Consider the following 144,179-nt stretch of genomic DNA (forward strand, 5'->3'; position numbering starts at 1 on the left):
GTTGGCATCGCTAATTGCATTGTTGGTTTACTGTTCTGTTTAGTACACCAGATGCTTAATATTTCCAAGTGGTTCCTTCAACAATTTCCTAAGTGTACCTGTTGGGATCAGGTCCAGCTGCATGTGATAAATGTCTTATAAAAATAGAGATTTATTTACCTTTTATGTAAAAGAAGTCTGGAGGTAGCAGTCCAGGCTGGTAGAGGATGCCACGGTATCAGCGACTTATGTTCCTTCTATCATTTGGCTTCCGTCTCAAGATTACTGCATGGTCCACAATGGCTGCTGGGATTCCAGTCACTCATTTGCTTTCCATGCAGGAAAAAGAATAACAGGTCAGAAGATCTCACTCCCTCTCTATTAAGGACCTTCTAGAAGTGTAATTCAACCTTTCCACTTGTTTCTCATTGGTCAACATCTGGTTACTTGGTCACATCCAGCTGCCAGAAAGGCTAGGAAGACTTACCTTTCTAGCTATGAGCATGGCTTTCCCAACTAAATTCAGGATTCAGTTACGGAGAAGGGGGAGAATGGACGTTGAGTTATGAGATGGTCTGCTTACAATCTGCCACACCAGGTCCTCAAAACACAAAAGCCCGGGATAGAGCTGATTTGAAAGAGATTGAAAGATATTTACAGTTAGTGTGACACAGGAGGAGTCTGAACCTTTGGTCCAAGGAGGACTAGACAGCTACAGCCTTCCCCGCTTCCCATGGGTATCTCCAAAACAGAAGGATGAAAGAAGAAAAATCGGACAAGGAAAGGGGAAAGTGAGGTATTCCTGCAGACAAGTCTCTTTCCCTGGCACAGAAACACACTTCTGCGTTTACATGTTTACCTAATTTTACATTTTAGGATGGCTACAGAGAGTTCGCCATGATTAAACACTCTCGACTTTTAAAGATTCTTTATATATATTTAGAAAATTCTTTATATAAAGAATATAAAGATTCTTTATATTCTTTATATGTGAATAACTGCTTCAAAAAGGTTAACGGAATTTCATGTGTTTTGTTAAAAGCAGCCCTGGCCCCAATATCCAGGCTCCACTAAAGGACATCAGGGCAAATGTCAGAATCTTTAGGTTGAGAAGAAACTCCGGATTTTAGCTTTTTCCCCGCAGCTTGTCTAGCAGCTGAGAATCCTGCTCTGTGCAATGTCTTCTTTCTGCAACCTGGTCCCACCCCTTATCAAAAGTGGTGCTGATGATAGTCATGCTTTTCAAACATTCTGGACAGTCTGACAGCATAGATGCACTCCGAATGTAAGGCACTGGCTGTGATTAGAAGTGGACATCACAATCCAGAAAGGAGGAGATATACGTATATGTATAGCTGATTCATTTTGCTGTACCGTGTAAACTAACACAATATTGTACACCAACTATACTCCAATTAAATAGATATATATATATATATAGAGAGAGAGAGATATTAAGAAGTGGACATCACAGTCTCCTTGATCTTAGCAAACTGCATTGCATGGATATTTACCATGTTAAATCTTGATTTTGTTATAAGATTATTTCTATATTACATGTAGTTTTCTTGAGCTAGGAAGTTACATTTCACTTTTTACTGATAGTTGAACTATCATATAAATATGAAATTAGATGTTTTTCCCTGGTTTCCAAGGCAGATGGTAGCATATTGTTTTAACTGTCAAAGCAGATCTGCAAGGGATTAAACAGGATTTCAGGTTCTTAGCACACACCCATTTGTCCATGTTCAGTAACTTTTGGCCAGTCACCGTTTTCCTCTTTCTGTCTTCCTCTGCCCTGACCCTAAGGGCAAGATTATCTCTTTTCTTCTTTTTTTTTCTTTAAATTGAGGTATAGTTGATGTACAGTATTATATAAGTTTCATTTGTACAGCATAGTAATTTTTAAAGGTCATACTCCATTTGTAGTTATTATAAGATATTGGCTGTATTCCCTGTGTTGTGCATTACCTCCTTGTAGCTTATTTATTTCATACGTAGTAGTCTGTATCTCTTGATCCCCAAGGCCTACCTTGCCCGCCTGTCCCCCACCCATTCTCATCTTAACTCTTCATCAGTATCTCCCAGCAGGAGGCCTTAGGAAGACGGAAGGAAGCACCAGATGCAAGTACATGAGTACAGATCTGACTTCCTTAGTTTTGTCCTCTGTGTGCAGTCACAGGAATGTGGCCTCTGCTCTTGAACTTGGACTTTATTCTTCATCAAGGGGACTCCTATTTGTACAATGAGTCTTTCGATGAAAATGTGGAAATTCTTGCTTTCTGTTTATTTATTTTTTCTTCTAGAGTAAACCTCATCCTTTTAAAACGTGCTATTTTAGAGCTGGTGATAATTAAACAGAGACAAGCTGACATTTATTTTTCACGGTAAACGCTTTCTCTGTTAACTTACAGAAATAAGTTGCTCATTTATTTATGTACTAAATTCATAAGTTCCTCCAATGTATTAGGTTATAGTAGACATAAAACAGGCTGACTTTTGAAGCACTCTCAGCCACTCTAAGAAACAACATGCTAGGCAAATCTATTAAATATGCTTGGAGTTGACCATTAGCAATTTTTTTTTCAACTAAAGTGACTATGATAAACAAGCACCTTTTGCCTAGATCTAGGATGGTGTGCGGCACAGGTGAGACTCAGTACATTATTTGTTGAATGAAAGACTAAAAGCTTTTCACGTGTAGTGGAGGAGACATCATGCAGCTGATTAAGATTCCGAATGCTAACTGTGAGATTGGAATAGGTTGTGATAAAGGTATAAATGCAGGGCTGTGGAAGCACAGTCTAGATGAATATGAGAGAAAAGAAATTACATGTATTAGTCACACGTTTCACTCCGGCGGCCCTGCTCCGTTTGAATAAGGAGGCTGCCTGGTGGTCTGTGGTAAGATGGGCACAGAGTGGAATTGAGTAGCCCGTGGAGGTTTGGTCTCCATCACGAGGTCATGTTACCCCGAGGAGCTTACTCCCAAGCTGAGACAACAACCTTAAGAAAACCAATGTTTGGGGCCAAGCAGTGGGAAACTTGGCTCACCACATTTTTCAGTCATCTTGAACTCAATCTTTCAAATCCTGGAGGGGAAAGAAGGAAAGGGTGTGTATTTGTGACATGAGACTCAGATGTCACTTTTCTCTTGGCGCCTCACGGTAGAAAAATACATGGGGGCTGGCTCCACGATTAACCCCTGCAGCCATGCATGGCGACCTCCAGGTCTTCGGAGATTCTGACCACACAGCATGGGCCGGGCACTCACACTCGTGCCCCTCTTCAACCCTAATCAACCTGGGGTGGAATCAGCCTGTGCCTCTTGCTCATTGTATGACCTTGGGTTTAAGTTTCTTAACTTTCCTGAGCCTGAGTTTCCTCAACGGTAAAATGGGGATCCTTCCTACATCCCAAGTGGAAGGCAGACATTCTCAAATTTCAGGGTGCTTGTTTTATAAAAGCAGGTTTCTGGGTCTCAGCTCTTAGAGACTTGGATTCAGCAGGTCTTGGGTGGGGCCCCAGCATTTGCACAGTTGTTGTGGGTGTTTCTCCAGCCACACTTGGAGAAACTCTGAGACTAGAGCAAGACTTGCCACACCTTTTTGATCTTGCACCAGTTATCAGTAACAGATGTCACACTCCTACCCCTAATAGAAGTATGTTTACAAATAAATGTACCGGTCCTCTTGTACTATGTCATATACTTTGTAGAGCAGTATTAACATAACAGATATCAATCCGGGTTTTAATATTTTCTTCCCATACCCCTGGGTTATGTGAAACCTACTTTGAAAACCACCGATTTAGAAGCTCAGATGAACTATCTATAAAAGCACTCTAAATAGACAAAACCAGACTAAGATTTTCGACAAGATACATGGCCTATATATGCATGTGAGCCATACACTTAGAATACAAGCAAACGTGAAAATACCTCCCCAATACCGCTCATCGCTACTGTTCACCCTCATCTCACACTTTGAGCTTGAGTTTTTACGAGACTTCTGTATTTTCGGCTTTTAAGCATTTTGGAATAGTTAATACAAAACAAGGGTAAACTATGACCCAGAAGCCAGAAGGTAGACAAAGAATTTTACTCATTTCCCTTATCAAATCTACACATTCCCAAGTCACGTAAGTGAGACAGTTGGAGGACAGGCTGATTAGAATATTTGTTTAGTGGGGCTCTTGCTGTTTTGAAAACAAAGCCATAAAGTTTTCTCTTGACATCCGTTACCAACCTTAGAAGAAAATCCCACAAAAATAATTTCATTTCCAGGTTCTACTCATCCTTTTTCATTCTCCAAAGTAGCTCCAAAGCTATCAAGATTGGTACATATCAACTTTGGTCCTCGTATAAACAAGGGAAGATTTTTACAGGCCAAGGAGAGTTGCTGGTCTCTTCTCATGAACTAATGTGCTCTCCCTGTCTTAAACGTTCATGCCTAGAACAGAATCAAAAGTTTTGAATTACCCATTTATGAAGCCGTATGATCATAGGCTCTAAGATTTTCATGATGTCAGCCATTGTCCAGGAGACAAACCAAGAACTGTACAGTATTTAAATTAAAAGTTTATAGAGATGGACTTCCCTGGTGGCTCAGTGGTTAAGAATCCACCTGCCAATGCAGGGGACACGGGTTCGAGCCCTGGTCTGGGAAAAGCCCACATGCTATGGAGCAATTAAGCCCGTGCACCACAACTACTGAGCCCACACCCCTAGAGCCCATTCTCTGCAACAAGAGAAGCCACCACAATGAGAAGCCCGCACACCGCAACGAAGAGTAGCCCCCGCTCACCACAGCTAGAGAAAGCCCACACGCAGCAACGAAGACCCAATGCAGCCAGAAATAAATTAATTAAATAAATTAATTTTAAAAAAAGAAATGGACTAAAATTATTTTTTTAAATTTATAGAGAAAAATTTTATAACAAGAAAAACATATCTGCAGACACTTTCAAAATAATTTGCCAAATAATACAGTTATTGATATAGAAATTTTATTCAGTAATAACTTGTGAGAGACAGCAAGTTACTTTTTTTTGTTGTTTTTTGGGGGTTTTTTTTGCGGTACGCGGGCCTCTCACTGTTGTGGCCTCTCCTATTGCGGAGCACAGGCTCCGGACACACAGGCTCAGCGGCCATGGCTCACGGGCCCAGCCGCTCCGTGGCATGTGGGATCTTCCCAGACTGGGGCACGAACCCGCGTCCCCTGCATCGGCAGGCGGACTCTCAACCACTGCGCCACCAGAGAAGCCCTGTTTTTGTTTTTGTTTTATAGGTGCAAATATAGCTTAACTTTTTTTAAAACTACCATTTGTTAAGCATTTAGTACAGTTTCAGTTCTGCATAAGCATCATCTTCCTTAAGTCCACCATGACCCTATAAGTTGTAGGTATGATTATCCCTATTTCACAGATGAGGAAATGGAGGCTCAAAAAGCTATCTAATTCATCCATGGTCACACAGACGGTCAGTGGCAGAATCTCAACTGAACTCAGTTTGAACAACAAGCTTCCTTTTAAGGAATAGGTAATACAGCCTCTCTGTGGAGACAGCCATGTTGCCATCAGAAAAAAAGAAGGGCTGAATCAAAATGTGGAATTTCTAAGAAAAAAAGCCTTTGGTCTCCATCATTGCAGGGAATTCAGCAATCACAACAATCAAGTGAATTCTGAGATCTGAAAGTTGGGGGAACTTTAAACCAAGGTGGTGGAGCTAAGAACAATCCAGGGCTTCCCTGGTGGTGCAGTGGTTGAGAGTCCGCCTGCCGATGCAGGGGACGCGGGTTCGTGCCCCGGTCCGGGAGGATCCCACATGCCGCGGAGCGGCTGGGCCCGTGAGCCATGGCCGCTGAGCCTGCGCGTCCGGAGCCTGTGCTCCGCAACGGGAGAGGCCACAACAGTGAGAGGCCCGCGTACCGCCAAAAAAAAAGAAATCCAATATTGGAAAAGTAAACTTACATGTATTGTCAATTGGGAAAGAAAGGTTTTTGGTTTTTGTTTTGTTTTTTTTCTTTTTCTGGTTCTGAGGAAGATTTTCATAAAGAATTGAAACGTTAGTCAAGGCCTTATCTGTAAAATCTCTGAGATTGTCTCCGACCAATGATATTTGCGTTTTTACAATGATCACATGAACGGCCAGTGCAAAGTATCTTGAAATTCCTTTCCTCGGTATTGTCACCTGTAAAATGCAAGTGGTGGCTATGCCTCCCCCGAGCTGTAATGCAACTTACAGGAGATACAGAATATAAAGTGCTTAGCGCATACCCAGCACCGGGTAAATAATAAACGTTAGATGTGACTCTATCACCCAGTGAAGGTCATCTCACACTGGACCACTTTTTTATGAGTAGCATTTACACTTTCTTTTAATAACTAAATTTTGATTTCTATGACCACCAAAGCTTTCTGCACCACTTCTAATCATGTTGAATTATTTCTAAACTAGGTAAGTCCTTTTCTACCCACATTATTAACAATCATCTCAAGGTAAACATGCATCTTGGGGCACTTCAAATTTAATATTTTGTATTTTCATCATTACTATTTTTGTATTCTCATCATTATTATTATTATTTTTGTATTCTCATCATTATTATTTATTTTCCTCATTTAACCATTGGAGGATACACAGTAATTTATGCCTAGTCACAATTCTGTCATGCTATGTCTGAAATGAATATTTGAGGCATTAAAACTAACCTGTTTCTTTAATCCTCCCTTGCCACAAATACATTTTTATTAAATAAAATGCATTTTTAATGCAAGATAGAAATCTTGGGTTTGGTAGGGTTGGTTAGTTATTGCAGAGGAATGGTTTTGTTAGGTGGATTTTTATTTCGCCAACATGAAGATATTCATCCATAATCAAACCCAGAAATTTTGTAATTTAGGTTTCGTGTTATGATTCCAAGAGCATTTTCTCTATAATTTCTCAGTTAGAATGACTTGCAAATAAAAAGAAGTCAAGTTCTTTTTAAGACTATACCACATTCATGTCTTATCCTAAGCGTGATAAGATAAAATGAGAGCCCGTACAGGCAGAGAAAGAACACACCCCTTGTCTCGTAGATCCGGCTCCATTTAACATTGGAGCAATGAGATCATCCTCTCACTTAAGGTATTTGACCTGGTTCCAGAAGAATCTCAGGCCCAGACAGAATCTTAGAAGTTGCCTCTTCTACCTGATCCCTCCTACTCTCCAATCGCCCCCATCCCCACACTGGATCCATCTTCAATGTGAAGCAATTTTAATGTGGCAAAAACATCAAGAACCCACACTCAAATGGCCAAATACTCATCACGCTATCATTTATTTCACTGAAGAGGGGCTGAGTTTGGCAACTCCAAGGCAGCTCATTGAGTCAGCGCTGGCTGTGTCCGGCCCCATGCTACATGCACTACCTGCCCACGCTCTTATAATCCTGACGGCCTCCCTAAAAGGCACGTATTATCTTCAGTCTAGTCTATTATCTTCAGTTAGAAGATTGGGATCTGAAAACATTAAGGTCACAGATGGCCAGAGTCATCTGAATGCCAAAGTTGTGCTCTGACAGGAGCTACAGTCTCAAGCCCTATGGCAAATCGAGGAAAGACGATGGAATGGAGGTTATCCTAAGGCAACGAAGTCCGGAGAGGGATTGCAAGAGCATTTCAGAGCAGATGCCACACCAGGGCCGGGGCCCCTGGCAATGGATCTGAGGCAGCGCTGGGCAGCCTCAGCTGTAGGGCTGGATGTCTGATACTCCTTGTGTATCTACTTTTCCGAGAGTAATTGCACCGACTGTGGGGTTTTGTGATTGTTGTCAGAAGTGATAGAAACTCAACCCAAAGGCGGTAAGACAAAAGAGGGATGTCCTTGGAATGTTCATGAAGCTCGGAAGGGCAGCTGGGCCTCAGGGTCAAATGAATCTAGGCCTTGACAACAAACCAGGACTGCCTCTCTTCCCTCTGCATGTTCCCTTCCTTTCTTCAGACCAGCTTCCTCGGCACGGCCTCGGTCACATCCAGCTACAGTCAGGGCAGCGGGGTGCCTGGCTGGGTTCTAAGAGGGAGAAGAGTTCTCCAAAGGAGGGGGCATCATCCCAGAAGGGAGAGGCGCTGGGCTGATGGAGTTTCAGCTGCCCCCTGCACACACTACCTCTTCATCCTCAACTCTTTTTTCTATCTCTGTGCTTCTGCCTCCCCAAAATTTGGACTCTCCTCTACTCTGTGGTTCTTCGATGAGGCTTCTGAACTCTTACTGTGGTTCAGCAAGAAGTGTCCTGGCTCAGCTCCACACTTGGACAGAGCTGTGTGTGCTTGGCCTCTCCACAAGCCACCTTGATCAGCTGTGGTGGGACAGATACACACAGACCCTTTACCAAGCTACCAAGCTTGGCTGCTGACGATGACAGTGCACTCCATCAGGGTTGCCATGGAGACCACGGCAGGCACCATGACTTTGCCTGCATTTTCCTAGTCCTTAAAAGTCCTGAGAGATAGGTCATTTTACAGCTGAGGAAATTGCATCTCAGAAGGTAAGGTAAGGGACTTCCCTGGTGGTCCAGTGGCCTAAGACTCCGCGCTCCCAATGCAGGCGGCCCGGGGTTCGATCCCAGGTCAGGGAACTAGATCCCCACATGCCGCAACTAAGAGTGTGCATTCTGCAACTAAAGATCCCGCATGCTGCAACAAAGATCCTGAAAGCCTCAACTAAGACCCAGTGCAGCCAAATAAATAAATAAATTTTTTTTAAAAAAAAGAAGAAAAGAGGGTAAAGTAATTTCCCCAACTTTGCACAGGCAGTGAGTGTCAGAGCCATGACTCAGAGCCAACAGCAAAGGCGGGGGCCACTGCTCTGAGACCGCACTGCTTCTCACAGCCACACCACTTCCATGGCAGGATTCAGGGCATGGGGTCTCCTCCAAATTAGAACTCAATTATTTCTACCAGCATCCACACGTGCAGGGAAATAAGTTCCCAGGTGAGAAACTGGGATTTCCTATGAGAAAGACAATAGAGACCAGCTAGTAGGGTCAGAAAATGAGTTAGGTAAAATCCAAACTTCAATTTTTACTCCCATAAAATAGCTGATGATAATCTTTCATTTTTAAAGGTAGACTTTTGTTTATTTATTCATTCATCGTGAAATCATGCCTACCTACTTTCTGAGCGCCCGGCCCTGAAAGACACACCACCACCAATAAATGGCCCAGGAGCTAAGCTTCCTGCACTTCTCGCATTCGGCCGGCAGAGGGGGCAAGTGCCAGCTCTGTGCGAGGCGGACAACCACCCGCCTGGGCAGCAGCTGAAGCGGGTGGGCAGCGACACCAGCTGGGCGGCCACAGAATGCCGGGGACAGAGTCCCAGGTGCCCTTTCGGGTGTTTGGAGCTACCATGAGGGATCTCCAGGAAGATCTGAGAACAGTCCTGAAGAGTGGTCCTGGGAGGATGAGGAATGAACAAAGGAAGCCCTGGATAGAACCTGCCCTGCAGACAAAAGGGTTCAGAGGATTTAAGAACTGGTAAGGACCTCGGGTGAAAAACGGAGTCTCCTTTGACCACAGCCAAGCCCTGAATGGTGGGACCCCACTTCCAAAGCACCAACATCCTGCTGTCCTCAGTGGGAGGGAAGGAAGTGTTCCTCCACACTTCCACTATATCAGATCATCAGGGTGGAGGAAAGCTTGATATCTGGATTTGAAAAGGAAGTGCAGGAGCATACAAGGCCATGGATCGTCAGTCCCCTTGGCACGTTCATCCTGGACCTGCCGGTGGAGAGCTAAATCCTAGGGAGGATCTTAGAGAGGATATCAAAAGGCTGATTGAGGGCTTCCCTAGGGCTTCCCTGGTAGCGCAGTGGTTGAGAGTCCGCCTGCCGATGCAGGGGACACGGGTTCGTGCCCCGGTCCGGGAAGATCCCACATGCCGCGGAGCGGCTGGGCCTGTGAGCCATGGCCGCTGAGCCTGCGCGTCCGGAGCCTGTGCTCCACAACGGGAGAGGCCACAACAGTGAAAGGCCCGCGTACCGCAAAAAAAAAAAAAAGGCTGATTGATTAAGAACAAAACCTGTAACCCCAAATGACCCCTTTCTACTATAAAATGAGATTTGGGGGAATTCCTAACATCCTCCCTGGTGCATATATTCTGGGTTTCCTGGTTTTCAAGAGCTGAAAATTGTAAAATCGGCTTTTCCACTTCCTTAGCATAAGCTGTTATTGATCATCTTGTTTTCAAGGCAAACACACACACACACACACACACACACACACACACATACAGGAAAATTCAAAATCAGAATCCAATGAGGCACCTCAAAGAGTGAAGTTTGCTGTATATAAATTATTTTTACTATTTCAATTATTGTTTATCAAATAAGAATTTGGCAGTAAACATCACTTTTCATAAAGACGTTACTTATATATTAACAAATCAATCAATTCATTCAGTCTGGTAGCTTTGTAAGAATCCATGACTTCAGTTCTTCTAGCTCAGCTTCGCTTAACTCATGGTAAACACTTGGGAAACTATGAAACTTTGTCTCACTCCTAGAGATTTTAACACTGAGTTTGTCTCTTCACCCCAAGAATGAAGAACTAACTCATCTGCAGCACCATGACACTGAAATAATTCAGGAAAGACACCATCACTTTTCTGAAGAGGTTGGTAAACAGCAGGTGTCTTATTCAGAAAACTAGAAAGAGCAAGTACTCCTGCCACATCTTGATGATTTCTGTATGCTAAACGCATTGCCACACACCCTCCCATAGAAAATCCTCCTGCTGATACTCTGTTCTTCTTGACACCACTTTCTACTTCACCGTCAATCAAATCTGTAAGCACCTGACACATTACGTCAATTGATTCAAGGTGCTCTGGGCAGTCATTAGATATTTTAAATCTGTCAAACCATACATTGGAGAGTCCTCCTTTCAAAGAAGTATATGGCCTGGGAGGAGCTGTTAGATAACTTTTATGTGTTGGAATGTTAAATCTTGATTTAAAACTTGCTTGATCCACGTTCCCAATCCTTGTCCAGAGTCACCTGAGCTGTGCGGGAAGATCAGAGGGGCGCTGTGCCTCGCAGCCGGCAACCCACGCAGCGAGGCAGGCGCCCTGAACCCGACAGAGCCGCATGACTGCCGCCACGACCCTGCTGCATATAAATTTTAAGAAATTTAACCAGGACATGAAGGAAAGATGGAATGCAGATGATGACAAATGACTCTGTGTTAAAACTGAATCACACAAGCACGCCCAAGGTGTGGGGAACAAAGGCGCTGACCTAAGTAAATTCGGCAAACAGTCTTCTGGCTGGATTCTCTAAGGCTCACAACTAGAAGAATAAGTACACAGCATACTGCTCTAGTTGGAAACCTATTTCTCACAGGGGTATGTGTTCAAACAACTTTACATGTATGCTAGGGCTGAGACATTGTATAAAAATATTATAGGTTGTAAGAGCCAGGTTTCTTTACTGTTGGAGAAAAGTCACAAAGAAGGAAAGTGGGAAGGTTAGAGGGAACCCTGTGGAGCTAAACTGGGGTCAGAGGCAGCAGTCATGACTCATGCTTTTGTTCTAAAGATAATTACATAAATAAAGATGTGTGTATATGAATGGGTTAGTAGTGTGTGTGTGTGTGTGTGTGTGTGTATGTGTGCCCAGAAGCAGTAACACCCCAGTATCAATGAGCACACCTAGTGCTCTGATCTCTATTTCTAAACACCATTCTCCAATAAAAGGAACCGGGGCTCCTTGATTAGTTAGTGGTGGATTCCAAGGCTAAGACAAGGAAAACAACATGAGAAGATGAGCCTGGAGCCTCTTGTGGTTCTAGAAAGTAAGAAAGGGCAAAAGGGATAAAGAGGAAGGGAGAAAGAAATAAAGAGAAGGAGCCATGTCGAAAGGACACAGGCACCAACCTGAAAGAGCCCCTCCCACAGTAAAAACAGCTGCAGGCAAGACCCACCAATGGATGGTGTAGTGGGTTGAACTGTGTCCCCTAACAAAGTATGTTGAAGTCCTAACCCCAGGTTCCTGTGAAGGTGATCGTATTTGGAATTAGGGTCTTTGCAAATGTGATCAAGTTAAGATGAAGTCATCCTAGATTACAGTGGGTCCTATATCCAATGACTAGTGTCCCCATGAGAAGACGAGAGGACAGAGGCCCACACCCAGGGAAGACGGTCATGTGAAGACGGAGGCAGACAATTGGAGGGAAGCAGCTACACAGCATGGAATGCCAGGACTGCCAGCAACCATCAGGAGGCAGGAGGGAGCATGGGACAGGTTCTCCCTTGGGACTCAGAAGGAACCAACCTGCAGACACCTTGATTTCAGACTTGTGGCCTCCTGAACTGTGAAAGAATAAATTTCTATCGTCTCAGGCCACCCAGTTTGTTTTTTACAGGAGCCCAAAGAAAATAATACAGGTGGTAAAATTAAAGGGTGAAGCAGAAATAGGGTATGTGCCTAATCTCAAAATATCTCCCCTCAAATACTTATTAATTACAAAGGGAAAAATAGTGACTTTACCAAAATGAAAGCTGGTGGCCACCACCTTGACTAAATGGTGGAGGTTGACATCGCTAGCGATACACACCGACATCATGGCCTCCCCCACCAGCCCCCGATACGGAGCAATGGGAAGGGCGTCCTTTGCATAATGCAAACCCTCAGTCTAGTCAGGAGAAACAGCTGGCACACTGAGATTGAAGGGCACTCTACAACATGACTGACCAGTACATGCTATAACACATCAAGATCATGAAAAATAAGAAAAGACGGAGGGAAAATCACAGGTCACAGGAGATTTAGGAGGCCGAAACTAAATGCAGTGGCAAATCTGGAACAGAACAAGGATGGTAGTGGGATAATTGGTGAGACCGGAATAATGCTGTGACTTAATTCGTAGTATTATGCTGATGTTAATTTCTTAGTTTTTTTTTTAATAAATTTATTTATTTTCATTTTTGGTTGTGTTGTGTCTTTGTTGCTGCATGCAGGCTATCTCTAGTTGCGGTGAGCAGTGGCTTCTTTCGTTGCGGAGCATGGGCTCTAGGCGCACAGGCTTCAGTAGTTGTGGCGCGCAGGCTCAGTCGTTGTGGTGCACAGGCTTAGTTGCTCCGCGGCATGTGGGATTTTCCTGGACCAGGGCTCGAACCCTGGTTCGAATCCCCTGCATTGGCAGGCAGATTCTTAACCACTTCACCACCAGGGAAGCCCTAATTTCTTAGCTTTGATCATTGTTCTGCGGTTACATAAGATGATACCATAAGGGAATGTGGGGTGAAGAGTATACAAGAACTCTTTGTACTGCTTTTGCAACTGTTCCTTACATCCAAAATTATCTCCAAATTTTAAAAATACTAATCGGGGGTGAGGATGGCATTACTATGGGGGGAAGGAGGAATCCAATGGGGAAAGTCAGCCAAATGATCACTTGACAATTCAGACGTTAAGAAATCAGGCACTGTGATATTAAGCTCGATAAATTATACCAACCACAATTGTACTTTCAGTACCCAAGGCACCAACAATTGGATCATTCAAAAACAACTCACTGTGTTTAACGTTTTTATTTTTAACTCTGCTTTGGTAGTACAAAAGTCATAGAAGTACAAACCAGACGGTTAAAAATACATTTGACACTCGGTGAAAAATTTCCTTTACAAATTTTTACATTGAGGTGGTAGCCAACTCATGTATGACATCAGAAGTTAGTCCCTCATTAGTGTTTTATACAGTAACTTTGTTGTGGGTCTCCAAGCCTTCTAAAGGAGGAAAAACACAGCAGGCCTGTAAACATCTGTTGCTTTGGGAACACTTAAAGATTCTTATTAGGTAATATAAACCAGTAAAAAGCATACATGTTGAAAATACTGAATGCTTAACTTTTGGCATATTTGGAAGCCAGTCAGACAACAACTGCTCAAGTATTAGAAAATAGTTAAAACGTACTCTTGGTATAAATACAATTTAAATATTTTGAGTATCCTCTTGCCTGTTGTATTGCTATTAAAAAAAAAAGCGATCTGACCTGAATAAAATTATAAAATAATTAAAGCTGAGGAATATCTTACACTTTATCCCTCACCATTCCGGGGGCATAATATTTTTAAGACAAAAAATGATTCCTCTTTATAAAACTAAAACTATTGGTCTAGACTGCACGCATATTATTTACACTAATACACACCCCCAAAATTCCTATATTGCTACTTTCTGGACCACCGGGAAATTTATTTCCATATTGCCTTCCTCGGGTCTACTGCGTGTATGCACGTACACATGTACAGCTTTTAATTAGTTGTCAGCAAAAATTCACATGAAATTGAACCTACCATTCATTTAAAAGGTTAGAAATTTTTAGTCTGGTGCCAGAAAAAGAATGGATACTTTAAAGTACATTTTCGGGCTTCCCTGGTGGCGCAGTGGTTGAGAGTCTGCCTGCTCGATGCAGGGGACACGGGTTCGTGCCCGGGTCCGGGAAGATCCCACGTGCCGCGGAGCGGCTGGGCCCGTGAGCCATGGCCGCTGAGCCTGCGCATCCGGAGCCTGTGCTCTGCAACGGGAGAGGCCACAATAGTGAGAGGCCTGCGTACCGCAAAAAAAAAAAAAAAAAAGTACATTTTCATGGGAATCATCTTTTGGGAGTCAAATGAGAATTGTGCTTTCTTTTTGAAATATAGGAAGTGCCAAGGCACCATACCAACATGGAGGCAGGTCTTGAAGATTTCCCTGTACCTGGACTCCCCAACCTCTTGGCCCAGACCTCCCATAAATGTACTGCTACCTTCACCTCTGGGTTCTTTGAGGTGTTTTGTAAACTGTAAAGCTTTTTTTTTTTTTTAAGTGGGGTATTCCACACCTACAGGGGAAAGTAACCCTCAAGAATCCTTTAAATAACAGACACTAGCTACAAGATGGGGAACAGGAAGAACACCAAGGAAAACATACCAGAGGAAGGTGTGGGTCCATCTTGCACCAGAAGTGGAGATTGTCTTGTTTTGTTTTAGCCTTGAGTTGTCAAAACAAGACTTTTTTTTTAGTGACTTTAAACCATTATCCCCTTTATTCAATGGCTAAATAACATTTGCTTAGCTTGAGTTAAAACAAACAAACAAAAAAACAACCAAAACTCTCAATATTTTATAAGTGACCTAGGAGTGGCGTACTGGTAGCAGGTCAGTGCTGATTTCTCGTCTCTGAATCCAAAGTCTAGCATCTGGTTCCCTCTGACTCCATGATCTCCTGGGGGGTCAACTGCCCAGGGTTAGACTATATCTGCAAGGAGCCTTCACCACCAAAGATTCATCTTTTATCTTTTGTAACAGTTAAACTGTAAGGGGATCGTCTTACAACCAGTAGCAAAATGAGATCTAAGGGTTGGGGGAACAGAAGCACAGGCACACAGACATGTGTGTACATACACACACACGCACACACAGACACACACACCCTGAGCATTAGCTCAGACTATACACATATAGTTCCACTGTACATAGTTATCATACTGGAAAAATTGCAGTGTGTACACCAAGGCCACAGATGGGGGATTGGGAGGGGTGGTGGTTGGGAAGACAAAAACATGAGCTCTTTTCCTCCCTGGAAATATAATAAATTTTTCATCAGACATTTTTAAACCAAAACTTGTTTCAAAGCAAACTGAATTCTGTATCCAGCATAGCAACAGTATTCCCTTTTAGCTTTCATCCACATGTCTGCAGACTCCACCATAGAAATTGTATAAAAGATAAAAAAATAATTCCCTAGGCAACTTTATATGTCATAAGTTTTCAGTCTCTTAGAACTCTTCAAATAAAGTCACTCCTGCAAGAGAAAATAAAAAAGGTAAAGCTTGGCAAGCGTCATATCACATGTTAATCTGGCCTAAATATTTAAGAACACAGAGGAATTGTAATCCATCCTCACCCCGTCCCACCCCATCCCACTGCATTCCTTCCCCCACTACACATTTCTTCTTTGAAATCAGTCTAAGGAAATTTAAGCACGAAAATTTCCAAAGGACCTCTTTATTGAGGTTTTATAAACCAAGAAAGAACAGAACTTGAGAACCACAGTAGACTGACGGCATCAGTCTGGTTTAATACAAGTTTCTGGGGCGACTGGTGGGCATTCTCCCTGTGAGTCCTTTAGCACTTGTTCTCAGGAACCTGTTCCTTAACTCTTCAGCTACATTCTGTCAAGCAATGAGCAACAGGGTGAACGTGGTCAGTCACAAGGAAGCCTGTACGTGTCAGGTAATGTGACTTTCCCAGGCCAAATTGAGTTAACTCTGCATCTCCATTGAGCACAGGGTGCAGCTTGGCTGGGACTTCACTGGGCAAGTAAGAACACAATGATAAAATGCTCAGTCTTCAGTCTTCATTGTACCTTCGAAGGCTCTGTATTATATTTTTAAGTTCTTCTAACAAGTGGCCCATGTCAACATCTGTGTTTACATTACAAATGAAGCCCCCTATAAACCTGCAAAATAATTTTTTATTTTTCCAAGTTTTATGTTTGTTTTCTGTTTTTTTACAGTGGTCTCATCTACGTGACAGTTATGTACCCCTTTACTTTCCTGTTTTGAAGACCCAGGATAGGATTAAAATTCTACACTTGACTGTGTATATTGAAACATACGACGCAGGCAAACCTACACCAGGTTAAGGAACAAAACATTCTCTTGTCTCCCCAGATTGTGTTTCCTATAAATGCTAAACAAAAACAGAGATGAAACCAGCTTACAGAAATATGAAGAAACAGCAAAAAGTCAATAGGTTGTCTTCACTGAAGTATTACTTTGTACTTAGTTTATAGCTCATCCTCACATGTAGCCTAATATTATCCATATCATCCTTTTCTGTCACTATGTCATTTATAATAATCACAGTGTGTGTGTGTGTGTGTGTGTGTGTGTGTGTGTGTGTGTGAAGGAGAGAGAGACAGAGAGGGATCTCCCAAACTAAATGGGTTGGGGAAAGGACCTTTACCCCCTTAGCTGAAAAGGAAATAAAGCATTGTCCTCTAAGACAGCAAGAACCAAGTTCTTAATTATAAATGAATAAGTAATTCCCTGCTCTGCATTGCTACAACCGAGCATGGCTAAACTACAGATTTGTACAATAAAACTGAACAAAGTCAAGTCTGGGAATACTGTCATTTGAGAGTCGATTCATGTGGAAGACACTAGCACGGAAAAAAGTAGAAAAGCCAGAGATGGAAAAATAGAAAAATTGTCCTAAGAGAAAAAAAAAAAAAAGCTAAAAGATAGGAGAGAATTTCCCCAGTAAAACTTCAAACTAGGCCATTATCTAGAAAAAAGGTGTTCAACTACTTTTATGTCTCCTCTTTTTCTCAGCGGCTCCCTTAGACCTGGACTGTTTTGCATCAAGGAAAACAAGAAGGTCAAGAGCAAGGGACGTCAGAATGAAATGTTTCATCACAGTAAGAGTGTTCATTCCAACATAGTAGAACTTCCCATTTAGAGTTCTTTGCACAGGTTTGACCAACTTTAAGGAGTGGGCATGTAAGACCAAGGCTGGGCTACGAAGGAGGGGTCTGGAGCCAGTGGCCTGTCCCCAGACGCAGACCCCTGTTGAACCTTGGCCTCTCTGCAGCATCCCACGTAGGGCTGTTGGGGGTTTTACATAAGATGATATATGTACAATGCTTAATACAGGGCCAAGCAGTCAGTACCCTCCTAAAAGTTAGCTATCGTGACCATTAACAGCATCCCAGCACAGCGGCTCTCTTCCACAATAGCCTTCTGCAGCTGGTTAAAACTGCACTGCACACAATATCTTTGAAAAAGAATGTGAGAAATACAAAATGCTGCCTAAAAGTCTTCACTACTAATACCAGAAACAAGGCAGAAAAAAGGAAAGTTAACCTTTTCAGGCTCTATTGAAAACTACCCAGCACTGATTCACAGTTCTGGGCTCTCTGTCTTCACACACACTTAACAAAAGGGAAGCTTTGACCAGCACAGCAGCTCTCAATTTCCAGATAAATACCTGTCTTATCTGAGTGATAATCTAGAGGAAAGAAGATACCACATTTTGCACAGCTTGTAAATTTCCAACTGCAGCCTTATTTCTGGGACTGTGTCATGGTGCATTTGACAATGTTAAATTTCTTCTCATTTCATTCTACAGCTGTGAATATGACCGTATTGATAAACAAACACATACTTTAAAATAGTATTTCTTTACCACAACACATTAATATTAAAAGGTGCCTCCTCTACAGGCACACAGCAGTCAGAAACTAGGAGCAGGCTGGCGTGAATGCTAGGGAAGGCTAGCAGCGTGGACCAGAGGGAGAGAAAACACTCCACCCACCTGTTGTTCTCAGGTCACATCACCAGGGGACCCCACCATATTTAACAAGACTGATCTATCTTTTCTGAGTGGGATAGGGTGGGGAAATTTGGTGATTACTGTCTTACACAAGTGAGTGCTCAAGCTGGGAGAAATGAAGCAAAACTTCCTTACATTGAAAAGACGATTCAGAAATCCCAAATGTGACCACGTCCATCATATAACAAGACTGATGGAGAGAAATTAAGAACCTCAGAAAAAATTTATCTGGAAAGAAAAGGTCCTCTTTTTCTCTAGACTTTATTGCTTTTTATTGCTTTTTTAAATTGCTTTTTATTGCTTTTTCTCTAGACTTTATTGCTAATTAGATAAAGCTAGAATTCCATTATGGTGTTAAGTTTCCACAGGAGCCACAACAGAGCTTTGATTAGGACGCATATGTGCCTTGTTAAAAAAGGATTCTCTAGAAAAGAGGATCTGGTCCCTTTAAAAATGAGAACCATGTCTTAAGAAACAGATTAAGGGACAGTGAACACTAAGACCTCAAAGGACAGGGGATTAAGGAAGGAAGGCTATCTGATTAATAACAATAGTGGCTGGCATTTACGGAGTGCTTTCTATGCACCAGGCACTGCAGTGCTAAGCTCTGCAGATTCAGTAACTCAATCTTTTCAAGGACTCCATGAGTCAATGACGATTCTCATTTTCCTAAGTAGACACTGAGGCTTGCAGGTTCAATAGCTTGCCCAAGGCCACGCAATTAACAATAAGAAAGCAGTGATTCCAGCCCAGGCAGTCCCACCTGGAAGCCACAGTCGCCACCACACCAATCACGCGGAGATATCCACCGAGCCATGAGGTCTGCGGCTGTCCTCTGCTCTTTCCTGAATAACGCCAAGGGGAAACTGTGCACCCTTGTAGTTTTGAATTTTCTCACATGAGATTTAGATCTTACTGGGAAGTCTGAAGGTTGCTCTTTCCTGAGTTATAGCTTCACAACAATTTAAATGTGTTCATATATTTAGCAATGATGGGCTTCCCAAGTGACAATAGCTGAACGTTTGTGATTTACCAACCCTTGGGATGGTGAGAATCAGAGCACTTGATTCCAAGTAAAATGTAATTGACATCAAAAGTTATTCTGTATCTGGAAACACAAGGGTTCTCCTGGGAAGGATTTAAATGCAATTCAGCAGTTCCCTCTTAGTCTCAATAAACCTCTGATTCAACGTCTATGCTAGCTACAGGTAGAATAATTTAAGACTCTGAATGGTCCCACCTCTTTCTAATAAGGAAAACAAAACAAGTTAAACGTTGCCTCCTGACTGCCTTGTGAGCAAGTCCAGCTACCTGCATTTAGTAAGCCTCTACCCTAGTGTCAAACAAAACTACAGCATCTTGTAGGTTATGTCTAACCTGCTTCTCTGAGCCTCAGGAAAATTAAGAAACATCAAAAACCATTAATTTTTCACACTTTTATTTGCTAAGTGTTTAAATAGGTCTCACCTGACATAATATTATAATAATAACATCAAGTATTTGGCTATTTAGCACTTGCTAAGCACCAAAGAACAACATCCCTATGAGGTAGGTGGTATTTTAAACCCACTTTACAGAGGGAGAAGTTGAGGCATCAGAGACTAAGGAACTTGCCCAAGATTACACAGCTAAAAAGTGCCCGGCCAGGACTTGGGCACAAGGAGTCTGGTTCCAGAAGCTATACTGTGGAGCTACTTACTATAGCATCGTACATCCTTGCAGAAAATAGACAGCTTACAGAAAATGGGGACTACTATTTCCTTAGCTATTTAATGTTAGTAGATTCAAAGTCTCGAGTTACAAATGAAGAAAAAGAAAACTCCTGATTATAACTGTTAATTCCCTCTTCTATCTCGTTCTGGGCCAAAATGTCGCCAAAGGCATTTCGCTTTCTGCCTCCCTCGAGCCCCTTAGGTCTGCCTTTTCGTCCTCCGAAGTCTCCGTGAGCCTCCAGTGCTGCAGTCTGCTGTGGCAAAAAGGCAGATGTTGCAGCCCTCTTTCCTAAGCCTTGTCAGAGGGCTGGCAGGGCCACCGGGGAGGACAGATAAGCTCCCTGATGGGTCACCTTCTGGTCAGCACTAGGGAGGTGCCCTGGAGCAGACCCTGCCGAGGGAGATAACTGAGGAGAGGAGACAGCTTTGGTGGCAACTCAAAACAAAACAAAACAAAACCCTCTGGGCCCTCATGTTACCTAAATTCTGGGAATACTCACAAATATGTTTCAGTCTCTTCTGTACACAGAACAAGGCTGTGGAAGAATAACTTAGAACATCAGTGTTGATGACAGCAAAATATGTTTTTAGGTCCACCCAAAACTCTCAGATTATGTCTGTAAACGTTTCGGGGCTATTCCCAACAACAAAGAACAAACAGGACACACAGCATTTTAAACGTGTCCAGCATTTTCACTCCTCATGGCTCAATCAATGTGGGAGCATAAAAAATAGTCCACAGACCTTATCAGTCATCAATTTCAATAAAAAGCAAGGTGCAGACAAGTATCTAAGCTCTCATTCATGGAAGGGCAAAGGAGGGGGCTGTAGACACGTATATATGTTGTTTAAGTAAGTATATGCATAGAATAATCCTGAAAGGTTATAGAGGACACGGACAACCGTGGTCCCCTGTTGGGAAGGGGACTGAGAGATGACATGTGTGTGGTGGGTAGAAGGGGCGTAGACAGGGTGAAGACATTTTTTTTTTCATCCTGCAGCCTTTTATGGTGCTTAAATATTGTATCGTGTTCATGCCTTATTTTTCCATTTTAAAAATGATTCAATTTCAAACACTTGCAATATCCAGGACCTCAGAGACAGTGAAGGGACTGAACTATCAGGAAGCCCAAGTCCAGGCTCTGGAATAAACCATCCGCATGACCTTGAACAACGTACATAATGTCCTAGGGCCTCCTTACTCTAAAACTAGGAGACCAAGGGGGCATGGGGAGAAAAATCAGTACAAAAACTAGAACAGAAGCTCCATGAAAGCATGGCCCTTGTCTGTCCCTTTTCCACACTGCTGCATCCCTAAGGTCTGGCACAAAGTAGGGGCTCAACAAACACTTTTAAAAGACGTTAATTGTACTTGAGTTGACCTGAACTAGCCATCACAGCTCCTCTGAGATCTCGAAGTCTATAATCTTAGTCGACTTGTTAGAAAAGAGAATAGCTCACAAACCTGGACTGATCCAGGCGCAGCTCTAACAGCCAAAAGACATCAGATTTCTTCCCACCTAAGCCCTCTCCCTCCCCAGCCCAGGGATCTGGGAAAACTTCATCCTTCTGAGCCTGGCTCTTCCACTGTAAACTGGAGAGATGAGATGAGATGATCACCCATGATCCATCAGGTTGCATTGAAATTTCTGTCCCCCACTCAGCTCTTCTCATCTGCCTGGTTCTACTGCCTACGCTTTGCACAGACAGTGAATGGTCAAGGACAGGCATTAACTTCCCTCCACTTCCGTATTTAAGATGGACTCAATGGGACTGGTCTTCCATGTAAGAACAACACAAGTATCAAAGTACTGCTTTTACTCTTTAGAAACGTATTCAGCCATTTCTAAATCAAGCCAGGTGGTCCCATCCATGCCTATTTGAGGTGCAGCTTCTGTTTATAAAGGCCAATGAATCCCATTAAGGGGCTTCCATCAAATTTGTGATCCTTTTTCTTAAAAAATATATATGTGTGTGTTTTGCCCTGAAAAAAATATAAGCTATGGAGAAAAATTAACTCGTGATACCTACAGTTTCTCACCATCCTCTCCTTCCATGGAGAGTTAACAAAAGAACGAGCCATGCAGAGGACTGCGAATAAAGCAACACATCATCAGGGGAGGCCCCCACCGGACCATCACTGCACTGCCTGTCACCAGAGTTCAAAAGCAAAAAGGAGAAAAGCTTGCCTTTCCTCACTGTTAGAGGAGGAAATGAAAAGGCCCCGAAGATCTGGAGAGCTGACCTTGTGCCCGGCAGTGGTCCTAAGGAGGGAGGGAGGGTGATCCATGAGTCTTGGCAAAAAGGAGACTTTTATCCCAGAGCAAAGCCCCAGCCCAGCAGTAGCACGGTGAGGTGAAGAAAATTCAGTCCACACTAGCTCTTAATATAACCCCTCCTCTGATCTGTGTAATAAAAAGAACTTAAGTTGCAACACTTTTCAATTGCCTTGTTACTAATTCTGATTCCACTTCCAGTAAGAGGGGCATGTTATTTCTAAGGCCCTCTTAACACACACAAGAAAATGGCCCAAATTCCTAAGGGACTTGCCGAATATCTATTTCTGAGATGTCATCAGACTCCAAAGCTCTAATGTTCTTAAGAAGTAAAAAGTGAGTTACAGTATCTAAAAGTGATGCTTGAGGAATGGGCTAATAACTAACTAGGACCCCTGAGAATGGGATGGAAATTATTGATAATAGTGAATAGTGAGTTAGTGAATACTAACTCTGTGCCAAAGCCTGATTTAAGAACTGTACACATGTATTATGTCATTTACATCCACCACTACACCCTACACCACTTTAAAGATGAAGAACCTGAGGCTTGGAGAGGTTAAGTAACTTGCTGAAAACAACCGGTAGTTAGTGGCACAGTTAAAATTAAACCTAAGCAGTTTAAAACTCAGCTCTTAATCACTAAACTAAATGACCGAAATAAGAATTAATAGAATAGCTTCAATAATAAAACGATTTAAAACAGAGATATCTAATATGATGAATTTCTGTTTTGATAAAAAAATATTTTCTGTAAACTTACCAAATCAACGTTTTCAATAAAATACTACCATAAACTGGAAAGGGGGGTTAGATACTTCAGAAACATGTGCGAGAGAATGCTTACGATGGCATCATTTTTAAAAAGCAAAAGCCCAATGATAATGAAGACAAGGCAGTGGCATTTGGAGGCTGAAAGCAATTTGATTTATTTAACTTTGAAGAACAAAAGCTTATTCTTCTAAGAAGAAATCAAAACACAATTTTCTGTGGAAAAAAGAAACCATTTTAACTGCATTGCCAAAATAAATCAGGCAGAGTGCAAGTCAGATCTAGCTACAAAAAAGAACTCAGGCAAAGGAAACAGGGGGGAAATAATTAAGGGGGGAAGAAATGCCAAACAGCAGATTTTGTTTTTTAAAAAGAGAAAGAGAAAGAGAGAGAAATCCTAAGTCTAGTTGGTGGTATCAGCCACTGAATTTTTTTTTTTTTAAAGAAGGGAACCTAACCAATGAGTAGATATGCATTTGCATTTGAATATTTGAATCAGTTCTATATTAAAACAAGGCATTCCAGTAAAATAGCTTGGCCAAAAATTCAAATTTAAACAAAAATATTTTTCAGGGAAAAAACACAACTCTAAAACCTGTATTAGACAGTCCAAAAGGTATATAACACTCCTGTCTTATTGTATTAGTTACATCCCAGTGCAGATCTTCCTATTCAGCTCAGAACCAGAGATCTTCTGGGCCTAGAAGGAAAAACTTCAGGATCTCTCTTGTTGGAAAATCAAGTCACATTAAATCGCCCAGACATACTCTTTTGGAGGATGAGAAATATTAAGAAACCAAGCAAGAAAAATGTTCATAAGTACATACATAGTTTTGAGTGTCAGTGAATAGCCCTTTCCCTCCTTTCGCAGAGTCCATTCTCTGTTGGGCTCATCAGACATCATCACTCAGCAGGTCCCAACCTCAGCGGGCTCTAACCACAGGACCTGTTTTTCCTTGGACCCGGCTGAGTGGTGAAGTCTGGGACTGCCTGGGTTGGGCTCTAAACTCTACCACATTCTTGCTGGTAACTCTAAACAAGTTGCCTCAACTCTCTCTGCTTAAACTGGCACCTACTTATTGCTGTTGTGAGGATTATATCAGTTAATACATGGAATATGCCTACTAAAGCATGCCCGGTACCTAGTAGATACTCAATACACAGTACGTCTTATAATTAAATTAGTCCATCGGCATTTGTGACATTATTCTCTCTACTTTTGAGTCTGTTTGAAATTTTCCATAATAAAAATTATTTTTTTAATTCCAAAATTGATTACAATTATGTTGAAGTCTCGGAAAACACATCCGCTTTCTAAGGTCACTTGTGCTCGTTGCACCTTTGGACAGCACAGCACCACTGAGAGCCAATGACAGGCCAGATGCTCTCCTGGCACTCACCTTCAATCGATGGATTTAATATCCTATTTCACATTCAAGGAAACCTGGAGTAAGGGCAGTTAAGGACAATTTCCAAGCAGCGAAGCTATGATGAGAGCCCAGGTCTTCTAATCAAATCCAATGCTCTTTCACAAAATCCCGGTAAGAAGATTGCATGCTTTGCAGAGAGTATCAAGTTGTAAACCAGTTAGATGTGGTCAGGATTTTCAGATGACTGGATCAAATCCAGATACGGACAGAATTTGGACCAAGAAAACTACCTGAGCAACCCTAATTCTTTTAACCTTCCCAGACCTTGAGTGCCTCCCTCCGGGCACGGCACTTTAGCAAGGCTGGAATCTGGCTGAGCCTAACCCAGGATCACCTTGCGCTTCCTGCCCGAGGGCAAGCAGTGTCTTCTTACCCACCTCTGCTCTGTCTCTCAACACACTGCCAGGTTGATGACTCATATGCAGAACTGTCATTACAACTCATGCTTTCTCTTTCTTTGCAGCTAAACTGGCTGGGCCTTCCTCACCTTAGACCTGAATAGCCACATACTTCTCGTCCCAGAAGCCAAGTCCTCGTGACTTCAATCAGAATGTTTCTCTAATTTACCAAAGTCACTCAGGATTCCAATTCTAACATGTAAGGTACCATCTACTCTGTGGGTAACACTTTCTGCAATGATGGAAAATGTCTGTATCTGGCAGACCCTAGTCATCTATGGCTACTGAACACTTGAAATGTGACTAGTGCAACTGCAGAATGAAACTTTTAATTTTAATTAATTTAAATTTAAGTAGCCACAGGTGACTAGTGGCTACCATATTAGACCACCAGGTTCCAGATCATTGGTGGAGATGTTCCTCATTCATGGATCTAGGGCTGCCCCTTCGTGAGCACCCCAGGATGGCAGAAGAGTGCAGCTGGTCCTACAGTCACAGACCTCAGTTCAAATCAGCTCCTCTTTCCAGTCATGTGATCCATAACATGTAATTTACCCTTTCCATGCACTGGTTTCCTCATCTATAAAGCTGGGGTAATAGTATCCATCCCATTAGGAGATGTTTATAATGGTGACATGCGAGATACATCTCAGTACAACACCCAGAAGACTAGAGTACTGAATTGACATTAGCTGCTTTTATGATCTTCATCATCCTCTTCCTTTTCCTAAATTCCTCTTGGTTCCCTTCCCAAGGCACCAGTAACTGGCTGAGAAGCCAAAGACAGACTTTTCTGCTCCATGTCTCTTCTTTAAAGAAAGCCTCTGTTGGGTTCCTCAACTCAGGGGAAGCGGCCAGATCTTCCCAAGGGCGAAATGGCAAGAACCGGTGCTGGAAAGCTATCAGAGCCCCTACGTCTTACAGAATTCAGGAGCACAACTCTTCCAGATGACTTCTGTTTTGTTTTTTTTGTTTTGTTTTTTTGTTTTTGCGGTACGCGGGCCTCTCACTGTTGTGGCCTCTCTCGTTGCGGAGCACAGGCTCCGGACGCGCAGGCTCAGCGGCCATGGCTCACGGGCCCAGCCGCTCTGCGGCATGTGGGATCTTCCCAGACCAGGGCACGAACCCGTGTCCCCTGCATCGGCAGGCGGATTCTCAACCACTGCGCCACCAGGGAAGCCCCCAGATGACTTCTGGATCATCCTCAACCCCTCTGAGCCCGGGCAGGTTATCAGAAGCTTCCCTCAAAAGCCCCTTCTCCGCCAAACTGGCCACTTAAAATAATCAGTAGCACTGACTGGGCATTTCCTATCTGCCAGGCCCTGGGCTTCCCATGTTATTTCCCTGATATTGCATTGCCATCCCTCAAGGCAAGCAGCATCATTTTTATTTCTCAGTGAGGAAAGTGAGGCATAAAAAAGCCCAAGCACCTTGTCCAGGTCCCAGGGCTAGTGAGTGGGGAACGGGAACCTGAACCAGGCAGCCTGACTCCAAGGCTCAGGTTCAACCTTGCTGTTTCCCTGTACCTTCTAGGACCTGGCTATTCCTCTCCCCCTTACCCCGCCTCCCCCTCCCTTTGGAAGTGGAACCTCTTCTGCCTTAGCATTCAGGCTCTGACCGTTCCATTGGAGACTTTGGAGCTGGTCACTCCTGAGTCCTCACATTCCTCCTTTTACATATAATAAGTAACATGAAAGGGATGAATGGGACTCAAGCCAGAACAGAAAGCAAAGAAGATAAAGGCTAAGCCAATATCAAATTATCACAGGCTTTTTTTTTTAAAGTAATATCTCCCAAAGTTAAAACTGCCAAGCCAAGAAGCATTCACGTTTGCTTTTGAATTGCTTCAAAATATTTGGTGGAAGGAGTAATACTTCTACTGGGGGTATTTTAGAACTGTGACACATCAAACAAAACTGGTTTCCAACTCAAAGGAAAAAAGCATTGCTTTGCTTGCTCAAGCCTTTTTCGAATCACAGTTTACCTAGAAATGGCGACAAGATTCTATTTCATTTGGCCTGCGTGGTCGTTTAAAGGGTTTTTAACAAGCCGCCAACATTTAAAAACCTGTTGATTTCACCTGTAGGGGCTTCCCTGGTGGCGTAGTGGTTGAGAGTCCGCCTGACGATGCAGGGGACATGGGTTCGTGCCCCGGTCCGGGAAGATCCCACATGCCGTGGAGCGGCTCGGCCCGTGAGCCATGGCCGCTGAGCCTACGCGTCTGGAGCCTGTGCTCCGCAACGGGAGAGGCCACAACAGTGAGAGGCCCGCGTACCGCTAAAAAAAAAAAAGTCTAGATTTCCACCTTTTTTGCCTAAGATCTAGCCACACTAAGTGCTTCCTGCCTTGTGGTAATGCAAACCCTAACAGATGGGTTATGTGATTTCTAGTTTGCTCCAGTCCCCACCACTCCACATTACCCCCTAAGTAATCCTCCCCACTCATTATCATACAGGACAGGTCCCTGGAGGCACCCGTGTTGATGGGCTCTTCACAAAAAGCTCTGGGCAGACAAGTAATGGTGTTCCCACCCCTACAGCCTTACCAGCTCCAGGAAAGTACTTCTCATTTCCCTGCCAAGTCACTCCCGTATTACCACAGACTCCAGGGAGGCTCTGGGCACCTTCTCCCTGCCATGTACCACCCACCCCCAATGTCGCCACAACTTCAACTTACCTGCTACTCTGTGCCACTTCGCTCTCTCTTCAGGGGTGTCATAGACACCTCCCCATTGACGCTGTCGGTCCCACTAACTGACATTAAACTTCTCCGCTCCTTCTGATTTGACTTGTGTTCCACTTTCGTAACTCTAAACCTGAGTGGGGGAAAGAGGAGATGTGACGGGTTTTGCTTTTCCACTGAACAAGAATCATGAATGAAGTAAAAATCATCCACCTGGAGGATCCCAAACTCAGCCAGAAGTTAGGACAGCAATGAAAATCACCATATTCACATACACACATGACTATATATAAAATAGATAACCAACAAGAACCTACTATATAGCGCAGGGAACTATACTCAATATTTTGTAACAACCTATAAGGGAAAAGAATCTGAAAAAGAATATATATATATGTATTAATATATACATATTATATTAATATATATATATAGCTGGATCACTGTGCTGTACACCTGAAATTAACACGACATTGTAAATCAACTATACTTCAATAAAAACTTTTTTAAAAGGAAAAGAAGGGCTTCCCTGGTGGCGCAGTGCTTGAGAGTCCGCCTGCCGATGCAGGGGACACGGGTTCATGCCCGGGTCCGGGAAGATCCCACATGCCGCGGAGCGACTGGGCACGTGAGCCATGGCCGCTGGGCCTGCGCATCCGAGGCCACAACAGTGAGAGGCCCGCGTACCACAAAAAAAAGAAAAGAAAAGAAAAGAAAACCACCATATTCAACAGGAGGAACCGTCCTGCCAAACCTCCCAGCTGATGTTCACTCAACACATCACAGACTCTGCTGCACAGTTTACAGAGCATGGGAAATGCACTAAGAAACACGGGTACTCAAATATGAAACAGCCTCAGAGCTGTGGTTTCTAACAAGGACCTGGGCTTAAACATCAGCTGTTTTAACAACAGAAGGCTGGATAAAAGCCCGACCAGTTTGCAAATCTGATGTTCACTAGGGAACTGTCTTCTCAAATTTCACCCAGCAGAGGGTCTACCTCTATAAACAGGGCCCCAGACACACATTTATCAGCTTCAGTCGGGTGGCAGAGTTTTTGTGTCTGCATGAGTTTTGTCTGGGTTTTTTTGTTTCTGTTTTTGAAGCAAATTTCGGTTTTCATTAAGGGTTAAGGAATTTAAGAAAGAGATTTTCCTTAAGAATTAAGAGAGAAGTTAAAGAAATGTGCTCAGTTGGACTGCTTTTCTCGTCCATCACCATCAAAACCCGAAAATCTTTCACAGCAGTTTCTCTCTAGTCTTGGTCTTCATTTCCCTCAAAACCATCTAAAATAAATTCTCCTTGTTTGTCCAAAATGAGCTCACCCACCAGAAGGAGGAAGGAGACTCTGAAGCAGCGAACGGAGGATCAGGAAAAAAGTTGTCACCACAAACCTATTCGGTCAAACTTTAAGACTCTCTTTAAGCAACACTTGCTGAAAAGCAGCATGTAATCACTCAGCAGTCATAGTATTTATTCTATCTCCAAGACGGAGAGTTGGATTGGGGGCGTTTAAAAAAGCCATGTTGAATCTGAGTTGAAAGTTTCAGCAGATTTTTTTTTAAAGCAAACAAAATACACTTTGTCCAAACAAGTTACAGGTTCTCACCGCATTCCACATTCATAAGTTCCCATGACTCTGCTCTGAATAAAACAGTGTGGTCATGAGTTGCACTGTTTTGTTATAAGTGGCAAAGAGCCAAGGAGTCTTCTCCTTGTTGCTTGTGCAACACATGATGAAACTCAATGGAATTCAAATAACAGTAATAATAATAGCCAACAATTCTTGAGTATATACTAAGCACCAAAAACTGGTCTAAGACCTATACCTGAGTCACCTTATTTAGTCTTCACAGCAACCCGATAAGGTGAGTGCTACTGTCATCCCCATTTTACAGAGGGGAAAACTGGGGCACAGAGAGAAGTAACAGTTTGTAAGTAGTGGTGTCAGGAGTCAAATGAGGGTGACTCAGTGAGTCCAGGCTACTCTTCCCAGAGTTTGTCAGTAAGGAGAGAAGGATCATGTAGGCAACACTGTCAGCTTTTGCTCAGGGCTTCCCCAGTCTGGTGCCAGCAGGCATGCTCTCGACCATTACTCTCTACTGCCTTTGCACGTGCAGCATGAGCCTTGCAGTTCCTGCAGGAGGCTCAAAATCAACCCAAAATGCTCTGCATACAGTATCGTCAAATTGTTTATCACTTGAACTGCAAGATCGCCACATCACATATGGGTCACAGGTAAATGGAACTCTAGGACTGGGAAAGGAGGAGGTGAAGGAAAAGCGAGCAGTCCCAGGGGTCCACGTGGATCTTACACGGCAGAGGCTGGAGAGCAGTGGACCAGGCTCCATCTCTTCCCTTCTTCCTGGCCGACGTTACCTACCTCCCTGGCCATTAGGTGTGGCCAAGTGATTGAGTTCCAGACAGAGGAATGTGAGCAAGACTGAAATGTGCCACTTCAGGCCCATCTCCTGAAAAACCTCTTGTGAACAATGCTCTGCGTACTTTCCCCTGCTAGCAAATCCAGCAGAGGCACAAGATGGAAAGGACCCAGGGCTCTGGGTGACTGCTTGAAGAGCCACCACTGATCTTTCGATTTCCACAAGTGAAATACAAATTTACATTCCCTAACAGTTGAGATTTGGGTCTTATCTGTTAGAGCAAGTGTGATGGTTAATTTTATGAGTCAACTTGACCAGGCTAAGGACTGCCCAGAGAGTTGATAAAACATTGTTTCTGGGTGTGTCTGTGAGGACGTTTGCAGAAGAGATTAGCCTTTGAATTGGTAGATTGAGTAAAGATCACCCTCACCAATGAGAATGGGCATCATCCAATCCCTTGAGGGCCTGAACAGAACTAAAAGGCAAAGGGAGACTGAATTTGCTCTTTTTACTTGAGCTGACACATCCCTCTTCTTTTGCCATAAGACATGAGCATTCCTGGTTTCTAGGCCTTCAGACTGGGACCAGGACTAATACCACCGGCTCCCCTGGTTCTCAGGCCTTTGGACTTGGACTGAATTACCACCAGCTTTCCTGTCTTCTTGGCCTCCATAATCGTGTGAGTTAATTCCCATAATAAATCTCTTACATGTGTGTCTGTGTGAGTCTGCTTCTCTGTAGAACCCTAATACAGCAAGTAATTAATTTGTTACCTTAATTAATACAAGTCACACCTGATCTTGCAATAGCCACCTCTTAGAATTCTTCTGCTGTTGGAAAAATACAGGACTCAGACCAGAAAACATCAAAGAAGCCCAGAGATAGGACCCGAGCCAGGCTCAGGAGAACACACTCTACATTTAACGGGTGTACAAATCCACACAGCGCAGCAACTGTGTTACACAAACCCAAAGCACCCCCAGTACTCACCTGCCCACAGAGAGGACAGTAACTTCTCCTTGGCGCCTTGAGCGGCCCTCTTTGGCCTTGTTGGTGGGTTTTATGAAGTGCCATCGCTTGTGCCTACATCGATGACACACGTCCCGCTCGACAGCGCCACCCACTGTGTGCAGATGGTGGCCGCAGATGTGCTTCCCTGGGGTGCCACCTGGCGACAAGGGCCCGGGGCTCACAGGCGGGCTCCCAGGAGTGCTAGAGGTCGCCGGGCTAAGGTGGGAAAAAAAAAAAAAGGAAAAGGTCGAACTGGTTATTAAAAGAAATACCAGCTAAGGCATTCTCTCCCCCTGCAATATAAGAAGCAGGTTTAAATCAAAAGAAAAAAAATGCCTCTTCCAATTATACAAATGGGCTTCGTGAACTGATCTCAGGCAGCAGGTACTCAGCTCTTATGACTAGACAATGACAGTTCGTTTTAAACAGGAACAATGTGATTTATCACTTCCAGTATGGAATTAACTGGCCGGAAATAAACCACTGCTTCTAATGATGATGCACTGTTTGTCTTTCAAGTATTAGGTCTCTTTCCAAATGGCTGATCTCCCTTTGCGTGCAGTCTAATTTCAAGTAAACTAATTCCTCACACATACCCAAGTTCCTCCTAGATCTCTAAGCTAAGAGATGCCCCGAATATATGTGCCCTGGAGGAGAGAAAAACTTAAATTCCAATCAAATTATCGGATGACTTAAGATAGAATATTTGATCCAATCTGACTATTGTGTCAAAGGAAGAAAGCTTTTAGGTCAAGACATCAAAAGTGATGCTCAAGACAGATGTTGATCATAGTAATAACAAAAATAGCTCACACTTAGCAGTCTACGCACTTGATATATATTAATTCCACTGATCTTTACAAAACCTTGAGGTAGGTATTATTAGTTTCCTCATTTTAGAAACTAGGACACTGAGCCTCAGAGCAGTTAAGTAACTTACCCAAGGTCACACAGCTAGTAAGCGACAGCTGAGATCCAAATCTAGAAAGACTAAATCTAGAAACCATGATCTTAACCATCATGCTACAGTGCTTCAGAAACAGGGGAGATCACTCTGATAACCTGGAAGAAACCCAGCCGTACCATCCAAAATATAAAAAGCAGAAGTATATATAGGTCAGATGCTGGCTGCTTTCAAAAGGCACGTGTCAAGGCTCTGGTCCACTAGGAAAGGAGGAAATAAGACAGGACAGGGCCAGCCCAACCAGGAATCAGTCCCCTGACCTGGTGTAGGTGGGGTGGGCAGGGCAGCACATAACAGCAGAGCCTGACTCCTGAGACTGGGCTGAGAGCCCAAAAGGCATATAGAAGTCTCATGACAGCATAAGCCAGCCTTTATGCTGCTGGTAACCAGCCCACTTGCCCACTTCAAAAGTAGACAAAAAAATTTAACAACATTCATTCAACAAACGTTTATCTAGTACACACTGCACACAAAACCCAATGACAGGGACTATAGGATGCCCTAAGATGACTGAGGCAAAGATTCGATGAGGTGACATGGTCCTGACACAAGGAGTCTGTGGTCAGGGCTGGAGTGTGGCGGAAACCACAGCTCGTATGTCTCTATAAACTACACCACCAGAGCTCCTTTCACTGGCCTTCTGGCACTAAGTCACCTCGCTAAAATGCAGATCTAACGTGGCCAGTTTGACAAACATGTATGAAATAGCTAAGATGCGCTGGGTGTACCACCCACAGAGTAAACAGGAAAAGGTCCAAACTCCTTGCCATGTCACTCAAACCCAACTTGCCTTCCTGGCCTTTCTTGCTTCTGTCCATAGCATGAACTCGGGCCACCCCAGACTGAACCTTACCCGGAGGCATCCCACACTTTCACTCTCCCGGGCCTTTTGTCCTGGACTTTCTCTGCCTACAAGCAGCCCCTGCTTCTTGTCTCCACTCCCCACTAGACTTCGTCCTCCATGGCAAGGATCTGTGAAGGCCCGGCTCCAGCATCATGCCCAGCACACAGCAGGCACTCAGTAAATGCTCCATGAAGCATGAAAACTTACATAGAAATACAGTTACCTGTAATTAATTAGGAAGGACTATGATACTCAACCACCGTAACCTAAAACTGGTAATACAAGAACAGAACTTAGCAGGTGCCCCCAAACCAGCCTGGTTTTTCGTTTAATCATCATTGTTCATAGAGGTCTTTCGATGCCCGAGGTATTCGGTATTCCTCATAATATTCCAATTAAGTTGGTACAGTGGTTATCTCCAGTTTATAGATGATGGAACTTGAGCTCAGGGTGGTCGGTTAACTTGCCCGAGAAGAGGGGATCCAGAAGTGGTAGAGGTAAGACTCACCCAGGTCCCCAGCTCCAGGGCTACTCTTCCCTCTCCACACCGTTCTCTAATGCAGCCGTTCTCAGCCAGGGGCGACTTCGCCCCCAGGGTACATTGACAGTGTGTGGAGGCGTTGGTTCTGGGATGTCACACAGCAGGAGAAAGGGACAATGGCATCCAGTAAGTGGAGGCCAGGAATGCTGTTAAATGTCCTACAATGCACAGGACAGTTCCTCACAGCAGAGAATTCCCTGGCCCAAATGTCAATAGTGCCAAAGTACAGAAACCTGCTCTAGCGGATAACTGAAAACGAAAGCCCCATAAAATCAGGGGAAAAGCACTCACCTTTCAGGATCACACAGGTTGTTATCTGCTACCATTGCCTTTAAAACATCAGCATTTGCTAAGGAAAAAAAAGAAGGTCAAGAATTAAAATGGGGGACTTCCCTGGTTGCGCAGTGGTTAAGAATCCGCCTGCCAATGCAGGGGACATGGGTTTGAGCCCTGGTCCGGGAAGATCCCACATGCCACGGAGCAGCTAAGCCTGTGAGCCACAACTACTGAGCCTGCGCTCTAGAGCCTGTGCGCCACAACTACTGAGCCTGCGCTCTAGAGTCCGCAAGCCACAACTACTGAAGCCCGCGTGCCACAACTACTGAACCTCGCATGCCTAGAGCCCGTGCCCCACAACAAGAGAAGCCACCGCAATGAGAAGCCCACGCACCACAACAAAGAGTAGCCTCTGCTCACCGCAACTAGAGAAAGCCCGCTTGCAGCAACGAAGACCCAACACAGCCAAAAACTAATTAATTTTTAAAAAGAATTAAAATGGAATCAATCATATGAGTGATCATAGAATTATCATATCAGAAAAACTGTTTGGAAAACACCTAATTGATTTCCTTCAGTTCACAAATGAGGCCCTGGGGCCCTGGAGAAGGGAGGGTTTTTCCCAAGAAAAACCCAGATGTGGCACCATCTGCCAATACTTTTCACCACGCAGGAATTTAGGGAGAGTGACAGAGAATCTATGCAAAGGAAAGCAGATCTACCACAGAGCTTTGTTTCCTACACGTCATTAGCAATATAACATAGAAGCCATATCTTTCTCCCCTTCTCAAACCAAAAGGAAACTGAATTTAACTCACTTTGCTAAATATGTCATAAAATGTATGTCTCAAGAGACCTGTATTTTAATACCTTATACATGCTCAATGAATTAGCTCTAAATTCTGGATACCCATGTAGTATCAAGTCTATCCCACATAGAACCAGGGATGAGAAAGGATTAATTTTCTAGGTGGGCCATTCAGACCATACAAGACCTTAACTCTAGCCAGATAGCTTTAAATTTCAAATGTTGGTCACACCCATCAGTTAAATTAGACTTCTAATGTTAACTTTTTTTTAAAAAAATCCAAATTTGTAGGGGGTGCCTAGGCTGTCCACTAAAGCAAATTGAATCTAAGCTTCTTGGGTGCCTACCCCACCGCCATGCACAGACACACATGTTCTTTTCGTCTTTTGTAGGGTGAAAAGTCTTAAGGATAAAAGACTGAAGTGAATGGTCAAGTTTCTCTTGGGTATTTCCGGGCAAGGCCAGATGTGATGACCGACTCCTGACCCATTCCCATTGATTTTTAAAGCACTGTCCTCAGGACTAACCACACCAAATTCCCCAGAGACAATGAAACAATTTAAAAATCACTATTTATCATGTGAGCCAACACCAACATTATCATCTCAGATGAAATCCGAGAGGAGGAAAATTAACTCTATTTTCAACACTGCTGCTTTTAAGTGCTAATAGCTAAGGATGTATCCAGTGTTTCAACTTTTTTTCATTATTGCTCCACCCAGAAGGCTTTTTTTTTACATTTTTTTCCTAATCACCCTCCCATGAAACTATAATACTGCAGATATACACGTTTATGTACTAGACGCATATCTGTGTTTTACATATAAAATAGTAAGGGGGTTTTGCCCCCTACAATCTAATTTTCTCCCCTTCACAACCCTTGCAAATGTATGGGGTTTCTGAAGACATATTGATGGAGCATACCAGCCTTTTCAAAAAGAAATATTTTCTTTGCCTTTCATGACTATCTGTGAAGATGCACAAATGCATATCCAAACACAAGTTTTGATCTAAATAAGACTCTTATCATTACAGAAACAGTGCTGAAATGGATCAGCAGTATCTTTTCCCACATGACAAAAAAGGCACATTACCCTCTGTAAGACAAATTTAGGTACAGTCTCATCATTTTCCCTTTAACTAATTCTAAGAATTCAGAACAATAATTTTCTTTCAGATAAAGAGTTTAGGGAATACACAATAATTTGCCAGTTGAGATTTATATTCTGCCATCATTTACTAAACTTCAAAACTATAAACAGAAAAGAGGGAAAAATAACAACAAAAAAGGTATAAAAACAAAGATAACACTAATAGCATTCACTTATAAGAATGAGCTTTTCAAAAACAGAAGTTTAAATAGGCACCTGAGAAAATTAATTGATCAAAATGATGACCTCTGTTAGAAACATCAGATGATAAAATGCTGCCAGAGAGATTAGGAAAATATATTAAAATCATTACTAAAACTTGTTTTTATGGGCTTGTGTTGTTTCTCATGTATTCCTGTATCTTGCCCTTATTTCTTAGAAACAATAGTAAACAACCCCTTTGTTTGCTATGAGTGATGCTTTAAGAGTAGACTCAAGTTTTGATCATTCATACCCATTGAGGGTGGGTGTGCGAGACCAACACACACATACACACGCACATACGTCCTTGTCTCTAGTCTACCCTGCAATCTATACCAGGGAGTAAATCTCAGTAAACTAACCCTTGGGAACATTTTTGGTTTCCTGTGATGAGAAAACTCTAACAGAACACCACCATTAGCACATAAACACATGCTTTAATTTGGCTGTAAAATAGCAATAATCCAATTAAGTTCTAATGAATATATTTCTCCTCCTTGTGATTACTCATAACTCCAAAACGCTGCAAAAGATGGTTTCTCCTACAGTTGTCAACATTCTGTCCAACTAGTCTTCCCTTCATGGGCATCCAAAGGATGGGAGGAGTCAATTACAGGGCAAGCAAAGCCGGTCAAGAACAGGGGAAATTTTCCAGTGGGCAGTAATTTCCAGAAACTGCTTCCTCTCTTCTTTCCTGAATTTCTGCCTGATAATATGCATAGACCAGTCAAAATCAGACAAGAAAAATGCCTTGTCTTCTCTCCCACTATTACTCTTTTCAAAGTTTTCCCTTACAGTCAAGGCAAGATCCTGGTATGTACCAGTCACTGGCTAAAAGCTTTACAGACCCCATCATGTTTGATTCTCCCCAAGAGTGGGCAGAGTTATGATCCCCATTTTAAAGATAGACACTGAGGCCTAAAGACTGTAACTGACTGGCCAGAGTCCCACAGCTAGAAACAGAGCTAGATTCAAACCCTGGTCTATCTGACTCTGGGGTGGGTGCTTTTCACCCCGACCTACGCCTTCAATGTCCAAGTCTCTATCTAAATGATGAGTAGTTTAACAGTTCACAGGATGTCTGCATAACCATTATGGCAAGTTCCAGAGATCTACTCAGTAGTGATGGTAGTTTATGAAGGAATCCTTTTTGCCACCACACAAATTGAGCCCCAAGGTAAGAATGTCACCAAGGGATCCCTCTCTCTGCCTAGTGTGAATAACCATAACCAGGGCGCTTGGAGAGTAATCACAACGCTCTGAATTGTTGCTGTTTTCAGACAGTGTCAGGGCCTGGCAGAGAAGCTCAGCTACGGAGCTGCAGGTACTTTCCAAACTTCCATACAGTGGAGTTGCAGGTACTTTCCAAACTTCCATACAGAGGCCACTGAATTGAAGACCCAAACGCTCTTCAATTCAGCTCTATTTAGAAAGGATTAGGGGGAAAATAATCAGTCTGCAGGCCAGCCAATAAATTCATCCTTCAAGAGCTATTTATCTAAACAAGACTTGATTTGCAACATTCAAGACATGATAGGTTTAAACCATAAACAAGAATGTCACCATGAGTACAGGTGAAATATTATCCCATTAGCCAAATTAAAAATGCAAAGCAGAAGACGGGTCATATATCGTGACTGCAAATGTTTTAAAATATGTAAATATAGGCAAAGAAAACATAAATAAACATGGAAAAATGGTAATGGCTTGTACTCAATTTTATTCCTTTTTTCTTCAATGTTTAAAGAAAAATTATGTTATAGTGTGCTGATAATTTTTTTTAAATAGTTAAATTAACCTCAACAGGGAGGTCTTAATTGATATTAAGTTCAGAGTCTGTTAATGACAAAGAAAAGAAAAATACATTTTGTTCTATAGAGAATTTAAGTCTCAAAGGCAAACTAAAAAAGCTAGGTTATCAACTGGTAAGAGACCCAAGTATGTATCTAATCCCCCAGCTGCTGTTTTGGCACAGGCTGGAAGCTAGAGAGGGCCACGGCTGGAAGAGGGGTGTCCAGTGAGATCAGATATCTCCTGGTGGCCAAGGAGAACCAAGGCCACACAAAGGATCAGAGCCCCCAGCCTTCCTCACAGGTCACTGGAGAAATCACAGGCAGACAGATGAAGGCCCTGACAGGGAAGAGGGTAAAGAATAAGAAAGACAGAAGGGAAAGAACAGGGGAGCAGAGGAGAAAGAATGAAATCAGTGCCTTGGTATTATTCCAACATACCTACTGGTAATCAAGGCAGCAGAAACCAAAAGGCTACTTTCTGAAAGGAAAAGGACATAATTAAAAAAGAAAAGAACAGCCCTATAGTCTGTGAGTGTGGAAGGTGAGGAAATTATATAGTCTGCTTGCTCCAAGGACCCAAAGGCTTCTCGTCTGCTGTAATTAGGAGAAGGGGCCCACTGCTGGCACCATCCTGCCACATGCTGGCTGTGTGACCTTGGGTAATTTTCTTACCCTCTGGGCCTCTGTTTCTTCATCTGCAAAATGGGGTGATAACAGGATCTACCTCATAAGGTAGTTTGGAGAATTTAATGAGTTAATGTTTAAGAGTTCTATAAAACACCCCAGCTGTATACGTTGTCTCTTTGAAAGGAGGAAGTTTATCATCCGTCTTTCCTGCTACCACGAAAGAGGCAGTGACAGCACGTGGGTAAGTATAGACTCTGACGTCAGATGCTAGAGTTCAAATCTCAGGTCTGCTACTTGCAGCAGGGTGACATTGGCAAGTTAGTTAAGTGCTGTGGGCCTCAGTTTCTCAACTGTAAATTGGGAACGAAGTATCTGAATCACAGGGTTCCCAGAAAGCCCCTAGAATGAGCCTGGCGCATAGCAAGCACTCAGTGTCTACTATGAAGTTATACACGAGAACTGCAGCCCCCGGCAAAGTTTTCACAGCTGACTTATTTCAACCAGTTCACCTGTCAGTAACCCCCTCATGCAGCACTCACTAACTCAGCAACCACTCCAGCTCTCAGAAGCCCAGGTCCCAAATGCCTCCAAGCTCCCCAAAGCCCTGAAGGCAGTTTCGAAAGCACAAGGTACAGGAGCAACCTTACCCTGTGCACTTTTGTCATGGCTGGAGCTTCTATGCCAAGAACATATTTGTGTACTTCTTATGCAAATTAAAATCCACTTTTTTTATGTGAAAGAAATATGCACCACTGAGTCCTCAAGGATAGCATCACCAAATACTGTTCCCTGAACGAAGGTCTTTAGAAAACAGACATCAAATCCAAGTGATTGCTGTCTTGTTATTTTAAACACCATATTATTAAGTTTGGCTATCTGGTTTTCCATCCCATAGAAACTGAAAGCTACAAAGTAGAAGAGAGTTGAGGCAATGTTGTATAGATGAAAGAGACCCAGGTAGGGCCAGGCTGCTCCTTAACCATGTGACCAACCACTTGGAGTATTCCTTTCTTCATCTGTAAGATGGGTATAATAATATCAACTCCAGAAGAATATTTTGAGGATTAGATTATGCACATAATGCACCTAGATCTATGCCAAATATATAAAACCCACTCTGTAAAGAACAATGAAAACTATGCTGAATCATGTGAAATTGCTGCTTCTCTTAGTCAGAACAACTGACCAGCAGCCCGGGCCAGGCAGATGCTCCAGCTGATAGTGAGGATATGGGGGCAGAGGAGCCCCGGGGAGCGGCTGGGGATGGAAGAGCATGTATTTACTGAGCAGCACGGAGGTATTTCTACTTTTGGACAAATGGCTCAGGTGCAGCAGTGCATGCTGCATGTGTCAGCACTGACCAGGGCACAGACAGAGCCCAAGGAAAACATTTTCTTTTAAATTCTCATGAGAATTCAAAGTATGGAGATCTGCGGATACTGGAGATGTCGACTGAAAATAATGCACGACCTAAAAGTTGAGAGGTTATGTTTTATTCAGTGGACAAATCTGAGGACCTAAGGCCGGGGCACAGCGTCTCAGACAGCTCTGAGGGAGTGCTTTGGAGAGGCAACCCCAGATATACAGGGGGTTTTGCAACAAAGACCAGGTAGTCGGAACATCAAAAGATGACATTAATTAAAGAAAACCAGACATCTCGAGTTAAGGAATGTAGTTCTTTTCTATGTACGGGAAGATGCAAGAGTCTGGGTTCACTGAAGTCATTCCTTTGATGTGCACCTCAGCCCTCTGGGGCCAGTATCCTGTGCACCCTGAGTCTCCTCTGGGTGCCCCGCTGGGGCAGATGTGATGGCTTGATGGTTGCAACATCCTTTGTTTACTGACATGACAGGTGACGTTTTTAGTTCACAGGTATGTGGGTAGGAGCGCCACACACCTCAAAAGTCACTCGGGGTGCGGAATCTTATGGAGACAATCACCTTCAAAACAATGACCCTGATTTATCTAATCAAGATTAAACTAATCCTGATTAGTTTAGGAAGATGGGGAAGATTAGGAAGATGGGGGTTTAGAATACATTTCAGAGGGGAAAAAAGTGCTTAAAGCCATAAAGGTTAGACTTTTTAAAAGTTTTAACACTTAAGAATAGATCACAGAATGGGCAAATCCATGGAGACAGAAAGCAGAGGAGGGGTTGCCAGAGGATGAAGGGAAAGGGGATGGAGATTAGGGAGTGACTGCTTAGTGGGTACAGAGTTTGGGATGATGAAAAAGTTCTGGAGCTAGATAGTGGTGACGGCTGTACATCATTGTGAACGTACTCAAGGCCAATGAATTGTCCATTTTAAAATGGGTATAACGGTCCATTTTACGTTATGCGTATTTTACCACAATATGTTTAAAAGCACAAAAAAAGGAATAGATAATATTTGAGTGCTTATTATACAAGCACTTTATGTGCAATATGTCACAACAATGCTATGCGGTAAATATTATTTTAGAGGAGGAAAGTGAGGCGCCATGATGTAATATGACTTTCCCCAAATCGAGATGAGGCCAGGAATAAAAGGTAAGCCTCCGGGGCTGACTCTACGATGACTGACTCTTAGAAAACACTCCTATGAAACTCCCCTGGTCAGATAATGCTGGAAGCTGAGCTATTTGTGAGCTTAGGTAAAAGGTGTCAATAACTTCAGAAACATTGCCAGGACAATCTATACAAATCATGACTCTTTGAAGCAGGTTTTTAATAAAACCTACCAATACTGAATTGTTCTGGACACTGAAACAACCATACCTTCGTTTTTCATGATGTAGTGGACAATTTGCCCAACGGTGTCACTATTTTCATTTACACTGTCGTTCAACTCTGAAAGAGAAACGGGAGGGGAGGACAGGTTACAATTGGTCACTTGCATCAGGTCAACGAGACGTGCAGTCTTAGAGACCAAGACCTCTCTGAACAGTGTCCAGAAAGTTCAGCTGATCCCCATGGTGCTAAGAGCTCTGCTTTCTTCATTTAACCCCAAGCTGCCTGACTGAAAGCACACAGTGACTTCCCTGGCATAAGAGGCATAAAAAGTATCAGAGTTGTCCATCGATCTCAAGTCCAAACACACACTCAGTTTCCAAAACAACAATTCCATGTATCTATATCAGTCCTTAAAACTATTATTTCTCTCTCATCGTTTTGTTAAACCCTTAAGGGAAATGGAAAGAAAAAAGACAGTTAAAAGAAAAACTTCTTGGATTTTATTTTAATTGCAGATGTACTATATAAATTTAGAAAATTAATTCGTTTCTTAAATTGGGTAATTATTGGGCTTCCCTGGTGGCGCAGTGGTTGAGAGTCCGCCAGCCGATGCAGGGGACACGGGTTCGTGCCCCGGTCTGGGAAGATCCCACGTGCCGCGGAGCGGCTGGGCCCGTGAGCCATGGCCGCTGAGCCTGCACGTCCGGAGCCTGTGCTCCGCAACGGGAGAGGCCACAACAGTGAGAGGCCCGCGTACCGCAAAAAAAAAAAAAAAAATTGGGTAATTATTCATCTGTGTTTTTACAAGACTCTTCTTTTAAATGTACTTCCAAATGATCTAAATGTTGGTCGCAGTTAATTGCCTACAGACTCAGTTTACTTTGAGAGACTCTGCACATAGGATAGTCCTTGAAAGAAAAGAATCAAATCTCCATTCTGAAACTGATCCTTATAATTTGCTTCCATAACACAGGAAGGAAGAGGGAGGGTTTATCTAGCTCGCAAAGAATGAATCAAGGTGTGTGGTGTCCTACCCGTGTATCTGGAAAATGGTCTTCTCCATCCAAGCTGCTTGCTCTCGTGAATACACGTTTGGTTGCACAGTGCACTTGCTAATGGCTAAGCCGACCTACAGAGCATCTAGGAAGGAGGAGGGGGAGGCCCCGCCTTCTGTTGACAAACACTCAGCCTTGGTTTGCTCATAAGCTCAAACATGACTCATCCTGCGACCGTGCTCTCTCTCTGGCTCAAAGGTCAGTGGGGGTGGGAAAAACCAACAGGGCTGCAAGCTGGCAAGGAATGAAGAAGCTCCTGCACTCTGCCCTTGGGGCCGGCTTGAAGGCTGACCTACTCCAACTGTAACCTTTCTGCAAAAACTATCCTTTGAGAGGCTGAAAGGGATAAGGAGAGTTACCTACTACTCCCCAAGGCCCTAAAGGGTGGTTGGAAAGTACATCTGTGGAGAAAACAGGATTTCATCTCTCAGCGTTTTCCAAACACAATCCAGCAACTCCACTTTAAGAGGAAAAGCTGAGACGGTCTGAAGTCAATACGAAAGCACCAGCTCTTGCCATATTTTCACTGCAATGTTCACACAACCTCTTACTTAATAAACATAGACTCTAACCTCGTAGATTTAAGATAGAACTCCCCCAGCAAAAGTAACAGCACAAAACTGGTGAGACGTATTCAGTTTTCCCATTGTTCTTATTGGAATCTAATTCAATAATAGTAAGGGTTAATATTTACTGAGTGGCCATGTGTGACAAACACCAAATATATATTCTCTATAAATTTCACAATAATCTTACAAGGTGGAGATTACTGTTCTCACTTAAATTAAAATTTTAATTAAATTAGTATTAAATTAATGAAATTAAATTTAAGTTAAATTATACATAGCAGCATATATAACATATGTAACTTGCCCGAGGCCACAAGGCAAATAAGAGTAAATGATTTAGTAGGTATTTAATAAATGAAAGCAAGGTTTATAACTCTAGGTGTGCTTCCTGTGAAATCTACAGTGACACTACACCACACCATCTGCCTTTAAGATGGATCATTTTGTAAAAGTTGGCGAGGATGCGGAGAAAAGGGAACACTTCTGCACAGCTGGTGGGAGTGTAAACTGGTGCAGCCACTGTGGAAAACAATATGGAGGTTTCTCAAAAAATTAAAAATAGAAGTACCCTATGATCCAGTCATTCCATTCCCAAAGGAAATGAAAACAGGATCTCGAAGATTTATATGCACTCCCATGTTTATTGCAGAATTATTCCCAATAGCCAAGATATGGAAACAACCTAACTGCCCATCAAGGAATGAATGGGTAAAGATGTGAGATATATATATATATATATATATATATATATATATATATATATATAATGGAATAGTATTCAGCCATGAGAAAGGAGGACATCCTGCCATTTTTGACAACACAGATGGACTTTAAGCACATTATGCTTAGTGAAATAAATCACACACACAAAAAGACAAGTACTGTATGTTATCACTTGTATGTGGAAACTAAAAAAGCCAAAGTTGTAAAAATAGAGAGTGGTTACCAGGGCATAAGGGATGGGGAGAGAGTGAAATGGAGCAGGGCCCCGTGGTCTATACGCCCACGTCCTCTGCCTGCCTTTTGCCTGTGGAAAAACTTTAGCCAAAGAATAAGTTTAATCAGAGAAGTGAGAAAATGCAGAAGCAGAGAAAAGCAGTCAAGCAGGACAAGACAATAATAGTCACTAAGCAAACTCAAGCTAAAGCAAGGACCTCTAGTTCCTTCTCAAGGGCTGTAGATAATATTCTGAGCTGCATCCTGCGAGCTGTCTTGTAGATACTGAAAGCCCCACCAAGTGGAAGAAGTTAACTACATGATGACCAGGCTGTAACCACGACATAAGCTGCCACAATTCTGAGAATTGGCCTCAAGGAAATGGGAAAAAACTGACCCTGGAAAGATTAACTGCACTTAAAACAATCAAGGGCTTCCCTGGTGACGCAGTGGTTGAGAGTCCGCCTGCCAATGCAGGGGACACGGGTTCGTGCCCCGGTCCGGAAAGATCCCACATGCCGCGCAGCGGCTGGGCCCGTGAGCCATGGCCACTGAGCCTGCGCGTCCGGAGCCTGTGCTCTGCAGTGGGAGAGGCCACAACAGTGAGAGGTCCGCGTACCGAAAAAAACAAAACAATCAAGATGGGCTTCCCTGGTGGCACAGTGGTTAAGAATACGCCTGCCAATGCAGGAGACACGGGTTCGAGCCCTGGCCCAGGAAAATCCCACATGCCGCGGAGCAACTAAGCCCGTGCACCACAACTACTGAGCAGCTACTGAGCCTGCGCTCTAGAGCCCGTACTCCGCCAACAAGAGAAGCCACCGCAATGAGAAGCCTGCGCACCACAACGAAGAGTAGCCCCCGCTCACTGCAACTAGAGAAAGCCCGCGCACAGCAACGAAGACCCAAGGAAGCCAGAAATACATGAATAAAATAAATAAATTTATAAAAAACAAAACAAAAAAGCAATCAAGATGACACTGGTCAGACCACCACATGACCAATTTCAAGATGACTGTCAGAGCTGACTGTGCTGTTTCTTCATGTAGCTCCCTCCCTTCGTCTATAAAAGCTCTTTTACCCCCTGATTGTCGGGGGCGAGGGGTAGTCAGCCTTTGGAAAGGAGTCCATTCACCCTCCCCCCTCACCCCCCGGTTGCCAGCACCCAAAATAAACCACCAACGTGGCCTTATTATTGGCTTTTGAGCAGCGAGCAGCCAGACACCACCTTCGATTACAATAGGGCAGATGTTGCTTAAGGGTACAAACTTAGAACAAATAGTAAATAAGCCTTAGAGATCGAATGCACAGTATAGTGAATATAGGCAACAATATTGTATTGTAATCATCAAACCTGCTAAGAGACCAGAACTTAATGATTTCCGCCACTAAAAGGAAATGACAATTACGTACTGTGATAGAGGTGCTAAATACCGCTACAATGGCAATCATATTACAATATACAAATGTATCCGATTGACGTGTTGTACACTTTACATTTACATAATGTCAATATATAAAAAAAGATGGATCATTTGCCTTATAGAGATGGAAAATATACGTTACTGGTTTCTGATTTAAAAATCGTCTGCACTCACATTCCCATAAAAAGAAGCCAGGGGATTTACCTATCTTTTCAACCTTTTCTTCTTCCACGTCTTGCTCAGCTTCTGTTGTACAACGATAACCTTTCTTCTTAAGCAGGTGGCAGATGAGGACGCCGAAGAGACCCATGATGAAGAACACAGGGACAAGCGCGTACGCAATGTATTCTGGGTGTCCATTTCCATTGTTCGTGGGCGAGGGCGTCGTCTCAGTTCTGGAGTGTAACGGGCGGCTGCCATCATTGTCTGAGGAAGAAACATGCACAGCTGCATCAGACGTCTACTGGGGACAAGGAAACTCTGACAACCTTGGGAAATGTTCCTGTTAAATGTCAGTCTGCTTCCAAAACCACGGGCCACGCAGAGACTGGCAGGTCTGGCAGGACAGGCACACAGGCTTGTGCTGAAACAGTCTTGAGTTCCCATCCTGTCCCTGCTACTCAGCACCTGGGTCCCACCCTGGGTAATTTTTTTTTAATCCTCTCCAAACCAGCCTCTGCTTCTTCCTCTAAAAGAGTACCTACACAGCGTGGAGTGAATGTACGGAGTTTCAGTGAAGGGTCCACACAGAGCAAACACACCATCACTAGGTCGTATCACAGCAGACTACTTAGTGGTTAAGAGCACAGACTCAGGAGACAGTGTGGTCACATCCTGGCTCTACCGCTTAGCAGCTGTGTGACGCTGGACGATGACTTAATCTCCATGCCTTGGTTTCTTGTAAAATAGGCACACTAATAGTAGCTACCCACCCTTCTAGGCTTGTTATGAAGATTAAATAAATTAATACATGTAAAACATCCAGAACCATTTCTACAACATAGTAAATGCTCAGCTTGGCTCAACTACATGCCAGGCACCATTCCAGGCATCTGGGACATACCCCTGAGCAAAACAAAGATCCCTGTCCTCATGGAGTGTATGTCCCAGAAAGATTTAGTAAACTGACAGATCTAGTGTATGAAAAAAGAGAGAAAAATCCACGACGGCATCAAGTTTTGGCCCAGGGATACAAACATAAAAATGGAAGCACATGCATTTGTTTATTTGTTTACTAACCCAAATTAGCATTTATGGCATGACCATTATGCGAAAAGCACCAGCTGGGAGCTGGAGAGAGAGTGGAAAATAACACAGCATGACCAACGCCATCTTGGAGCTTGTAGGGTAGTATCGGAAATAGGCACTAAAGAAGTGAACACCTGGGCAGGCATGAGAGATTGGGAGAAAGGCCGAGGAAGGTATGCATGGGGCACTAAAAGAAACAGTAATAGTGGGGACCTATTTTATGATTTCAAAAATGGGGCAGCAGGGAAGGGGGCATCTTTGGGAAAGAAGGAGACATTTGCTTTTGGACAAGTCAAAATGCCACATGGACTTACACCAGAGGCAGCTGGATATCTGGGCCCAAGAGCATGCTACGTAGGCTCCCAAGGAGTTCCCATATATGGGGAACTGAGTCACCTCTATGAAGGAGTGAGAGGGAAAAACAGTGAGCCCGGCTCGTACAATCATAAGATACGGCCAGTTAAGATAACGGAGAAAGAGCCGACTGTGTGGAAAATCAACAAAATACCAGTTCACACACATAAAATGAGAAGGGAGTTATCAAACAAAGGAGAAGGGACTTCCCTGGTGGCACAGTGGATAAGACTCCACGCTCCCAATGCAGGGGGCCCAGGTTTGATCCCTGGTCAGGGAACTAGATCCCACGTGCATGCCACAACTAAGGAGCCTGCCTGTCTCAACTAAGACCCAGTGCAACCCAATAAATAAATAAATATTTTAAAAAAACAAAAACAAAGGAGTGGGTCAGGTAGGATGTGGACTAAAGAAAAATGTGGGATTTCACTGAAGTGAAGTCTCATTATTTGGGATACTCAGATTCTGAAGTAATAAACTTTTCTACACCATGGAGATTCACACATATTGCTTGAGAAACCCAGAAACTGGAAAGCTAGATGCATTTAACTATAAACTCTCTCAAGAGTATTTTGATGAAAAAAAAAACCCAAAAAATACCCGTGTTGTAATGATTACATGGGGACAAATCTAGGTGTGAAGTGACCACATTTCTTTACTGCAGCAAATAGTATCAAACAGAGGCCACAGGACAAAAGGCTCTCTCACTTTCACATGGAACTATCCATTATCTTTGGACATGAAAGGAAATTGCTGGTTTCACAGGTTTGTAAAATGTTGCATTCATTATTTTATCGTGCAACCTCTAGAATTTGGCATAATCTATATATTTTTTCTGGTTTCTCTTCCAAGAATCAATATAATTAATAAATGAATAAATAAATAAATAAGAGAATACACACACACACTTCCCTAAACATATGCAAATATATCATCTAAATTAGGGTTTAACCTCAAGACTTACTTTCATTAAAACCCAGAATATTCAACTCCTTTTATAATTCTAAGTGTGTTATTTATTAATTCCTTTTTAAAAACACATATGCCATGCAACAGGAATAGGTAAAGCAGGCAACATGCTAAGACTGAACGAGTTTTACTCAGAATCGTGGTCTGTTTCAATCTGGAGGTGATAATAAATTCTCTTTGGGAAGCAGTAGAAACAGAGATGAAAGCAGAGGGGCTCCAAATTGGAGCCAAACAGCTCCTCCTGAATCAGGTGGTTGAGAATGTGTGTTCATCATTAATTTGACATCTAGCAAACCCTTGCAAATACTATGTATTTACAGTTTGTGGTTTACAAACATATTAACAGTCATTTAATTTCATAATTATTGCACCATGGAAAAAACTGAAGAAGATATGAATCTAAATTAGTGAAACATGAATTACAGAGATGCACTGTAGTTAAAAAAAGGTCAGGGCTTCCCTGGTGGCACAGTGGTTGAGAGTCCGCCTGCCGATGCAGGGGACACGAGTTTGTGCCCCGGTCCAGGAAGATCCCACATGCCGTGGAGCGGCTAGGCCCGTGAGCCATGGCCGCTGGGCCTGCGCGTCCGGAGCCTGTGCTCCGCAACGGGAGAGGCCACAACAGTGAGAGGCCCGCGTACAGCAAAAAAAAAAAAAAAAAATGTCAGACTGCCTGGCATAAATAACAGCTTGGCCAATTACTAGGCATGTCACCTTGGGCAAGTTTTTTAACTGCTAGGTGCTCAGTTTCCTCATCTGTAAAACAGAATCAAAATGATTGTACCTTTCTATGATGACTTTAAGACATGTCCCCAAATGCTTTGGCACTGCTCCCATGGAGAGGTGAGGTCTATATCTCCTCCCCTTGAAGATATATTCTGTGCTTTGCCTGACCAATAGAATATGTTGGAAGTGATATTTTGTCAGTTTCTAAGTCCCAGGCCTTAAGAAACTGACAGCTTCCACTTCCTGTCTCTTGGGACACTTGCTTTTGGAAGCCAGCCACCATGCTGTGAGGAAACCCAAGCTCCCCCAAGAAGAAAAACCAATAATAGTCATCAACATGACAACTATGTTATTGAGATATCTTAGAAGTAGACTCTATAACCTCAGCTGATGCTGCATGGAGCAAAGATGAGCCATTTCTGATGAACCCTGCCCAAACTGTAGATTCACAGGCAAAATAAATGATTGTTATTGTTTTAAGCCACTGAGTTTTGTGGTAATTTTTTATATAGCAATAGTAACTGGAAGACTACTTCCTAAAGTCATTGTGAGGATTAAATACATTAACATGTAAAACACTTAAAAGGGTATGTAGGAAAAGATAAGCACTATAAAAGTGTTTAGGCATCACCTTGATAGAACTACACTATCCAATAGGTAACCACTAACCACAAATAGTTACTTAAATTTAAATCAATTAAAAATAAATAAAATTTAAAATTCAGTTCCTCAGTTGGACTAACCACTTTTCAAGTGCTCAATAGTGACACGTGGCTAATTGCTTCCATATTGGACAGGTCAGATGAAGAACATTTCCATCATTGTACAACCCTGTTATAGACTGTAAAGAATCACTGAAGAGCAAAATGTTGACTGGAGACTCTACTGTGATCTACCTCAACAATTTAATTAAGAATAACTTTTAAATCACAAAGTAACTACTCACAATTAACGCCTAAGATATTTGTTAACTGAGGTAGGCTTAGCTTTCCTTCAATTTACACTAATAATTTGCTTAGAGATACTGTGTCCACCTTTTTTCTTTATCCCCTGCTGACTCATACCTGAATTCTGAAAAAAATATTTATTTGAGTCCAAATTAATAGTAAAGGTTGTCATAGCATTATTTATAAAAGTCAAAAAACAGTAACGACCTGCATATTTGATAATGGGATAATAATAAAATATCTAAGTCAATCATTATCTATCCATTTGATGGAATAACACACACCATTTAAAACTATTTATGAAGATTTTGTGAAGATATGGAAACACACGATTCAGTGTTGAATTTTAAAAAGTTGGATTCAAAATCTTACATACAGTATGCTCCAACTAGTAAAAAAAAAAAAAATGCATGAAGGCATAAAATGTACGAGAAATGACCAAAATAATAAGTGATTCTGGGTAATTGAATAATAGGATAATTATTAATTTTATTTTTATGCTTTTTGTAGTTTTCTAAAATTCTTATGTATGTATGACGTGTACCAAGGCGGTAGACGCTAAAAAAAAGAAAAAGATACAGAGCAGAGGTTGTCAGCCATTTGGGAGTCACAGATCCCTTTGTAAACCTGTTGGATGCTATGGTTCCTATTCCAAAATTGTGCCTCCAAGTTCTACAAGCTCTAGATGCTAGGTTCATATAAAGGCATGTGATTTGATAAGGATGATTCCCAAGTTTCTGCTTGAGTAACATGGTGGGTATTGGTGCCATTCATTGAGATGAGAAATACCTGAAAAAAAATCAAGTCTGTATGGTGCTATGGGTTGAATTTTGCCTCACCCCCAATTCATATGTTGAAGTCCTAACCCCAAATGACTATATTAGGACATAGGGTCTTTACAAAGGTATAAAATGAAGTCATTAGGGTGGGCCCTAATCCCATATGGCTGCTGTCCTTTAAAAAAAGGGAAATTTGGAGATAGACAAGCACAAAGTAAAAACACCATGTGAAGGTAAAGGCAGAGGTCAGGATGATGCTTTATAGAAGCCAAGGAACATCAAAGATTGCCAGCGAACCGTCAGAATCTAGAAGAGAAGCACTGAACAGATTCTTTCTCACAGCCCTCAGGAGAAGAAACCCTGCTGACCCTGATCTTGGACTTGTAGCCTACAGAACAGTGAGTCAGTAAATCTCTCCTTTTTAAGTCACCCAGTTTGTGGTACTTTGTTTCAGGGGCCCTAGCTCATATACTTGCGTGGAGAAGACAATAGCACATGTTCGGTTTTGAACATGTAGTGATAAAGGTAAGCACGGAGACATCCAGATGGAAATATCCATTGAGCAACTGGATCTACTCCATGAGGACCTGAGGAAGAGAAGCCAGGGTTCTACCTTAGAACAGAGAAGAAGTTTCCAGGAGGAATCAGCAGTCAGCTAGGTCAGATGCTTCAAGAGAGAGGAGCTAAAATAGGAAGGAAACATAAAATGGTACATCCACCATGGAAAACAGTATAGAGCTTCCTCAGAAAACCTAAAAATAGAACTACCAAATGATGCAGCAATTCCATTTCTGGGTATCTGTCCAAAAGGAATGAAATCAGGATCTTGAAGAGATAGCTGCACTCCCATGTTCTCCGCAGCATTATTTACAATAGCCAAGACTTGGGAACAACGTAAGTGTTCGCTGATGGTTGAGAGGATAAAGAAATGTGACATATACATATAATCGAATCCCATTGAGCTTTAAAAAAGGAGGAAATCCTGCCGTAAAGGACAACAAAGATGGACCTGGAAGACATTATGCCAGGTGAAATGAGCCAGTCACAGAAAGACAAATACTACATGATTCCACTTACATGAGGCATCTAAAGTAGTCAAGTTCATAGAGAGTAGAATGGTGGTTGCCAGGAGCCAGCTTTGGCGGGGGCCGGGGTGGGGGGGTAGTTGCTATTCAACGGAGATAAAGTTTCAGTTATGCAAGATGAATAAGTTCCAGATATTTGCTGTACAGCATTGTGCCCTCAGTTAACAATACCGTATTGTGCACTTAAAAATTTGTTAAGAGGGTAATTCTCATGTTAAGTGTTCTTACCACAATTAAAAAAAAATAGAGAAACACCCTAAGAAGAATATTTAGAAAGAGTATTGAGAAAAACTCAGACAAATTGGGCCACATAGAAGTTCCAGAGAATACACAGAAAGCCTTTAGTTGTTGAATCAGAAAGTAACTTGAAATTTTTTTAACTTTCCCCTTGTTGCACTTTGCTCCCTTTCTGTTTCCCCATAGTTTCTTGAAGTAACTTAAAATCCTAAAATAATCTTTAAAATCCTAAAATACATACATACATCATACATAAAACGAAAAAATAAATAAAATAAAATAGGAAGGAAAAAACGGTTGGCAGGAGATCTTTGTGGCCTTGGAGGGACCAGTTTTTCATAGACCAGAAGTTGAGGCTAGATTCCCTGCGTTGAAGAGCAGAAACAGCTCAGTTTGCTCTTTCTGGAAGCCCACTATGGGCATTACGAGTAAGGGAGTTCACTTTCAGCGTGAAGGGAAGAAATTTTTATTTGGAGTTTTGAATTTTTTTAAAGTGGCTGAAACCAAAGTGTTTATTTACATGCAGAAGAAGCCAAGGAGCAAAAAGGAGACGGATTAAAAATTTGAATAGGAAAAAAGATACTTCATCCTGAGGCAGGGTGTCCATGAGTTTGTTCTTTACGTGGATGGAAGGAAGGTGAGCAAACAGATGCCTGAAGATGAGAGATGGCATTTCTTGAGAACTAGAGGGGCCAGAGCAGAAGAGGGGCTGACGGAGACAGTGAGGCTTAGTGGAGAAACAGAAGGAATGTGAGAGGCCAGTGAAAGGACTGCAAGGCCACTCGGGGCACAGCTGAGATGTGCACCCCAAACCTGTAACTGGGTTAACTCATGCAGGGTGGGCCACCGAGCAGGAAAGAGAATAAGAGACCCAAGGGAATCAGACACGAGGGATCAGGGTCAGAATGGAAAGTAGGCTGAACCAGAGGCAGGAAGGGGATGGTATCAGGCGGGAGTGTTCCAGAAGTGATGGAAGTCTGGCTCAGACTAATTTGTCATACCTCTGTAACTACTAACAATAAGCAACACCACATTTACTGCAATCCAGCAGTAAGCCAAGCAGTGAATCTTCACAATAAACTTATGACATAGTCACTGGTATTCTCCCCACGTCACAGATGTGGAAAGGAAGCACAGAAAGGTCAAGGAGCCTTCCCAAGGTCACAGAGCTACTACCTGTCAGTGGCTGGATTCAAACCAGGCAGTCTGGATCCTGCCTGCTTGGACGCTGCTTCCTCTTACCTGAGCTGAGGTCATCATTTACCAACTCTTCTGTTAAAATGCTAAATGCTGGTTTGCTCTTATATTTCACAACTTAGATTAAAGGCTCCCCACATCGCAAAACTATGGATTCCAATTAGCACAGCAGGAAGGAGGATGTTTTGAAAATGCCCACCACCAGACCTCAGAGCAGCTTACCCGATGAACAACTGCAAAACTCTATTTGTCCCCCCTCTCTGACCTCCCTTCCAACTCCCAAATCACAGCCCACCTTATGCAGACCACAACCTCGGGTCCCTCAGCCTCTTCAAAACAAGCCCATCACCTCGTCTCCAGTATCCTCTGCACACAGCAAGAGCCATAGAAACAGACAGTTCTCAGCTCTTACTGATAAAAGTGATTCCCCTCCACATTACAAGAAAAACAGGTCCAGCAAAAGCCAGCGGTATCAAAATCCTTAGCGTTTTTCTTAGACCCAGCCAGGTTTGGTTAATTCACCGTATTTTGAAGACCCACTATGTACTGTGTTTTGCCAAGATCCTATTGACAAAGTCACAAAAGAAGATGTTATATAAAAAACATTAAGACAGCAAGAAACTGAGGAAGAGGTATGAGGAATGGCTCAAAGTCAACCCAAAAAATCAAAAGCAGTTTTCTAACTTGGATTCCAAGTAATACTTACATTTCCAACTGACCCCAATGGTCAGAGGAGCTGAGAAGAAATGGCGCAGAAATGGCATTCCTTAAACCCAGTGGGCATAGCTCGAGGGTTGCTAAAATACACATAATGGGGATGACGGTAATAACCTGAGACTCCAGATAAGGAGGCCCTTGTGACTTCTCCCAAGCAGCTTTGTTCCAACCAGGGCCAAGAGCATTTTGATGGTTCTGATAGCAATTCTTCCTCTCCTATCAGGAAAGGGTGTACATTCTCAGAAGCTAGGGTTTCCCAGCAGTGACCCAACAACTCTGTGATGGGAAAAGGACTTGGCTGGTAAGTAGATAACCCACTAAGCTTGGCTGGAACCTTGCTTTTAAACACACAGATACACACCCTATTTTTTTTCAGCAAACATTCAAATCACAGTACCCAAAAGTAGTCTATTTTTGATTTAGATTACTGACTAAGATAGCTAGATATGCATTTCTCTAAAGGGGTTTTTCTTCCTCCAGCTTTGTCCCCAGCTACCTCTGTGATACTAAACAAGTCCCTTCACCCCTCTGCACCTTGGTTTGCTCAGCTGAAAAATTTTGTGCTGGACTTCCCTGGTGGCGCAGTGGAAGAGATTCCGTGCTCCCAAAGCAGGGGGCTTGGGTTTGATCCCTGGTCAGGAAACTAGATCCCTCATGCATGCTGCAACTAAGAGTTCGCATGCCGCAACTACAGAGTCCTCGAGCCACAACTAACACCCAGCGCAACCAAATAAATAAATAAATATTGAAAAAAGAAAAGAAAATTATTAACCATTTAAAAAAATATTACGTGCTAAAACCAATGTCCTTCCTGGTTCTCAAATTTCCATACTCCCCAACCTTTTCCAGCCCTATCCACATTCACTCTGGGTTGATGCTACTGGAGAGGAAAACGCAAGTCCACCCTCCCATGTCCACAAGGCAAAACCCAAAAAGCTCTGAAACAAAAAGTTTTATACCTCATTTCATAGCAAAACCAAATCTGACAAATTCATTGGTAGCAAAACCTGCTCTGATCTGACGTGAGGCTATTTGCAACCCCTATTCCGCTGAGTCTGCTGCAAAATCATTAATATATTTGATTAGATCTCTCGAGGGGGACCTACATATTTAGAGTTTAGGCCATGGGCCCCAAGGGTTTCTGACAGTCACAACCCTATGAGGTGTGTACTATTATTTTAGAGAGAGAAGCTGGAGGTTAGGGAGGGTATGTCACTTGCCCAGGGTCACATGGTTGAAAACTGGTAAGAGCCTGGAGGAAAACCCAGGCAGATACTGTTTCAGGACAGAGCCTCTCAATCCTACCCTGGCAGAGCTAAGATCTACTAGCTCCTGAAAAACAACCCCCTTTATTAAGCTAATTGTTTAAACACGTTTTAAATCAATTATGAACACTAATGAAAGGGGAGAATGCAAAGCAAACTCCACAAAACAAAATCATCCCCAAACTGTTTCTGGTTTTAGCTGTGGGGATAACCGAAACCGTAGAGCTTTTAAGATATTCCCCCAGCGCCAGTGACTGAGACACAGCATTTGCCCAAATTTTAAAAACTTAAAATGTATGAAGAGAACAAACGAGCTTATATGGAAACCAGAAAACAATGGAAGTCAGTGTATAAATAAGTGCTAAACTTTGTAGTGGAACTTCAGGCAGCTGCCAACTTCCAAATGACTCCCAGATAAGCAGCTGCTACTGTCCCACCCTCCCCAACTCCGCAGCTGTGACTAGGCAGGGAGGGACATCCAGACAGACCCACCTGCCCAGAGTCTACTCACCCATGATACAAAGTCCCTCCCAAAGTATACAGCTACTCAGTTACCTCTATCTTGTCAAATTCCTTGAAATGCTTCCCTGATGCTGGAAAACGCTTGACACTGGACAGCAAAAACCACTAGGGGAACAGATGGAGGCCCAGAAAGCTTCCCCAGCAAAACATGCATAAATCAGCAATGTCCGGCTATGAACCCCTGATTCACAGAGGCATTTGGCTAAGAGGTCCCTGTACCCTGGGGCTGGGGATCTGGCCAAAATGGAGAGCTCAGGGCAGCAGGAGCACCCCAGGATCCAGAGACAGGCATTAAGCATGGGAGAGGAAAACAGGGAGGGGCGAGTACACAAAGATTTCAACATACTACCTATGCCCAGAAAAGTTCCTTCCCTCCCCCAGTACTTGGCTAAATGTGGCTTCAAATGGCTTTTGTTAGAAACTAATAGAACAAAATCTGGTTAGTAAACCTTGATTGGAGTCTGATTCCAAATTCTAAACAATAATAAAAATTTTAAAACAGCAACAAAGGATATTTTGAGGTCAACAGGAAAATGGCGTAGACAGTAGTACAAATTTATTGTTTATTTTTTTAAGCTATGATCATGGTATTGCAGTTATGTTGAAGGAAGTCCTTAATCCTACAACGTGATGGCAGAGGGATTTAGGGTGAAATGTAACACTGTCTGCAACTTGATTTCAAATAATTCAGCAAAAAAAGTAGGTAGATAGAGGTATGTGGATGGGTGGATGGGCAGATAGATAGATAGGGTGAACAAGTGAATATGGCAAAATATTGAAACCAAGTGGTTAGTGTACAGCAGTCCACTTTACTATTCTTTCAACTATTCCATAATAAAAGTTCACTAAGTCCCATTTTATCATTTTTTAAATACCCTTTATGGGAGCCTAATTATTATTTTTAGTGGGAAAATGCATTTCAATTTCCAACCCAATTACTCAAAAAGGAATGTCTGGAGCACAACCCTTCCCTAAGCTGCAGTTCCTTTGTATAAGTACCATAGGCGTTGAGAAGGGAAGTAATTGGTGTGGATCCAGGAAGAAAAAGGACTTTATATTAGGTTTCAAAAGAAAAACTTAATTTGGCTGGACAAAAAAAGAGAACAAACATTCTTGACGGGCAGGAGGTTGTGGGACAAAACTGAATTACTCCTGAACCCCAGGTAGCTACCAGAACAGAGAACTGAAACTGGGGTGATGTCAATATAAAGAAACAAAGACACAAAAACTATGATGGAAACTATAAATATTTACCATCTCAGATTTCCATTCAGACTAGAAGGGGAAAACTAACTTTGCAGAGTGAGAGAAAATCCCTAGCATTCTCCACAACTGTCTTGGATTTACCAATTCTTCAAGAGCACCAAAAGATTGAAAAAAACAGAAAAGAGCTACAGCCCCACAGCTACTCCTTGGGAAGGGATTCAGTTTAGGACACCAGTGCTTTGAGAAGTCAAGGATCTCAACTTCTGGACTCTTCCTGAATCTTCCAGAATACCTCAAACAGTGGTTTGCGTTCAGATGACACAGAAGGCTTATCTGACCTGAGCTCACCCCACATGGGGCAAGGTCAGCTTGCCAGTGCCTGCACTGGGACACAGGCCAGGAAGTCACCCACCATGCCTCTAAGACAGAAGAGGCTGAGGAGTCCCAAGGGGAGAAGAACCCCACATCATGGGGTCCTCAGAGAGGGGTATAAGCGAGGGCGATGCCTAAGGGGCTGCAGGGACCAGGAGAGCTCAGCAGTTTAGACCCCAGCTGAACCTGCCCCCTCCTCTTTTCCTATACTCCTACCCCTTCCTCTGCCTTTCCTCTTTCTCTTGGTATTTTCAGTGTTGTCCATTTGAGGATTTTTTTGTCTTTAGTTACTGTAGCACTGTCAGTTTCCTGGAGATGGGGTGGGTGGGTAGCTGGAGGACAGGAGTGGAGTGAGACTTTGACTGTAGACCCTTCCTCACCTTTCAAATTGTAAATTACATCAACTCAAGAAAAATTAGAATTTTTTAAAAGACATTTGCTTGACATGTCTGCAAAGCAATGGACTTCAGAAATTCAATAATCACTTCAGATTCTTTTCTAAAGGTGGTGTGTTATAAAGAATGAGTTGCTCCGTTAAGGTAACTGTAGGGCAGCATTACCGAGTGTTTGCAGTGCTTCACGCACAATTCCATTTCATCTCCACATCTTAAGGTAGGTTGTCTCATTATCCCCATGTGCAGATGAGGAAAATAAGGCCCGTGGAGGTTCAATAACAAGTCCTAACATATAGTGGGACAGGATTCAAGCCAAGCCTTGAGACCCCAGAGCCCTGCACACTTATCCACATTGTTTAGCAGCGTCTGTAAGAGTGGAGATGGGTTTTCAGTTTTACCTAGTAAGTGACACATGCCTCCCAGTAGACAGGTGGGTTAAACCATCACCAGTTGACCATAGAGTTGGGCTGGAGCCCAGGTCTGCACCCCCTCGAATGCCCTTAAACACTAAAAAGGTGCCTCTCGCCAAATGACCCTGTCATGTGTGATAAACATTGGAATCTGCATGCATCTTGTTAAATGTAAGAATCATCTTCATGAAAAAGTGTTAAAGTCAGCTACAGCAAGATAAATTTGTATTGACGTCATTTTTAAAAATATTCTCAGCAGCATAAAATTTCCCAATATTAATTTCTACTACAAAAAGCAAAAGATCACTCTAAAGTAGAACTCTATCTTACTACTCCATAACTATTATGAAAGTAAAAGGAAGACTTTTTTCTATCTATTGAAAAGCATCTTGTTCACAGGTATGTTTTCACATTATTACTCACAAACTATTATACTTCGAAGCAATTCAATAGTTGTCACAAACATAATTTGTGCTAACAATGTTAGTTGCATGGCATCTAAAAATCTTTCAGAAAGGAAGAAGGAAGGAAGGAAGGGAGGGAGGGAAAGAAAGAATGGAAAAGGAAAAAGAAAATCTTCAATCACATACATTATTAGCTAGAGACATCATATAAGATATAAAAGTTTCCACTCAGATGACACTTGACGCTGTCATTGTCTTATCTGAAACGTCTAATCCCAAGGAAGTAGACAAGAGGGTGGATGAGATCCTCATTTTGCAAATAAATCAGTGGTCTAACATGACTTCACTGGGGATATACAGAAATGAGCCAGGCAGAAGAACCAACACTCAAGAGCCACTGACAGCCCCCCACACACACTTCACTACAAGCACATCTCTCGGGCATACTGTGGTCAACGTTAGGAAACCCAACGTGGGTGACAGAACTTGCAGGAAAAGCCTGATTTAAGCCAAACACTCCTGTTTCCCCAAGTAGCAAGGAGAATGTCCTATCATTGTACCCTGAACCCGTCACAGTTCCTGGAACATGGTAGGAGCACCTTAAACTTTTGCCACATGCAACCTGTGAATTGTGAAAGCAGATTCCATCCTTCCAGAAGGGTTCCTCGATTACTGATCAAGTGTCCACTTTCACTGCACTGGATCAGCAGTTTTGTTAAGATGCTATTTGGTGGGATAGAATGTCCAATGCACTTGTACCTTCATTTGCCAAATGCTGACAGTTTTTAAAAACTTATATAAATAAGTTCTTTTCAGAGCTGGACGACTGATACATCCCATAGCTTTACCCACTTGTTGGGTAAGCCCTTTCCAAAAGATGTAAATATACCAGCAAACCCCTGTATTCATCAAAATCAACAGAAGGTTCCAGTTAGCAAAGATTCAAAGGAAGGCCACGAATGGCAGCATGTTCCCAAGCCCAGCTTTGGGAACTGGCCCTCCACTGGATTTTCCCAGGACTCCATCATATTCCACACTGCCGCGTCCGTCAAGGAGCGAAGCTGACATACCCTCACCAAAGGCGCTGCGCTCTTTCCACAGGGATGCAATCCCTAACTGATCTGTTCCTGAACATTCCTCACAAGAGGCCAAGCAGGGACTAGGTTAGAAATTATTTAAACTACGGGAGGACGCTAACCAGCAAGGGCCAGGACAAAACCACCAAATGGGGAGAGGACAGGCCCAGATAGTCTGTTTCTGGCAGAAACTGCAAGAGGGGGGCCCAGGGAGGAGGGGGTTCCCTTACGAACCAGTGACTGCCCTGGAGCTCCACAGAGAGGGCGCTGACTCAGAGGACCAGGCCACCAGGAGCTAGGTCCCCGGTTTCTGGCTACAACCCGCCCCTGCCAGGGTGGGAGTACAGCCAAGTAATTTCTACCACGCAGAAGACAACACAAACTACCCACGTGGGAAAACTAGGTGTGGTGCCGAGCCGGGTGGGCTTCAGAAAGGAAGACTGCCGGGTGACCGGCCCTACGGAGGGAGAGAGGGATTTAGTGACTGATTCTCCAGGGTTGTGTTGGGGGTTCACCATCCCACATCCAGGGCCTCTGGGAGTTCAACCACTCTACCACCGATCACTAAGAGAGGCAAATCTCTACCGAGTGCTTATTTCTGAGCTGGGCATCTTTACTCCCGTTATCTTTTTTTTTTTTTTTTTAATCTTCAGTACTCTTAGATAGGTCCCATCTTAGAGACGGAGACATTAAAGAACAAAGTATTGAGGTCAAGGTCACTCATCTGGGGAATGGCCAGGATTTGAACCAAGGTCTGTTGCAGGCAGGGCTCAAGCTCTCAACCAAAGCCGCTCCCTAGAAAGAAAGAAGGCAAAAAGCAGAAGCTAGCTTTTTCTTGCTTCCTGCCTGTGAGACCCCAGGCAAGTCCCAGTGCCCCAGTTTCCTCATCTCTAAAATACAGATAAACAAAAAATAAATAAATAAAATACAAATAATAATAGAATGGTTTCTGAGCAGTAATGATATGAACTCGGGTTTAGCCGGGGTCCTAGCACAGAGTAAGTGCTCAATAAACATTAGCTAGCATTGCTGTGATGCTCGTTATCAGTGGTAATAAGTGTAAACACTGCTATCCTCACAAAGCTTCCAGCTCAGCTGGGAATACAAAGCCAACAGACAGGAATACACACTGAAGCGTGTGAGCCCAACTGGAGGGACAGAGTTAAATGTGGGGGGCAGAGAAATACCTTAAACCCTGGAGGTGAGGGAGCAGCTGCCCAAGGCAGCACTGCGGGGGCCAGTCTGCAGCTCCCATAACGCTGACTTCAGTCCAGTTTCTCTTCCTTCCAGGAACAGGAAGGGGTAACAATTAAACAGAAAACTACAAAAGTCCTAAATGCAGGGTTTTCCAATTAGTCACAGGTTAAGTCAGGCAGTGTTCCTGCTAGACAGGCACGTGGCCAGCCTCGTGCGAATATGGAAACTGGCGAGCAGAGATGGTATATGTGGAGGGCCACGGTCCCGTCCTGGGGAAGTCATGAAGTCCTCTGCCTGCCGGGAATTCTCCCCTGGGGCTGTTAGAGAGAGCAAAGGAACAGGAACTAAGATAGAAAATAAAGACCATTTCGGAAAAGGCAAACAAAGGCAAGATTAAACAGAAGTAATTAGGAAAACCCTAGATATAGAGAACCTGATTTAAGGGGAATAAATGAATGTCAGTAGCCTGAAACTCAAATAAGAACTCTGAAAACCAGTAGCAAGGGTAAGACACCTAGAAAAATACTATTAATATTAGTCACGTACCGATGCATACTTTGTAATAATTACTATTCCAAGCACTTTACAGGTATGAACTTGTTCAACCTTTACAATAACCCTGTGAGGTAGGCACTATTGTTTTCAACCCCATCTTACAGATAGGAAAACTACAGCACAGAGAGGTCAAGTAACTTATACCAGGTCACACAGCTAGCCAAGCAGCAGAGGTGAGATTTTAATCCAGGCAGCCTGGCTCCAGAGCCCCATACTCTGTGCTCAATTGCCTGTGAGAGTTACCAGTTTTGATATTCAGTAAAGTTCCACAAAACGGCATTATCCATAGCTCATCTCTATGTTGAGTTAGTGTTTTGAGTAGAATAATCTATGAGTAATCATTACTCATCTATTTCAATAAGAAACCTAGAATGAGAGAATGGTTTTCCCTAGTGAGTCAACTATTGGGAAGAGAAGGTGCATTTAAGTTATAGTCTCTCCAGGTCAATTTATCTATTTTTTTGGCATTAAATACCTATTTCAAAAGAAAAAATCCTGCTACCATTATAAGAAACAAAATCAAAAAGCCATCTGATCTACACTCCACACTGTTGAAATTGCTGATTACTTATTGAAAATCCTAAACTTCCCTTTGTTTAGGAAACTATTTGTATGAAGGGATCGGATTTGCCATATCCCTTTGCCAAAATGATCGAAATTGTTAATAAAAAATGTTAAGTGAAGAAATAAACACAAAGCAGTATTCTGAGCTAACACGATCTCAGTTTTATTGAGACAAATTTTTTTTTAATTTATTTATTTGGCTGCGTTGGGTCTTCGTTGCCTGAGCATGGGCTTTCTCTAGTTGCGGTGAGCGGGGGCTACTCTTCGTTGCGGTGCACAGGCTTCTCATTGCAGTGGCTTCTCTTGCTTGCGGCTCTAGGCGCGAGGGCTTCAGTAGTTGTGGCTCGCGGGCTCAGTAGTTGTGGCTCACGGGCTCTAGAGCGCAGGCTCAGAAGTTGTGGCGCATGGGCTTAGTTGCTCTGCAGCATGTGGGATCTTCCCAGACCAGGGCTCAAACCCGTGTCCCCTGCATTGGCAGGCAGATTCTTAACCACTGTGCCACCAGGGAAGTCCCATCTCAGTTTTTTGAAAGAAAAAGTACGAAAATGTTTACACAAAACTACGGCACAGAGAGGTCAAGTAACTTATACCAGGTCACACAGCTAGCAAATAGTAGAGGTGAGATTTTAATACAGGCAGCCTGGCTCCAGAGCCCCATACTCTATGCTCTATTGCCTGTTTTCTCTGAGTAGTGAGATTACAAGTTATTTTTATTTTCTTTTTAGTATTTTGTATCTTTTGTTGGTGGAACTTGGGAGTACATATTTTTTTCTTTTTTGCCTTTGAGTATTTTCTCAAATGCCTTTTTGTTTCTTTTAATATTTATTTATTTGGCTGCGCCGGGTCCTAGTTGCGGCACATGGGATCTTCGTCGCCGTGTGCAGGATCTTCCTTAAGGAATGCAGGATATCTTAGTTGCCGGCATGCTAACTCTTAGTTGTGGCATGTGAGATCTAGTTCCCTGACCAGGGATCGAACCTCGGGCCGCCTGCGTTGGGAGCACGGAGTCTTAGCCACTGGACCACCAGGGAAGTCCCTTAAATGTCTTGATGGCAGTCACGACAGTTGTTGTTTTTTTTCTAAACTGCAGATAGAAAGTCAATAAGAACTTAATTCCTATTAAGTTTGAACCATATGAAACTGTTGTCACTGTAGGTCAAAAACAGTAGAATATTGGTAATTTCCTGTGGTTTATCCTAATAGTAATATTAATGCTGTGGAGGTAAACCAAAGCACTGAAAATCCCTTAGTGAGGAGACTACCTATAACTGCAATCCATAATACTTACGTACTAGATATTTCCACTGACTGAAGGCAGAGAAAAGACTATGAAATCTTTGGTCTACACCTTAGGAGAGACAGGTCAATGGAAACCACAGAGTGGTGTAACTTCTACTTTATTACACTATAAAACACAATGTAAATACATAAATAATAAGGCACTAGCCTGATAACTTTTTTCTTTCCCACTATAATTTTTTCTTAAAGGACTTTTCAGTCTTTAAATAGTAACCTACCATAATTTCAGAGAATATTACAGCCACAATGTTTTAATATTATGCATTGATATTTCACAATAAGAAAGACTTGACTGCTTCATTTTCCAACAACTAATTCTCCATCACCAACTGGGTGTCCTGCAATGCAATTCATTTCTGACACCAATTGCCTGGAGTTAGTGCAAACCCCACGTTAGACACGGGCTGCAAATGGCATCTAACCACTTAACCAGGCTAACCCACTACAAAGTCAGGGCTTCCCATCATCTCCCTCAGGTTCGACACTTTGCTATGATGGCTCAGAAAACTCAGGAAAGCACTATACTTATTATTATCATTTTATTATAAAGGATACGACTCAGGAACAGCCAAATGGAAGAGATGTGTAGGGCAAAGAATTGGGGGTGGGGAGGGGAGGTAGCGCAGAGCTTCCATGCTCTCTCCAGACCCACCACCCTCCCAGCACATCCATGGGTTCACCAACCCAGCAGCTCCTTTAGCCTCCTTGTTTCAGAGTTTGTATCAAAGTTTTAAGAAATTTCACTACATAGGCATGATTAATTAAGTCACTGGCCGTTGGTGATTAACTCAATCGTCAAAACCTCACCCCTCCCTGAGTTCAGCGGATACAGCTAAAAGTTCCAACCCACTATAATCATGAAGTTGCTTCCTCTGACAACCTGCCCTCATCCTGAAGCTATCTAAGTGCCCACCAAGAGTCATTCATTAGGGTGAACTCAGGTATAGTCTAAAGGCCTCATTAAGAATAACAAAAGACACTCCTATCACTCAGAAAATCCCAAGGGTTTATGAGTTTTGTGCTAGGAACATGGGACAAAAACCAAATATATATATATACACACACACACATATATATTCACACACACACATATATATATACACACACACATATATATATAGCCTTTATTATACCACATTGACTCAAAGTCAAGAGTCTTATTTATATATCAAGGTGCATCACTGAATGACATGGAAAAGATCAACTACTTTATCATATGGTTCAAGCAAAAGAATTCTCCTTCCTTCCTTGAAGACTCCCCGCTTCCTATCCCACCAGCTCCCAGGCACTAAGACACACCAAGTCCTCTGTCTCTGTAAGCACTATGTCCATAATATGAAGGCATCTAATGTACACTAAATTACTTTCAAGTGAGTTATTTTTCCTCCCCCAAATCTATTCGGTCACGTTATAAGAAATCAAGGGACTAAGAAAACGGACTTGCCAGAAGTGACAGAGAGATAGAGCCCTTAGCCAAGCAGGGTTTTATAAATCAACGCAGTGTTGATCTGCATGTTTTATTTAAAGACACGACCCTAAACACTGATGGCCAGCACTGCCCTCCTGACCTGGGCTCGCCTGGAGAGAGTAGAAAACAATGAGAACTTGACCAACAATAGCTAGCGCAAAAGCTGGACATGCACAACAGTCCTCTAAAAATAAATGTTAAGCAATGAAGAATTCAAGAGGCAAGATGATTTATACGATTTCAGAGGATTTACTCTAGCCTTTACCATTCATGAGCACTTTCTGGCCTTCACACCACCAAGACGATTCACTGCACTTACTTCATGATTCTAATTTCCCAGCAAACTTGGAAAACTTGTTTCTATCTATATATTATATGCATGATATTAAACCTATACACTATATAGGTCATATTTGTATTACTTACAAAGGGCTACATTATTCGTTTGATCCTCCAAACAACTTTGAGATGTATAAAGAACAGGTATATTCATTCTCTCTCCCTCTCCTTCCCTCCCTCTCCCTGCCCACCCCCAACCCTCCCCCTTTTCTCCAGATGAGGAAACAGCACAGCAATCTCAATGGCCTTGTTGAAAGTACTGGGGCCATGTCTGGTACTCAGGTCTTACTCAGCTCAGCATCTGGAGCTCTTCCATCACACTGCAATGCCTGAGGGCCCTTCTGGTCCCCTATCCTCCACTGCACCCCATCCTTAGCCCCCAACTGCTTGCACAGTCAAGCACCTAGTTTCAGGAGCCCCAGAGCCTAGCCTCAACCCGCCCTCTGCAGTCTCACCGGGTCTGCACTGACCTCTCCTGACCTATCTCCACACCTCTGCCCAAACTGTTTCTTTTGCTGGGCTGCCATCCCCACAATCCCCTTTAAGGTCTGCTTAAAATGCCAAGTTTTAGGCTCTCAAGGCTTTTCCATCCCTTCTATCAGAAGGAAAGTCTCTCTCCTCTGTGATCCCACGTGGCACTTCGTCTGTAGGTCTCTGATGATACCAAATACATCCTCCGTTATTCTATAACAATTTGTATTCATAGCTTATCTCCTCTCCCTTCTCAATCACAAGTTAGTAGAGAACGGAAACCAAGTTTGTTGTTCATTTTATATACCTACACAACACCTAACAGTACCTCAAAGAAGGCCCTCATTTTTAAATGAATTGCATGCTGTTTGTATGGAATATCTACCTGTTTTACCTGCAAAGACTATTAAGACACTGACTTGGCAATCATGCATGGGAAATGAGTTTTACCTTCAAAACCCAGCTTCCTTGGCCCTATCATCTGGCTTTAAGCGATAGCCCATGCCTCTTTTTTTTTTCCTGTGGGTGGTTGTTTTGTGTTTTGCTTTAATAGTGGAGGAGGAGGTTGGAAAGAATTGAGGAAGCCTCAGAAGCATTCAGGCCATACAACTGTATAGCACAAACATGCAAAGAAAAATGAAGGAATGCCTGTTCATTAGCCATCTGCCACTTCACCAATGCCAGGAAATTCCGGGCTGCCGTTTCTTATAATGTGAATAATTCACATGATTGTGTTGGAGACTTCCAGCTTTGGAGAGCCATTGGAATATCTGAAAATTAGTGTTCCCGAGTTATATTGTGAGACAGAAAACCCAGTGAATTCTTCCAACTTCTACCCGTTACAGGAATCTCAGAGAACCACATTATGTTCATATATGCATGGGGGAGGAAGGATTGGCATGTTACTGATATTGAAAAGAATTTGTTGTTTGTTTGTGACCCTTACCTATCACGTGACATGTTATGTACAGGTTCTTTATAAATCTCCGACTACTCAGCTAAACTTAGAAGGGTAATGGCATAATTGTTTAATCTGTGTCTTTTCAGGAAACTGAAATAGATTTTTTAAAATATCTCCCTCATACCAAAACTTTATAAAAATCATTTCAAAATCTAATGACATGTAAATTGAATTAGTCCCTTCAAATATTTACTCTAAAAGTAAATAGACAATTCCTGAAGAACTCCTTGGATAATCACTCATTTTCCACTAAGAACAAAATCTACATTCAAATAATAAACTGCCTTAGTTTTCTCTTTCAGTAGATGGACCTACAATGAAAAAGTAAAAAAATAATAATAGTAAATAAATATAAGGCCATCCTTCCACCAGTAGCGCTGAGCATGGAGTACATGCAATTTCACATAACAACAAAGAACATTTGAGAACAATGAACATATATATAGCTTTGGCTTCCCCTCATCTAGGACCTGAATGAGACATTTCACTTCTCTTCATCTTGGTTATCCCTCTGTACATCTGTTTCCTCATCTCTACAAAACAGAATAGAGCAACCTGCTCCTCATAGAGGTTGCAAGAAATAAACCTGATCAAAGTAATCAAATATTTGAGTGTGTCTTATGTGCTCTGCTGTCTAGTTAATACAAAACACAGTGGAAACAACTGCCTATGATTCTGTGTTAAATAACATACAATAGATCCAACATGTATTCATGGACTCGAGATGTATATTCACAGGAGATAAAATCACTGAGAATGCCTAGGAAGTGTTTCCTGGAAGTGTTATCCTATATCTCAGCTTCAAGGATGGGCAGGAAAACAGGACGACTAGCCCATGAAGAGGGGACGGATTTCCAGGTTAAGATACTTAGACAGCATCATTTGGGAAGCAGTTAGAAATGCAAATTCTCCAGTTCCTTCCCAGACCTACAGACACTGGAGGAGGGGGAGAGCGATCTACCTGTGTTTTGACCAGCATTCTAGTTAATTCTGATGCATGCTCAAGTTTAGGGACCAATGCTATGGCTTTGCTCGTTCTCACCTCCTCTGTTCCACAGCCACGTGTCCCCTTCACCTGACTAATGCTGACACTTTTACGACTATAAATTCACACTTCATTTCCTCCAGAAAGTCTTGCTCAACCTGTACTCAAATCTCATCCCACCTCCAGCCCCAGGTCAGGTACTCTGACCCAGTGCCATACTTTCCTTATCGAGGTAGTAATGACATTTTATCATTATTGCTTGTTTAATCATCCTCCCTGATAACCTGCGCTGGCTCCGTAAAGGCACAGACTGTGTCTATTCTATTCGTATCACTTCATCCTAGTGTCTTGCACCCCAGTAAGGCACTTGGCTAATATTTGCTGAATGAGTAAATAACTTAAAGAATTAACCTGTGAAACGAAGGTATAAAGGAAAGGTATAAAGTATTATAAAATTGGGAATATGATATATGTATACATAAAACTAATAGATGCATTTAAAGTACTGGTGTAGCAACACAACTGAATTCAGTTTGTCATTGAAAAGAACTTCACGAATGGATTTGAGTTTTGAAAACCTTTGCACTGAAAATTTTCACTAACACATTCAAATGTGTTGATGTTCCAGCATATTCACCTGATAAGGCAGTACTTGCTTACTTTTTTATTGTCATTCTTTTTTTCTCCTTAACCAGAGTCTCTGCCTCAGGCTTTCGGAGCAATATAGCCCATGGAGGCTGACAGACAAAGCAGTCTCTTTCCATTTCGGGAAGGGAGATGGAGGAGGAGACTTACAGCTAAGACTTAGGGATGATTTTGGAAAGCGTAAGTCTTCACTTTAGTATAAAGAAAACACCTTGGGCTGAGTCAAAACACCTGGATTCCACCCCGGCTTCTTTCCTTCCTTCCTTCCTTCATTCCAATGTTTTTAAGCATCTGCTCTGTTCCGGGTCCTGTGCTTGGATCTGGGCCTTGGACCGTGACCAAGACACACACACAGGCCCTCCCTCACCAAACCTAACGTTCTGCTCCTCGACTATGGGCTACGGCCCTTCCTGATTCCCGCCGGCTCCTGAACCTGAAGCTTCCCCATCTGCAAAGGGAGGGCCGAATTATAAGAGGAACACTGAGTCCCCTCTGACGCTAACGTGACTAAGAAAAACACAATTACTCACAGGAGTCAGTTGCCCAAAGTCATTCTCCTCAGGGCCTGCTCACCCCAGATCCAGAGAGCTGAGAAACCAGGCCCCGGAGCGTGAGGACCAAGTGCAAGTGTAGACCTTGCCAGAAGCAGCAAAGCGGGGTCCACTGAGGTGGAGAGACAGCTTTCATACAGTGGGAAGCATCCTAGACAGAGTAAAGAACCCCCTTAAGACGTGGCTAGGCTGACTCAGTATCCTCGTCTGCTCAATAAGCTTTGAGGAGATCGTCAGCCTTAATGCTACAGGGTTCTACCTCCTCATTCCAGCATGTGTTTCCCCCGCACCACCAAGCAACTAACTCAATTTCCTTCACTACCTGGAGAGAGCATCCGATCCTGCAAGTTAAGGGCTCAGACCCAAAGACTCCCCACCGCACTCCCCAACCCCCCATCCGTCAGACGCCAATGCTAAGTCCAGGTTGTCACCTGTACTTCTGATCAACTGGCTATAGATTGAAGGTTCCAATGACCCCCTCCTTGAGTTCAATTAATTTGCTAGAGTAGCTCACAGAACTCAGGGAAACATTCTGCTTATTAGATCACCAGTTGATTATAAAAGGACACAACTCGGGAACAGACAGAGGGGAGAGGTGCACAGGGCAAGGGACGGGGGGGAAAGGGGTGGGGTTTCCGTGCCCTCTGGGTGCGCTACTCTCCACACATCTCTTTACGGTCACCAACCCAGAAACTCATCAACTCTTGTTATTCAAATTTTTAAAGCACTTAATCTGTGGCCCTCCTCCTGCCTCCTCCCCTTCCCTCTGGGAAGAGGTGGCTGGGTGAGGCTGAAAGTTTCAACCTTTTACTCCCACCCTCCTTCAGGTGACCAGCCCCATCCTGAGGGTATCAGGGGTACCACCCTAAGTCCCCTCATTAGCATTCACTCAAAGGGGGCTCCTCACAAAGAAAAGACACTCCTATCATTTAGGAAATCCCAAGGGTCTGAGGAATTTTGCATCACGAACTGAGGACAGAGACTAAATATATTTCTTATTACACATATATTATACATATCATATATTATATATTATTATTTATATTATATATATTTCTAATTATATCCTACTTCAACATAACATTCACCGGTGAACAATGAGAAGATGAACAATGACCAGTTCAACCCTGGATAATCAAACAGGATGTCAATGGGATGATTACACCAATCCTAGGGGAAAACTGTCAAAACTTTGTGACTGTAGCTACAAATCCACCGGCTAAAGAAAAACCAGTTGGTGAATTTTTCAAAATTCTTCCCAAAGAAACTGCCACATTCTATCTACCCTTATAAAGATTAACGGTTTCTTTCTTTTTTTCCTTTTCTCGTTCGTTGCCTAATTTTGGTAGCTAATGGCTCAGCCCCACATATCCCCTGCACCCCGAGAGAGCTCCCTGCCAGGCTCACTGGTCCCTACTCCTCCCCTGGCACCTTGGCGCTGCCCAACTTGCTTCCTCAACCTCGTGCCCATGACACCGCAGCCTCAGCAGCCTGCGCTCAGGAGCCATACGAGTCAGGGGACACCTCAGGCAACGGCAGAGAGCCTGAAAGGAAAATTCTGGAGCGGCCAGCAACTTTGTCCCATCTGAGAGCTATGACAGGTAGTATTTGGTTAAGGACAAAGTAATAATAATATATTTTTTTAGCATTTACTACATGCCAAACACTGCGCAAGGCACCCTTACATTTTTATCTCATGTAATTGTCACAACGATGCCAATGAGGCAACTCTGCCATATTTTCTCCACAATACAGATGAGGAAAGTGGCTCAAAGATTTCTTCGCCCTCTGTACAACAGGCACTTTCTTAGTAGTTGGAATGCAGTTATACCCAGGGGTGTGCAAACAAAATGGGGGGAGGGGAGAGTCGGGAAGAACTGGAAGCTGTTTGGGATCCTGAGATGAACACAGACAAGAAGGCAGGAAACTTGGGGCACGGCAAAGGGGGGATAGAAGATCCCTGAGTTCAACAAGTTTGGCACAAGGATCCTCAAGGTGAGATGACTGGGCACGGGAACTCAGTTTGCCGGGGGTATCCACCACCCTCTACCAACCTTCCCTCCCCAAAAAGTCCCTTGGGCGGATTCTGTTTCTTTTCTCCCTTACAAAGAAAGCTGTGTCAATAACTGGCAGAGGAAAGCAGAGTTTCCATTATAATGGGCACCCATCCCTAAACCCACCTAGAACAGACGAAACCTCAGCTTTGCCAACGTATCTTTGCTTTATTAGATTCTCCACTAAAAGACCAAAACAGTGCTTCTTTTCACGGCGCGCCACTCATTTGAGGAGTTCTTTTTCTCCATAGGGTATTTTACTATTTTGAGCAGTTTTACACTTGGCTGCCCGCAAACAAGAGCAGATGAGTCACGAAAGAGGAAATGCAGGACCATAATCCCTTATCTGAAAGCCTGGAGGTCAGATGTGCCTCGAAATTCAGACTTTGTAATTCTAGAAAGGTAACAATGCATTTAGCACACATTATGTAACACTCAGAAATCAAACTCATTAATACTACTGCAGCCAAAACTTAGCAACATTCACACTGGTTCAGGTTAGGTTTCACCCACCAACGAAGTATGCAAAAAGCCTCAAAAATCTTCTGGTTTTCGGAGTTTTTCAGATTTCAGAATTGTCCGTAAAGGATTACAGGCATGTGCAAATGGCTCAAATATTATACTAGAAGAAAATAGTCAACCTATTAGTAATCAAAGACATACACATTTAAACAATCAAGGTATAAATTTTTGCCTTACAATTTAGCAAATATGTTTTTCAGAGAAAATGCCAATGGTATGAAAAGTGAGTCTTTTGACCACTGCTGTGAGAATGTAAACTGGAACAACCTTCAGGTCACTAAGGTTGGTGGCATCAATGGCCTCAAACATGAATACCTTTGACCCCAACATTGCCTTTTCAGGAACCCATTTTCTATGGAAGTCATCGATATCCAGACAAAGTTTTGCATAGATGTTCACTAAACAATGACTTTTAAAATTCGTTTAAAAATAATTAGCGGGGCTTCCCTGGTGGTGCAGTGGTTGGGAGTCCGCCTGCCGATGCAGGGGACACGGGTTCGTGCCCCGGTCCGGGAAGATCCCACATGCCGCAGAGCGGAAAAAAATTAGCAAAAACTAAAATCTAAAATGGAAGCACAGTGAGGTAGAAGACAGAGAACCATGTAATGGAATATTATGCAGCCACTTTGTGAGTGTGTAGGGAAATGGAGAAGCCTTTAAGTATAACATTAGGTAAAAAAATGCCAGGTAAAAAAGTATCTTTGCATTATGATCCCCTCCAAGTAGAAAATACATACAAAGAAGACCAGAATGAAATAGGCTGACAGTGACAAGTGTCTTGGAGTAATGAGATCAAGCGTTATTCTCTCCCTTTCCCCCAAAACTTTAGATCTTTTGGGAAATTATCCAGAAATACCAAGAGCACTGTATTTTAGCTGAGGAGAAATGGGAAAAAAAGGTTTGGCTACTTAACTCCCAGTCAATGGCAGCAAACTCGTGAATCTGAGGTGTCACTCCAGACTTTATATATTTACCATGAACCTATGACTGCAAAACCATCACCACTTCCAGAATGAAAACACGTGTGGTCTACATTTATTAGACAGTTGTTTGGTTGACATTATAAGTCTAGTCTAATGGGCACTTTGGGTAAGAAATACAGGAAAAAAGATACACAGGATAGAAGATATATACCACTCTGCCATTTGCCAAGACCTTTCAGAGACACCAGCTCATTTGCTCCTCACTAGCAGCCAGTAAGGCAGAAAAAGATAGGGGTTGGCACACACCCATTTTCCAGGCAAGAAAATGGAGGCAGAGAGAGCCACACTCCAGAAAGCAGCAGGCACACTTCAAGTCCAGGGTTCTGACTTAGAGCTTGGTGCTCTTTCTACTCTATCATGCCATTATCCTATTAATGATTCTTTATAAATATCTTACAGTAAAAAGAAATTCCTCACTCTAAAGAAAAACAAAATGATTTGGTAACAATAATAGGCCTCAGAATTGAATACATGTGAGTCCACGTCAAAATCCAACTTACACAGGTAAGTGACCTTTTCAAGTTAACTTCTCAGAATTCAACTTCCTCATCTATACATGGAGGAATAAAACTATATAGCTGACAGGTTGTTGTAAGAATTAAATGATCTGAGTACTTAGACCAGAGCCTGCCACAAAACAGATATAATAAACACTGCATTCCTTCCTCTGAAAAGGGCCCACAGTGTACTAACTGCAGATTCCAATTTTAGCCAGACTCACTGTTCTCCCTGCTTTCAGCAGCCCACCAAATCTTTAGAATTTCCGAAGTAACTGCCCTAAAATTCTCAGAAACAACTCAACATAATAGTTTTAACCAATGACAATTTAAATCATGGTTTTTTTGGTGTCAAATAACAACTCTTTTGTCCCAATGTGTAATTAAACTTCAACATCAGAGACAATTTTTTAAAAAGTAATAATGAAAACTTTTTTCTCTATCACCTGGGGCTTTGGTCTCTCTCCATCAAATGCGACTACTGAAACTCCCAAATAGTTTGATTTATTTGGGGGCGGGGATGGGGTGGGGATGGGGAGATAGGGAAGGACAGGCACGCCTCGAATTTTGCATTTTCTCTTTAAATGAAATTTGGGCAGGGAAGCCCAAACTCCAAGGAGTGCCTTCTCAAAACATTCTGTCCACTGACTAAGATTAATGTAAATATACAGCTAGGCAGCTACCTGGCCAAAGGAGAACCCAGAATTTAATAAAGCTTATCGTTAGCATCTAAATGAGGAATCAGGAGGCTGGATGGAAGCCCACGGAGCCCCAGGAGAGGGCACCTCTCATTCACCAGCCCCTGGTCCTTTTCAGCCCACGCCTTACTCAAAGGCCATGCCCACTGTCTGCAGAGAAACTAAGCCCTAAGTAACCAGAGAAGTTAAAAGACATAAATAAGCCAAGATGTGGAAAACCATCCCTTCTGGTGCTGGTGGTATATAGTTTCGAATGCTGCTTAATGAGAAGCTTAATGAGATTCTTAAGCTTAATGAGATTCTTCTACTAGGCAGGAAGTCAGAGACTTTGCCACTACCCACTGTGCACTTAACTGTCCTTCTTTTCTCTACTTCCCATCTTCTGATAACCCCATGTTTACAATATTATGATGTCCTAAACTCCCTATCTTAGAATCTCAACAAGACGGCTGAAGGTGATTTCTTTTCTATTTTCTCTCTGGGGAGCAGTGCAGTATAGTGCAAAGAGAATGAACTTTGGAATCAAGCAGACTGGGTTATCAAAGATAAAGATACACATAGACACACATACACACACACTCCCCTCCTAGTGATTCTGCTTCTTGGACTGAATGCTGACGGATACACTAGCTGTGTGATGTTGGGCCAATTGTTTAATCTCTCTGGGCCTCAGGTGCCTCACTAGAAATAACTTCACAGAATTGAGAAATAAGTATAAAAATGAATATAAAGTGCCCAACTCAAAGCTTGACACATAGCAGGCACTCAACATTACTCCCCATCTTTCTCCCTGCTTCCCTAAAACATTCCCTACAAACATTAACACCATCTTAGATTCCACAGGGACCAGATGTTGGCTGGTCAGGGCATCTTTTCGTCACAAAACAGGTCTCAAGTCACACTGGCACATTTGTACTCTGTACCCTTTCCTTTTTAGATACCTCATTCTTCTAAAGTGTTATACTGTGTAATTAAGAGTTTTGTCATCACATTCCAGTCCTGAAAGCTGTGTGTTGCTCAAAGGTCCATCAAAACACAAACTCACTCTACAGATGATTTCTCCTGCTATGACTGATTACATGCATCATGTGCTGAATTATTAACAGTTTCCCTCCCAGGTCAAGCTCTTCAAATTCTGGAGCAACTGACTCTAGCCCTCTAAGTACTGTCTACAACCTGGGGTCCAATTTGAACCTGATGATGCATCTACCTGTCTCAGCAATGAAATGCAGGGTGAAAACCAAAATCTCCCATCCAATAATACATGTCACTAGCGGCCATTTCCTCAGGGTGGATGGCTGAAGGAAATACAGATCTGCTAATAAAGACTCGGGAGACATATGTTCCCTTCCTAACGTATTCTGATTTCTACGAAAAAGTGAAGGCCAGAGTGATAAGCCAGTTTAAAAGCTGTAAGCAAGTGGATTCTTCTTAGGAGTGAAGAGCAGTATATGTGTTTCTATGGAGGAGATAGTTATGGTTGGAAGGCTTCCAGTTATTGCTTATTATTTGGACTGAAGAGGAGCTGCTCAAGCTTGGAAGAGCTTGCTGATGTAAGATTCCAGGCTCTAGGAACCCCAGCTGGACAAGAAGGTATACTTGTTTTTTTTTAAACTACTGCTGTAAGGTGGCAGTTAAGAAGGGGCTCGGTGGTAAGGAATCCCTGGTGTCTATAATTATAAAAACAAGAGTGTGAGAAAGGACTTCCGTAAAAGTTACACCTCCTCTTAGATTTCAATTAAAAACTGCTCCAAGTTCATCATTGGGGACAGCATTTTATCATCTCCGCTGGTGGCTTCCTGCTCTGACCACAGAAGGTTCCTTTTGTGGTGACAGGAATCAACTCAAAGAAGAAAAACAAAAAGGTAAGTTTACAAACACGCCTTCCGTTTTTCCAAGCCTGACTTATCCAGGATATGTGGGAGGAAACCAGAAATCCCCAACCTGTTACAAGAATCCATCAACCACGAAAATAAATTAAAACTTGGAAAGGAAAGAAATTGTAACTCCTCAAGGTTTTAAGATTTTTTAAAAAAAAAAGGAGGAGGGGGAAGGCGGCGACAGCGCACCCGGTGCCCGGTGTCACGATCTTCCGCTCGCGGGGCCTTTGAGGACAAGGGCAGGAAAGGGGTCCGCAGGGCTCCAGGTTGCTGGGCCCGGGCGGAAGGGCTCCCGAGGAAGGCAAGAGCCGGCCGGGTCCCTACACGCCAGACAGCTCAGAGGTGGGGCCGGGGGGTAACAGGTCCTCGGAGGAGGGAAGGCGGGAGCCGAGCAGGCTGGGAGGGACGGGAGCCATCTCCACGCGCCGCGCCCGGCCCGGGCCACCCCCAGACAGCCAGATGTTCAGCGCCGGGATCCTACGGCTGTGCCAGGACCAGGGCAGCTCGAGGAGCAGCGGGACTACAGTCCCGATCCCTCGCCTCCTCCTGCGCGCCCCGGCTGCTACAGGGCACTCACCCGGGGCCACGAGCGGCGAACTCACGGCGCTTCCCACGAAGACAGCTGCGGCGAGGACAGCGGACTCCAGGAGTCCCGGCGGAGCCATCGCCGCGGCCCTTCGCCCTCCTTCCCCGGGGCGCGCCGTCCCGGGCTCCGGCACGAAGAGCAGCTCTGGAGCCCGCGCGCTGACAGACTGTCTGGGCTCAGCCCCCGCGCGCTGTGCACCCCGCCCCACCAGGGACCCTCCCCTCAGGCCCCACCCACCTCCTCTCGGCCCTGCCTCTCCCAGTTTAGCCCCCGGCTCCGCCCGCACTGGCAGGAGGCACATCCAGTGACCCCGCCCCCGGACCCGCCCACCTCAGCCTGGTCCAGCCTCTCCGCTTCGCCCCGGCTTCCTTTCCAAGTCCGTCCGCAGCTCCCGCCTCCCGGATTAGGCCATGGCCCCGCCCCGTACCCCGCCCACTGGGCGAGGCCCCTCCTGTCCGCTTGCTCGTTCTCTTTCCCAGACCCTCTGTACAGCAGCCGCCCACATAGTGCGGGAGCCCGGGGTCGGGGCAGGGTCGCCGGGGCTTGTCCTCCAGGGCGCTGGGACTAGGCGGGTGTGGGAAGAGGAAAAAGAGCAGGTCAGGAAGCTCTGGACGGGTGGACATGGCCAGCATTGGAATGGGCACGATCTTCTTCCTCTGTTGGCGTTATCTGTTCAGCTGGCATTCCCCTAGGTGACTGGTCCGGGGAGGGGCGCTGCGCGGGATGTCAAGTTCCAATGTTTGAAAATGAGAAAAGCCAAATCATTTAAATTTCTTCCTATCTCCACTTCCATTTAAGCTGTTCCTATTGGGGGAAAAAACCTCTACATACCTCCAGGAAAAAATTGCCTATTTTAAAAAATGCTGTGCCCACATTGCACCTTGCAAATACTTCTACGAAGTAACTCTTCAAGTGCCTGGTCACTTATTATCTCCTTGTATCGTCCTGCCAGCTCTGTGAGGTAAGTAGTATCCTTATTTCACAGGTTAGGGAGTAAACCCCCGATGGCCAGGCCACCGTGATAAATTGGGATTAGCTCTTCATTGTGTTTGCTCACCACTGTGTCCTCCCCGCTTAGCTCAATGACAGCATACACTAAGTAGGAGATCAGAAGTGGTTTTTGAAGTTGAATCATCATGACGAGCAGCAGTTGGAGTCAGGGTCTTTCTATGCATAGTTCCCTATTTACTGCTCTTTAGATACTCCTTCTGAAATAAGGCGGTCAGGCCTTGAACAAATGTTCAAGAACACCAGCAAGAGGAGGGAGCGGGCATTGGAGGTTTTCACAGAACCGGGCTCTTCCTTGGCCTGTCAGCCTCAGATTTTCAAAGGAGTACTCTTTCATCTCCTCACTGAGTTCTCTACACAGTCCACTAAACTCTTACACACATTTGCACTGATGTGGGAATTCCCAGAAGCTCAGGCCACTACAGATGGCTGGAGCCGAAGGATGGAGCCTCTGCCCTTTGAAGCCAAAGGAGGGCACTGTGTTTCCTTTGCACAGTTGTCTGCACATCCTCAGTCTGGCAGGTGAAGCAGTTTTATACCAACACAAATACAGAGTGGTTGCAGGGGAAAGAGGTCCATGTGGGTTTCTAACTAAAAAAAAATGAAAGAGTCCTGGGCCTAGAAATTAAACACACACCTATAAAGCCAGTCCTGGTTTTGGAACTTAGAATGTAGCCAAATGATTGGACCAAATATCTATTCAAAATGTAAAATATCATTTTAAAAATGAATAGTGTTTCACTCTTTCTCACAGATTGAACTTACTATTAAAAAGACAGGGCCGGGCTTCGCTGGTGGCGCAGTGGTTGAGAGTCCGCCTGCCGATGCAGGGGACATTGGTTCGTGCCCCGGTCCGGGAAGATCCCACATGCCGTGGAGCGGCTGGGCCCGTGAGCCATGGCCGCTGAGACTGCGCGTAACAGTGAAAGGCCCGCGTACCGCAAAAAAAAAAAAAAAAAAGACAGAACCATTTTTAACAACCTATTTGAATTGGATGTCTGTGGCTTTCCAGAAATAAGAGTACAATCCAGTACTTAAAGCTAGAAGCAACCTTAGTAATCATCTACCAAGCCACTTATTTTACAGATGAGAGATAGTTAAGTGACTTGCCTGCTATCTCATTGCTAGTGTGAGCCAGGGTTGGAACCGAGGCTCTAAAATTTCCCTTCTCAGACTTTTCCATAACACTTAGCTGCTTGACACACTCTCTCACAAAACTTCATATACATGCATTTGCACATCTTGTTAATGGAGGGAGGGAGAAAGGGAAGAAGGGAGGAAGGAATGAAGGGAGGAAGGAAGGAAGGAAGGAAGGAAGGAAGGAAGGAAGGAAGGAAGGAAATAAATGAAGCTTAAATTATTTTCTAGGTACTTAACCCTACAGATTTGTTCAGCTGATTAAAAAAAGCCCCACATATGCATATCTAAAAGCTATTGCTTATTGTTTTATTTTCAATGTGAAGACTTCAGTGTGATCAAAGTTCTCATTCATATTAGCAAGGGGATGTCATATTTCTTCTGAGGAAATAAAAATTTAACATCACAGGACTAAACGATCTTCCCATTTTTTCAGAAATAAAATTAAAGGATCATAGGTAGAAATAGTTGTAACATTAGTTCTTTACTCAGCTCTTAGATTTAGCCTGATCCTGGGGCAAGTACTTTTCCTGTATTACTTCATCAAATCCTCACAATTTTATGTTTTGGGAAGTATTAGTACTGATCCTCACTTCAAAGCCGAGAAGACTAGGATTTGTGGGATAAGGCATTCACCAAAGTCACACAGCTTCGCTGGGTGCTGCCAGGATTCAAATCCGGAATCAGCTCACTCCAGGCCTACACTTGAACTTCTGCTTATACTGCTCTGCCTCTGAAATGCAGAATACTAGCCAATTAGCCCTCCTTTTCCAATATAAAGTCTTACTGCCATTTGTTACTTAACCTGGACTTTTTGAACTCTGTGTCAACAACTGATTAAATGCACTTTTTTTCAGGGAAAATTAGTTATTTATATATGGGAAGAGCTTCTAGGAATCAAATTTACAAACTTATACAATCTTCTGTCCTTTCTGGGTTTTGTCGAATTTTGTTTTGTTTTTTCCAGTTTCTCTATAAAATTCAGTTAATCCTTCCCCTTAGTAGAAACCTGTTTTCCTCTGTGCTGTAAGGGGGTAATTTTCATCGCCATCATTTAAATGTGTAAGGCTCAGTTGGCTGGTATTTACTCTAATTAATGTTGAAAATACTTCTGCAGAAGGTCTCTGTAGAATTCCTTCTTTCTGTGATTTAGATGTAGTCGTCTTTCCTTTTGAGAGGTTACATCTAGGAAAGAAGGCTTCAGTTCTCTAAAAAATACGTTTGCAGGGATATCAAGTGATATTTTGTAAAACCTGAGGCTATTTTGATCTGACAAGTATGTACTGTGTTCCTAGTACTGGGCTGAGGGGAGGAGATTGGAGAAGAGAGTTACTACATGTGTCATAATAGATCTTAACCTGGCTTATAGAAGCCAGGTTAAGAAAGGAAGAAAGGAAACAACTGCATCATGAAACGGAAATGGTCAAAGGCCCAGGGATCAGGATAAAGCTGTGCCACTGACACACTCTGTGACTTTCACCAGCTGCTTCTTACCCAGAAAATTCAGGCAGACGATAGGATGATTTCTAAATGTTCCGATCCAGCCCTAAGATTCTACACCATAATGAGTAAAATCAAATGATAGGGTGCATGGTGCCAAAGTTGGGCCTGACTGTAGGGTTTCTCAACATTATCGACATTTGTGGACTAGATACTTCTTTGTCGGGGGGCCTGTTTTGTGCACCGTAGGATGTTTAGAAGCCTCTTTGGCCTCTACCAGTTAAATGCCAATAGCGCTCTCCCCTTTCCTGATTGAGACAAACAAAAATATCTCCAGATGTTACCAAACGTTACCTGGGGGCAAAATCGCCCTTGGTTGAAAACCTCTGGGCTATAGGAATTGCAAAACCAAAAGGATTGCAACCGGAGGCTCTCAGCAAGCCTTCATGGAGAAGGTGCAATTTGGGCTAAATTGAGGGAAGTACAGGGATTAGTGGAGAGGTGGGGGAAGGGTATAAGTACCTGTACAGAATTTAGCATGATGTAGGCTGCACGGTGATGAGTACACATGAGGGCAAGAGGGAGAGGAGAACAGGTCAGCTATAACTATGGGTCAGAGCTGAGCAGTGGTCAATAAAAGGAGAACTGAGAACTTCAAATGCCCAGGAATTGTCATAAATTATACCAAAATAGATTGTTTTAGGGAGGTTGAGATGAATTTCAGTTCTTCAATTAAGTAGTTTTTATCATCTGTCAGGAAGCTGCAAATAGAGAAGTCCCAGTTTTGCCAACATGTTCCTTGGAGGACATCAGAGGAATCTGATTCCTGGGTTAGCAGTGGTGTCCATAATCTCTGCCTCATTCCTGACCACCAGGTCAAGTTTCGTTTCATGGGCACACAGTTACCTGAAAATTGCACATAAGTGACCCAGACCATTTACTGCTAGAGCCTCAAAATCGGGTGGACATACAATGATATGGTTATTCCCTGTAAAGAGCAAGGGAGAATTATAGTAATGAGCCCCATGGTTTCAGCCCAATAAAACCCACAAATGCACATTTTGGAGAAGAAACTCTACAAAGTACCAGGTATCTGTCTTAGTCAAGGTTCCTTTTGATTGCAATACACAGAAACATCAACACTAGCTGAATAAACAGTAAATTTATTATAAAGGTAAAACACTCACAGATATAAAAATGGCCAGGTCTCAAGCCCTCAAACAAATCAGAACTGAGAACAGTAGATAGTAAATGTAGGGGGCGTGCTTCCCTCTCTATCTCTGCGCTACCACACTGTTCTCATTTCTACTTCTTAGCAAGTTTATACTCTCCGCCCCCCCCCCCCCCCCCCCCCCGCTTATTCATCTTGGCCGGGCCTTCCCATGGCTGCTTTGCACCCAGGCCCTGCTTAGCTTGATCTCCACAGACTGGCTGTGCATTGGTTTCCCATGTCTCAGGAGAACATGGGGCTGCCACCTGTAGGAACTCTGAGTGTAGCCTCTAGTCGGGTATGTTGGGCGTGGTCCTCACGCGGACTGATAGATTCTACATAGGGAAGTATTATGGAAGCAGGATAGAGGCAAGATTGTCCTAAAGAAAGAAGTAATGGTCAGCATTGTATGTGCAGAGTAGTCCAGTAAAATAAGGACTGAAAAAGAGGACCAGGAGAAGATGGCAGAAGAGTAAGACGCGGAGATCACCTTCCTCCCCACAGATACAACAGAAATACATCTACACGTGGAACAGCTCCTACAGAACACCCACTGAAGGCTGGCAGATGTCCTCAGACCTCCCAAAAGGCAAGAAACTTCCCACGTACCTGGGTAGGGCAAAAGAAAAAAGAATAAACAGAGACAAAAGAATAGGGACGGGACCTGCCCCAGTGGGAGGGAGCTGTGAAGGAGGAAATGTTTCCACACACTAGGAAGCCCCTTCGCGGGCGGAGACTGTGGGTGGCGGAGGGGGGGAGCTTCGAAGCCGCGGAGCATAGCGCAGCCACAGGGGTGCGGAGGGCAAGAGGAGAGATTCCCGCACGGAGGATCGGTGCCGACCGGCACTCACCCGAGAGGCTTGTCTGCTCACCCGTCGGGGCGGGAGGGGCTGGGAGCTGAGGCTCGGGCTTCGTTCGGAGCGCAGGGAGAGGACTGGGGTTGGCGGCTTGAACATAGCCTGAAGGGGGTTAGTGCGCCACGGCTGGCCGGGAGGGAGTCCGGGGAAAAGTCTGGACCTGCCGAAAGGCAAGAGACTTTTTCTTCCCTCTTTGTTTCCTGGTGCGTGAGGAGAGGGGATTAAGAACGCTGCTTAAAGGAGCTCCAGAGACGGGCGCGAGCCGCGGCTATCAGCGCGGACACCAGAGACGGGCATGAGACGCTAAGGCTGCTGCTGCCGCCACCAAGAAGCCTGTGTGCGAACACAGGTCACTATCCACACCCCCCTTCCGGGGAGCCTGTGCAGCCCGCCACTGCCAGGTTCCCGGGATCCAGAGACAACTTCCCCGGGAGAACGCACGGCGCGCCTCAGGCTGGTGCACGTCACACCGGCCTCTGCCGCCTCAAGCCCGCCTGACATTCCGTGCCCCTCCCTCCCCCCCCCCCCCCGGCCTGAGTGAGCCAGAGCCCCCGAATCAGCGGCTCCTTTAACCCCGTCCTGTCAAAGCCAAAAACAGACGCCCTCAGGCGACCTACACTCAGAGGCGGGGCCAAATCCAAAGCTGAACCCCGGGAGCTGTGAGAACAAAGAAGAGAAAGGAAAATCCCTCCCAGGAGCCTCAGGAGCAGCGGATTAAATCTCCTCAATCAACTTGATGTACCCTGCATCTGTGGAATACCTGAATAGACAACGAATCATCCCAAATTGAGGAGGTGGACTTTGGGAGCAAGATATATTATTTTTTCCCCTTTTCCTCTTTTTGTGAGTGTGTATGTGTATGCTTCTGTGTGTGATTTTGTCTGTATAGCTTTGCTTTCACTATTTGTCCTAGGATTCTGTCCGTCCGTTCTTTTTTTCTTTTTTTTTTTACTTTTTAGAATTTTTTTCATAATAATTATTTTTATTTTATTTTATCCTACTTTATTTTATTTTATCCTCTTTTTTTTTTTACAAAATTCTATTTATTTTCAATAATGAAATCAACACAACAAAGAGGAATTAACCCTCTAAGTTTTAAATCTAACACTATTCTTAGCACAAAACTATCCTCAATAAATAAAAACACATTACTAGTAACCAAGTAAGACTTTTCCCAAGACTCTCTAAATTTTTGTGTTTTAAACAAAACTGGATGGTAGATAAAGAAACACATGGTAGAGACTTAACTGACACAGACTTGAAGAAAAGAACAGCCAACGAACAGGCTCCCCAAATATAAGTTGGCAAAAGGAATATGGGGTTTTCAAAGCAGCCCAGAAATCAGAGTTCACTGGGGGATGCAAGGGTTTGGGACAGTCCATGTTCAAAGGCCTTGTAATTAAATCTTTCCACATTCCTAGATTCTTGATTTGGAATCTATCATAATCTAGAGAAGCTTCTGCCAAAGGATAGGAGGCTCTTTATTTATGCTTTCTGAAACAACCCATCTAACTTTCCGCCTTTGACTTTGTCACTAGCTCCTCTCACCAATACAGCAGGGATTCCATTCCAGAAAGCGGTTATTACTATGTAAACCAACCTCTCTGTTTTTGATTTTCCTTTTACAAACACATTGATACTGCCAGGAACAGCTCTAAATATATCCAATTTCTTTTATTTTCATCCTCCAACTTTGCTTGGCTACAAAATCTAGGACTCACAGAGCAACAATAGCATTGGTCAAAAGATGAGTGTCAGTTCCAATGTAAAAATCTTTGAAGTTCAATAGTCACAAAAAAAATTTTTAATGCCTTATGTGCCAAACCTTTTTTTTTCATTATCTTGCCAATTATTTCTTTCGGAATTCAATCCTCCGAGCTACATTCTGAGCACCAAATTTTTTGACCAGTGCATCTCGGGTACCCTCATCATCTTTTTGCAAATCTAAGTCATCCTGTCGGGACCAAATGGGATACCCATCAGCCCTCTGACCAGACTCTAAAAAGGAGGAAGTAGCCTCCAGCTCACCACTATTTTTTAGGAAGGCCTGTGTAACTGTTGACAGATCCAAGTTAAACTTTTCCATTAACTGCCGGATGATCTTAATGGCAGCTCCCAGCTCTGGTGCGGAAACTTTTTCTTCTTCTTCCTCCTCATCAGGCTGTGTTTCTGAGTCTTCCTCAGGTGTGGGTGGATCATCATCACACATTGTTATATGTATTTCAAAATCAGGGCTCTCATCCACCACAATCTCTTCAAACTCCCGGGTGGCTTCTACAAGCATCTTTTTGACTGCTTCTTCATTCTCCTTGATCTCTTCCTTTTCAAATTCTTCTTCAGGCAAGTCTGGAGTTCTCTTATTCTGTGGTTCCCCGCTACCAGCATCCTCGGGGTCTTGCTCAGTTTTCCGCTTGAGTTTCTGGGAGGAGGGGCTCACTGGGGCCTCCCCCAACAGGTACTTATGCTCCTGGCCCCGCAGGCGCTTGAGGTAGCGGTCCTTCATGGACTGCCACGAGTGCTGGGTGAGCGAGCTCTTCTCCATCGCTTTCCACAAGGCGTTGCCGGTGACGGAGCCGGGCGAGCGGGCATGTTCCTTCACGTACGTCAAGATGGCCACGTCGTCCGCGTCCGTGAAGACGGTCCGCCCCGCGTGTGGCTGCAGCTCGGGCCCCGTGGCGGCGGCGCCCCCAGCCTGAGCCCCGGGCTTCGTCTCTGGGGCCTGCTCGGCCCCTAGAGCCGGGCCCAACCGGTAGGCCTCCAGCTCGAGCCTCTCGTTGCGCTCCACGCAGTCCAGGATGTACTGCGTGGAAATGAAGTCGCCCGAGGCCTCGGCCGCCGCCTCCCCGGGCTGAGCCAGCAGCACGGCCCCGGGCTCCTGCACGCGACACAAGGTGCCGCCGCCGTGCAGGATGAGCGTCGAGAGCCGGCGCTTCGCCGGGCTGGGACGCACGTAGAAGGACATGGAGCTGCCATCCTCCCTCACGAACAGAGTCGAGGAATGGGTTGGCCCATTGGGGTCTTTGCCCAAATCCATCGCCTCAGCCATAGCTCACGCCGAGCACCAGAAGAAGGTGCCGTCTTGCCAGCGCACGGCGTACAGAGCCCCAGTGCCTGAGGTGACGCTCCAGACGCTACTGCCGCCGCCCCACAACCCCGTACCACGCCTGCGCTGCAGTTGCACAGAGCAGTGCCCGCCCCCTTTCCCCGGAAGAGGCGGGGCTTCTCAGCGTGACCTGGAAATTGCCGTGCGACCCTCGTCCTCTTTAGGTCCGGCCCTCTGGGAAGATGGCTGAGGTGCAGGGACCTGAAGTTAAAGTGGACGACTGCGAGCCGAAACTGAGCAAAAAGTAAGTGTCACAGCAGGTCATTAAAACCTTTGCTGTCGGAGAGTCTGAACTAGAAGGCGCCTCGAGGCTCCGGCCGAGGCGGCTGTGCCTGGGGCCTTCCTGCTGGTTCTCGTGGGTATGAACATGCTGGGACGTAGTCGCTGCGCCCCGAAACTCCCTCTTTCTTTCTTTCTATTTTTTTCTCCCTTTTATTCTGAGCCGTGTGGATGAAAGGCTCTTGGTGCTCCAGCCAGGCGTCAGGGCTGTGCCTCTGAGGTGGGAGAGCCAACTTCAGGACACTGGTCCCCAAGAGACCTCCCAGCTCCATGTAATATCAAACGGCGAAAATCTCCCAGAGATCTCCATCTCAACACCAGCATCGAGCTCCACTCAACGACCAGCAAGCTACAGTGCTGGAAACCCTATGCCAAACAACTAGCAAGACAGAAACACAACCCCACCCATTAGCAGAGAGGCTGCCTAAAATCATAATAAGGCCACAGACACCCCAAAACACACCACCAGATGTGAACCTGCCCACCAGAAGGACAAGATCCAGCCTCATCCACCAGAACACAGGCACTAGTCCCCTCTGCCAGGAAGCCTACACAACCCACTGCTCCAACCTTAGCCACTGGGAACAGACACCAAAAACAACGGGAACTACGAACCTGTGGACTGCGAAAAGGAGACCCCAAACACAGTAAGATAAGCAAAATGAGAAGACAGAAAAGCACACAGCAGGTGAAAGAGCAAGGTGAAGATATCCTCCAAGTCAGCATGGAGGTTACTGAGAACTCTTGTGAAAGAACGTTAAGGAAATGATGGGGGGATACCAGAGTGTAGAGGATGAAGAAGTGGAAATTATTGTGGAGAGTTCTCAGAAGCCTGGCTGAGAGAGAAGAGGGAGGGAGTGGTAGTGGGACCTTGGGAGCCAAGAGAAGGTTTTTATGGAATGGAATTAATTGTATGGGACAACTGGAAAATAGAAATGAAGAAGTGAAGAAGGGCATAACTAATGTCACAAGGTCCAGAGGAGACCCCTGATAGAAGCATAGGGGTTGTTAGCCTTGAATAAAAGGCAGACACCTCATGCTTTAAAATTGAAGGGAAAAGGCCAAAGAAACACACCAAGATGAATATATTTGCAGTTGAGAAAGAAAGTCAAGGAGATTCACATTGATGGAGGCAAAACCATCCTTTGACAATGGAAGGAGTGGGAATGATGCAAGGGCTTTGAGGAGACCATGGTCAGAGCCATCAGGACAGGTGTCCGAGTCATGTACCACACTAGGCACCATATATGAACTTATTCCAGAATGTGAAGGCAAGAGATTCTGGCCTCCTGATCAACTCTTGGAAAAGTAGGGGAGAGCCTCATGCATATAAGCCCACACGGCAGACAAGGCCATGCACACACTTGGAAGAGTACACATGCACACTGTCATTGGTGCTCACACTCACATACGTACACACGCATGCATGACTGTGTCCTATGTCAGTCTTCGCTGAGCGTCCCTTGAGGTTTCTTCTCTCACCTGCAGAAGCCTGATTTGTGACAATCAGACTCCAACCCTACTTCTCTTTCCCTGGGGATGTGTGGAGTGTGCAGGCTGCTGACACTGTGAGGACCCAAAGTCTGGAGGGGGGGTGGCGGCCGAGTTGTCAGAATTTGGGCACATGTATGTGTGCAGCCAGGGATGCTTCCCCCTGGGACTCTGGAAATCCCGTTTCCCCCTACCCCCAGGGCAGAGCTGTCCAGATTGTACAATAATATCAGAGTAAATTAACTGGAGGGAGGGGCACTTTTTGCTGATTCTCAGAGATTCTGAGAGTAGTAGAAGTCACTGAAGGGAAGAGGAGAGCTGCCCAGTATATACGCTGCTGCACATCTCGGAGGGTGCAGCTGGGGCTGCAGCCCATGAATTTTTCATGGACCAATCTACTTGACTGAGTGATTCTCTGTAACTGTGCCTAGTGGCCCAGGGGTAGGAATGAAGGAGGCAGTTCAGGAGATGGATCCCAGTTTAGGGAAAAGCGTGACATCTTAGAGGTTTTTCAGGGCATTTGGCAGTTTTGAAGGATAAGGGTTTGAGGTGATAAGCTTCAGTGTAGGCTGGTTAGGACACCAAAGGGCTGATGTACGGAGAGAACTTAGGGGTCTGGTGTGCCTCAGGTGTACCACCAGAGCAGTGGGGTGGAGAGGATGAGAGAGCTGCAGGAGGGGAAGGCCCTTTCTCAACATAGTCCAAGACTCTGAGAATCCCATATGGGCCATTCTGTTGCCAAGACCCAGGTCAGTAACAAGGATTCTCCCCGTCTTCCTTTCGGCCCGGCCAAAAAGTTAGTCTGCTTGGTCAGCTCTTAATACCAGCTACCACCAACTGTGTCCCTCTGCATGAGACCTTTAGTACCATGTAGGTCTGGGCTAGAGACCTTAAGTCCTTCCTGAGGCGGTGACTAAAAGGCCGCTGGTCTTCTTCCGTCTGCTTTTGCTCCCGTCTGCTTTTACTCGAAGGTCGTGCTTATCAAGACTCCTCTATTCCTTGAGGGTAGATGCACTTCTGTGCATGAACCTGTGGCAGCTCATTTTGCAGGCAGGTTAAAGTTTGTAGCAGCTCCATTTTCCACCGGTGAAGAGTCACAACATGCCTTCTGCCAAAAGGGTGCAGAGTGCCAGGGAGAAGGACCTGCTTGGTCATGCACATTGATTCAGCTGTTGATTTTGATCACAACCCCATGCGTGGTCTTATATCTCTTTGTGCGAAAGGCAGATAGAGCTATTGTGGTCCCTGCATGAATAATCTATTGTTTTAAAATATCAATTTTCCCATTACTCTGTCAGCCATAAATACCTTCTTTGATAACATGTTGTTCAGAATCACCGTAATCTGGAGAGGGCCATTTTATATCCCCTGTTCACATGATCTAAGCAACATTTTTGCATGACTTTAGGAAATAAAACTAAGAAAAGGGGGAAATTTTTTAAAATAGAATAAGCTTAATGGCTTTTTCACTTATCATTTCTTTAACCACTTTAATATACGGTGGTGGGATAAGCACTAACCTTTGGTAGAAAGGGGTCCTGTTTTGCAATCAAAAGAAAGTGGAGGGCTTCCCTGGTGGCACAGTGGTTGAGCGTCTGCCTGCCGATGTAGGGGACACGGGGTCGTTCCCCGCAGGGAAGATCCCACGTGCCGCGGAGCGGCTGGGCCCATGAGCCATGGCTGCTGAGCCTGCGCATCCTGAGCCTGTGCTCCGCAACGGGAGGGGCCACAGCAGTGAGAGGCCCGCGTACCGCAAAAAAGAAAGTGGAAAATATTTCTGGAATATTTTGACTTTGTTTCAACCTGTTAAATGACTCAAAAGAAATATGGAATAATAAAATAAAAACTTGAAGGCTGCCAAAAAAAAATTCCTCCATTCTTGTTTTAACTTATATAATATTGTACATTAACTATATACTTCAGTAAAAAAAAAAAATTAATAAATTTAAAAAAACCGATTCCTCCATCCTTCTGACCCTCCATTCTCTGCTGATACGGTGAAGAAGCAACAGTACAAACTAACGATATTGCAGGGATGGCACGAACTAAATAGAGCTTCACAGTTGTGGCTGGCGCCCAGCACTCACGAATGACTCTTTTACCAGAAACCCGCTTGGCCCGAAAGGGAGCCTCAGGGCAGTTGACATCCCTTCCCCTGCCAGCACCCCACCCCCAAACCACTCCCCACCGTCAGACTTAATGAGGAACTTTCAGTGCTGACATTCTGAACAATCTTTTCCTCTGTGAGCACACACTGAGATGGAGGAACTTGGTGGCCAGTTCCATCTGCTGCAAAGCAAGCACACAAGTTGTTTTGTTTTATTTTTTTCTTGCTGAAGAAACAGTACAGTTCTGTTTGACTTTGGAAAGGCACAGCTATGTCCACAACTGCTTCTCCCTAAAAGGCACAATTCTAAGGGACTCATCCTCCTTTGTGTTCCTGGTGGTTCCAAGTCCTGCAATTGCCTCTCAGCAGTCTGTCTCCAGCATGTGTTGTTCTACCCGATCCCACATTCACCGCCACGGTGCTACTTCTAAAACCCCACTGATAGCAGACATTTCTCTGCTCATTTCCCTTCTAGGACCCAACCCTTTGTTGCCTACAGGGTCACATTCAACTCTTTAATCTGCTGTAACCTCAGTGTCTACCATCATATCCATGCAGGCAGAATCCAGCTTCTCTCTTTCAGTCAAGGGTCACTTACCTCTAGCACATTTGGGTTGAAAAAGGGTGGCCTCTTGGCCATCCTGACTCAGTCCACACTGCCAGCTGCTTATTCATGGTCACCTGGCTCCTAGCGGCTCTCTGTGCAATTCTGGGATGGCCACCCTGGCCTTTAGGAATGGCTGCCACTTTCTTCATTGCCCCCTCCCCAAACATGTACACTGCCCATTCTTTTTCCCCCAAACATACTAACACAGAGGTGCTTTGTGTAACAGACTGTTCCTGAAGGTTTGGCCAGTATCATCTGTGGACCCAGCACAGATGGAACAGGAAATGAGGTGTTTCTCAGAATCCCCTCAGCCATCACAGCCGTGGAAGTTTCCTCACTGTAAGTCCACCACATTCCCTGGGTCCCCACTCACCCCTTTGCTCTTTTTTATTTTTTTAAAGGAAACTTCCTTAATCTTTTTTTTTTCCTTTTTAAGATATTTATTTATTTATTTTATTTTTCGCTGCATTGGGTCTCAGTTGCGGTGTGCGTGCTCAGTAGTTGTGGTGCACAGGCTTAGTTGTCCCGTGGCATTTGGGATCTTAGTACCCCAATAAGGTATCAAACCCAAATCCCCTGCATTGGAAGGCGGATTCTTAACCACTGGACCACCACTTAGGGTCAGAGCAAAGAGCCCTATCTCTCCTCTCCTAGAATTCCAAGGCCTTCAATACACTCTACTGCCAGCTCACTTCCCCCAGAAAACACTCTAAAACTTCTCATTACCTTATTATCATGTAGAGGATCAGATGACCCTATTCCAGATTGCAGAGGTTCTAACCCAGAATCCAAGGGGACTATAAATAGAACTCAGGGGAGGTTGTTGTTTCTAGTGGGGAAAACATTACATCCTTATTAATTTTGAAATTATTCAAAACTGTTTTCAATGATCTTGAAGTGAAATTTTGCATTTCCTCCTTTGATAAGTGTAGCAACAAACCACAGTGCCTGTGACACTGGAACCAACAGAAACCACAGGTATTTTCATATTATAGTCGTGCAGATATCTCAAATACTGCTTATACCCATTATTATTTGGAAATTACTTTGAAATTTTCAATAATACATTAAATAACAAGACTTAAAATAGAATCTTGTTTAATGTGTGAAGTAGCACACATATCGCTATCACAATTTTTTTAATATTTCAATAACAAAAGATTTCAACATAGTTGGTTTTCTTTGTATTACTAATTTTAATTATGCATTTGAAAATATGATTCTGAGATAAGGCTCCATAAGCCATACCAGACTGCCAAAGGGGAGCAAGACGCACACACACAGATGAAAGTGTAGAACACCTGCTCCAGGGCCTGCCTTTGCATAATCACACCTACTGAGGAATTTTCCTCTGCAAAGCTTATCTCCCCTGATGCTGCTTCTCTAGAAACTGATGCAGTTATAACCAAGGTTTGGGGAATGTAAGTAAGCTTACCCAGCTAGTTAGCTAGATGCACATTTCTGTAAATTTATTCTATGGGGATATTTCTTTCCTTCCTCATGGATGAAATTTAGAGCAAGCTTCATGATTTTCCCAGTACTTTAAGGTAATAAAAGCTACTCTGGACACTAATTAAAAGTCCAGGGGCTTCCCTGGTGGCGCAGCGGTTTTGAGTCCGCCTGCCGATGCAGGGGACACAGGTTTGTGCACCGGTCCGGGAAGATCCCACATGCCGGCGAGTGGCTGGGCCCGTGAGCCATGGCCGCTGAGCCTGCGCGTCCGGAGCCTGTGCTCCGCAACGGGAGAGGCCACAACAGTGAGAGGCCCGCGTACCGCAAAAAAAAAAAAAAGTCCGGTAACCTACAATGGTTAAAAACTCCTCCCTCGACAGCTTCCGGGAAGATGGCGGAGGAGTAGGACGCGGAGATCACCTTCCTCCCCACGGATACACCAGAAGTGCATCTACGCGTGGAACAGCTCCTACAGAACACCTACTGAACGCTGGCAGAAGACTTCAGACCTCCCAAAAGGCAAGAACCCCCCCACATACCTGAGTAGGGCAAAAGAAAAAAGAATAAACAGAGACAAATGGATAGGGACGGGACTTACACCAGTGGGAGGGAGCTGTGAAGGAGGAAAGGTTTCCATACACTAGGAAGCCCCTTTGCGGGCGGAGACTGCGGGTGGCGGAGGGGGAAAACATCGGAGCCACGAAGGAGAGCACAGCAACAGGGGTGCGGAGGGAAAAGCGGAGAGATTCCCGCACAGAGGAACGGTGCCGACTGGCCCTCACCAGCCCGAGAGGCTTGTCTGCTCACCCGCCGGGCGGGGTGGGGCTGGGAGCTGAGGCTCGGGCTTCGTTCGGAGCGCAGGGAGAGGACTGGGGTTGGCGGCTTGAACATAGCCTGAAGGGGGTTAGTGCGCCAAGGCTGGCCGGGAGGGAGTCCGGGGAAAAGTCTGGACCTGCCGAAAGGCAAGAGACTTTTTCTTCCCTTTTTGTTTCCTGGTGCGTGAGGAGAGGGGATTAAGAGCGCTGCTTAAAGGAGCTCCAGAGACGGGCGCGAGCCGCGGCTAAAAGCGTGGACCCCAGAGGCGGGCAGGAGACGCTAAGGCTGCTGCTGCCGCCACCAAGAAGCCTGTGTGCGAGCACAGGTCACTATCCACAGCCCCCTTCCGGGGAGCCTGTGCAGCCCGCCACTGCCAGGGTCCCGGGATCCAGGGACAACTTCCCCGGGAGAACGCACGGCGCGCCTCAGGCTGGTGCACGTCACACCGGCCTCTGCCGCCGCAAGCCCGCCCGGCATTCCGTGCCCCTCCCTCCCCCCCGGCCTGAGTGAGCCAGAGTCCCCGAATCAGCGGCTTCTTTAACCCCACCCTGTCTGAGCGAAGAACAGAGCCCTCCGGCAACCTACACGCAGAGGCGGGGCCAAATCCAAAGCTGAGCCCCTGGGAGCTGTGAGAACAAAGAAGAGAAAGGGAAATCTCTTCCAGCAGCCTCAGAAGCAGCGGATTAAAGCTCCACAATCAGCTTGATGTACCTGCATCTGTGGAATACATGAACAGACAACGAATCATCCCAAATTAAGGAGGTGGACTTTGGGAGCAAGATATATTATTTTTTCCTCTTTTCCTCTTTTTGTGAGTGTGTATGTGTATGCTTCTGTGTGAGATTTTGTCTGTATAGCTTTGCTTCCACCATTTGTCTGAGGGTTCTATCCGGGTTTTTTTGTTTTCATTTAATTTTTTTTCTTAATAATTACTTTTTATTTTAATAACTTTATTTATTTTACATTATCTTCATTCTTTCTTTCCTTCCTTCCCTCCTTTAGCCAACAAATCATCACAAATTGAGGAGGTGGACTTTGAGAGCAAGATATATGATATTTTCCCCTTTTCCTCTTTTTGTGAGTTGTATGTGTATGCTTCTATGTGAGATTTTGTCTGTATAGCTTTGCTCTCACCATTTGTCCTAGGGTTCTATCCGTCCATTTTGTTTTTACCTTAATAATTTTTTATGTTAATAACTTTATTATATTTTATCTTTATTATATTTTACTTTATATTCTTTCTTTTTTTCCTTCCTTCCCTCCTTCCTTCCTTCCTCCCTCCCTCCTTCCCTCCCTCCTTTCTTTCTATCTTTCTACTTCTACTAATTCTTTCTTTCTACTTTTTCTCCCTTTTATTCTGAGCCGTGTGGATGAAAGGCTCTTGGTCCTGCAGCCAGGAGTCAGTGCTGTGCCTCAGAGGTGGGAGAGACAACTTCAGGACACTGGTCCACGAGACCTCACAGCTCCACATAATATCAAATGGCGAAAATCTCCCGGAGATCTCCATCTCAACACAAGCACCCAGCTTCACTCAACGACCAGAAAGCTACAGTGCTGGACACCCTATGCCAAACAACTAGCAAGACAGGAACACAGCCCCACCCATTAGCAGAGAGGCTGCCTAAAATCATAATAAGTCCACAGACACCCCAAAACACACCACCAGACGTGGACCTGCCCACCAGAAAGACAAGATCTAGCCTCATCCACCAGAACACAGGCACTAGTCCCCTCCACCAGGAAGCCTACACAACCCACTGAACCAACCTTAGCCACTGGGGACAGACACCAAAAACAACAGGAACTACGAACCTGCAGCCTGCAAAAAGGAGACCCCAAACACAGTAAGATAAGCAAAATGAGAAGACAGAAAAACACACAGCAGATGAAGGAGCAAGAAAAAAACCCACCTAACAAATGAAGAAGAAATAGGCAGTCTACCTGAAAAAGAATTCAGAATAATGATAGTAAAGATGATCCAAAATCTTGGAAATAGAATAGACAAAATGCAAGAAACATTTAACAAGGACGTAGAAGAACTAAAGATGAAGCAAACAATGATGAACAACACAATAAATGAAATGAAAAATACTCTAGATGGAATCACTAGCAGAATAACTGAGGCAGAAGAACGAATAAGTGACCTGGAAGATAAAATAGTGGAAATAACTACTGCAGAGCAGAATAAAGAAAAAAGAATGAAAAGAACTGAGGACAGTCTCAGAGACCTCTGGGACAACATTAAACGCACCAACATTCAAATTATAGGGGTTCCAGAAGAAGAAGAGAAAAAGAAAGGGACTGAGAAAATATTTGAAGAGATTATAGTTGAAAACTTCCCTAACATGGGAAAGGAAATAGTTAATCAAGTCCAGGAAGCACAGAGAGTCCCGTACAGGATAAATCCAAGGAGAAATACGCCAAGACACATATTAATCAAACTGTCAAAAATTAAATACAAAGAAAACATATTAAAAGCAGCAAGGGAAAAACAATAAATAACACACAAGGGAATCCCCATAAGGTTAACAGCTGATCTTTCAGCAGAAACTCTGCAAGCCAGAAGGGACTGGCAGGACATATTTAAAGTGATGAAGGAGAAAAACCTGCAACCAAGATTACTCTACCCAGCAAGGATCTCATTCAGATTTGATGGAGAAATTAAAATCTTTACAGACAAGCAAAAGCTGAGAGAGTTCAGCACTACCAAACCAGCTCTACAACAACTGCTAAAGGAACTTCTCTAGGCAAGAAACACAAGAGAAGGAAAAGACCTACAATAACGAACCCAAAACAATTAAGAAAATGGGAATGGGAACACACATATCGATAATTACCTTAAATGTAAATGGACTAAATGCTCCCACCAAAAGACACAGATTGGCTGAATGGATACAAAAACAAGACCCATTTATTTGCTGTCTACAAGAGACCCACTTCAGACATAGAGACACATACAGACTGAAAGTAAGGGGATGGAAACAGATATTTCATGCAAATGGAAACAAAAAGAAAGCTGGAGTAGCAATTCTCATATCAGACAAAATAGACTTTAAAATAAAGACTATTAGAAGAGACAAAGAAGGACACTACATAATGATCAAGGGATCGATCCAAGAAGAAGATATAACAATTGTAAATATTTATGCACCCAACATAGGAGCACCTCAATTCATAAGGCAAGTAATAACAGCCATAAAAGGGGAAATCGACAGTAACACATTCATAGTAGGGGACGTTAACACCCCACTTTCATCAATGGACAGATCATCCAAAATGGAAATAAATAAGGAAACACAAGCTTTAAATGATACATTAAACAAGATGGACTTAATTGATATTTATAGGACATTCCATCCAAAAACAACAGAATACACATTTTTCTCAAGTGCTCATGGAACATTCTCCAGGATAGATCATATCTTGGGTCACAAATCAAGCCTTGGTAAATTTAGGAAAATCGAAATTGCATGAAGTATCTTTTCTGACCACAACGCTATGAGACTAGATATCAATTACACGAAAAGATCTGTAAAAAATACAAACACATGGAGGCTAAACAATAAACTACTTAATAATGAAGTGATCACTGAAGAAATCAAAGAGGAAATCAAAAAATACCTAGAAACAAATGACAATGGAGACACAACGACCCAAAATCTATGGGATGCAGCAAAAGCAGTTCTAAGAGGGAAGTTTATAGCAATACAGTCCTACCTTAAGAAACAGGAAACATCTCGAATAAACAACCTAGCCTTGCACCTAAAGCAATTAGAGAAAGAAGAACAAAACAGCCCCAAAGTTAGCAGAAGGAAAGAAATCATAAAAATCAGACCAGAAAAAAATGATAAAGAAATGAAGGAAAAGATAACAAAGATCAATAAAACTAAAAGCTGGTTCTTTGAGAAGATAAACAAAATTGATAAACCATTAGCCAGACTCATCAAGAAAAAAAGGGAGAAGACTCATCAATAGAATTAGAAATGAAAAAGGAGAAGTAACAACTGACACTGCAGAAATACAAAAGATCATAAGAGATTACTACAAGCAACTCTATGCCAAAAAAATGGACAACCTGGAAGAAATGGACAAATTCTTCGAAATGCACAACCTACCAAGACTGAATCAGGAAGAAATAGAAAAGATGAACAGACCAATCACAAGCACTGAAATTGAAACTATTATTTAAAACCTTCCAACAAACAAAAGCCCAGGACCAGATGGTTTCACAGGCGAATTCTACCAAACATTTAGAGAACAGCTAACACCTATCCTTCTCAAATTCTTCCAAAATATAGCAGAGGGAGGAACACTCCCAAACTCATTCTATGAGGCCACCATCACCCTGATTCCAAAATCATACAAGGATGTCACAAAGAAAGAAAATTACAGGCCAATATCACTGATGAACATAGATGCAAAAATCCTCAACAAAATATTAGCAAACAGAATCCAATAGCACATTAAATGGATCATACACCATGATCAAGTGGGGTTTATTCCAGGAATGCAAGGATTCTTCAATATACGCAAATCAACCAACGTCATACACCATATTAACAAACTGAAGGAGAAAAACCGTATGATCATTTCAATAGATGCAGAGAGAGCTTTCGACAAAATTCAACACCCATTTATGATAAAAACCCTGCAGAAAGTAGGCATAGAGGGAACTTTCCTCAACATAATAAAGGCCATAGATGACAAACCCACAGCCAACATCGTCCTCAATGGTGAAAAACTGAAAGCATTTCCACTAAGATCAGGAACAAGACAAGGTTGCCCACTCTCACCACTCTTATTCAACATAGTTTTGGACGTTTTAGCCACAGCAATCAGAGAAGAAAAGGAAATAAAAGGAATCCAAATCAGAAAAGAAGAAGTAAAGCTGTCACTCTTTGCAGATGACATGATACTGTACATAGAGAATCCCAAAGATGCCAGCAGAAAACCACTAGACTAATCAATGAATTTGGTGAAGTAGCAGGATACAAAATTAATGCAGAAATCTCTGGCATTCCTATACACGAATGATGAAAAATCTGAAAGTGAAATCAAGAAAACACTCCCATTTACCATTGCAACAAAAAGAATAAAATATCTAGGAATAAACCTACCTAAGGAGACAAAAGACCTGTATGCAGAAAATTATAAGACACTGATGAAAGAAATTAAAGATAATACAAATACATGGGGAGATATACCATGTTCTTGGATTGGAAGAATCAATATTGTGAAAATGACTCTACTACCCAAAGCAATCTACAGATTCAATGCAATCCCTATCAAACTACCACTGGTGTTTTTCACAGAACTAGAACAAAAAATTTCACAATTTGTTTGGAAACACAAAAGACCCCGAATAGCCAAAGCAATCTTGAGAATGAAAAACGGAGCTGGAGGAATCAGGCTCCCTGACTTCAGACTATACTACAAAGCTACAGTAATCAAGACAATATGGTACTGGCACAAAAACAGAAAGGTAGATCAATGGAACAGGATAGAAAGCCCAGAGATAAACCCACACACATATGGTCAACTTATCTTTTGATAAAGGAGGCAGGAATGTACAGTGGAGAAAGGACAGCCTCTTCAATAAGTGGTGCTGGGAAAACTGGACAGGTACATGTAAAAGTATGAGATTAGATCACTCCCTAACACCATACACAAAAATAAGCTCAAAATGGATTAAAGACCTAAATGTAAGGCCAGAAACTATCAAACTCTTAGAGGAAAACATAGGCAGAACACTCTATGACATAAATCACAGAAAGATCCTTTTTGACCCACCTCCCAGAAAATGGAAATAAAAACAAAAATAAACAAGTGGGACCTAGTAAAACTTCAAAGCTTTTGCACAGCAAAGGAAACCATAAACAAGACCAAAAGACAACCCTCAGAATGGGAGAAAATATTTGCAAATGAAGCAACTGACAAAGGATTAATCTCCAAAATTTATAAGCAGCTCATGCAGCTCAATAACAAAAAAAGAAACAACCCAATCCAAAAATGGGCAGAAGACCTAAATAGACATTTCTCCAAAGAAGATATACAGACTGCCAACAAACACATGAAAGAATGCTCAAGTTCATTAATCATTAGAGAAATGCAAATCAAAACTACAATGAGATATCATCTCACACCAGTCAGAATGGCCATCATCAAAAAATCTAGAAACAATAAATGCTGGAGAGGGTGTGGAGAAAAGGGAACACTCTTGCACTGCTGGTGGGAATGTGAATTGGTTCAGTCACTATGGAGAACAGTATGGAGGTTCCTTAAAAAACTACAAATAGAACTACCATATGACCCAGCAATCCCACTACTGGGCATATACCCTGAGAAAACCAAAATTCAAAAAGAGTCATGTACCAAAATGTTCATTGCAGCTCTATTTACAATAGCCCGGAGATGGAAACAACCTAAGTGCCCGTCATCGGATGAATGGATAAAGAAGATGTGGCACATATATACAATGGAATATTACTCAGCCATAAAAAGAAACGAAATTGAGCTATTTGTAATGAGGTGGATAGACCTAGAGTCTGTCATACAGAGTGAAGTAAGTCAGAAAGAAAAAGACAAATACCGTATGCTAACACATATATATGGAATTTAAGAAAAAAAAATGTCATGAAGAACCTAGGGGTAAAGCAGGAATAAAGACGCAGACCTCCTAGAGAACGGACTTGAGGTTATGGGGAGGGGGAAGGGTGAGCTGTGACAGGGCGAGAGAGAGTCATGGGCATATACACACTAACAAACGTAGTAAGGTAGATAGCTAGTGGGAAGCAGCCGCATGGCACAGGGATATTGGCTCGGTGCTTTGTGACAGCCTGGAGGGGTGGGATAGGGAGGGTGGGAGGGAGGGAGACGCAACAGGGAAGACATATGGGAACATATGTTTATGTATGACTGATTCACTTTGTTATAAAGCAGAAACTAACACACCATTGTAAAGCAATTATACTCCAATAAAGATGTTAAAAAAAAAAAAAAAGTAAGACCCTCAAAAAAAAAAAAAAAAAAGAGTCATGTACCAAAATGTTCATTGCAGCTCTATTTACAATAGCCCAGAGATGGAAACAACCTAAGTGCCCGTCATCGGATGAATGGATAAAGAAGATGTGGCACATATATACAATGGAATATTACTCAGCCATAAAAAGAAACGAAATTGACCTATTTGTAATGAGGTGGATGGACCTACAGTCTGTCATACAGAGTGAAGTAAGTCAGAAAGAGAGAGACAAATACCGTATGCTAACACATATATATGGAATTTAAGAAAAAAAAATTTCATGAAGAACCTAGTGGTAAGACAGGAATAAAGACACAGACCTACTAGAGAATGGACTTGAGGATAGGGGGAGGGGGATGGGTAAGCTGTGACAATGCGAGAGGGAGGCATGGACATATATACACTACCAAACGTAAAATAGATAGCTAGTGGGAAGCAGCCACATAGCACAGGGACATCAGCTCGGTGCTTTGTGATCGCCTGGAGGGGTGGGATAGGGAGGGTGGGAGGGAGGGAGACACAAGAGGGAAGAGATACGGGAACATATGTATATATATGACTAATCATTTTGTTGTAAAGCAGAAAATAACACACCATTGTAAAGCAATTATACTTCAATAAAGATATGAAAAAAAGCCAAAACTCCTCCCTCTCCACTGCCCACGCTCCTGCAGACAGGATGCATGCACTGGGAGGACGGTGTTGTTAGTGTAGTGACGCTGTGTTTGCCATCCACGGGCATGTCCCCCCCAGTTGTCCCACAGCTGCCGGAGGATTGGTCCTGAGAGTTCTCAGCTGAGAGGCTCTCTGGAAATTGGCCTCAGCAAAAGAGAGCTGCCTCCTCCCCAGGGGCAGCCCTTACCCAGTGATGGGTTAGTGGGGTAAGGGAGGATAGAGCCCCTCTGCCAATGAGGGATGACTTCAGAAGGGCAACCCAGCTCTAGTAGTACCCCATGGGCAAGGCTGCGGCCTCTGTAACAAACAACTGCACTCCAGTTCAGCGTCTTCCTCTGCCCCATCCCACTCACCACCCCCCGCAGAGTCAGTCTTGGGGGTCCTCCCTAATCAGCCTTGTGCATGCAAGTCTCCATCTTGTGTCTGCATCCTGGGGAGCTTGGCCTTTTCCTCTCCTTCCCTGTCAGGTCCTTCTGTTCAACCGCCTTATCCTGCTGACCACTTTTTTTTTTTTTTTTTACCTTCACAGGCTTGGGCTGTGAGGGAGAAGAGAAGAGAGGACAAGAAAGTTCCACTTTAGAGCTCTCATCAGAGCTTAACTGGTAAGGAAGGGGTTAAATGCAGACTTTGCTCTCTTACGAATTTTCAAGAGTTCTTTGGAGACATCTGCAGCCACCATATCGCCTTCCAGCCCAGGAATCTATCTTCCTCAATTCTCATCAAAGAGGGGGGACGTCTTCTCTGGCTGTCTCTTCACTCCTTCCTCAGGCTCTAGGCATCCGGTGGTACTTCTGGCTTCTTTTCCCTGAGGGCTGCTTGCCTCTCCAGATGCCCTTGTAGACAGGACCCTAGACCCCCTCACAGTCTCTGCTCCAAAAAACTGTGGGTATCTCTGGGCTATTGTAAATAGAGCTGCAATGAACATTTTGGTACATGACTCTTTTTGAATTATGGTTTTCTCAGGGTATATGCCCAGTAGTGGGATTGCTGGGTCATATGGTAGTTCTATTTGTAGTTTTTTAAGGAACCTCCATACTGTTCTCCATAGTGGCTGTACCAATTCACATTCCCACCAACAGTGCAGGAGCGTTCCCTTTTCTCCACACCCTCTCCAGCATTTATTGTTTCTAGATTTTTTGATGATGGCCATTCTGACTGGTGTGAGATGATATCTCATTGTAGTTTTGATTTACATTTCCCTAATGATTAATGACGTTGAGCATTCTTTCATGTGTTTGTTGGCAATATGTATATCTTCTTTGGAGAAATGTCTATGTAGGTCTTCTGCCCATTTTTGGATTGGGTTGTTTGTTTTTTTTTGTTATTGAGCTGCATGAGCTGCTTGTACATTTTGGAGATTAATCCTTTGTCAGTGCTTCATTTGCAAATATTTTCTCCCATTCTGAGGGTTGTCTTTTGGTCTTGTTTATGGTTTCCTTTGCTGTGCAAAAGCTTTGAAGTTTCATTAGATCCCATTTGTTTGTTTTTGTTTTTATTTCCATTTCTCTAGGAGGTGGGTCAAAAAAGATCTTGCTGTGATTTATGTTATAGAGTGTTCTGACTATGTTTTCCTCTAAGAGTTTGATATTTTCTGGCCTTACATTTAGGTCTTTAATCCATTTTGAGCTTATTTTTGTGTATGGTGTTAGGGAGTGATCTAATCTCATACTTGTGCCCATCATCGGATGAATGGATAAAGATGTGGCACATATATACAATGGAATATTACTCGGCCATAAAAAGAAACGAAATTGAGCTATTTGTAATGAGGTGGATAGACCTAGAGTCTGTCATACAGAGTGAAGTAAGTCAGAAAGAGAAAGACAAATACCGTATGCTAACACATATGTATGGCATTTAAGAAAAAAAAAAAATGTCATGAAGAACCTAGGGGTAAGACAGGAATAAAGACACAGAACTACTGAGAACGGACTTGAGGATATGGGGAGGGGGAAGGGTGAGCTGTGACAAAGCGAGAGAGAGGCATGGACATATATACACTACCAAACGTAAGGTAGATGGCTAGTGGGAAGCAGCTGCATAGCACAGGGAGATCAGCTCGGTGCTTTGTGACCGCCTGGAGGGGTGGGATAGGGAGGGTGGGAAGGAGGGAGACGCAAGAGGGAAGAGATATGGGAACATATGTATATGTATAACTGATTCACTTTGTTATAAAGCAGAAACTAACACACCATTGTAAAGCAATTATACCCCAATAAAGATGTTAAAAAAAAACAAAAAAAAAAAACTGTGGGCATCAGTCACCCCTTCCTCCAGTGAAGCCACTTCTCCTTTTCTTCATTGTCAAAGCAGTTGACCAGGCCATTCCTCACCATTTAAACTTTTCAGCTGGAAGACAGGCACCAGGAAGGGGACGCACACTAAGCTGAGCAGTGTTGCCAAAGGATCCCCTTGCCTTGAAGTAAAGGATAAAGCACACCCCTCTCTCTCCTCCTTGATGGTGATGGGGGCCGTGGTTAATGCCCAAGAACACCAGCAACTCTTTGTAAAGCTCCTCACTCCTTTTCAATTATTTCCAACCTTTTTACACCTCAATTATGAGTGAGGAACTCAGAGTCATGTTACTGGTTTTCGAGGACCTCATTGGTAAATCAGTGACCCACACCTCACTTTGGAGCGTGGTATCAGTTATAGCTTGATGACTTGGCTGAAACAGCAATATGCCCCTATTGTAATCCATCTTCTTTCCTTCCTTCATTTCTTTCTCTCTCTTTCCTTTCTTTCTCTCTCTCCACAATGTTGACCTCTATTTCCTTCATCTCTCATTATTCCTTTACTTAGAGTCTGTGCTCCAGCCAAGTGGGTCTACTTTCACCTTCACCAACGGCCCCAGAAATATTTCTACCTGCTCCGTCTTCAACATCTCTCACCCTTCAGTGTCCTGTGTGCTCTTCACCCTTAGGGATCAATTCATGTCCCGATTCTTTTGTAAACCCTATTCTTGACCACACCTGTCATCAGTTGCCATTCTGTCCCCAATTGAGCAAGCTGGTTCTCTTGTTGTGTTTTGTTACTTACAGATCTGTGGGATGCCCCATCCTCCCAACTAGACTGAAAGATTGCTGAGGATACCAACAATGTTTTATGTGAGCAACAGGGGCCCAGAGAAGTAGAATTTTAAAAAGGATACCAGCACATTCTCTGCCTAGATATTAAGGGAATAAGTCCTTTTGAAATAGATATTCCCTATGAACATGGAAGGGGTAACTTGAGTATTTCCCATTGATCCAGGATAAGGGTGTGACTAGACTTCTGTGGCCTGAACCAGGGTGCCCTCCAACCCCTGTGGGTTGCAGGGCTAGTAACTACAAAGGTGGTAGGCAAGTTCACAGAGGGGAGCTTCTTGGGGAGAAAGGGATCCCCATATTTCTAAAACTTTAATGTGAATATATAACACCAGAGGATCTTGTCAAAATGCAGATTCTGATTTAGTAGGTCTGGGATGGAGCCTGGGGTTTTGCATTTCTAACAATCTCAGAGTCACACTTTGAGTAACAAGCATCTACACTTCAAGCTACACTTTGTGTTTTTTTTAACAAATTATTTTTTCCAAGGACTTTTTTTAAAAAATTATTTATTTTTGGCTGTGTTGGGTCTTTGTTGCTGCACGCAGGCTTTCTCTAGTTGTGGCAAGTGGGGCTACTCTTCGTTGTGGTGCGCGGGCTTCTCATTGCGGTAGCTTCTCTTGTTGCGGAGCACGGGCTCTAGGCATGCGGGCTTCAGTATTTGTGGCACGCGGATTCAGTAGTTATGGCACACAGGCTCAGTAGTTGTGGCGCACAGGCTTAGTTGCTCTGTGGCATGTGAGATCTTCCCGGACCAGGGCTCAAACCTGTGTCCCTGGCATTGGCAGGTGGATTCTTAACCACTGTGCCACCAGGGAAGCCCCAAGCTACACTTTTGAGCTTCAACTTTATGAGCCACTGTTTTATGGATTAGGATATTCCCCACTGAGGTCCTTTGGCAAGTGCATTAGATAATAATTGCTCTGTAACAAATAATTGCTCTGTAACTATCACAAAGCTACTGGCTTAAAACAGCACACATTTATTATCTCGTAGTTTCTGTGGGCTTGGAATCTAGGTATGACTTAATTGGATCCTCTGCTTCAGGGTCTCTCATCAACAATCAAAGTGTTGATGGAGGATGAGGTCATATCTGAAGGTTCAAGTGAGGAAAGATCCACTTTCAATTTCATGTGGTTGTTGGTTGGATTCAGTTCTTTGTGGCATGTTGGCCCTCAGTACCTTGCCATGTGGGCCTCCCCAACATGGCCACTTGCTTTATCAAAGCATGTAAACTAAGAAGGCAACAGAGAGAGTCTGTATCAAGATGAAAGCTATAATCTTATGGAACATAATCATGGACATGTCATTCCACTGCCATTGCCATCCTATTGGTTAGAAGTAAGTCACAGGTCCCTCCCACACTCAGTGGGAGGGAATTACACAAGGACATGAATATCAAGAGACAGAAATCATTGATGGGTCTCTAAGAGCCTGCCTGCCACAGTAAGAAAGACTGGAATAGGCTTCAAAAAGAAGATGACCCTCAGGGAAGAGAGTCTGAGCTAGTGTAATAACCAGAATAATGACCTCCCAAAAACGTCCAAGTTCTAATCCCTGAAACCTGTGAATATATTAGGTTTCATAGCAAAGAGGAATTAAATTTGCAGATGGAATTAACGTTGCTAATCAGCTGACTTTAAAATAGGGAGATTACCTGGATTAGCTGGGGGGGCTCAACATAGTCAGAAGGGACATAAACACAGAAAAGGGAGGCTGAACAATAAAACCAAAGGGATATGTGACTATGGAAGAAAGACACAGAGGGATGCAATGTTGCTGGCTTTGAAGAGAGAAGGAGGCCATGAGCCAAAGAATGTGGGAGGCCTCTACAAGCTAGAAATGGCATGGAATCAGATTCTTTCCTGGAGCCTCCAGAAAGAAACAAATCCCAGTGAGACCCATTTCCAACATCCACCCTGCAAAACTGTAAGGTAATAAATCTGTGTTGTATAAGTTGCTAAATTTGTTGTAACTTGTTACAGCAGCAGTAGGAAACTAATACCACTGGGTAACCCAGCCTCCATATAATGGCTCTTGGAGGGTTAGTGGAGAGAGGCAAGACTGTAAACTTCTTGAATCCAGCCCCATGGGTTTTACTTTGGAAATAATGTCTGGGTGTGTAAACATGAATTAAGAACTATAACCTTTGAACAAGTCCAATGTGATGCTGAGGGTCTAGACCAGCAAGGGATCACAGAGTCCTGAAAAAGAATTTACAACTTTCAGAGACTCCACTCGTCATCAGCACTGGCGCAGGGACCAAAATAAAGATACAGGTGCACTGACCAAACCCTCCCTCCCCCATTCTCTCTCTCCCAGCGAATTCGAGTAGGACAGTCTCCATATTGTGTTATACAATTTATTAGAAAAATGACATAAGGCTGCAAATGCTGAAGCTGGTTATATCTGTCATTGTAGTCTGGCATTAGCCATATACTCATTACACACTCAGTAAATGTATTGACATAGTATCTTAGACTTTCTTTGTGATGTGAATAAATTCAGCTGTGCTATGATAAGACACATAAATTTAAATGACAATCTACGCCAAGACCATTATGCCAAGTTCCAGGGAAATAAAGAACAGATGAATGATGCTTTTTCTTCTAATGAATCTTATCATAATTTCTGAGTTGGAAGCATAATGAAAAGATCAATTCCAATATTTCTAACACCCGCATTTTGCTGATTAAAGCTTTACATTCAAAATTAACATTTGGAAACTTAGTGCAGTTTTTTTTTTTTTATTCCCTCTCTTGGAGTTGAGGACTGTCAGAAGTGATAAGCAGTCTGGTCATGGACATGAAGGAGCAAAACAGTAGATTGAAATGTCACCTGGAGAAATCTATTTCTAGACCCTTCTTAAGCAGTTGGCAGCCAAATGGGGGGAGAGGGGGAGGGAATGCTGGAATGGTGTTTTATATGCAGAATCCAAATAGAGTCCCCAACATCTCTGCAGGGCATTGGTTTCAGCCCCTCACCCCCACCTGTGGTTACCAAAATCCAAGGATGCTCAAGTCCCTTATATACATGGTGTAGTATTTGCATATAACCTACACACATCCTCTCTTATGCTTTAAATCATCTCTTGATTACTTATAATACCTAATGCAGTGTAAGTGCTATGGAAATTGTTGCCAGTGTGACATTGAAGTTTTGCTTTTTGGAACCTTCGGGAATTTTTTCTAATATTTTCCACCCGGGTTGGTTGAATCCATGGATGCAGAACATGTAGGTACAGACGGCTGACTGTACTCTGAAATGCAACAAATATCTCCACAGGGGGATTAGTGTAAAAGTTTCAAATTATTTGATCATTCAAATGAACCAAAGGTGACTTGGCAAGCTCTCAGTTGATAGAAGGGTCCTTTGTCTGGTCTGCAGAACACTCCAAGCAGACTAACACATATGGGCCATGGCAAGATGATTTTTAGGATCACGACATCCACCATGGTTACGGACAACATTGCAAAATGGATGAACTTTGCTTTTAGTGCCTTCACACATTGTATAATTCGCTCTCTTCCAGTTCTTCCCCTACTCAAGAGGTGTCCCCCAGCCTAAAATTATGTCTTTCCCATTCTCCAGCCCAAAAGCCAATGTACTGGCCTCTGCCAGATGACAAGTAAGTCACAGATTGACTCTCAGTCCTCCCAATAAATTTTTTTTTAATTGGAGTATAATTGCTTTGCAATGTTGGTTAGTTTCTGTTGTACAGCGAAGTGAATCAGCTATATGTAGAACTATACCCCCTCCCTCTTGGACATCCCTCCCACCACTCCCCCATCCCACCCATCTAGGTGATCACAGAGCACCAAGCTGTGCTCCCTGTGCTACATTGCAGGTTCCCACTAGCTATCTGTTTTATACGTGGTAGTGTATTTATGTCAAACCTAATCTTCCAATTCATCCCACCCTCCCCTCCACCCATGTCCACATGTCTCTTCTCTACGTCTGTGTCTCTATTCCTGCCTTGCAAATAGGTTCATCTGTACCATTTTTCTAGATTCCACATATATGCGTTAATATACGATATTTGTTTTTCTCTTTCTGACTTACTTCACTCTGTATGACAGTCTCTAAGTCCATCCACCTCACTACAAATGACCCAATTTCGTTCCTTTTTATTGCTGAGTAATATTCCATTGTATATATGTACCACATCTTCCTTATCCGTTCATCTGTTAATGGACATTTAGGTTGTTTCCATGTCCTAGGTATTGTAAATAGTGCTGCAATGAACATTAAGGTACATGTGTCTTTTTGAATTATGGTTTTCTCAGGGTATATGCCCAGTAGGGGGATTGCTGGGTCATATGGTAATTCTATTTGTAGTTTTTTAAGGAATCTCCATACTGTTCTCCATAGTGGCTGTATCAATTTACATTCCCACAACAGTGCAAGAGGGTTCCCTTTTCTCCATACCCTCTCCAGCATTTGTTGTTTCTAGATTTTCTGATGATGCCCATTCTAACTGGTGTGAGGTGATACCTCACTGTAGTTTTGATTTGCATTTCTCTAATAATTAGTGATGTTGAGCAGCTTTTCACGTGCTTCTTGGCCATCTGTATGTCTTCTTTGGAGAAATGTCTATTTAGGTCTTCCACTCATTTTTTGATTGGGTTGTTTGTTTTTTTTGATATTAAACTGCATGAGCTGTTTGTATATTTTGCAAATATTTTCTCCCATCTGAGGGTTGTCTTTTCATCTTGTTTATGATTTCCTTTGCTGTGCAAAATCTTTACAGTTTCATTAGGTCCCATTTGTTTATTTTTGTTTTTATTTTTATTACTCTAGGAGGTGGGTCAAAAAAGATCTTGCTGTGATTTATGTCAAAGGGTGTTTTTCTTATGTTTTCCTCTAAGACTTTTATAGTGTCCAGTCTTACATTTAAGTATTTTTATTTTTCACTAAGAATTTAACTGGTAAATCAGCCCCTTGCTAATGTTCTCAATTGACTACTTTTTCACATTCACTAGATAACTACAAAATGTCCATGTATGTAATACAGTCACTGAAAAGAAAAAGTTGGACAAAATTATATAAAGTTTGATATATAATAGCTAATATTAAAATACTTGTACATATTCCATTTGTCTTTATATAAATCATTATTTATGTGTATGCACATTACAAATATATATAAAATGTACAGTGTGTGACATTAGGAAGCATTTATAAAATCGCTAAAATTTCAGCTAGGCTGATTCATCTGCAAAATGATAGGGAAGAACTGCCTGAGTGTTGAGAAAGAACTTGAAAAAACTGATTGTATCAAAATTACTTGTAAAAAGTTGAGAGTTTAATTTTAAAATCATGAAAGGTAAGAAAATGACTTTTAAAATGACTTGATCATTTTAACTGAAGAAAGATGAGGTTTTAAATTAACTTGCTTTTTATGCCGTGACATTTCAATTTCTCTGTGTTTGGAACGGTTTCCTCCTTGCCTTGCTGGCCTGCCGTGTTGTAATTCACTTTATTATCACCTGCCTTAATGACACCAGCCCACACGCTTATCTTCTAAATCACACTTATTAGATCCCTGATGGGTAATAAGAATGAACACAGACTGAAGACAGGTCCTAGACTTTGAGATTGCCATCACAATGTTTTTAATAGCACCAACCTTTCAATTTACCATTGAAACAGAAAAGCAATTCACCAATGACTTGCTTTTTGCTTTGGATTTTACTTATCTGTCTGCCCTTAACCACAAATATTTGTAGTTTAAAAAAAAAAACAAAACTTTTTTTCTCTAGCAACTAAATAGTTCATGCTCACTGGGAAAAAAAATGTGAAAAAATTGAAAAAGCCAACGTAAGCTAATTGCCAAGAAATTACCATGTTGAGTACATTTGGGTATCTTATTGTATTGGGGGTTTTTTTCCAACTAATGTCATTAAAGGCTCCCTAAAAATATGATTTTGGTAACTGTAGACCATTAACTGTTCTCTTGCCATGAACATCTACATTAATTAATTTCTATAATAATGGCATGAGAAACAGTTTTGTTCATTAACCATTAGCTGTGTATCTACTTTTTAAAGGATGCATTTCCAGAAGTGACTGTAAAGATTCTTAATGTTCCTCTAGGAATAAAGGAAAGCCCATTTCTTCCAGGCTTGTATGAGAACGTTTCATAGTTCTTTTTGCTAAATAGACCTTCTAAGGCAGTGCTGTCCAAAAGAACTTTCAGTGATGACAAAAATATTCCATATCTGCACTGTCTAATATGCTCCCCACTAGCCACATGTGGCTACTGAACACTTGAAATGTGGCTAGTGAGAACGAGAACTGAATGTTAAATTTTAATTAATTTAATGTTGTGTTTAATTTCTGCTATACAGCAAAGTGACTCAGTTATACATACATATACATTCTTTTTCATATTCTTTTCCATTATGGTTTATCACAGGATATTGCATATAGTTCCCTGTGCTATACAGTAGGACCTTGTTGCTTATCCATCCTATATATAATAGTTTGCATCTGCTAATCCCAAACTCCCAATCCTTCCCTCCCCCGCCCCGCCTTCCAAGAATTTAAAATAGCTACAAGTGGCTAGTGGTGGCCATATTGGACAGCATAATGGGAAAATGCAGAATATACTGATATTGTCCCTGGAATTTACCAAATAGGATTTTTTAAATTTTGCTTTAAGTGCAAAATCCACATTTTCTCTCATCACTGGCATTGAAACCTTAATGTTTTAGCCACAGCACCTCTCCTTTGCCCCTTATTTAGTTTAACAATAGGCTTTGATAAATGGCAGTATACACATGATATCCACCAAGCTAGACAACTTGTATCTTTACAGAAGTTGTGTGATTTTAATTACCACAAAGGAACTACAGACACTTCAGAAATTCTGTTTGAGGAAGACCAATTATGTTTTTCAGAAGTAGCTTGAGGTGTAATAAAAATATGACATGATTCAGAACACCAGAGAGGTTTGGAAGACAAATTAGCCCAGAGTGTTGCTAAGTGTTCCATGTTCTAGAAAAGGAAGCACAAAAATCAGCTCACTTTATGGTTCTTACTTCATATCTGAAAAAAATTAAATGAAATTTTGGCTCCTTTTTGGGACGAAACTTACCAAGTTACACATTTTCAGGAAGAATTTCCTCTGAGCTATGATCTTACCTAATTCAGACTTATTTCAGTCCCATCACCCACTTCTTCACTATTGACTCAGCCAACACCAGCAAATAGCTCAGAATCATCGTACATGCTCCCATTTTGAATACTCTTCCTGCCTCCTACCATTTTTGTCTTCAACAAGATGATTTCTACTCATTTTCCGAATCCCTATAAAGTCAGAAGTTAGTATCATTCATTGCACTCCTTACTTCTTATTCAATACCTGTCTTCTCCTCTATACTAAAAACTGCTTGAGGTTGGGTACCGTGGATTGCGTTGTCTGCTCGTTGCTGTAACTGCAGTGCCAGATAGATAGATAGATAGATAGATATAGATAGATAGATAGATATAGATAGATAGATAGATAGAGTTATATATATGTGTGTGTGTGTGTGTGTATTTGGATAGGGATAGATATAGTCAGTGCTCCATAAATATTTCATGAATGCATGAGTGAATTTAATCTTCACAACTGCCATGTGAAGAATGTATTCTCATTCCCACTGTGGACGAGGAAACTGAGGCTCAGAGAGTACAACACTTGCTCTGGGTCTCATGGCTGAGAGGTGAGAGAAGTGGGATTTGAACCCAGGTCTCTAACCCCAAGTCTGGAGTTCTTTCATTACCTGAGAGCTGCCCTCTCATTCTCCTTCTCTAGGCTGGCTTTGAACATTCATCTCTATTTCCCTAGCCAAAGAGATACGTGCGCTATGGAAGCAATTCCAATAGGGACAGGGTTGCAAAGAAAATAGCTGCTGCCACAGAAGAGATAAATGCAAGAATGAAGCTGCCTCTAGGGCTAAATGCTCTTCTCATTATATGGTGAATTACCATGCTCTCTCCAGTCTGAAAAAATAAGGCCACAGACTTCAGCTCTGTTTCTTTATAATAGATATTACAGCTCAATTTAACCACCTTAAAAAAAAATCCACGTGGAATACTGTGAAACTTTTGTAATTAGCATAAAGCTACTGTCCCATGGATTCAGCTTTAATTAACCAAATTACATTGCTCTTCATACAGTCATCCTTCGATATCCATGGGGGATTGGTTTCCAGATTCCTCACGGATACCAAACTCGAGGATGCGCAAGTCCCTTATATAGAGTGGCATAGTATTTGCATGTAACCTACACGCATCCTCCCGTATACTTTAAATCATCTCTAGATGACTTATAATACCTGATACAATGTACCTCAATGTAAATAGTTATAAATACAATGTAAATGTTATGTATGTAGTTGCTGGGCATGTGGCAAATTCAGGTTTTGCTTTTTAAAACTTTCTGGAAATGTTTTTTCAAATACTTTCAATCCATGGTTGGTTGAATCCGTGGGTGCAGAACCTGAAGACTCAGACGGATGACTGTAAAAACACTTATTTCACCAAATTAGAATAAGAATGGATTTTAGATACATACTTTTCCTGCCCTCTCTTTTTTCAGATGTAGGAAGTGAGGTTCAGAGAAGTGAAAAGATGTGCCCAAGACACACAGCACTAGGGCTAGAACAAAACGATCATGCTTCTCTGCCTGGTGGTCCATCCACTCTTCCAGTGATCTTCAGACACCAGGCTGCAGAGGGGTGCCCACCTACGACACAGCTCCTATCCATCCAGAAACATGAGAATGCTCTCAGTACACGGAGCTTTATGTTATAATTACCACAATTTTTAATTCGTTATTTGTTCATTTGTTTGTTTTCTACCTGTCACCCTCACTAAAATATTAGCTTCACATGTCAAGGAGCATGGCAATCTAGTGACAGTTCTTCCTTTCACACCTGGCAAACTCTCACCAGTGCTTCAAAATTCGGCTCAAGGGACTTTCCTGGTGGTGCAGTGGTTAAGAATCCGCCTACCAATGCAGGGGGCACGGGTTCAAGCCCTGGTCTGGGAAGATCCCACACGCCGCGGAGCAACTAAGCCCGTGCGCCACAACTACTGAGCCTGCGCTCTAGAGCCCGCAAGCCACAACTACTGAGCCCACGAGCCACAACTACTGAAGCCCGCGTGCCTAGAGCCCGTGCTCCGCAGCAAGAGAAGCCACTGCAATGAGAAGCCTGCACACCGCAACGAAGAGTAGCCCCCGCTCACCACAACTAGAGAAAGGCCGCGAGCAGCAACGAAGACCCAAAGCAGCCAAAAATAAATAAATAAATTAATTAATTAAAAAAAAAATTCTGCTCAAGTGTCTCCCCCTGAGGGAAGCCTTCCCTGATCTCACCAACCAGAGCAAGTACTACCTCCATGCTCCATCTATGGTAACTTCTATCTGATGAATAAATGAGACTTACATGCTCTTTTTTTCCCTTTCATTCTAAAGACTTTATTTATAATACATGTTTTAGTTTGCCAGGGCTGCTGTAACAAAATACCACAAACTTGGTGGCTTACAACAACAGAAATTTATTCTCTCACAGTTCTGAAGGCTAGAAGTCTGAAGTCAAGGTGTTGGCAGGGCCATGCTTCCTCTAAGCCTCTATCGAGGACCCTTCCTTGCCTCGTCCAGCTTCTGGTAGTCTCAGGCGCTCCTTGGCTTGTGGTAGTATTTCTCTACTCTCTGCCTCTGCCTCCACATGGCTGTGTTCCCTGTGTGTCTTTCTCTCCTCTTCTTCTAGGACACCAGTCATATTGGATGAAGGTCACACTGTACTCTAGCATAACCTCATACTAAATAATTACATCTGCAACGACTCTATTACCAAATGAGGTCACATTCTGAGGTAGCAGGAGCTGAACATATCTTTTTGAGGTACACAATTCAACCCATAATAATAGATATCAAAAAAATGTTTACTTGGGCTTCCCTGGTGACGCAGTGGTTGAGAGTCCGCCTGCCGATGCAGGGGACGCGGGTTTGTGCCCCGGTCCGGGAAGATCCCACATGCCGCAGAGCGGTTGGGCCCATGAGCCATGGCCGCTGAGCCTGCGCGTCTGGAGCCTGTGCTCCGCGGTGGGAGAGGTCACAACGGTGAGAGGCCCGCATACCGCAAAAAAAAAAAAAAAAATGTTTACTCAAGTGTGCTGTCCTAACTCAAAGTGAGCTGAGCCATGTAACCAATACCCAGATCAAGAAACAACATGACCAGCACCCCAAACTCCTCTCACTCTCCCTTCCATCGCTTGCCTCCCCCATCACCAGTAACCACTCTCCTGCCTAACAAAATGGATTAGCTTTTTTCATCATAATTCACACACCGTAACATTTATCTTTTAAAGTATACAACTCAGTAGCTTGTAATATATTCCCAAAATTGTGAAACCATCACCACTATCTGATTCCAGAACATTTTCATCACTCTAAAAGAAACCCCACACCCATTAGCAGTCATTCCTATCACCTACCCTATTTATCCCCACCCCTGATAACCATGAATCTACTTTCTGTCTCTATTTATTTACCTCTTCTAGATGTTCATATCAATGGAATCATGCAGTATATGTCTGGCTTCTTTCATTAGGTATAATATTTTCAAGATTCATCCATGTTGTAGCATGTATCAGTACTTCATTTCTTTCTAGGACAATAATATTCTATTGTATGGATATACCACATTTTGTTTATCCATTCTTCAGTTGACAGACACTTGGGTTGTTTCCATTTTTTTAGCTCTTATGAATAATGCTGCTATGAACATTCCTGTATATGTTTTGTGTGGATATATGTTTTCACTTCTCTTGGGTGTGTACTTATATGTTTTTGTACCCTAATCATCCAGCACAGTTCAAGGCTTATGGTGGATAATATCAATTGATTGATTGCAAGTTAAAAGCAACCCTAGCCTCTGAAAAGGCTCTCTTACATCAGGGAATAATGTGGACACTTGAGAGAATTGTAGCTCTCCTTTGTTTGATTCCCATTGTCTCTTTACATTCATCCTTCCAGATAGTTAATAGTCATCTGCTTTTCCACATCAGTGTTAGTGCAGGAAGCAGCCCGCTGCTCATGTGCTCAGAAAATGTCATCTGGGGTCACAGTGAAAGAGCATGTGCTTAAAATAACAAAGTAAAATATTTGGGAAGCTGTTGATTTGAAAAAAAAAAATTGCAGGAAACAAAGCATATACCCATCATTTTTCCCTGGTGAGGGCATCAAAGAAGTATAGTGTTAGCGAAATCCCCTGGACTCTGCTCTGTACACCTGACAACTATGTGGACATAGTAATAGAGGAATGCTTCCAACTCTCTCTCTCTCTCTTTACATTTTTTGTTTTGAAAGAGTGGATCCTTAGTTAAACAGGTAGGCAGATAGATAGATAAATTCTTTTGAATGGATGTATAGTATACAAGACATAAAGATTAATAAAATGGATATATGTGTACCTACGAACCAGCTTAAGAAACAGAATATTATCAAAACTGTTGAAATCTTTCTACCTTCCCCAATGAATCCACCATGCTGAATTTTGCAATAATTTCGTGATAATTTTACTACATTTGTATGTATCTCTAAACAGTATATTTAGTTTTGTACCTCTTTGAATTTTATATAAACAGTATCCTATTGCTTGTATTCTTCTGCCACTTGCTTTTTGACTCAATATTATGTTTGTAAGATTAATCCATATTGATACATTTTGCTTTAGTTTACTCATCTTCAGTACTCCATTTTATGTAATTACTACAAATTATTTGTCCTTTATGATGTCAGACACTTGGATTCTTGGCATTTTTTGCTGTTACAAACAATGTTGCTATGAACATTCTTGTGCACATCTCTGGAATGTGCATTTTTCTAAGATGTACATGGAAACGCACATACAACAGGAATGTAACTGCTGGGCCCTGAGGTATTTTCATCTTTATAAGATAACGGTACATTATTTTCCAAAGTGGTTATACTAGTTTGTGCCACTAGTGTGTTAGGAGTTCCCACGAACTCTCGACATTGTCAACGTCTTAATTTTGCCAGTCTGATGGCTATAAAATAGTAACAATATCAGCTAGTCATTGCCACATACTATCTCAAAATTTAGTGTCTTAAAACAATACCCATTTATTATTTCTCACTAGTCAAGGTTAAGCTGGTTGGCTCTGCTGATCTGGGCCATGCTCAGTTGATCTCACCTGGGCTTGCTCATGGCCTGCGGACAACTGTCAGGTCATCAGTGCATTGGCTGGACTAAAATGGCCTCATGATTCAGCTCTGTTCCATGGGTCTCTCACCCTCCAATAGCAAAATTTAGACTTGTCCTCATGGATAAGACAAACAAACAAGAGAAAGAGCAGAAACACACAAGTGCTTATATAAGCTCTGCTTGCAATAGGTTTGCTATTGTCAGGTTGGACATGGTCAAGTCCAGATTCAGTAAGGGAAGGCAGTGCCAAAGAGTGTATACACCGGGAGGCATGAAAACTTGGGACCATTGGTACACCCAGTCCTTCTAAGTGGTTTTAATTTGTATTTCCTTGATTAGTATGGTGGTTAAATATCTTTTCATATGTTTATTGGCCATTTGTGTTTTCTCTTCTGAAATGCGTCTTCATGTCTTTTGTTCATTTTTATACCAAGATTTTGTCTTTTTATTCATTCAGAAGAGATTATTATTATTATAAATGTTAACCCTCTATCAAGTATATGTGTGTTTCAACTCTTCTTCCAGTTTCTATCCTTCTTTTTACTTTTTTCTTTACTACAATCCATAATTTTTTTCTTGTGTTTCTGGTGTATATGTATTTTTTTATACCTTATTTATGACATCTTTCTATATTCCAAATATTTGGATACTTTCTTATATTCACTTCTAATATTTTTAAAGTTTTGCTTTTCACATTTTGGTCCTTAATATATCAGGAATTGATTTTTGTATCTGATATGAAATAGGGATCCAACTTTCACTTTTCCCCATATGGAAAAACTCCATATCCTAGCACCATTTATGGAGTACACTCTCCTTTGCCCATTGATCTGACTTACCTCAACTATCATATATCAAGTTTCCATCTGTGTATTATCTGTACCTGGGCTTTCTGTTCTGTTCCACTCATCTCTTTGTCAATCTCCATGCCAGCATTATACTCTCTTATAAATTGTAGCTTTACATTAAGTTTTAGTATCTATTATAGCAAGTTTCCACACTTTGCTCTTCTTATTCTTGGCAATTTGCTTTTTCATTTAAGTTTTAGAATCCAGTCGTCAAGGTTCATGAAAAGCCTATTGGAATTTGGATTGAAATTGGGGTTTCCCATAGATCAGATTTGGGGAAATACCATATTATGTCTTCCTTGCCATTAACATGGTATAATACTACATTTATTTAGGCCTTATTTTGTGTTTTTCAATAAATTTTTATAATTTTCTTTCTAAAGTTTTTGCCCACATTTGTTAGATTTTTTCATAGTTACCTTAATTTTCTTTCTGTGGCTATTGCAAATTCTTTTTTTTTTAAGTATGATTTTTTTTTAACTGTCGCTAGTGTATGAAAATATAACTGATTTTTATAGTTCCTTGTGAGTTTTTGGTGCTTTTTGTTTGTGTGCAGATAATCATATTATGATTATAGTTTTGATATGGTTTTGGTTTTTTCTTTCTAATTCTTATACTTTTAAACTTTTGTCTTATTATTCTGGCTACAACCTCAAGTACAATGTTGAATAGACTATAAGTGGTGTTAGTGGCATCTTTATTTTGATACTGATTTTAAAGGGAATGCTCCTAACATTTTATTCTTATGTCTTTCTTCTTTTCTTCATGACATCACTGCTCCAATGGGTTGGCTCAGAACCCTGAGAAATATGCAGCAGCCTCAACTGTAAAATATTTCTTTCTATTTAAAAATGGAATCAGTTTGCTGATTTTTTTTAGTATTTTTACAACTGCAAAGCACAGTTATTTTCTAATCTTCATTAATTGGTTTCTAAATTTATTAGACACGATTCTCACTTCACTTCAGAGTTTCATGCTCTTTTCTCCCTTATTTTGCCTCATCAATTATCTAACGTATCAAGGTTCAATTGTTTGCATAGCTCTTGTTTTTTCAAACAAACTTTCTCAGTATTTGTACACTTCCTTTCCTCTATCTGGTTGAATATAATAGTATGAAATTAGTGTTTTTCAAACATTTAAATTGTTTACTAAGTAATTAAAGGGAGGAGGAACTAATTAATATTTATTAATTGCCTTCTATATATGCTTTACATATTTTAACTGTAATACATATTTACTATATTATTGTGCTATAATATATATTATAAAATATCCATTTTAAACCACACAAGAATAACTTCTTAAGGTAGTTATTGTTCTATATTTTATTGACTCTAAAATGTATCTTTGTTCATATTTTAACATCTCTGAATTCAGGATGCATCTTAAAACCCACGTGATAAGAAAGCATATTATTATATTTAATTGTCTGCTTTTTAAATTTCTTAATTGTGCGTAAAATAATGGTGCATCTTATAGCTAATGACGTCTTTGATTCAATGGAATACAGTGTGTACCAGTTTACAGATGAGAAACCCTGGCCTCAGAAATGTCAGGTAATTTACCCAAAGTACTCAGGTAGCAAATGACATGAACCCAAGTCTATCTTACACCAAAAGAGTGCCCAAAGTATATGGTAATTAGAACATGCTCATTAACTGTTAGTTTCAACAATAGCAATTGCCAACTACCTTGCTAATCGCTTTCATACCTATTATCTAGTCTAATGATAGACATGGTCTTTGATAAACATACATTTTTAATATGAAGCTCAATTTAATAATTTATATCAAATGAGGTGATGGTAAGATTCCAAGGGCAGACTCTGGCATCCAACTTCGTTGGTTAAATTCTGCATCTCCACACCCTCCTATGCCTCCTATATTTCTTAGAATAGAGAAAATGATAATATCTCACTGACAGAGCTGTCATGGGAGTCGAATGGGTTAACACTGTACAACACTTAGAAAACTGTCTCACACATAGGGCTCAATAAGTATTAGCCATTTTTCAATTCGTCCCTGATTAGAGCTTACACTTTCTTTTGATGTCAAGGTTTTTCTGAGCCTGCTATTTAGTAACTAGAGAGTAAATACAATAACTCTATTATGTTGTCACTTTAAGCAAAGCGAGAAGTTAAAGGAAATAGCTTATTTTCTTTGTCGCATGCCGTAACTAATTCAGGACTGAAATCGTTCTGAATTGGCGAAGGATGGTTATCTTGGAAAGCACCATCTTACCTCTCACCTCTTACCTATATTGACAGGAAACCTGAAAAATGAACTAGCACAGTCCTGAATTGCCTCTTCCCTCCTCCAGTGAGTCAATTAACTTGAATTATCTAGTAGTTCACATGAGGAAAGGAACAACTGCAAAAAGCTGGCAGGCTCCCAAATGCCTGGTGGCACAGTTGACATAAAAATATAGGTGTTCATATATAATGAGATTATTGGGGTCACAAAGTTTCCTAGGATATGCTCTGGCTAGCAAATGGCTCTGTTCTCCACTCTGTCTGCAGGCTTGCCTCTTGCAGGGATTTGTTGATTTTAGTAAAGAAACATTACAGTCACTGTTCTTAGAGTTGACTTCCGTCCATTAGCTCACTTTATCCTCACAATAATCTGGTGAAGCACGTGGAACTGGTAGTTTTATATTCATATCTTACAGACCCATTCGCTGTTAGGCTTAAGATTGTGTAGTTATTCATATTCAGCCCTAAAAGTAGGACCCACTTTTAGGGCCAATTGGACTAGAACCAGGTGGTTCCTCTTTTCCTTATCCTATTTTTCTACCTGGAGATCAAATCAAACCTAACCAAATAACAACAATAATAACAGCAAAAATATAAAACAAAGCAGAAACGCTTTGAGTCTGTACCTAACTTCAGTCAGATGTATTTAAGAAGCTTCCTTCTCCTTTATGACATCTTACAAGATCATATAGGAACTTAAGAAAGTTTACTTTCCATGGGTTGTTTGTTCTGGAGGAGTGGAAGGAAAATACAGATAGGTAAACAGGCTTCCAGAGGAAGACTCAGCTCTGAGGTGGTCCCAGCCTGATCAGAATAGTTTCAGCAGGAATACAGGTTCACTCTAAATGTTCGGGTGCCAAGACAGTCAGGATGAGACACAAAAGCATGAACTTTGGAGTCAGACCTTGAGTAAGTGTTTAACTTCTCTGTGCTTCAATTTTCTCTCCTATAAAAGCTAAGGCCCATAACACCACGCATACCTACCATGTAGGATTAAGTACAATAATGTAACTTTAAAACAGGCAAAGTGGACTTCCCTGGCGATCCAGTGGTTAAAGCTCCACGCTTCCACTGCAGAGAGTGCAGGTTCAATCACTGGTCAGTGAACTAAGATCCTGCACATTACACAGACAAAAAAAAACAGGCAAAACTTTCTTTTTTTTAATTTTTATTTTATATTGGAGTGTAGTTGGTTTACAATGCTGTGTTAGTTTCAGGTGTACAGCAAAGTGATTCAGTTATACATACACATGCAACTATTCTTTTTCAAATTCTTTTCCCATTTAGGTTATTACAGAATATTGAGCAGAGTTCCCTGTGCTGTACAGTAGGTCCTTGTTGGTTATCTATTTTACATATAGTAGTGTGTATATATCAATCCCAAACTCCCAATTTATCCCTCCCCCACACCTTTCCCCTTTGGTAACAATAAGTTTGTTTTCTAAGTCTGTGAGTCTGTTTCTGTTTTGTAAATAAATTCATTTGCATTTTTTTTAGATTCCACATACAAGCGATGTCATATGATATTTGTCTTTCTCTGTCTGACTTACTTCACTTAGTATGATAATCTCCAGGGCCATCCATGTTGCTGCAAATGGCATTATTTCATTCTTTTTTATGGCTGAGTAATACTCCATCATATATATGTACCACATCGTCTTTATCCATTCATCTGTCAATGGACATTTAGGTTGCTTCCATGTCTTGGCTATTGTAAACAGCGCTGCGATGAATATTGGGGTGCATGCCTTTTAAACCATGTTTTTCTCCGGATATATGCCCACGAGTGGGATTGCTAGATCATATGGTAGCTTTATTTTTGTTTTTTTTAAGGTATCTCCATACTGTTCTCCATAGTGGCTATACCAGTTTACATTCCCACCAACAGTGTAAGAAGTTTACCTTTTCTCCACACACAAAGAATTACTCATAAAATGAAAGATGGAGATAACCAACAAGGACCTACTGTATAGCACAGGGAACTATATGCAATATTTTATAATAACCTATAAGGGAAAAGACTCTGAATATATATATATAACTGAATATATATATAACTGAATATAAAATATATATATATAATTGAATCACTTTGCTGTACTCCTGAAACTAACACAACATTGTAAATCAACTATACTTCAATTTTTTTTAATGTATTAAAAAAAGAAAAAGAAAAGGTGGGTACATTGGACTTCCTTAAAATCAAGAGATTTTATTAACTGTAAGATACTATTAGCAGTGTGAAAAGGAAAGCGTGGCAGATCATATTTTCCAGAATGTCTGTAATAATATTCCCCATCTCATATGTTCATTCAGAACTTTGCCACCGTTCCATCAAAAGGGACAGTTTCTGTCCCTCCCTTGAATCTGGATGGACCTTTGTGACTATTTTGACTAATGCAATATGGCAGAAGCAATGCTATGGGACTTCCACTTTTTATGTTTTTTTCCATAAAAAACCATAGTTTCCACCTGTCTAGGGACATTCACCCTTGGAACCCAGCCACCATGCTGTAGAGAAATATAAGCCATATGATGAAGCCCATTTGGGTAGGAACAAAAGCCTCCACCCCTCAACCCAGCTAACAGGCAGCATCAACTTGCCAGCCATGTGAGTGAGTCACCCAAGAGTAAATGTTCCTGCCCACTGTTGAGCTGCCCCAGCTGATGCTGGGTGCGGGGGGAGGGAGGTGCAGAGAAGCCTTTCCTGTTGAATCTTGTCCAAATTGCAGTTGCATAAACGAAATAAATGAGTGTTGTCATTTTCAACTACAAAGTTTTAGGGTAGTTTGTTACACAGCAATAGATAACTAGAAAAGTCTGGTACATAGAAGTGAGCTGCTGCCATAACAAAACGTAAAATATGTGACAGCACCTTTGGGAGGAGGAATTGGGCAGAAGCTGGATGGGCCTTGAAGCTGTTGTGAAATATGAGGGCCTTGAGTATGCAGTTGGTGAGAGCTTAAAGCAAGTGAGGAAAATGTTTGGAAAGCTGGGAGCAAAGGAACCCTATGATATAGTGATGGAAAATTTAACAACACTGTAACCTGGTTACCTGGAAAATAGAAAATCTACTTAACGAAGTAGGTGACATAGCTGAGGAAATTTCCAGGCAGAGTGTTGTGCATGTCACGTGGCTTCTTCTCACTGCCTACAGTAAAATGGGTGAGGAGAGAGATAAACTAAGTAAGGAGAGAAATAAACTGGTAATTATAAATGACTTGGGACTTACTGGGTTCAAAAATGAAATTATTTCTCGTTCCCAGACTCTCCAGTTGGAAAATAAAAATGTTAAAATTAAGAAATGGCTTCAGGCAGAGATCACATCCAGGGCATGATCATGAAAAAATGGTCTAAAGATGAAACTGAGGGAGTGTCATGAAGTGTCTTTGTTAAGACCTTATGGTAGTATGTCATAGACCCTTGCAAACTGACAAATAGCCCTTAATGATGAGGATCTTAAGTAATAGGGCTTCTCAGAAATTCAGTTTGTTTACAGGGAGTTCGGTTTTACTGGGAGCCTGACTCTTACAGCAGATTTACAGAGAGCCAATGATAGGCAAGGGCTTGTTTTGAAATGACTTGGAGGTATGGTTTTGCATAATGTTTGGACTCTAAAACGATTTGTAAGAAATCCATAAAGTTTTTTAAAGGAATTGTAGCAGCTTGGACTAAAATGAACCAAGACAGTACACAATAAAAAGAGGTTTAGGGACCTTCAAACATCTATGGACAGGAAGAAGGCTGAGAAAACTACTCAGCTGTAAACACAGGCTACATTTATTGCAGGAGGAAGGATAATCCAGAGGGTGGAACTGAGAGCCCAGAGGTTGGAACAAAGAGCCACAGAGATTCATTCCCAGGAAGTAGGACTGAGCCCCACATGTACCCAGCTAGAATTCAGACCAGCGACAATTGTGTGCCTCCAATTTCTCCCCTTTTTGACCAAGAGGGTTTAATGCAACTAGCCTATGACTGTTGCATTGTTGTATGTTGGGAATATGCAGGGCAGGTAACTTTCGTTCACAAGTCTTCAGATGGGGATGGGGGTGGAGGGGGCTGGTATTCCAGGAACTGTACCTGAGGAGCCTTATCCACATCTGGACCAGATTAAGATGATGAGCTCGTCTTATAGACTTCAGGCTTCAGATATTGTCATGAGATGAGATGTTGGGGGATCTTTGGGAAGGAAGGAAGTAGTATATTTTGCTTATGAGAGGAATGTGAATTGTGCCAGATGGCAAACTGCAATAGATTACATTTTCCAAAAATAGCCACAACAATATTTTCAGCCCCATGTGTTCTTCCAAATAATTGCCTCTCCCCCAATCAAGAGGTGGAGTCTGTTTTCTCTCTTAAAACTGGGTGGGCCTTTGTGACTGCCTTGATTAATATTGAATGGTGTAAGTTATGCTATGTCACTTCTGAGGCTAGACTATAAAAAGTGATTCAACTTCTACCTGGATCATTCTCTTGGGACATGTGCCTTTTGGAACTCTGAGCCAGCCACCATGTAGGAAGTCCTGAAGCCCTACACTAAAGACACCAGGAGACAAAACTACATCAAGTTATAGAGAGACACCTGAGGAGCTCCAGCTATTCCAGTCTCCAGCTGTTTGAGCCCAGATATCAGACATGTAAATGATCGAGATCTCAGATAATTCCAGTCCTGGTCACCATCTGAAAGCAACCTTACAAGACACCCAAAGTGAGAACTTCCAGCTGAGCCTAGTAAACTCGCAGAATCATGAGAGAGAATATTTACATGATTATTGCTGTTTTGAAGCACTAAGTTTTCATATGATTTGTTATGTAATAATAGATAACCAACACAGCAAGCCAGAATTCAGTAAGAAAAAGACAACATTAAAAAAAATATATGATGACACAAACAGATGGAGAGATATACCATGTTCTTGGATTGGAAGAATCAATATTGTGAAAATGACTATACTACCCAAAGCAATCTACAGATTCAATGCAATCCCTATCAAATTACCAATGGCATTTTTTACAGAACTAGAACAAAAAATCTTAAAATTTGTATGGAGACACAAAAGACCCCAAATAGCCAAAGCAGTCTTGAGGGAAAAAAACAGAGTTGGAGGAATCAGACTCCCTGACTTCAGACTATACTACAAAGCTATAGTAATCAAGACAATATGGTACTGGCACAAAAACAGAAATATAGATCAATGGAACAAGCTAGAAAGCCCAGAGATAAACCCACACACCTATGGTCAACTAGTCTATGACAAAAGAGGCAAGGATATACAATGGAGAAAAGACAGTCTCTTCAATAAGTGGTGCTGGGAAAACTGAGCAGTGGGTAGGAATCTGCCTGCCAATGCAGGGGTCACAGGTTCAATCCCTGGTCTGGGAAGATCCCACATACCGCGGAGCAACTAGGCCCGCGTGCTGCAATTGCTGAACCTGTGCTCTAGAGCCCACAAGACACAACTACTGAAGCCCACACGCCTAGAGCCTGTGCTCTGCATCAAGAGAGGCCACCACAATTGGAAGCCCATGCACTGCAGTGAAGAATAGCCCCTGCTCTCTGCAACTAGGGGAAGGCCGTGTGCAGCAACGAAGACCCAACACAGCCAAAAATAAATAAATTAATTAATTTTTTAAAAATGGATTAAAGACTTAAATGTAAGACTGGACACTATAAAACTCTTAGAGGAAAACATAGGAAGAACACTCTTTGGCATAAATCACAGCAAGATCTTTTTTGACCCACCTCCTAGAGTAATGGAAATAAAAACAAAAATAAACAAATGGGACCTAATGAAACACAAAAGCTTTTGCACAGCAAAGGAAGCTATAAACAAGACGAAAAGACAACCCTTAGAATGGGAGAAAATATTTGCAAACGAATCAACAAAGGATTAATCTCGAAAATATATAAACAGCTCATGCAGCTCAATATTAAAAAAACACAGCCCAATCAAAAAATGAGCAGAAGACCTAAATAGACATCTCTCCAAAGAAGACATACAGATGGACAAGAGGCACATGAAAAGCTGCTCAACATCACTAGTTATGAGAGAAATGCAAACCAAAGCTACAATGAGGTATCACCTCACACTGGTCAGAATGGGCATCATCAGAAAATGTACAAACAACAAATGCTGGAGAGGGTGTGGAGAAAAGGGAACCCTCTTGCACTGTTGGTGAGAACGTAAGTTGATACAGCCTCTATGGAGAACAGTGTGGAGGTTCCTTAAAAAACTAAAAATAGAATTACCATATGACCCAGCAATCCCACTACTGGGCATATACCCCGAGAAAACCATAATTCAAAAAGACACATGCGGGCTTCCCTGGTGGCGCAGTGGTTGAGAGTCTGCCTGCCGATGCAGGGGACACGGGTTCGTGCCCCAGTCTGGGAAGATCCCACATGCCGCGGAGCGGCTGGGCCCGTGAGCCATGGCTGCTGAGCCTGCGCGTCTGGAGCCTGTGCTCCGCAACGGGAGAGGCCACAACAGTGAGAGGCCTGCTTACCGCAAAAAAAAAAAAAAAAAAAAAGACACATGCACCCCAGTGTTCACTGCAGCACTATTTACAATAGCCAGGTCATGGAAGCAACCTAACTGCCTATCAACAGACGAATGGATAAAGAAGATGTGGTACATATATACAATGGAATATTACTCAGCCATAAAAAGGAACGAAATTGGGTCATTTGTAGAGACGTGGATGGACCTAGAGACTGTCATACAGAGTGAAGTAAGTCAGAAAGAGAAAAACAAATATCGTATATTAACGTATATATGTGGAATCTAGAAAAATGGTACAGATGAACCATCTGAAGAAGCAGCCTGACCACTTTGTCTTCTGAGATCCAGGTTTGATAAAGCTCCCAGGCAAATCTTTCTTTACTCCCAAGTGAACTATCCATATAGAGGTCCCAGGAAGAGTAAATATAAAATAGAGTTCTGGGACATCCCTGGTGGTGCAGTGGTTAAGAATCCGTCTGCCAATGGAGGGGACATGGGTTCGATCCCTGGTCCAGGAAGATCCCACGTGCCATGGAGCAAGTAAGCCCGTGCACCACAACTACTGAGCCTGCGCTCTAGAGCCCGTAAGCCACAACTGCTGAGCCCGCATGCCACAACTACTGAGCCCACATGCTGCAACTACTGAAGCCCGCACACCTAGAGCCCGTGCTCTGCAACAAGAGAAGCCACCACAATGAGAAGCCCGTGCACTCCAACAAAGAGTAGCCGCCGCTCGCCACAACTAGAGAAAGCCCGCGCGCAACAACGAAGACCCAACACAGCCGAACTAAAAATAAAATTTTAATAATAAATAATAAAATAGAGTTCTGTTTAACAACCCCAGGGCTGGAACTAAGGTGATAAAAAGGCCACAATAAATGTAATATCTGTTAATCCAGGGACTTCTCCAGGGTTACCCTTCCTCAGAAAACAAACAACTCTACATGAATTGGTGTATGTTACAGGGAATGTGGCAAATTAACTGCCTAAATAGATAATCTGCAAATGAAATTTGTGTTTTTAAGACTGGAGAAAGTCTTAAACACAGATGGACTAGTTTGAAGAGTTTCTTTGTCATAGTTCAGAAGGAAGCTATGATTACCAGAGCAGCCATCAACAACAGAAAGGAACTTATGGCCACATGGACCAGAGGAAATTTACCAGTTCCTCGAGTGAGAATGGGATTAAGGTAGTTGACATGCTTGCCAACTGCCAGTTTCTGTAGGAAATGTTTATCATTTAACCTATATGTTTGGTCTTCCCAGTGAACCACCTCACTAAAGCTCTGATGTCCTCAACATGATGATCAACAACTACATTTGACTGTAAACTAAATTCTCCTTAGCAAATCCCAGTTCCCTAATTTTTTAAGACAAGGGCAGTCTATCAAAAAATTATAATGTCAAAGGAACCTGAAAAGATGAACACAAAATATTCAAAATCCCAAAATCTACTGAACAGCAATCAAACCTTGTTCCTCAAGCATGTTCCTTGGTTGCATTCGCTCTCCTACCATACTCAGTTTAGGGAGATGTTCTTAAATGCTTTCATTCTGACTCAGTGTGTGGTTTCCAAACAAATTCCAGAACAACTCCTAAAGTAAAAACTTTATATGGAAGAAGCTCTTAAATCTAACCTTAGTCGGAGACACAACATTCAAAAGCCTGTAGGATTCCAGGAGACTCTATTAAGCTCAATTATAATCGCCATAAAAATTACAAAGTAAAGAAATAGGCTCAGCATACAGGCGCTTAACAAGCTGAGAGGCAAAATGGATGCCTACCAAGAGGACACAAAAAAGCAAAGCTCGGGGAAAAGATACCCCTTGAATTCTAGGTTCCCCACTGCCCAATTATCTCCTGACGTTAGATGCCGCTTACACGGGCCTGAGTGCACCTCAGATGTGGTGATGTTTGCACAGATTCGCCCACTCGGCCTTCTGATTCTTCTGGGTTAAACAACAAATAGTCACTTGAAAAAGAGCCAGGAATGCCCAGGGTGACCAGGAGGCAGCAGTGTCAAATGCCCATGACCTTGGCCGCATCCTCATTATCTCCTACCCACAGTGAGTTCAGTAGGCAGAGAGGGAGACACCTCAACTCTTTGAATAAACCACAGCAGGAAGACCCTTTAATGGTTAACTAGCTAGTGCATAAGCCAGTGATGCCTGCCAGGGAAAAGAAAAAACAATAGAGTGAATGACCTTCTTCTTAAGAGAACCATTGTATATAAATGTATGTGAGTGTGCATTTGCACAGTGATAGCGCTGTGCTTTTAAAGTCTTCAGTGTCTTCAAGATACCTTCGTTTTAAGAAACAAATACACAGTTTTACTTGGTGCTCACCTTACAGTAAAGGCTGAACAGTCTGGACCCGCCTCGTCATTCTTTGCACTTGCACACAAATCTCTACAGGTCACCTGTGTTTCCCGGCCTCCCATTATTGTGACCTCAGAAGAATACAGGCGCCCTCAGCTGAAGGCAGAGAAGGAGTCAGAGCAGTAGCCAGGAGGCTTGAGGATGCAGGGGCAGATGAGGAGCTCACCAGTGGCCATCACAACCAGAGCAAGGGCAGAAGCTGCCCCAGGGGGCAGAAGCTCTAAGACGGGAGGAGGCCGGCACAGGCTTGGAACAGACCTACCCAAGCATCACTATGAGCGGAGGAGAATTAGGGACCAGATGTAAAATCTTCAAATCCCAAATTCATACATTACCCACCTCAAGAAATTCTAGTAATTTATCACTCTTCCTACGACTGCATTACTCATGTAGTAAATAACAGATTTGGGGAGGTTTTATGGTATTCATGCATTCCTTTCTTGAAAGACTCATCAGCGATTTCTTGATGAGAGGAGTATCAAGAATTTGGGGCCATGTTTTAAAACTGCCACAGTAACTTTTGATATTAACTCATAGCTCTGAGCTGCCTGTAAGAAGTGTGACTACCCTGAGGTTGCCATGCTCTGAGGAAGCCAAGCCATGTGCAGAGGCTGTACGTAAGCTCTGCAGTGAACAGTCCTAGCTGGGCCCATTCTTCAGCCATCTCAGGTCCAGGCACTGGATACTTGAGCGAAGAGGCCATCATGAAAGTGGATCCTCCGGCCCCAGCGATTCCAGCCTCCCCCCATTCGATTTAGCACCCACCCACCCCCAATTTGAGTCGCTCTGAGACCCCAGACATCATAGAGGAGAGAACAGTTGTTTCTGCTTTGCCCTTTTTGAATTTTTGGTCCACAGAATCCAGAAAGTTGTTGTTTTAACACCGATAGTTTGGTGTCGTTTGTTACTCGGCAACAGATAATGAGCCACTGCTCTGTACCAAGCACTTATTCTGTACCAATGTTCTGCATGTGTTCTCTAAGCCTTACAATGCTCTCAGGGGAGGAGTATTATATAGATGAGAAAACTGAGGCTTAGAGAAGCAAAGAACTTATTACAGATCACACCTCTGGAAGTGATGGTGGTAGGGTTAAGTCCCATATCATTCAGATCTGAAGCTGAAGCTCTCACTCACTCCAGGGCCACAGGATATCCTTCTGACCCGAAGGGAGAGAGAGGTGGAGAAGGGTGGTGACCCTGAATTCTTCCCAAACGTGTGTTGATCCTTCCACCTTAATAAATATTATCACTAAGTGCTTCGTTCTCTTGAACATTTCTCTTCTTAATTCTAAATCTTCCCAAGGATGAGAGATGCTTACCCACTAAGAAATGTCTCCATGTTCTTCATAATTTGAAAGGAAAGAGTGACTACCTTTTTTTTTTTTTTTTTTTTTTGCGGTACGCGGGCCTCTCACTGTTGTGGCCTCTCCCGTTGCGGAGCACAGGCTCCAGACGCACAGGCCCAGCAGCCATGGCTCACAGGCCCAGCCACTCCGCGGCATGTGGGATCTTCCCGGACCGGGGCACGAACCCGTGCCCCCTGCATCGGCAGGCAGACTCTCAACCACTGCGCCACCAGGGAAGCCCAAGAGTGACTACCTTTTCATACAATTTTTGAAGTTGTTGTCTTTGCTTTGCTCAAGATTGTCAAAGACCCGACTGGTCAGCTGCCTGGGATTTTGTTGGTGACCCAGACAGGACATACTCACTCTCTTTCTCTCCCTCAGTCTTTTTCTGGTTTTGTTTGTTTGTCCTTACATTCTGAGCCCATTTGAAGTTTCTGGGCCATAACTCTTCAACTTCAAGGAAAGAAGGTGTTACATGGCCCACTTGACTGGATTCAGTTTATACATCACCTCATCCTTCTGCCCACTCCCGAAAGTTTGCAGCCCCTGCTCACCCTGGTCGCTGCAATCACAGCCAAAAACGTGATGAAGGAAAAAATGATTTCTTCTGTTAAACACCTCTATGTAAATGAACAAACATTTTGAACAAACACCTACATGCATATCAATATTTGAAGTCTTTGATGGGAAAAATAAGCTGCTTCCTTTTTGTTAATATAGCCAATATGGGTTAGATGGTAACAGCATTACTTCTTGAGGATGAGTTAAACTGCTTCTATATTTTGTCTTACTAACACGCATAGCAGAGAAACCAGTGTCACAGAAGTATGTTGACAGAAATGGAATAGAGATGTCAAAGCCATTTTAGTAAGCTCAAGATACGTATTAACTCTTACCCAAAATAATTCATCTCAGTGCTTCATTAGCCAGTGTTAATAAGTTATTCTGTAAAATTTTAGCTAAATTTATATTATCTTTGGATGAAACACTAGTTCACAGATCAGCATCGTTGCCAACGGCGTTGTGAGCAACACACTCCTTGAAGCAGTTAATCACACTCAGATGATCTGCACCAGTAGGCTTTCGACACAATAAAGGAAAATTTGCATTAATAAACTAATTCCAACTAGTGCCACCACTCCCTACAGTTAATTAAAACTGAAGTGACAATATGGAAAAACATCTGGTGTAGTGTGACATGCAGAAATAATACCAAGGGCAAGCTGAGTCCTGAAAATATTTCTTCATACTTTAACTATTGATAGGGTTTTGGCTTGTTAGACAGTTAATCCAGTTATTATATAATTAAAATAATATTATATTCTAAAATATAATGCAACAGGAAGGAACCTGTCTTTAAAACTGACAAAACTTTCTTATCAACCGATGGTGGGTACCATATTCTCCAGTTAACTTATTTTTGAAATATACATTAGCTTCTCATGTATCAGTGGTTATATGTTTGAACAAAGGTGTTTTGCAGTATGGCATCTGAACTAGAGTCCAAAATGTGGTTGTTAAAATCTCCTCCCCTGCTTTCCCTTGTTTACTCCATTTTAGCCATGTTGGTCCCCTTTGCACTTCCTGTGCTCTCCTGGCTCTAGGCACTTTCAATTCCCTCTATCTGGAACTCTCTTGCCACCGGTTCTTGAAGACGTAGCTTCCTTCGCATCCTCAGATTCCATTCCAATGTCCTCCTCTGGGAGGACTTCATTCCACACTCAGTCCAAAGGATGGCTCTCTCCCTCTCACATCTCTCTCTCAAGCCTCTGCAAAGCATTTCTCATTACTTATGTTTTCAGTGCCTGTCTAGATCTTCTAGAAGGGGACTCCATTTAGAGAGCGACGTGGTTTTTCTTGTCCACTGCTATGTCACCCATACACATCAGAGGGCCTTGACCCATGGTTGGTGCTTAATGGTTACTTGCTGAATGAATGAAAGGTGGATGAAGCCTGCAGCATAAGTCCAGATTCTGTTCCTTAAGCATGAGTTGGGCTCTGTGCTCAGGGCTGCAAGAGATAGAGATGTGTGGCACAGTCTCTGCTCACTGTTTACAGTCGACTGGAGACATGATACATATACAAACCACTATAAGTCACATCAGAGTAAGGTAGGTGCCACAAGAAAGCCATAAATTAGTCTCATGACTCAGAAGAGAAAGAAATCCCTTTTGGTTTAATAGAGAATGTGGTATTCGTGCTGAGCTTTGGCAAACGGGCACAGTTTGGATGAGGGGAGATTCTTACAGGCAAGGCAAGAATGCCAGTGCCTCCTTCACCTTAGTCTACAAACCTGGGTCCTTATATGGAGCCAAGCCCAGGGACTTGTTAACATAAGGGCTTAGGGGTCTGTAGGAATAAAGGAGCCGTCTGAACCTTGAGGCTCAATTTCTCTGAGACTGTTTTAGCACTAAATATACCTTCACCGGAAGTACACTGAGATAAACAACGAGCAGACAGTTGCTCAGCTAGTTTCTGAGCAGTCTTGCAAAGTTCCAGTTATGCAAGATGAATACATTCTAGAGATCTTGTTGTATGACATAGCGCCTATAGTTAATAATATGGTATTGTGCACTTTAAAATGTGTTAAGAGGATAGATTTCATGTCAAGACTTCTTAACACACACACACACACACACACACACACACACACACACACACACTCAAACCCAGAAAAGAAAACAAGGAATTTTTTGGAGGTAATAGATAGGTTTAGTACCTTGATTTTGGTGATGGCATGATGGGTGTTTGCCTATGTCCAAACTCATCACAATGTATACATTAAATATGTGAAGTTATTTGTATGTCGGTTATACCTCAATAAAGCTTTTTAAAAGATAAATAAATCAATATAAAGTATCTGAATTTGATGTAAGGAAGAAATGAGAAGATTCTCAAGAACGAACAGTTTTGAGAGAGATGATTTCTCGTGCTAATGAGCTACATGAATCAGGAAGAACTGGGGGCAGTACCTGAGATAGCCATAGTTTAGATATTTCATTAAAAATTCAGTAGGAGAAAATTCCTTCAGGTTAAATTAGAAATTTTAATTATTCACATAACCTGCTAATGGGAAATTCTAAATTAAAGTTTTAGGTGTATGAACCCAATTTAAATAATCCAAACTACTTTCATTATCTTTAGCCTACATTTGATGGGTATTTTTTCAAAATAATATACATGTGAATCTGGCCCTAAAGTTTAAAAGCACTTCACGTACATCATTTGTTAAGCAAAACAATTGTATGAGGGAGGTAGCTAAATCAGAAATTACCTGAGTTTTAGAGCAATAAAAACAAAAGCCTTTAGCAGCCAAGTTACTGAGAGTTATAGGCTATTGAGTCTCAAATCTGGAACGTGAATTCTGTTCAGAAGTGTTGTCTCTGTATCTCTTATAGATGTGGGTACAGTGAGGGAAATGAACTTTAGAAGGCAGAGGGCAGAGGGCACTCATATGCCACGAACTTAGAAAACCTGTGTCTGGCAACCCCTGAACTATATATAGTCCTCTACCAGTTACTTACCAGCACCACCGGATTTTCTCTGCTGTGTCAGTTCTTAGGGTGCTTCCACATCACGCAGCAGCAGGAGTCATTGTGGCCAGAGGTCCAGGCCCAGTGAAACAATCTTCAAGCCCCAGGATCCCACCTAGACCTGATATTTCTGGTTGCCTACCCCATAATTCATTCTCCGCTTACTCCTTACTAATAGAAACACTGATCTTTATCTTGGCGTATAGATGCCTGGGGAATAACCAATACATTTCTGCATTCCTTGCAGCTAGGTGAGCCAATATGAATAAGTTTTAGCCAATGAGATATATACAGAAAGGCCTGACAAATTTTAGGAAGCCTCCTTAAAGGATAGCTGGTTCTCCCTTTACTCTTTCTTATCTCTATCTCACTGCCTGGAACGATGCTGTGACCGATGGTGTTATAGTTTCCATCTTGGACCATGAGGTTGAGGGTCCCACATCCTCAGGATGATAGAATGGAGAACTAAAAGTCTCCTGGCAGATCCTTAGCAACTTAGTGAAGCCACCATCCCAACCCTAGACCACTTAACTCTGGATCTTGTTTTCAAGTAAGAAAAATAAACTTCTACCTTGTGTGAGGACTGCCTTTTTTTTTTTTTTTTTTTTTTGGTAACACACAGAACCCAACTGAATCCTAACAAATATGCCAACTCTGGAAAGAAACCTAGGATTAGAGTCACCAGTGGAAAGGACAGGAAATGTGGGAAGTAAGGGGAGAACACACCCCTTGTACCACTGTTGTACCCTTCTCAATCTCATCATCTCACTAGTTTCCCACAGCCTGTGAACACCACTTGAACAAACTAAGCAGACTTATTTGGGGGATCTGAAATTAATTATTGATTTTCTTTTCTATCTTCCCTGTTAAACCATAAGTCGGTATTCTCACAGCCTGTTTCATGCGCCACCTGCATTGGAATCTCCTAGGAACTTTAGTAAATCCATAGAGTCCCTTGCCCAAACCCAGACCTGTCACACCAGAATCTCTCTGGTGGGACGCAGGAATCTGCATGTATAACACGCCTTCCACCTGATTCTTAAACCCACTCCAGCTGAGGAGTACTCCTGCACTCTCCTTACGGGTGCCACTCATTTGTTTGCCTTGAAAAATTACTTGTCTTTCTTTTCACATCTGTATTCCCCGGTGCAGGGATGTTTGTTCTTGTTTCACAGAGACCAAAATAGATCCAAGATGGTAGGAGGGAAATTTCTTATGTTTGTTTGTTTTTTAATATTTTTAGAGCTTGTCAAAAGTGAGTGTTTAAACCGAGATCTCACTGAGAGGTCAAGACACTTTCATCCACATTTGGTGATCCTGAGCAATCTGTACTATGCATTCATCTGAAGATCTCAAACTTCTTTACTCTGAATATCTCATTCACATTCTTCATATAAATATGCATCTTATATACATTCGTAATCAGCCACCAAGACAACATAACAGACAACTCATTTTCTTTGCAAACAATCACCAGTGTCACTGAGTGAAAACCCTGTCATTGATACTGGTGGAGATGTAACCTAGAAACTCACGGGGTGTAATTCAACATTTCAGTTCAGATCCACACAAATTCATTGAACTCCTACTAAGTGCTCCATGCTGTATTAAATACTAGGGACACAACAATGAAATGAACAAAAACAACAACGGCTGTTAAGAATGGAAAACTCTGGATGTGTTTAAGAACAGAGGCCTAGCTTAGGCAGAATGCCAAGGTCTGACTAACATGTGAGAGTCCTCAAAATGGGAGATTTTAGAGATTTACTTGTGGAGGGTTTTGCCGCGTTGGCAGTGCTTGTATCTGGATGTTACCCGGGTGACGGACTACAATACACTCTTATCATTTTCAACTGCGGCTCCACAATAGGGGTCATTATTAATGTGCTTCAAACGTTTAAGCCTTGAAAATGTACATCTAATTTCAGAGGCAGATGTTATTTAGAACTGGGTTTTTAAAACTTACTTTACAGAAGCGTTTTGACGGGTGATTTCCTTGCTGCCAGAGGAACCACACAGGAAGTCACAGACAGATGGCAATAACAGAAGCTCTAGTGAACACATAATAATATTCCATATGGCTTATGGTGTGGGGCTCATAAAAGGGGTTCTAATGTCCAGAAATGAATTAACCAGCAGTCACAAAAGAATTACATCTTCTCTCGTGACCTTTATGGCCGCGCAGGACACCATTACAAATCAGCACACGATGCGGCAAGAATAAGAGTGGCAGCGTTAGGGAGAACAAATGCAAATTAGTTAAACCAAAATGAAATGCAAATCAAGGCAACAGCAGCAGAACCATAAAGGTTTAGTAGACCAGCAGAGCTAGCTCCTAGAGCCAGCTAACGGTTTGGAGAGGTGCTGAGATTTTTACAGGAACAGAACTGGAATTTGAACATGGGAGCTATATTTTGACTTAGGGGTGAGCAAACCACAGCCCACAAGTGAAATAGAGCCCAAGCTATTGCTAAGAGCAATAAGAGCCTAAGCTATGCAAGCTAAGAAGGGATTTTTTTTTTCCTTTTTCAAAGTAAACCTTTTAATTGAAAAAATTATGTATACAGAGAAAGATGAACAAACCATAATTGATTAATTTTTGCAAAGTAAACACATCTATGTAACCATCATCCAGGTCAAAACTAGAAACATTACCAGACCCTTCCCCCGCCCGCTGGAAGTCTCCCTTGAACCCCTATCAGTTAAACAATCCCCTCAAGCTAAGAAGGGATTTTACATTTTTAAAGGGTTGGATAAAAATCAGGAGAAGAATAATATTTTATGACACATAAAAATTATATGACATTCAGAGTTTTATTGGAACCGCCAAAAGACTTGCAAAACTTCCAGTCATTTTATTGGACCACAGCCATGCTCATGTTTTAGGTATTGGCCACGGCTGCTTTGTGCTGTAACAGCAGAGTTGAGAAGTTATGACAGAAACAGTGTGGCCCGCAAAGCCTACAATCTTTACTCCTTGTCCTTTACAGAAAAATGTGTGCACCTCTGTTCTAGCTCTACATCAACAATATAAAATTGAGAAACGGAGGCATGCTATGTGGGAGGTTTGCCACAGAAATAAAAAGCTTCTTCGGCACTAAGGACTGTGCACTCAGAGCAAGGATTTGTTGTCTTCACCTGGTTAGGGTTCCAGAGCCCATGTGGTTGCCTTACCTCTTGTCTAACTGTCCTCTCTCTTAGATCGTAAACTCTGTCTAGGCAGGGGCAGGGTCTGCCGCCTTCACAGCCACGTCCATCCAGGTACCCTGATGCTCAGCTGTAATTGTTGAGTGAAATGATCTCCTTCAGAATCCTCTTTACTACTTCCGGTGTGATCTTCCTAACGTTAAAAATGGTTTTCTCAGTATAATGTAAGTTTTTACTTTAATAAATAATAGTCTGACATGGTACAAACTTAGAAATGCACTAAAAGGTATATGGTAAAAAGGGAGTTTTCCTCTTAATCCCACAATCACCCAATTTGTCTCCCTGAAGACAAATGCTGCTATCGGTTTCTCATGTCTCCCTCCAGAGAAATTCTATGCAGAAATAAACATACATATATTCTTTATTTGAACCAATGTTAGCGTATTGTACATGCTGTTCTGTACCTTGGGTTTTTTTAATAAATAAATAACTTTATTTATTTATTTTTGGCTGCGTTGGGTCTTCTTTGCTGCGCACGGGCTTTTCTCTAGTTGCTGAGAGCGGGGGCTGCTCTTCGTTGAGGTGTGCGGGCTTCTCACCACGGTGGCTTCTCTTGTTGCGGAGCATGGGCTCTAGGCGCGCGGGTTTCAGTAGTTGTGGCTCGCGGGCTTTAGAGCTCAGGCTCAGAAGTTGTGGTGCACGGGCTTAGTTGCTCCATGGCATGTGGGATCTTCCCGGACCAGGGATCAAACCTGTGCCCCCTGCATTGGCAGGCGGATTCTTAACCACTGTGCCACCAGGGAAGTCCTGTACCTTGTCTTTTATTTAGAGCACATTTTGGAGCCTGTTTTATACTAAAATACAGGGTGACCATTCAGTCTAGAAACATAAGGAATACATTTTTTAAAAGATAAAATATATAATATATGATAAAATAATACATCTATGTTTCTAGACTTCATAGCCAGGAAATATAGTAGTTGGGATAAAAATCTTTATATGCCTTTTAAAATTCCTCAACAGGCTCCTCCTTTCTCTCTTGGTTGGTCTCCTCCTGAGACTAGTTGCCCCCCACTTTGGGACCTGGATGAAACACACCTGCAAGGCACATGGCCCAGCTTCCTGGGTGCTGCCAAGGGCCAGATGACATCACTGGGGTGTGTAAACCTCCACCAATTAGAAACAAGAAATGGGAGGAGCAAGCAGTAACTCCTCCCTCCTTTCTCTCCTCTGTGGACTACTCTGAGATGGTTCCTACCTACAAGCCACCTGCTGAGTGAAACGCCTTGCCCCTTGCAATTCGTTGAACACATAGCACTGCACCTTCTCTTGCCTTACTTCCCATTAGCTTCACCCTTACCATCCTGGGCTTGTACCACCCAAATAAATTGTTAGCTTTTCTTTCTAGAGAATCTGATCTAGGACACTCTAGATTTGCCTCACTCTTTTTAAATAGCTGTATAGTTTTTCATTCATGTATATACAAACTTTATTTAACCAATCCTCTATTGGTGGACATTTAGGTCATCTCCAATCTTTTGCAGGCATGAATATTTAAAATATTAATTGCTTTTGGACCTCTGTGTTTTCATAGTCATCTCTTATTTGATGATATTACATCGCTACATAATTATTATTTTTATCAAAAAAAAAAGAAAAGAAAAGGAAAAAAAAGCTAAACCATAAAGGACCTGGCACCTTCTTTCCCCCAGGGACTCGTTTTCTGCCACTCTTATCTTTAAATTTCACGAGCCGAACTGCTTGTAATTCCCAGAGCTCTCTTAAATCTGCTTGCCTTTTCACAGACTGTTCTCTCTCCCCAGAATGCCCTCCCACAGACCATCTGCCTGGATAACTGCCCCCTGTCCTGAAGCCAGGGCTTGTGTCAAAATTATATCCTCCGTGAATCTTTCTCTAATCCCCTTCTGGCTTGGAATTTCTTTTTCCAAGATCTACCTTATTCTAAATATGTGACCATCGTAGCTGTTATCATTATGAATAGTCATCAGTTTTTGGCACTTATGTTTCTTCACTGGTCTGTAAGTTCTCTGAAGACAAGACTCACATTTTTTTTACCTTTGTAACTCCATGGCTGTAAGGGCACATGGCTGTGCCCTTTTCCACAAATAACTAAAGCTTTTACCCATACACCATATATTTCATCCTATGAATCTGTCAAAAAAAAAGAAGAGGCATGTTTTCTTAAGAAAAGCATGGCTTGGTTGAGACAGATCTAAGTTAGCTTTGCTGCTTATTAACTTATCATCTTGCACAAGTTACTCCAACTTTCTGAGCTTTAATTTCCTCACTGGTCAAGTGGCTGTAATAATACTTACCCCATGGGGTTAGTTGTGAGGATAAATATAACAACACATGTATATATATTGTCTTTCCTGAACCTGGAATAGGGAGGGTGATCAAAAGGTGTTAGTCCTCTTACCCTTTCCCTCTCTCCACTGATGATCATTAACATGCTATCTTTGTGTAAATTGTGTGGTCTCTTTTCATTTCAAAAGAGTTTTCAGATCAATAACAACAAACACTATACAGAGCTCATATAAGTCAAGCAGTATTTTATGTGCTTTACATTTGTTGACTTAGTTACTGAAGTTGATTAGAGCTGTGCCTTGGGAGAGTTACCCTTTGATGGTCTGAATTAACTCACAAAGCATTGAGATCATAGACTATTTTTTTATATTATCTTGGGTTCCAGTGATGATTTACAAGACTAGAGAACTCTCATGAACAAGGCTGCTTTACCCAAAACAGAGACTAAGCACATACTTTAGGGCATCAGAAAAGTTGCAGTCACCAAAAAAAATATTTTTAAGTTGCTATTGTTATTTTTAAAAATAAACAGAACCATTAAAGTGGGTACTAGTCATGTAGAAAACTTTGGCTGCTGTGGGTTAAACTTTGTATTTATTTGAAATAACTTGGGGTGGGGAAGAAAGGAGAAAGACAGGTGCCAAACTCTGTTCCCTGCTTCAAGCTTGTTTAACTGACCCTTTCCATTGCCACCAACAGGAATTTCTCAAATGGCTTTTTTAAAAAATATTTATTTATTTTGTTGTACCAGGTCTTAGTTGCAGCAGGCAGCCTCCTTAGCTGCGGCAGGTGAACTCTTAGTTGCGGCACGCGTGCGGGATCTTGTTCCCTGACCAGGGATCAAATCCGGGCCCCCAGCATTGGGAGCACGGAGTCCTAACCACTGTGCCACCCTTGAAATCCCTCAAATGGCATTTGAAGATGAATCCCAGGCAAGGCCTTTAAACTAGTACCTGGAAGATTCCTTCAGAATACAGAAAAAAAAAAAAACAAAAACAACTGCATTTCCAGTGCGGTGCCAGCAGCCTCAGCCAGAGCTGCTGCAATAGGCATAGCTAGAGCTCCTGTCTTGCAAAACTGAAGTCGGTGGTTTCCTAAGTCCTATTTCTCCTCTTCTTCCTCCATTTAGTCATTTCATTGCTTGATTATTACAGACAGTTTGTTGACTGCCTAACAAGCAGTCACCCCACTTCTTCCCTGGTAACAGAACATCAGCATCAAGGAGTGGAAATCCATTCCTCTCAGGGAAGGAGGTATAGGCACTCCAGGCATAGGTGATTAACGGTGTTTGGTCTAAACCATCATGTTGTCCCATTTTCCTTTGAGAGAGTTAGGTTAGAAGCAGACATGTGAGCCGGCTCCGGCCAAAGAGATGCAGGAGAAAGTTGGTTGGGAGAGTCTCTATCTCAGATAAAATGACAGAACCTCAGAGGAATAAAGCCTTTATGTACCACACCACCTTTGTTCTACCTTGGAAAGCTGATGTGAAGCCAAAATACCTAACGCTGCGGCAGCCATCTTGTGACCACAAGGTAAGAACAACAGGACAAGAAGCCAGTAGCTGAGAATGTCTTTCTTGGGGCAGAGCAGGAGTCCTTTATGACATCATGGAGCCTCAGAACAAACCCTGGAGTCACCTTGAAACCGAGTGGGGCCCTGCGGGGCTCCCGGGCACAGAGGCCTTTTTGTCCCCCATTTCTTGTAGACAAGACTCCAGCCTCCATGATCTTCCCTGAGTTCCAAAGGGCAGATTCAGACTGTTGCTAATCAAGAAACCACCTGAGGCAAGATTAAAGGGACCAGAGAAACTCATCAAGATTAGGAGACCCAACCACCTGAGACCCTGCACACACCCTAATCTTTTTTTGTTGTTAGTAGTTATTTATTTACTTACTTATATTTGGTTGTGCCTGGTCTCAGCTGCAGCTCTCAGGCCCCTTAGTTGTGGCGTGCGAACTCTTAGTTGCAGCACGCATGTGGGATCTAGTTCCCTGACCAGGGATCGAACCTGGGCCCCCTGCATTGGGAGCACAGAGTCTTAACCACTGTGCCACCAGAGAATTCCCTGCACACACCCTAACCTTGTCAGCAACCCCACCCTTGAAGTAGGTTATAAAACTCCTCATCAAGGCAGGAGCCCTGTGTCCCCCTTTGCCTGGCAAAGTAATAAAGCTATCCTTTTCTACTTCACCCAAAACTCTTGTCTTCGGTTGGGCACCAGCGTACAGAGAAGCTGAGCTGTCGACATCAACCTCCAGACTTCTTGTTAAGTAAAATTTGCACAAGTTTAGTTGCCATCAACTGGTTTTGCTGCTAATTTTTGCCAAAAACATTTCCAACTAATATACTTGCCTTCCTGAGCAAGCCAAAGCTCTCTTTGGAAAACAGTCTCTGGAGCAGTGGTTCCAAAACTTAGCTGTACGTCGGAACCACCTGATATCTTGAAAACATTCTGATGCCTGGTTCCCATGCCCAGACATTCCTATTTAATTGGTACAGGGTGTAACCTGGCTATCAGAAGCAACAAAATCTCCCCAAATGATTCTGATGTGTAGCCAAATTTTGACAACCACCATTCTGGAAGAAGGTATATGGTGTCTTGATGTTACATGGTGACATTACGATTACTTTTTCTTTTTGAAGTACAGTTGACCTTTGAACGACACAGTTTGAACTGTGCAGGTCCACTTATGTGCAGATTTTTTTCAGTAGCAGATACTCCAAGACAATCTGCTCCAGGGTTTGTGGAATCCTTGGACGCAGAATGGCTGATACAGAGGAACCATGGAGAGGGAGGGCCGACTATAAATTATATCCTGATTTTCGACTGCACAGAGAGTCACCGCCCCTACCGCTTCCCCACCACACCCCGCATGGTTCAAGCGTCAACTGTAATTTCTTTTTCAGTGGTTCCCACCTGGGCTGCCCAATAGAATCACCTGGAAAGCTTTTAGAATATACTTATGCTTGGCCTCACCCTCATAGATTCTGATCCAAATGGATCAGAACGCAAATCTGAAGCTTCCCAGATGATTCAAATGCATAATCAGGGTTGAAAGTCCCTGTATTAGGAGTACTAGCCAGCTGGGAGCCCATCTGTGTTGTGAATCTGAAAACTTTGGTTGCTGGTGGAGAGTAAAGGAGGTTTTCATAGCCAAGCTGATTCCTCCACTACCAGTGGCGATGTTGAAGTGTGAATGTTTCCCGCTGTCCCCGACAGGGAATGTTTACATGTATTTGCAGAATTTCTCTATCAGCATTTAGCAAGATTTTGCTGTTTCTGAAGAACAGCCAAGTGAACACTTATAACCTAGAATTCATAAGAAATACAAAAAAAAGTTTGTTGAAGGTGTTCTAGAAATAGAGCTATGAAGCTATCATGAGTTGCTCTCAAGTGTGTAGGATGGACTAAGCCATTTAGTGAAAGATTGTTGCCCACAGGGTATGGGCAGGGTGTTAAGGTATCTCCCACTGGTTTCTAATTGTAAAGCGTGGGGGGATAGCATTTCAATGGAAAGTTCTAGCAGTTACCACCTTAGCCTAGTGGTCACATTTAGTGTCAGTCATAGTAGGACACCCTGACATTATGTGACTCCTGATGAGATGCAATTGATGTGCACAGGTCACCTATGCAAGTACTCACACCAGGGATGTGTGACCTGAATCTTGTCAAACCTCCGGACCTACCTTCCGGCTGCGGGAAATACCTGGTCAAAAGGGACGAGGTGAATGGCACCAGGAGAAAGCAAGCAGATGAATCTAGACTGTGGAAACTTCTTCAAGACCGCTGCTGTCTCTTCAAAGGGACAATATTTTTTTTTTAAAGCGCACAATTCTTTTAACATAAAGGAGAATAAAGAGATGTAACAAACAAATGCAATGTGTTGACTAGATCCTGGTTTGGAGGGGGTGGAGAAAAAAATGCCTATGAAATAAGTTGTAGGGACATTTGGGGGAAATTTGAGTAATGACAAGGTAACAAATGATATTAGGGAATATTGTCTCAAGTGTGATAATGGTATGTTGGTGTTATGCTGGAGAATGTCCTAATTTTTAGCTCAACTATTTAGGGGCAAATTGTCTCAATGTCTGAAAGTTATTTTCAAATGTTTCAGCAAAATTTTAAATATATATACGTATGTATGTATACACATGCACACACACATACATGCACACAAACACATACCCATACAAACAAAATGTTAACAGTTGCTGAATAAAGGTGGTAGATACATACTGTACTCTTCTTTCAACATTTTAGATGTTTTAAATGACTTTCATAATATCTGGGGAAATATCTCTATTCCTAGTCTCTCCACGTGGGAAAACGCTTCATCCAGATTTGATCGCTAGGAGTGTTAGAGGTGGAAGTCATTCCTGCAACTTTTTCTCAGAGTCTCTTCCGTTAGACTCCTGGCAGTGTTTACCAAGTGCAAGCCACAACAATGGACTGTTTCCTTCTCAACCGTGACCTTCTGTTTCTGGAGCGAGATAAGCTTTCTCAGGCTCAGCTGATGAGCTGGTTCACCTTCCGGACACCAGCTAGAGTCACCAGGGTCCCTAAAGCAAATAGCTCGATGCCTTGCCTCTGTTGGATACTTACTTAAAAGAAAAAAATAATAAGGTGTGAGCATAATATGATGCAAGTATTTTTATGTATTTTTTTCATTGTAACTTAAAAAAAATATTTGGTTATTTATTTAGGCTGCACCGGGTCTTAGTCGAGGCATGCGGGATCTTTGTTGCCGCACGTGGACTCCTTAGTTACGGCATGAGAACTCAGTTGCGGTGTGTGGACTCTTAGTTGCGGCATGCGGGATCTAGTTCCCCGACCAGGGATCGAACCCAGGCCCCCTGCATTGGGAGCGTGGAGTCTTACTCACTGGACCACCTGGGAAATCCCTGATGTGATTATTTTTAAAACAGCACATGTTGATATATGTATACAAATGTCCTCTTCAAAAGCATAACTTGCACAAACAGGTATGGAAGTCTGCCTTTTAGGATCAACTTCAGGGCCAATGTTACATTCCCCTCAATGGTCACATACGTGTGTCCTTCAAGGGTGAATTTGATTTGTGTGAACAGCTAAATATCATTGAGGGTCACAGGAGTAAACAAAGTAATTAAGCAAGCACAGGAATGCCCTTATAGCCAAACACAAAATGTGATTACACACTGAAATATGTATTTTCTGAAATAAACTGGCTCTAATAATAATCCTTTTTAAAGGCAGTTCAAAATTGTTTAAGGTAATGTTAGCATCATTTGAAAAACATTACAAGCTAAGCTTTTTGGATGGTCCAGTGCTCTCTCGTTTGTGTAAGTTTAATCCTGACTCTGAAATCACTGGCCAAGAAACCTTTCTGTACCTCAGTTTTCCCATCTGTAAAACAGGAGTAACAATAGCTACCTCAAACGGTCCTAAGGCCTAATTGAGTTGATACATGCAAAGCACTTAGAACAGTGCCTGGCATCTAATAAAGCTCAATAAATGTTATCTATCACAAGTATTGTTACTGCTGTGTATCAAACATTCAGTCATATCACATACAGGACGCTTTAGTAAGATGGTCCTTTCAGTTGCAAATGAGAGACACCCAACTCAAAATATCTTCAGTTAAAAAAAGAAATAATAGAATTATCTAGTTGGGAAGTTCAAGTGCCATGGTAGCTTCAGGTATGGCCAGATCCAGGATTAAAACAATGATGTTAAGGCTCTGTTCCTCCTCTCCACCTCTCAGCTCTGCTGCTTTTTTGGTGATGGGCTATGGCAGCCTCCCTCCATGAGGTCGCCAAGTTGCTCACTGGTAGCTAAGCCTTAGGCACTGTTGCTCACGATCCCAGAAGAAGGGATCCTGTCTTCTCCAGCAGCTACAGTCATCATGAGTGATGAGGTAACCCCAAGTAGCCATACTTGCTCCTTGGCCACCTTTGTGCAAATTTCTGTGCTTAGATGAAGCATGAAGATTGGCTGGTTGCGAGTCCCAAAGTCACCCTAGGTTACTCCAGGCCCCCTTGGAGGGGGGTGGGGTAGTTACCAAAGGAAGTCCTTGAAGACAAAGCTAAGTCTGCTCTCTCAGGAGTGAGCAACCAGCTTCAGATGGTTCCACATCCATTTGTTTATCACCTGATAGTTATTTTTTGACCGCTTACTATGTGGTAGGAACTACACTGGGGCTATCCATAAAAACGAAATGTAAAAATATCTAAATTCGATTGAATGGTTGATATGTACCAGATTCTAGATTTTGTATTCCAGATGTATTATCTTATTTAATCTTCTTAATAATCCCATGAGGTAAGCACTATTATTATCCCCAGTTGAGAAAATGGAGGCCTAGAGAAATTAGTAACCTTCCCAAAGCCACACCCCTTGGTAAAACAGTTAGGCTTTGGACCCAAGGAAACCTGACCACAGAGCCCTTGCTTTACATGCTCTGTCTATTTGAGTCTCATAATAGTCCTATTAGACAATGCCTTATTAAAACCACCGTATTACAGGTGAGGAAATAAGTCTGAAAAAAGCGAAGTAAATCTCTCAAGGTCATGCCCAGGCACTGTGCTAGGCAGTTTGGAACCAGAGATGAATATATGGCCCCTGGCAGGTATGCTGTGTGTGGCTGCACAGCTCACACACTGCACAAAGGTGCCTGGCCCATTGGGGAGCAGGGGAGGATGTGGGCTGAAATTCAACCAGAGTTCTGCTCATAAACCATGATCCTGTGCCTGGCTACACCTGCACAGAGGTGCCTTCTATTGGCCAAGCCATATCCACAAGGCTGCAGCTAACCATAGGGGGAAGCTTATCACAAATCGAGCAAAGCCTGTGCACGGGTTAGCAGGGGACAGGACCCAGACCTCAAAGGCAGCCCGAAAAACAGACATCACAATGGAACATAGTAGTACTGAGGTAGAGGCTTCCACGAAGGGCCAAGTGACCCTGGGCAGGGGCAGTTTGGCTACTCACTTTGCCAAGTTTGGACTTGACTAGGTCCAGTAGCCCACCTGGTCTGGTCTGAGGATGCACAGGGCTGCCAAACAAATGGGTCCCACTTGAATGGGATCACTGGGCCCATCCAGAGCCTCTCTGACTCACTCTCAGGTGAGCAGCCCCGGTGACCATTCCAGCAGTCCTGGCCTGACAGAAGCATCATCTCTGTTCCAAGACAGTTGTAAAACACAGAAAAGATGCGTTCAAGAGTATGTGAACAGCTAGCTACGCATTAATCTGGATATAGAAAGATAGAGTTCACTAAGCCCCTTGGGGCAACTGCTAGCTGCCTACACAGTAATTATTCCCTTTATTCCTAGTGTGATACTGTGATTTATAAGAAATGTATATATTTGGTCATTCCGATGACCAAAATAGATTTCTCACATATATTTGGTTTTTGTCCACAGTTCCTGGCTCACAGCTCCCAAAACCCTTGAAATTTTCTGAGCACAAGAGCATTGGAAACATCTGTTGTTGTAACATTTGGTCCTTTGTCCTCAGTTCTTGAAAATCTTCAGAGCCGTAAAGGTAAAATTGTATCTCATCATTCATAGCAAGTCCCTTTCCAACAAAACGGGCTTTATGTTAATGAAGTAACTTTTGGAAAGCACCTAAGGATGGGGGCTGGTTGCCAGGGGAACCGACCAAGGATAGAGGGTTGGAACTTTCAGTCCCACCTCCTGATTTCTGGGGAGGGGCTAGACATTGAGTTAATTGCCAAAGGCCAATGATTTAATCGATCATGCCTCTGTACGAAGCCTCCATAGGACCCAAAAAGATGGGGTTTAGAGAGCTTCCGGGTTGGTGAACACGTGGATACTTGGGGCGAGTGGTGCTTGGAGAGGGCATGGAAGCTCTGCACCCTTTCCCCATACCTTGCCCTGTGTATCTCTTCCATCTGGCTGTTCCTGAGTTATATCCTTTTGTAACAAACTGGTGATCTAGTACATAAAAGATTTCTCTGAGTTCTGTGAGCTACTCTAGCAAATTAACCAAACCCAAGAAGGAACCTCCAATCTATAGCTTGTAGGTCACAGGTGACAACCTGGACTTGTGACTGACATATGAAGTAGTGGTTGCAGGGGGCAGTCTTGTAGGACTGAACCCTTAATCTGTAGATACTATCTCTGGGTAGATAGTGTCAGAAGTGAGTTGAATTTTAGGACACCCAGCTGGTGTCTGAGAATTGCTTGATGGTGTGAAGGAAAAAGAGCCCTCCCGCACACGTTGAAACTGGGTCTTGGAACAATTTTACCCAGCTATCAGAGCCTGATGT

The 144,179-nt window shown here is 42.7% G+C and overlaps 2 protein-coding genes and 1 pseudogene across 4 annotated transcripts; all 3 read right to left on the reverse strand.

The window, feature by feature from the left end:
* Positions 1–10,414: 10,414 nt before the first annotated feature.
* LOC309961109 (lysophospholipase-like protein 1) lies at positions 10,415–11,131 on the reverse strand (annotated as a pseudogene). The gene has a single exon. The product of its transcript is annotated as a lysophospholipase-like protein 1 (transcript).
* Positions 11,132–13,533: 2,402 nt separating this feature from the next.
* On the reverse strand, positions 13,534–75,212 carry RELL1 (RELT like 1). 2 transcript variants are annotated; one of them, XM_082838657.1, is made up of 7 exons: positions 75,055–75,212; positions 45,104–45,325; positions 40,961–41,032; positions 33,638–33,695; positions 30,977–31,213; positions 27,600–27,738; positions 13,534–15,802 (listed from the first exon to the last, which is right to left on the reverse strand). In XM_082838657.1, exons 1-6 carry the CDS (start codon positions 75,140–75,142, stop codon positions 27,603–27,605), a joined length of 813 nt encoding a protein of 270 aa, XP_082694783.1. In that variant the 5' UTR covers positions 75,143–75,212; the 3' UTR covers positions 13,534–15,802; positions 27,600–27,602. The 2 variants fall into 2 exon arrangements, with proteins under 2 accessions (XP_082694783.1, XP_082694784.1); XM_082838658.1 differs by lacking the exon at positions 75,055–75,212 and adding an exon at positions 54,979–55,057.
* Positions 75,213–81,723: 6,511 nt separating this feature from the next.
* On the reverse strand, positions 81,724–83,837 carry LOC309960775 (telomeric repeat-binding factor 2-interacting protein 1-like). The gene has a single exon (XM_082837702.1). The coding sequence runs from the start codon at positions 83,759–83,761 to the stop codon at positions 82,565–82,567; it is 1,197 nt and encodes a 398-aa protein (XP_082693828.1). The 5' UTR covers positions 83,762–83,837; the 3' UTR covers positions 81,724–82,564.
* Between the last annotated feature and the right edge of the window lie 60,342 nt (positions 83,838–144,179).

The sequence above is a fragment of the Leucopleurus acutus genome, assembly GCF_964270905.1.
Source record: "Leucopleurus acutus genome assembly, chromosome: 4".
In the NCBI taxonomy this organism is placed as follows: domain Eukaryota; kingdom Metazoa; phylum Chordata; class Mammalia; order Artiodactyla; family Delphinidae; genus Leucopleurus; species Leucopleurus acutus.

What these genes read in the sequence shown, in the direction of transcription:
- RELL1 (XM_082838657.1), bottom strand. Translation starts at nt 75,142, where the DNA reads ATGGCTCCGCCGGGACTCCTGGAGTCCGCTGTCCTCGCCGCAGCTGTC. An exon ending in CTACATCATGAAAAACGAAG is followed by an intron (nt 33,696 to 40,960) that starts GTATGGTTGTTT and finishes TTTTTTCCTTAG; the next exon opens with CAAATGCTGATGTTTTAAAG. An exon ending in AACCTGTGTGATCCTGAAAG is followed by an intron (nt 31,214 to 33,637) that starts GTGAGTGCTTTT and finishes TTCCCACCTTAG; the next exon opens with CCCGGCGACCTCTAGCACTC.
- LOC309960775 (XM_082837702.1), bottom strand. Translation starts at nt 83,761, where the DNA reads ATGGCTGAGGCGATGGATTTGGGCAAAGACCCCAATGGGCCAACCCAT.